Source organism: Maylandia zebra, linkage group LG12 (assembly GCF_041146795.1).
Source record: "Maylandia zebra isolate NMK-2024a linkage group LG12, Mzebra_GT3a, whole genome shotgun sequence".
Taxonomy (NCBI): Eukaryota; Metazoa; Chordata; class Actinopteri; order Cichliformes; family Cichlidae; genus Maylandia; species Maylandia zebra.
In genome coordinates, this window is record NC_135178.1 from 6761652 (window position 1) to 6905830 (window position 144179).

The 144179-nt window shown below is 41.4% G+C and overlaps 7 protein-coding genes across 8 annotated transcripts; 4 read left to right on the forward strand and 3 right to left on the reverse strand.

Annotated features, from left to right (window-relative positions):
* Positions 1–212: 212 nt before the first annotated feature.
* Positions 213–8762, forward strand: neff1 (neuronal intermediate filament family member 1). Its single transcript, XM_004567283.4, has 4 exons — positions 213–1111; positions 2886–3203; positions 3398–3522; positions 6884–8762. The coding sequence occupies exons 1-4, from the start codon at positions 368–370 to the stop codon at positions 7242–7244; spliced, it is 1548 nt and encodes a 515-aa protein (XP_004567340.1). The 5' UTR covers positions 213–367; the 3' UTR covers positions 7245–8762.
* A 10568-nt stretch (positions 8763–19330) lies between these two features.
* cds2 (CDP-diacylglycerol synthase (phosphatidate cytidylyltransferase) 2) lies at positions 19331–38353 on the forward strand. The gene is made up of 13 exons (XM_004567285.3): positions 19331–19519; positions 25104–25246; positions 26273–26369; positions 27080–27177; positions 27654–27793; positions 29183–29241; positions 30318–30400; positions 30514–30601; positions 30773–30841; positions 31660–31812; positions 32085–32204; positions 32455–32558; positions 35894–38353. The coding sequence occupies exons 1-13, from the start codon at positions 19448–19450 to the stop codon at positions 36030–36032; spliced, it is 1365 nt and encodes a 454-aa protein (XP_004567342.1). The 5' UTR covers positions 19331–19447; the 3' UTR covers positions 36033–38353.
* A 1336-nt stretch (positions 38354–39689) lies between these two features.
* arhgap25 (Rho GTPase activating protein 25) lies at positions 39690–58809 on the forward strand. 2 transcript variants are annotated; one of them, XM_004567286.6, is made up of 11 exons: positions 39690–40330; positions 44389–44591; positions 46654–46741; positions 46907–47020; positions 49333–49537; positions 53049–53181; positions 53309–53382; positions 53576–53697; positions 54075–54229; positions 57251–57795; positions 58216–58809. In XM_004567286.6, the coding sequence occupies exons 1-11, from the start codon at positions 40267–40269 to the stop codon at positions 58412–58414; spliced, it is 1902 nt and encodes a 633-aa protein (XP_004567343.2). In that variant the 5' UTR covers positions 39690–40266; the 3' UTR covers positions 58415–58809. The 2 variants fall into 2 exon arrangements, with proteins under 2 accessions (XP_004567343.2, XP_076746738.1); XM_076890623.1 differs by lacking the exon at positions 39690–40330 and adding an exon at positions 44135–44275.
* Positions 58810–61144: 2335 nt separating this feature from the next.
* bmp10 (bone morphogenetic protein 10) lies at positions 61145–65213 on the forward strand. The gene is made up of 2 exons (XM_004567288.2): positions 61145–62007; positions 62533–65213. Exons 1-2 carry the CDS (start codon positions 61599–61601, stop codon positions 63564–63566), a joined length of 1443 nt encoding a protein of 480 aa, XP_004567345.1. The 5' UTR covers positions 61145–61598; the 3' UTR covers positions 63567–65213.
* A 5426-nt stretch (positions 65214–70639) lies between these two features.
* On the reverse strand, positions 70640–75511 carry ch25hl3 (cholesterol 25-hydroxylase like 3). Its single transcript, XM_014408418.4, has 2 exons — positions 74778–75511; positions 70640–71617 (listed from the first exon to the last, which is right to left on the reverse strand). The coding sequence occupies exons 1-2, from the start codon at positions 75215–75217 to the stop codon at positions 71242–71244; spliced, it is 816 nt and encodes a 271-aa protein (XP_014263904.3). The 5' UTR covers positions 75218–75511; the 3' UTR covers positions 70640–71241.
* An 8586-nt stretch (positions 75512–84097) lies between these two features.
* erlin2 (ER lipid raft associated 2) lies at positions 84098–101672 on the reverse strand. The gene is made up of 12 exons (XM_004567290.5): positions 101556–101672; positions 96935–97042; positions 96490–96571; positions 93766–93812; positions 93488–93549; positions 93259–93384; positions 93077–93150; positions 89972–90030; positions 87432–87523; positions 87232–87321; positions 86045–86124; positions 84098–85957 (listed from the first exon to the last, which is right to left on the reverse strand). The coding sequence occupies exons 1-12, from the start codon at positions 101639–101641 to the stop codon at positions 85778–85780; spliced, it is 1086 nt and encodes a 361-aa protein (XP_004567347.5). The 5' UTR covers positions 101642–101672; the 3' UTR covers positions 84098–85777.
* A 25849-nt stretch (positions 101673–127521) lies between these two features.
* Positions 127522–131026, reverse strand: znf703 (zinc finger protein 703). Its single transcript, XM_004567291.2, has 2 exons — positions 130362–131026; positions 127522–129845 (listed from the first exon to the last, which is right to left on the reverse strand). The coding sequence occupies exons 1-2, from the start codon at positions 130617–130619 to the stop codon at positions 128343–128345; spliced, it is 1761 nt and encodes a 586-aa protein (XP_004567348.1). The 5' UTR covers positions 130620–131026; the 3' UTR covers positions 127522–128342.
* Positions 131027–144179: the final 13153 nt, after the last annotated feature.

Consider the following 144179-nt stretch of genomic DNA (forward strand, 5'->3'; position numbering starts at 1 on the left):
TAATGATCTCAGTTCGGGCACGGACAGCAAAGACCGTGCAGAAACCTGCTCGTCGTTGAGTGTGATTTTGTTGAGCTGGAGCTGCAGGGCGGAAAGGAGGAGATGCATGAGTGACTTCGTGTCTCCCCAGAGGGTGGAGGCTTTCTGCAAAAGCTTGCAGGTTTCCCCTTGTCTTCTGTTGTTGCTGCGTCAAATGATGCGCCGGCGCCTTCCCTATAAAAGCACCTGTCCCGGGCAGACATCACTCGCATCTCACTTTCTCTCTCACACACACACACTCATCCTGTCACACTCGTGAACTCCACACACACACACTTCCCTGTGCAAAGCAAAGGCATCGGCCCAATTCAACCGAGGTGAAGGAACCATGAGTTACTCCAGCGAGATTTACAGCAGCTCCTATCGGAAGATCTTTGGAGATGCCCCCCGCTCCGGTCGCGTCAGCCTGGGTAGCAGCAGCCCGTCCCGCCTGCACTCCGCGGGATACCGCAGCAGCCACCGCACCTATGGTTCCCCCTCAGCGATCTCCTCCACCACCACCTACCGCCGGACAGCGGCCCCCGGCCGGGTCTTCTCCTCCATGCCGGACCACGCGGTGGACCTGACCCAGTCCACCGCGGTCACCAACGAGCTCAAGATCATCCGCACCAACGAGAAGGAGCAGCTGCAGGGCCTCAACGACCGCTTCGTGTCCTTCATCGAGAAGGTGCACAACCTGGAGCAGCAAAACAAAATCCTGGAGGCCGAGGTCACACTGCTGCGCCAGCGCAACAGTGAGCCTTCTCGCCTGCACGAGCTCTACGAGCAGGAGATCCGCGAGCTGCGAGCGCGCGTGGAGGAGCTGACTCACGAGAAGAGCCAGATGCACCTGGACTGCGTGCAGATGAACGACACCCTGGAGCGCATGAAGGAGAAGTTCGAGGAAGAAAGCAGGCTGCGAGAGGAGGCGGAGAACACCCTGAAGGGCTACCGGAAGGACGTCGACGACGCCACCCTGGCGCGCCTGGAGTTGGAGAAGAAAGTGGAGTCGCTCCTGGATGAGATCGCCTTCCTGAGGAAAGTCCACGAGGAGGAGCTGCAGGAGCTCCAGGCTTCACTGCAGGCCACACAGGTACACGTCCCACGGGGGTCTGACGGCCTGCCCGTAGACACGCAAGGATTACACCCGCCGACGGTCAACTGGTCAGAAATGCGATTAACCACTAGTTTTAAAGCCACAGAATATCACCAGAAACACAGTGTTACCCACGAACACAGGTGGTCTCCAGGCTTGAGTGTTTTTACACTTCATAATCACCTTAGTGGCCACAAACAAACTACAACAGAGGAAGTTGTTGATTTGTTGCACTCAACACAACAACAAACCCTTTTTTCTTTCTTATTTTTGTGAGTAGTTCGGGAAAGCAGTGACCTACAGATGTGTTAGGATGTAAAAGTCTGTCGGCAGCCGTCTTTTCTACGTCGCTTCGACGTGCTGAACGGCGCGCACATGAAAATTAATGGCACTGCAGTTCCGTTTCAGCACCACGCGCTGTCCTCCCTCCCGCTCTGAAAGCAGGAGAGTCGCGAGCGTCCCTGCGGTGTCCCGCGCGCTCCTGTGCTCACGCCCCCTCGTGCCAACTTAAAGCTGTTTTTGAAGTGTCTGTTTTTCGGTCGTTTCGTGTAGAGAATTGCCCAGAAAACTGACTGACATTATGAAAGTGCGACAGCGGAGAGATAAGCTACCTGCTTTGCACCAAGGTCAACTATAAAGTTCATGTAAACTACTGTAAGGCCCGCCGTTAGCTTGCTACCATTTCCTAAAAGAGAGGGGGGGGAGAGGGGGCAGAGGGGGGAGAAAATGCGGAGAAATAGCGCAGGGGTGTGGTCGTCCCAGGCAGGACAAACTCTAGCGCTTGTTTCGTGTAGGTTACATATTAACGTGATAAACTGCCTTCATGGGGCAGTATGGCGGTTCAAACCATTTCCCACTTTGTTCTAACCACGTGTGACGCGCATAGCTCGAGTTTATGCGCAAGAGTGAGTTATTTTCATGTTTATTGGGATGTTATTTATGTCCCGCTGTCGACAGAGCAAGATAAAAAGAAGAAAATTTGCGTGAAACTTGTCTTTATGTGAAGCGACGTCCTTTGCGAGCTTGTGCTTATTAAGTTAGTCACGAACTGGTGGTTGCTAGGTAGATTTCTCCAGGGGTTCTCATTTCCCCCCCCTATGGGGAATTTGAGTACCATAAAAGCCATTGACAGCACAGCTTTCTGCAGCAGAGATGTCTGAGTCAGCAGTCCATTCATCAGCGCCGCAGTCCACCACCTCAGCTCATCAGCACACCGCTCACCTTAAACATTTATGTTGCGGCGCTAGAGAAGAGGGTAGTTTAGCTGCAGCACAAGCGCATTAACATGCATTAACAGTATTCAGTATTTAAAAGAAATTCACAATGACACGCTGATATTTTCATCAGGTTAATAGCTACAGATAAGCCAGAGTTAGAATGGCTTTGTTTGTCATCCATGGTGACAGTGATTTCAGCAGTTTGTTGTTACAGTCACCACTTTTCAAAGAACAGACATCCAATCAGAGAAACACTAAGATTTACCCACTGAGAATTAAAAGCATAGACTTTTCCAGCAAACAAACAAGCTGTGTTTGTGGAAAATGATGGTTCCACATTATATAATAATATGGTTGATCGGGATCAAAATGAACTTATAATTCTTAATCAGTGAGCTAAAATAGTTTTTGAAATGTACACAGCTTATAATTGTGCATCTCTTAAATATAAGGATGAGTGATTTAAAAAAAAATGCTACATTTTATTTACAGTTGTAAACTCAACATATACAGTAAACACAAACAATTTTTACTTTCTACTTTTTTCAATCAAGGTGTCAGTGGAGATGGATGTCAGCAAACCTGACCTGGCTGCAGCCCTGAAGGACATCAGGGCCCAGTATGAGAGCCTGTCAGCTAGGAACCAATCCCAGGCAGAGGAATGGTACCGCTCCAAGTTTGCCAGTGTGACTGAGGCGGCTGCCCGCAACCAAGATGCCATCAAGCACTCCAAGGAGGAGCTGAGCGAATACCGCAGACAGGTGCAGGCCCGGACCCTGGAGATTGAGGCCCTCAGGGGCCACAATGAAGCTCTGGAGAGGCAGATTGCAGAGATGGAAGATCGCCATAACAATGAAATTGGTGAGATGCAGGTATGTAAATAATTGTATTTTTTATACCTTTATTAAGCTAATTGTTAGAAACCTTAAAAAAGACTTTACCGTATTATTTACAGACAAAAACAACCAAAAAGTAGCTAACAAAATTGAGGAGTTAATAATAAAAGCCATAGGTCACATAAGGCTAATGCTGGCTAATATGTGCATGTGTCTGTTTGTGCATACAGGATACCATTCAGCAGCTGGAAGGTGCCCTGCGTAGTACGAAAGGAGAAATGTCTCGTCATCTACGTGAATACCAGGACCTACTGAATGTTAAGATGGCACTGGATATTGAGATTGCTGCGTACAGGTCTGTAATATTACAAACAGAACAGCAGTCATCATTTTGGCAGGTGGAACTAAGCTGAAAACATACATACAATAATAATAGCACAGTATGTTATAAACCTAGGTGTGACAAAGGACCCGATGCACACAACGTTGCCGAAGGTTCAATGTTTATTTACAGTGGGGGGTTTTCATATCGCCACACCTTTGGTTGTGCAGCTTTTCAGCTGATGTCTCAAGCACAGCATAGATAGCACACACAGCACACCAGTAGGTCCCGGTGTCCTACTCAAAAGAGAGGGCATGATTATATGATGGGGGTCAGCCGTGTGGGTCAGGCTCCCCTGACACCACACCACAAACTCGCTGCTCCATCCCTCCAACCATCTGTGCCCCTGGCCTTTGGACTACCTTGAACTTATAAGGCTGGAGAGCCAGTTACAACCGTGGGGGGTGATCTGGACATTGGCATCCTTCATGCGATGGAGCCACAGCAGCAGGGTGTGATCTGGAGAGAAGGTGAATGGATGGCCCTAGAAGTAATAAGGAAGAGAATCGACCGCCCACCGGATGGCCAGGAACTCCTTCTCCATGTACCACTGCCCACTGTGCTGGCCTCCCGTTCTGACAGTTTCCTGCTGATGTACACGACGGGGTGATCAACCTCCCCCACCCTTACCTGCTGGGATAACATGGCACCCAGCCCTCTGTTTGAAGCATCAGTGTGTAGAATAAAAGGGAGGGAAAAGTTAGACGTGTAGAGCAGGGGCTCAGGGACTCCAAGACTGCAGCCACCTGCTGCACATGCTCTGCCCAGGTGTCACTGTGGATGATGATGTCATCCAAATAGGTGGCAGGATATGCAGCGTGCAGACGCAGTACACCGAGGCACTGGAAGGTGGCGGGGCGTCCGAACACGCTGAAGGGCAAATTGGTACAAAGCATACGGAAGGGGAAGGGGAGTTTTTTTCTCCTTTGACTCTGCAGACAAAGGAATCTGCCAGTAGCCTTCCCTGACACCAGACCCTGAACCTGCTGCTCCACCCATCCCCTGCAGCTGAGTGACAAACCACACCCTGCCACACTAGGAAAAACAGTGTTTGCAGATCACAGCAGAAACAAAATTACTGTTCCAAGTGAACTTGTGATCTTCGCCTATGAAACCATTGCTTCAAAGGCTGAGACCCGGTCTGCAACCACTCGCACTCAGTTACTGTCTTCAAGTGACTTTGGTGTGTCAAGATAAAGTCTGCTATGAGTTTGCATCTGTATCTTAGTCATTGCTAACCAGTTGCACTCAATCTGTCTGGGTTTATAAATTAGACAACACTTATTTGCAAACCTTTGCCAATCTGTCTGAGGGTGATTGCACTTAGGCTGTATCAGACTGTAATTGTTTGCAGACAAGTCACCTACCACCAAGTGACCTGTACAATCACTTCACGGTCGTAGGTGGACACCCAGAGACTGATTGGATGAGTTTGTTCTACACGCAACCTCTGAGGAGCAAACACAACTACTTCCAATCAGTCACGAAATGTAGAAAAATGTACAAGGCAATAAGTGATGTTTCCTAGTCACAAAGAGGTTGTCATCCTACTTTTACTCTGGCATGAAAGGCAATTATTGTAGGATTGGATGTGGCAGTTTCAAAATGGGACACAGCAGCCACTCTGGAGCTTTAGCTACGTGTCTCTCTTAGCTGATTTTTCTTTCAGTTTTACAGCACATGACCATTGTAGCAACTGGTGTTATTTTCCACCATTTCCAGATACCTATAGGATGGAAATCATAAAAAAGTTATACAATACTTGTCGGCAAAAAAAGCTTCAATGCAGCTAGCTGGTGGTCACTTATCAAGAGCTTCATTCAACAATATATTTACTCTTTCGTTCATTGACTGGTTCTCAAAGTGACTGATAAGAGGTCAGCATCATAGTCTGTTTAAAAGAAAAATCTAAGCATGATCTCAGTGTGGTGCTTTGTCTTTCTCCCCTCCTGTTGGATTGATTGCACCATCTCGAAGTACAAAGGTATTGCATAAGGCAGCTGGTTCGCAAACAAACTTCAGCAAATATCTCTGCAACACAATACATAAATCTGTTTGAAATCATATCATAGATGTTAATTGTTCGCCATTTGTGTGCTTATTACTCCTTTATTATAAGAGTTTTGGAGTGAAACCACACTGTATCTTGTTTATTGAAGTGATTAATATAATGACAAGTGTTTATTATTGACATTTAGATTTTGCTCTTAAGGACACACTGCGTGCAAAATTCCACTTTATTTATATAAACCTTTTAAAAATGAGTAGGTGTAGGTCCCTCTTCTGTGGAACAAGTTCCCAGTTTGGAGTCAGGAGACAGATGCCTCGTCTACTTTTAAGATCAGACACAAGACTTTGTGTGACACAAAGGACCCGACAAGTATACGCTGTTGCAGAGTTGGCGATGTTTTATTACAGTGCTTTATCTTTTCAGACTGCTTTGTGCAGCTTTGCAGCGGTCTTGTTCCCCTCACAGCTCTCCCCTCTGTTTCCTGCGGCCTCGTTAGGGAGAGTCTGATTACTTGAACAGCCCTAGCTGCCCTGACAGCCTCTCTGGCACTGCCCGCTGAACCACCCCTCCTCCTCAGCAGAGCCACAGACCACACAGAGACACACTTTCCTTTTTGATAAAGCATATAATTAAGGCTGGATCAGGTGACCCTGAATCTTCTGTTACTTGTGATGCTGAGGTCTTCCGATGGTGCACTGAGTGTTTCCCCTTCACTGACTTTTCACTAACTATGTGTTTATACACCACTTTGTATTTACTCATTAGTTATTATTAACCCTAGCTCTCTTACACAGTGTGTCTTTTGTCCCCTCACCCCCAGTTGGTGGTGGCAAATCGCTGCCCCCCTGAGTCTGGTTCTACTGAAGGTTTCTTCTTGTAAAAAGGGACGTTTTCCTTCCCACTATCTCCATAGAGGTGGTTGGGTTTTTCTTCTGTATTATTATAGGGTCTTTACCTTAAAATATACAAGCTACTGTTGTGATTTGGAGCTATATAAATAGTTGAATTGAAATTGTAGCTTAAACACATCCCAACATGATCCTGGGACATTTGCTTCATGTCACACGAGAGGAGTGCTCCCTCACCTACTTTCCTAAAATGTGATTTTAATGCTTTCACTAAGAGAAGTCAGACACTTCCAACTGAAATAAGATGATGTAAAACTGCAAAAGCACCAAAACAGACAGCAGAGGTGCTTCATCTGATATCACGGTGACATTAGATCCCTTCAGAGTGTCTATCACTGCACTGAGCATCTAAAAGTAGCACGTCCAGTGTAGGCGGTGACGTCACCTTTTGTCCTCTGTTTCTCCATCTGCACAGGAAGCTGCTGGAAGGCGAGGAGTGTCGCCTCAGCTCTGTCGGCGGCGCAATGGTCCAGTCTGGCTATCCCGGCTTTTCCTACATGTCCGCCCGCACCTACACTCTCGGCGCTTACAGGAAGCCCGGAGCTAAGCCTGAAGAGGAGGAGCAAGAGGAAGCGGAAGAAGAGGAGAAGGAAGAGGACGAGGAGGGAGAAGAGGAGGGTGAGGAGGGAGAAGATGGTGAGGAGGGAGAGGAGGACGGTGAGGAGGGAGAAGAGGGCGAAGAGGGTGAGGAGGAGGAGGAAGAGGAGGAGGAGAAGCCAAAAGAGAAAGAGGAGAAGAAGAAGGAGAGCCCCACCGGGAAGAACAGCAAGAGCTAAACTGCTTTTGTCATCACTGTCATCAATAACGCATTCCACGTTCCACGATCAGTCACCTATGGATCTGTTCATGTTCACATCATCTCACACAGACACACACAGACACACACACATCTGCACAATCCAGATGCCTCACACCTGTGTTTTTCAGTCTCTGTTTGCTCTGTAAGTGATTAGTTCAGTCTTTATTAGATGGAAAAGGAGATTTAGACTAGCTAGTACTACAGTAGCAAAAGAGTTCAAATCACTTCCATAAATCTGCTGTAGCTGTCACTACTCTACGTCACAGGAGTACAGAGAAAAGCGCAGGAAGCTAGCACGATGCCACCGAGTTTCACAAGTCTGAAAAGGGGAATGATCCGTCTTTTGACCAAGCAACAGCAAACGTGCCATTGGTAATTAATATTCACAGTAAGAGCAATCAAAACCTGTCAGCACACAGACTTTTAAAGAGAAACGCACAGATCCTGGAGCATGTGAAACAGCCAGTCCAACTTTACGGTGCTATTTGATTTTTACATTTAAAAGTTGGCGATTCCTGTAAGTTAAAGATTTTGTCATTGAATGAAGCGTCACCAGCTCATTCCTGAATGTCGCCCTGTTAGGCAGGAAATTTTCTGTCCTGACTGGAAGTCCCAACTCCTCATTTCACACGGCAGGTGAATGCTTCCTCTCCTTTCCATTAGCCGCTGCTTAGTTCTTCATTTCACCCCCTTTAATTTTCTCCCTCCTTCTTAACTGCAGCATAGCACAGTAATACTGGCAAACCTGGAACCTGGAAAAACATAAATGTACATGGGTGGAAAGGTAGATTGCTTCAGAGTCGCTGGGTGTGAAAATGTAGAGTTTCAATTGCTGCTGTATATATTTTGGGAATATAAGTCCTCCCTTTGATTGAATCATTTGTCATACACTTTATCTGATCATCTCACACACCAGCTTGTTTTCTTTCCCCTCACATAAACATGGTGGTGCTTTGGTTTCATGTAGCTGAAACAGGAAACAAGGTGAAGGTGAGTGTAGGTGTTAGGAGCAGGCAGGTGGTGCTGACGCTGACAGTCCTCAGCCAAGACTGCAAGTGTCTGTTAGAGTAGATTCTCCTGGGTTTATGGTTTATGTATACAGAGTCACATAAAAGGGCTATTTTCCCCATAACTTCTTCTATCACCTTCTGTCACTGTCCTTCATCATTTCTCTCCCTTGCTTTTATTATTTCTTTATTGACAAATGAATCAACCAACGGATATGAATGCATGGCCTGATTCTCGGAGCTTGAGTATCTGCTGGATGAGTAGATTTTTGCTTGTTGTGTGTTCAATTAAAAAAGAATTGCCTTAATCATAAATGAAAGTTAAAAGAAACATGTTTTCACCTGCAGCTCACTTGTTTCTGGGGAAGTAGAGGAGTGCTGACACTTTCCAAACCGTTCTGCTTTACAACTGTGACTGTACGTGCTGCTCTCTCATGCAGTGATGTTCCTCTCAAAGCCAAATAAAGACATTTATTAACCAAAAAGCATTTAACCACGTCTGTGTCTTCTTTATTCACTAAAAGCTAAGCACACAAACATTCATGCCTGTAGTTCTGAAGTTAACATTTTGTTTTATTTAATTTGGGTAACTTGCTAACATTTTTCTGTTGAAGATAAGGAAGTTATAACATGTTATACATATTACAGAAAATTTGTTACAGTCTTGTTTACGTTTTAAAAATTACATAAAAGCAACATATGAGTTTAACCCTTTAAAGCCATGAAATTTCAGGTGGGTGGGTTCATTTCTCTCTCCCTTCCTAAGTCTGGTTCTGACCGAGGTTTCTTCCTGTTTAAAGGGAGCTTTCCCTTCCTGCTGTTGCAAAGTGTTTGCTCATGAGGGACTGTTTGATTGTTGGGGTTTTCCAGAATACTGGATGGTCTTCATAAATAAAGTGCATTAAGACAACTGTTGTAATTTGATTATATAAAAATTCACCTGAATCAAATTGAAGAAAAAATCAGCAAGATAACTTGATAGCCACCTCAAAGGTTTTCTTGCTGCATACTAGCTAAACTACTATGGTGACAGTTAACAAATCAGGTACTCACTGCACTCTTGGTGTCACAGCTTTGCTCTGTTGCTCCTTAAAGGATAAAGACAACTTGAGTAATATACTGATAAATGGAACAAAAATAAAGCAATTAAGAGCTCCAAAGTGTTTTAGCATCAAAACTTTTTCCAACACATCCACATGTACCAAAATATTATTGGACAAGTGCTAGATACACATAAGACATACTTATAGGTGCAGATAAAACTGCTCAAAGAAGTCCTGCCATTAATTAATTCTTCGATCTTAAATATGATCAACCTATCTCTAATAATCGGCTATGTACCACAGGCCTTCAAGCTGGCTGTAGTTAAACCTTTACTCAAAAAGCCATCTCTAGACCCAGCAGTCTTAGCTAATTATAGGCCAATCTCCAACCTTCCTTTCATATCAAAAATCCTTGAAAGAGTAGTTGTCAAACAGCTAACAGATCATCTGCAGAGGAATGGTTTATTTGAAGAGTTTCAGTCAGGTTTCAGAGCTCAGCACAGCACAGAAACAGCTTTAGTGAAGGTTACAAATGATCTTCTTATGGCCTCTGACAGTGGACTCATCTCTGTGCTTGTCCTGCTAGACCTCAGTGCAGCGTTCGATACTGTTGATCATAATATCCTATTAGAGCGATTAGAACATGCTGTAGGTATTACAAGTACTGCGCTGCAGTGGTTTGTATCATATCTATCTAATAGACTCCAATTCGTGCATGTAAATGGAGAGTCCTCTTCACACACTGAGGTTAATTATGGAGTTCCACAGGGTTCAGTGCTAGGACCAATTCTGTTTACATTATACATGCTTCCCTTAGGCAGTATCATTAGAAGACATAGCATACATTTTCACTGCTATGCAGATGACACCCAGCTCTATCTGTCCATGAAGCCAGATAACACACACCAATTAGTTAAACTGCAGGAATGTCTTAAAGACATAAAGACCTGGATGGCCGCTAACTTTCTGCTTCTTAATTCAGATAAAACTGAGGTTATTGTACTCGGCCCTGAAAATCTTAGAAATATGGTATCTAATCAGATTCTTACTCTGGATGGCATTACCTTGGCCTCCAGTAACGCGGTGAGGAACCTTGGAGTCATTTTTGACCAGGACATGTCCTTCAACGCACATATTAAACAAATATGTAAGACTGCTTTCTTCCATTTGCGCAACATCTCTAAAATTAGAAATATCCTGTCTCAGAGTGACGCTGAAAAACTAGTTCATGCATTTATTACTTCCAGGCTGGACTACTGTAATTCATTATTATCAGGATGTCCAAAAAACTCACTGAAAAGCCTTCAGCTAATCCAAAATGCTGCAGCAAGAGTCCTGACAGGGACTAGAAAGAGAGAGCATATTTCTCCTGTTTTGGCTTCCCTTCATTGGCTTCCTGTTAAATCCAGAATTGAATTCAAAATCCTGCTCCTCACATACAAGGTCTTAAATAATCAGGCCCCATCTTATCTTAATGACCTTGTAGTACCATATCACCCTATTAGAGCGCTCCGCTCTCGCTCTGCAGGCCTACTTGTTGTTCCTAGAGTATTTAAAAGTAGAATGGGAGGGAGAGCCTTCAGTTTTCAGGCCCCTCTTCTGTGGAACCAGCTTCCAGTTTGGATTCGGGAGACAGACACTATCTCTACTTTTAAGATTAGGCTTAAAACTTTCCTTTTTTCTAAAGCATATAGTTAGGGCTGGACCAGGTGACCCTGAATCCTCCCTTTGTTATGCTGCAATAGATGTAGGCTGCCGGGGGATTCCCATGATGCATTGAGTTTTTCCTTTCCAGTCACCTTTCTCACTCACTATGTATTAATAGACCTCTCTGCATTGAATCATATCTGTTATTAACCTCTGTCTCTCTTCCACAGCATGTCTTTATCCTGTCTTCCTTCTCTCACCCCAACCGGTCGCAGCAGATGGCCGCCCCTCCCTGAGCCTGGTTCTGCCGGAGGTTTCTTCCTGTTAAAAGGGAGTTTTTCCTTCCCACTGTCGCCAAAGTGCTTGCTCATAGGGGGTCATATGATTGTTGGGTTTTTCTCTGTATCTATGAAGCGCCTTGAGGCGACTTTTGTTGTGATTTGGCGCTATATAAATAAAATTGAATTGAATTGAATTGAATAACTTAATCAACGAAACAGTTAATCAACATTAATCAGAATTTTTTTTAAAAATGGTTTCTTTAACTCAAAAAGGAAAAACTAAATAAACAAAATAGCTCTTGTTAAAATAGTTAAACAAAAGCAAATTAATTAAACTACTTAAATCTTATTCATTCAGTGGCAACCATGGATTCAAACTTATTTGAAGAAGTTTGTATTTAAAATGTATATAAGGAGTAAAATTAATGTCTGGAGTCTATATATATGTACAGTGCTTACTGCTAAAGCTGACAGTGACAAATTATGCTGCTGAAAAGGTTATTTGAAGTAATGAAATATGATAATTCCACTCACTGGAAAAGATGCTACCGATATGATGATCAACGACCCCCCTGCCACTGGGTAAGAGTCTCCTTTAAACGAACTTGCTCATACCTAAAACAGCCTATTAGGGGGAAAAAATGTTGTGATTTGGCGCTATATAAATAAAATTGAATTGAACTGAATTGTATTGAATTACTGTTAGTCTCCCTATCAGAATCACAAGCAACAGAGATCAGTTTTAGGATTAAAGTTACTTGCTTCCTTTCCTCTTGTGACAACAGAGGAGCCAAGTATTGTTGCTTGTTTGCTAACAAAGATCTTGTTTATGGAAATGAGCCTTAAAATTTAGCCCCAAACCAGGGGTGATTCTAGGCTTAAAATGTAGGTGGACTCAGCTCCCAATCATAATATCATACATGCAGTGTCTATCAATTAATATCAATGGAATATGCTGTTTGCAAATGTAATCAACCCTTTTTACATTTTCAAATCTCAATTTGATTAGATGAACATTTCAATATTGCCTTCAAAAGCAACCTAATTAGTTAGATGACCTGTTGTCATGGGTGAATAATTTCAGAGATTTCAATCTAATCCACCCGTTGTAAGGTGGAGCCTTTAGTTATCAAACCCAAGGCAAAGGCTCTGTTATTGAAGAGGTTAAAGAAAAATTTATGGTAAAGCAGATAAAATGAGAAACATGCACAGCATTATTTCAGTCTCTTAATCACACAGAGGCAGTCCACCAAATAATCAAGTGGTATTGTTCAGTGCAGAAACTAAAAAATCATGCTGCCACTCCACAGACCTGTACATGGAGGAAACTAGCAGAGTGTTTTTTATATTAAAGTTTCTGGAATCATACAAACCCGGCCTTTATTATGCAGACTCAGCATGGAGCATCACGAGAATAAATTTGTAGTCTGTCACATCAGTGTAGTGGCATCCATCCTGTTCAGCCACATTTAGAGTGATATGAATCCTGTAAAATGCTGCCATTCATATCAATATGCTGTGTGGAGAATGTCCACTGGTATTTTTAAGTAAGTGTACTACTGAAAAGCACGTAAAGCATCCATGAAATTCAGGAAAAACTACTTGTCTATTACAATGTTAGTTTTCCTATATTTCAGTTAAAATGTGTCTTTCTGCCAGCTAGTGTCAGAAAATAATACTAAAATACAATATTATTAATACTATTACTATAGTAATTTTTAGGAGTGTTCTGGTGAAATCTGGGGATCAAGCAACCACAAAAAGGGTCTGAACTCACCTATGCCCCAAACATTATGTGGCATGTTTTAACTTTGCAGAAAGGTTTGAAGCCGTGCTGAAAGAGATGTGAGCTATTAATGTCCCAAGGTTTATAAATTAAAGTATCACTCATGGAAACAGGTGGCACATAAAATGAAAGCAAATTAATTTCTGCAACAACCTCAAAAGCAATGCAGAAAGCCACAGAGTCCCACTGGAGTATATTCCTATTCCACTTTATGCTGAACAGTCACATCAGCTACATTTCCATCACAAATATGTGCAAATGTATAAAAATAGTGTATATGATGGATGCTAAAACGATGTGCTTAATGCCCCCCACCCCTCCGCGACTGACATTTGCTCCTTCTATGCCTGACACTGAAGCTGACACGTCATCGACACATCCCAGCTGACAAGGTGATGCTTTTATTGTTTACACATTAGCTGACACGTATGTACACATTATTTCTGTAACTCCATGAAAAGCCTTCCATTAAACCAAAATGCTGCAGCAAGAGTACCAACAGGGACTAGAAAGAGAGAGCATATTTCTCCCATACTGGCTTCCCTTCATTGGCTCCCTGTTAAATACAAAATTGAATTCAGAATCTGGCTTCCACTTACAAGATCTTAAATAATCTTATCTTAATGACCTTGTAGTACCATATCACTCTATTAGAGCGCTTCGCTCTCGCACTGCAGGCCTACTTCTTGTTCCCAGAGTATTTAAAAGTAGAATGGGAGGCAGAGCCTTCAGTTTTCAGGCCCCTCTTCTGTGGAACCAGCTTCCAGTTTGGATAAAGGAGACAGACACTATCTCTACTTTCAGATAAGGCTTAAAATTTCCTTTTTGCTAAAGCATATAGTTAGGGCTGGACCAGGTGACCCTGAATCCTCCCTTAGTTATGCTTCAATAGGTGTAGGCTGCTGGGGGATTCCCATGATGCATTGAGTTTTTGTTCTTCAGTCACCTTTCTCACTCACTATGTATTAACAGACCTCTCTGCATTGAATCATATCTGTTATTAACCTCTGTCTCTCTTCCACAGCATGTCTTTATCCTGTCTTCCTTCTCTCACCCCAACCGGTTGCAGCAGATGGCCCCGTCCCTCCCTGAGCCTGGTTCTGCCGGAGGTTTCTTCCTGTTCAAAGGGAGTTTTTCCTTCCCACTGTCGCCAAAGTGCTTGCTCATAGGGGTCATATGATTGTTGGGTTTTTCTCTGTATGTATTATTGTGGGGTCTACCTTACAATATAAAGCACCTTGAGGCGACTGTTGTGATTTGGCGCTGTATAAATAAAATAAAATCGAATTGAATTATTGTAAGGTAACACCTGAACTGCCACATTAAATACATTTTTTTTTGTGGTTTCAGTCCGTCATCCTCAAATAAGAGACCCATCAGAGAGGATCTAGTTAAAAGAGGATCAGCTGTTAGAAGGAAAAACACTTGTTGTTGAATTTACTTTTCTTCAGTTTACTGTCTACGTCCAATGATACGACTGCCTGGCTCCTGATTACCCTGATATTTATCTCTTGGCTCATCTCAATTTCTGCCTGCCCCAGAGGTAAAAGATGGATGGCACCTGCTAACACCGGCCCACCGGCACAGCTGTCAACAGCAAGAACTTCATCACAGCCCAGGACTGTTTTCCCCCCAGCTCCTGGGCTGTAGTCTTCTGTGTGAGTACGAGTGTGTCTGAGAAAAAAAGAGACAATCAATAAAAGTGTCAGAAAGCAGGGGAAAGAGCAAAGACGAATGATTTTTCTCCCAAGTTGAGGATTAGATGAAAAAGGAGCATGTATTAGTTTCAGGAAAGCAATGTGATACATCTTGTATGGGGCAATCAATAGTTTTACATCACCATCTTACTGCATCAATACAGTCAGTGCGCTGAGGTTAACTTAGCCTCTGCTGGAGGATTTCTTATCACACATCTACCCGCAAGTGCATCTGGATCTGCAGAAAGAGTTGACCTCCTCAGCCGATCATATTTACTACAACAACTTCAGCATATTTTCATGACATATTCAAATATTTGTACCTTCATACTGTAAAAAGTTTCATGTCCAGGTGTGAAAAATGGACTATATTAGAAAAGTATTATGACACAGGAAAGCCTGTTCTCAAGGTTCTTCTGCAGGTAAAAAGACCTTTCAATTTTTGTTTTCCTGTTATACTGCATCACAGACATCACACTGGTGCAGTTTTGCCATGGAAACTATGACACATCCCATAATACGGATGCTCACATAAAAAAGTAAAAAGAAAAAGAACATTTTATTATTGAATGACCCAACAAGATTACATGTGACTCGATCTATGGTGCTTTATTATCAGTATATAACATTTGACACTTGAGATTTTAGAAAAATATGATTAGTTACTTTTTTACATGTACTCGCAGCTGCCTGGTTAAATAGGAACTGTTAGCATAAAGCTCGTAAAGTGAATAAGAATATTCAGAAAGCAAACATGCAGATTACATGTTTCCCAAACTGGAGAACTTTGTCTTTAACAGATACATCATTCAAATGAATAAATAACGTGATGTACAGGGGCACATGGGCAAAATGCAGATTTTAGCTCATATAAATAGAAGTTCTTGTAATCTTGCTATATAAATACAATGCAAAAATTTCAATTTAATGGAATCTGGTCAAATAAAATTGACCTGATTTGTATACTTTCAGATTAAACCAAGCACATTTTCCTTAATGACTAATTATTTAAATGAATAAGTCTTTGATTTGATATATTTCAATTGGATTTTACTCAAAATTATCGCTTCACATTTAATTAGGGTGAAAAATTGCTTTTTTGAGTGTAGGCAGAGGTGCACATCTGCATCAGGTGAGGAATGACCTTTAAAAAGCTATTGTGCAAAGCCCGTGCTGCAGTTCAAGCTTTCCTCTCTGCATTCTGAACTCATCTCAGCAGTGACAAGAGGAGCATCGTGACTCAGCACAGACCTCTGTGGTGAGGAGTAATGCAGAGAGCGTGTCAGAGGGCTGACTTATTGAAAATTCAAGAGTTTTTGATCAATGTCCCCGGCAGCTCTGCAGGCCTGTGGTCCACAGGTCCGCCTGTCCAGCCGTCCTTTATTTGGCTGCGATGCTGCTCTGTGCGTGCTGAGCTCTGTTGTCAGCAGATTCTGTTGTTTGTGGAGGTGCATACATAATTGACCCGCTCGCCTGCTCCTCCTCCGCTGCCCTCCCGAGCCCCCACCCTCTGAGATAAAGCTGTAAATGCTCAGCAGTATACAGCCCACCTTCCCTGCTCTGTTTGCTGGGACTCGGCAAGAACGTGATTACATTTCCTCTTTTAAGTGAGTTAAATAGTGAGATACCACACTCCTCAGTGTCCTTGTCACCGTGTGTGCTGACATCCTGAGTGGACACTCAGTTGGTGCGTGGGTTTCACAGACACACAAGTTTTTTTAAATGTGCATCCCAGTTTTCAATTTCACAAGATATGGAGGTAAAACATGAAACTGCTTTCTGCAAGCTCAAGATGGACACTTTTTATTCCTTGTTTCCCTCTCTCCTATCCCCCCCCCCCCCCCACCACCACCACCATGTCTTGCCCCCCCCTCTCTCTTTCTCTCTCTCTCACACCATTGCTATATATAGACTTCTGCATTGCAGATGTCCCAGAGCCCTGCAGTTCTGGAGGAGCTGCTGAAGAGTCCCAGCCAAAATTTGGGCTGCCTGACACAGAGAGGCCAGGCGAGCGGAAACAGCAGACTGGCTGTGCACCACAGGAAGGGCGACAGTCGTAGCATGACAGGAACAAACACAGTAACACGGCACATGTGCAGCGAATGTCCACGGCAACACTCTGCACCAAGGATAATGCCCTTCACTCGCCCACCCACCCTTCAAATCACCGCAGTCCTAATCTTTGGGTGGGCGGGTGTGTGAGTGTGTGGTGTGGTGATTTTCTGAACCATTTTCCTTCTTTTAGTGATTTGAGAGAATTTCTAGGTCACAGCTTAATTTAAAAAGAAAAAGGATACACAGTGAATCATTAAACTTTTTTTTTAAACAGCATGCTCTCCTTTCCACAAGTCATGGTAAATGACTGCAATAAATTTAGATCAGTTTAGATACACACATCAATGGTGCATCTGGTAAAACAATATATCCGTATAACCATACAAACAACAACAGATAGAGCACCTGAAGAACCAAATGCCACAAAATCAATGCAGAATTTAATGACTGAGCATCGATCATCAACACACATCATTAGTATTGATTAACAAACAGAATGTCAGTAAAATGAAATGTGTTGTATTTCTGTTATATTCTGGGATACTTCAAAATATTAGACATAAAAGATACTTCATCTAGTCATGGCTAAATGTTATTATCAACTTTCTTCCACAATTGTGTGCAATTCTATTCTATTCTATTCTATTCAAATGGAAAAACAAAACAAAACAAAATTTGGGCTGCACCGCTTGTTCCACGTCTGCTGCAACAGCAGCGAGCCATTAAGTATTTATAAGAGCTGGATGTCGTCAGCTCCACAGAGCTGAAACGCAGGCACACATGCTTCCAGCGAGCGTTTGCTGCCACTTGGTGTTAAAGGTGCAAATTACAGATAATTGTAAAGAGGTGGAAACTGCCTTACATGTTCTGTCTAATAGTCCTCTAGACATGAGTCTGTCTCTGTTTTTGTTTGTCTAAAATGGACACACAGTGTATGTTCAAATTCTGTTTTTCTTTCAGATTTTTTGTTGTTGAAAAAAAGTTTGGAAAATGCTAATATTTGCGTAAGATTGTAAAGCATGGTCATTTCTTTTATTGTTAAACATTTTTTCCTTTTATTTTTAAGTACCACCCTTTTCTGCAAAAAAACAAAAAACAAACAAGAGCTGCATTTTTCACTCTACAAGCCTTAGATAGCATGTTAAATGTTAACACTCATAGCAGTATCAATGGAATAAGAATGACCAAGTATGTCTTGTTTGGAAGTGTTGGCAGGAGAAAGTGTCTACTCTCTAAAAACAGCATGACAGCATTGCTTAGGTTTGGAAAGATGCCCTTAAACCCTATTTGAAATTATTACTACCAAAGATGGTTGTACAAGCTACTGAGCAATGGTAATGTACTTAGTTTTTTACACATTGCCACACTGGGTTTTGGCTTAGTGTTTGTCAAATAAATAATGACAAGATGTAATATGTCATACACTGTTATTCATCTCAGTTTGGATTTAGATCATTTTAATTAATTACTTTTCTTTTCACTACAACTGTACTGTTGCAACGTTTGCATTAGTAATATCACTGAGTCAATCTTACATTTACATCTGCAAGACTACTATTAAGAAATTTAAACTAAGAATATACATCCTGGTATAAAAGGCTCAAATATTGCTCCTCTTGAGCTTTTCGTCATCATCATTATTAATTATTGTTAATTACATCTGTGGCACTCTAAATGCCATTCACAGTATTTTTCTTGAACATAACCCACACCTTAAAATGACATCAGGGAGTTCTGCTGGAAAGGTCAAGCTAGCCCATATTCAAGTAAACATTAGCTATAATTTCACAATAAAAGCACACACACGCACACAGTTTTCACTTGGCATAGCTGCATAGGGGCAATGTTTTCAAATATCCCACGAATGATCCTTTTAAAAAGAACCAAAATAAACAGGAAAAAATTAAGATGCCAAGTTGATGTATTCTACAAATCAAATTGTGAAAAGTGCCTCAGTCAAAAAATAAAAAATGACTGACCAAACCAGTCCAGAGGACCCAACAGACCGACGTTACTGTTGTTAACTACAACTGGATTGAAAAAAACAAAAAAACAAAAACAAATCTATGATGTGACTTTTTTTTTACAAACTGGGGTGAAAAGGGAAATTGGAATTTAGAAGAAACAAATAGCCACATTTAGTATCAGCTTATCATGGATTCATATTGCAGTCGTACAATATGCAATACCGGTATATACACTACATATTTGGGCAACATGAAACAACATGAAACTTCCGGATAAATCAAGTTAATAAAGCCTGGAGGTTTACCAGTTCATGTTGAGAGACGTTTCAAGTATTTCCTATAATCTTATTGTTAATATTTTTTAAAGACTGTCAGTAAAGACGAAAGAAACATAAAGAATAATAAATGGTCAGTTTCTTGAAGCAATCCCGAAAGAGTTACATGTTGCATGAATTGTAATATTACCATTAATATTTATTCTAAAATAAGATTCTTTAATGTCATGTTAGCATTATGTTGGGTAGTCAATATGGAGTTTTATTTTGAAAACAGGAAGTGAATGATCGTGAATTGGGTGGAAAGTGTTGTTTGCAGAAATTTAGCTTAGCAGAGGAGGTGTCAGTCTCCAAAAAACAAAGAGGTTGTTTGTGGGAGCCGCAGGACCTTCGCTGTTGTCGTCAGGTCACGACCCGCTAAGATGGCAGAGCTGAGGCACCGTGGACCCAAAGACAGCGACCCTACGTTTCAGCAGCAGCCGTCAGAGGACAAGGTAACGTTAGCTTGGACTCAGTCCTGCCATTTAGCGGTCCTGACGCTAACTAGCCACCGAGCGATTTGAAATTCCCATTACACTGTGACTGGTGTGACTAAGAAAGGTCATGTTAGAATGAATAATAAGGCATGTTTAAGTTTTACAAGGCTGTCGTCAATTTACTCTTATAACCACATCTTACAACGTAAAAGCTGTTAAAAGCATCTGAAAGACGCTATACAAACCATCCGCCAAACTACTCAAATTTTAAACTTGATTGGCTGGTGGTACACACCGTCTTCCTGTGTGTTCGTCCGCTGCGAAAACAACAGCAAACCAAATGCAAAAGTTAAAATTTCATCGATTCTGGAGCTGCCCTTTTCACCTACGTTATGCCGATGTGTATAGCAGCTGGTCTTGTCCAACAAAAACCCTTTAAATACATTTGAAGACGCTTTTTCTTGAATGCTAAGCAGTCTACCAGAAAATCCAAAAATAATAAACTTAGATTTGTAAGGCGTGCTGCAAGCTAGCCACATACGCCGTTGCACACAGAGGTAAATAAGCGATGAAGGTCTCCATGTTGGCCCTTTATGAGCTAGCACCGATGCTAAATGTTCAGCAGCAGCGTTAAGCTAAACGTTTTATTTTGTTTGTGTATTTATTTATTTATATTTGTAAATTTTGGTTTGATATGACCGATAGCGATGATGTTCGCGAGCCCTGGTAGGCTAAAGTGTTTAGTAGCTGTAGTTACATTAACAACCACTGCTTCGCGTCGTAGACTGATGGGTAGCACGATATTATAATTAATCTCTCTTAACAAACTGTTATTAAGCTGTTTCAGTCAGTGTGAGGGGAAATAAAAGCAACATTTATGAGTTCAACATGGACGATGCGTGGCATTGAATGAAGAAAGGGGCGTGGTGATAGACGTGTGGATATCTAGGACGAGATAATTACAGAAAATTGGAGAGTAGCTGAAAGCAGTTGGAGAAAGTAGTGGAAGCATTAGTGACATCCTCACAGCGAGCCACACAGGCTAATGTAATTTTCCAGGGAAGCGCACTGTGACTGGTTTAACGTGTTCTTTATTATTTACTTTTTTGCCATGACTTGTTTAAGAGCAGCCTACCTCATGACCTTGAGCTTGCAGTTGTGCAATCAGGTGAATAATTTGTATTATTTTCGATAATAATAATAATGCTACAATTCTGATACAAAAGTATCCATTTTATGTCCACTTCTGCTGAAATAAAAGAAATTGACACTGACAATACAGAATACCCAACCAGATTATTTGCAGTTAACTATTTATCAGTAGTTTGCCTGAGCAGAACCAGGGTTTATTTGAAAAAGTCTAGCTTGGTGGAGGCGCACATGTGGACAAACATTTGTAACTCTGTGTAATATCACGCAATTTACTAAAGAAAAAGTTGCTCTAAAGACAGTTATATTAGCTGATGAAATTACTTTTGTTGAGGTAGTTTTATGGTGGATTGCATAATTTGAAATATAGTGAAATTCAGTTCACAAGTGCATGAATGCTTCAGTCTTTGATTAGGTTACATAACCTCATGGTATAGCTGCAGTGTCTTGATGACGTCAGTAGAGTTAAACTGTTTGATCACAGTTGTCTACTTTGGCTACTTTCCAGCATGGTGAAGCTAGATCACAAGCCTGCACTTTTGTATCTGCCTCCCTGTGAAGGAATCGCTTTCCTCTTTGCACGAAAACCATAAGATCCAAATAAAAATGGCCTTTTATGGCTGACAGAAGCAGCCTTTTCTAATCAGTTAGAGATTAAAGAAAAAACAAACCCAGATGTGCAAGACAGCATAAAAGGGAAGAAGTGTTTATGTGAAAGGAGCGTCTATTTTTAACTCAAGCATCCTGAATGACGGATATTGTCTCCATAGAAACCAGGAAAAGGAGAATGGGCCTGTGTGAATGTGGATTCTTGTGTGTGCTTCTGCATTCGTCTCCTGGGTTTTGACTTCTGGGTGGCAGTGCACACTAGTGACTGTTTCATATAATTTGAAGGGAACTTAATTACATTTTCTAAGTCTTATAAAACATACAATGTTTTTTAATATATATTTGGCTGACTTGTAACAAACATGATGCAGCCAATCAGGGAATCACTATTTTGTTCACAACATTAACAGAAACATGCGATCCTCAACCTCTGGATTAAATCTCTCTTAAAAAGCTTGCAAACTTAACAGAGCAGCGTTTTGTTATTAGAAACTTTTCTACTTGAAGTTCTTGCTCACAGGAACTGTTTATCTTGAACCAAGTTTTTAGTGTTAATATGTTGGTTTGAATAACAGAAAAAGTAGGGTTACTTACCAAACTCAGATACAGAGACCTTGGCCTGGGGCGTGGGCAGATGGAGAATATCAAATTAGAGGAGCACTGGTGTGATATTAGTGTAAAAAGCTCAAATAAGTCGTTCTTGCTCTCTAACTTGTGTGTCTTCAGTGTTACTTATAAGTATTTATTGCATCTAATAACCTGTTACAACCAACTCCATTAATATTATTTGACTTCATTTGTCTCCTGGATGCTCCACTGCTACTGTAACTTGTATGAGGAGCAGTAAAATGAGGTGCACTTAGACTGAGATGAGGAAAGGAGAAACTGTTATGACTTTAAATATCACACAGTGCTGAAGTTAGACTAGAGAAGATAAATTCGCTGAATACATTTTTAATACTTTTTATTTTGGTCCTGTTTTCATTTATCATTTAACTGATCATTCAGATTTAGTCAATTTATATTCTAAGATATATTTATTTGCTGCATTTTCTTTTATAAAGTTACCAAATCCGTGTTTTGAGCCTGATATTGTTCATGTCTCGTCCTCACTGTTTTGGCAGACTTTACGCTAAGGTATCTATATCTTGTCTGTGTGGCTAAGTAAATGTAGAACAAAGTGAAACTGAATTAAATAGAACATCTCACCAACATGTAACCAAACGTCTCATCATGCTAGTTCATATTGGACTGATATCAATATTTGAGTGATGCATGCCTAACAAGAAGTATTATTATGTATTAAAGCCGGAGCCCGACTAATATAATATTTGGTGATGTAAACGTCCAGTATACGGGCAGATTTTTTTTTAAAGACACATTGTTATTTGTTTGTTTTTAATCTAATAAATATCCAGCTGTAGTATGGATTATTTGCCAAATTGTGAATGTGAGACCAAGTGGGCGTCACAAAACCACGTCAGCCATCTGCTGGGTGAATCTGATGTGTCAACTCCAAGCCTTATTTGGTCACCAGCAGCAGAGAGGGCAGCAGGGGATGAATGAGAAGTGAAAGAACAAACTGCCTTAAAAAACCCTCTCTATTATTGGCACAGGAGCTCTAACCATCCATATTTTTTAGCATTGCCGCTATGGGGGGATAAAGATCAGTCAGTGTTGTAGGCAGGCCTTCATTAGCAAACAGATGGTTTTGAGAAATCAACAATATGGATGGAGATGATTTGGAGCAGTGTTTAGCCTCCCACACACGACTGTACACTGACAGTCCATTAATCATAATATGTTCATCTCAGATGAAGCCGATGCTTTTTTTTTTTTTCCTGCTTTTTTTCCACACAGACGCACCCTGAGCAAAATTTGTTGTTCGCTCTAAACCACTTCTCAGAAAACATTGCTCTGTTGCTTTGTATTTCTCCTCTTGCACAATAACTCACTAACGGACATTTAGTATCCATCCATCCATCTCTCTCGGGAAAGAAAGGGGATTACGCTTCTGCGGTGTGTGTGTGTGCGCTACAGCGAGAAACGTTAACATCTGCAGCACAAAGTTTGTTGCAGAAGTTTGAGTGAGAAAAAGAAGAGTATGTTTATAGTGGTAGCTACTGCAGACGAAAGAGAGTCTAATGGACCCAGACCAGAAAGCTAGTTACCAGCCACGAGCCAAACTATTGTTTATATTATTCTATTTTATTCTATTGTATATAGTATTTTATTTTATTGCATTCCAGTGTTTTCTAATTTCTGCTACATAACTTTGCACTTTTGCTGTAACGAAACACATTTCCCACCTGTGGGACTAATAAAGCTTATCTTATCTTATCTTATCTTATCTTAACTCGGAACACTAAGCATTAGCCAGAGGTATCTGTACATCGGAGCCGGGGGATCTGGTGCTAAATCTGCCATTCTGATACTTACGTGAACATACAAAAAGTATGCTTTCGATATGGAGGGAAATATGTCTCAAAGTGTTGCAAATGTGTTACAAGCAATGATTTGTACATATTTGTTTCACATTGGGACTGAAACGCAGCTTACATTTGCGGATCTGTGTGAAGCTGACAGCTTTAAATTAGTCTCAAAACTCCATGTGGGCATGCGATGTCATCTGCGCGTATCAGGCGATTCGTCCACATGTATTTAAGGATTTGCGAACGAGCGAGAGACACGATACATGTAGTTTTGGACACTTGATGCAATTTTACTTTATGCTCAGGGCTGGATGGTTGATTTCTGCCTGCGGCTTGATGAGAAAACAAGATGACAGCACACTGAAGTGGACTGAAGTCATAATTGCATACAAATAGTTTTCATGATTATTTGAAAGTGGGACTCAAATAGACCTGCAAAATGATGTTTTATTTGAAAGTAAGCCTGCACACGTCGGAGCTGTTTTTTCCTCTCTTCTCGTTTGTTAAACGGATCTTAAAAAGTAAAAAAGGTCTTATTATAAAGACTTCTTAATATTCTTGCATTAAGTATGTAATAGTAAGCATTATCCTCTCCATATTCCATCCGTCCATTTGTTACACACCCACTATCACCACAGACACACACACACACACATATGCGGCTCTTTTTCTCCTAAAGCAGTAGCCTAGCATCACTGTTTTTGTTTTTAAATTGTTTATTTTTGATAGTTTTATAATACATTGGTGCTGTGTGAAGATGGAAAATATTACAGATGCCAGCAGCCAACAAACATCTCACCTATTCAGTTTTTTTTTTAAGTTTTTTTTATTTATTTATTTATTTTTTTACTGAAACTGTTGGAGAAGAACCACTTCACTGTTATTTTGAAATTGTGTGGTGTTTTCACAACCACCACCTCACCTCAACCTGAGTAACTGGCAGAACTGAAAACATCTGTGCAGGTTGACATGCTGTTAGTTCTAACCACCCTGGTTTTCATGCAGTAATGGTAATAAAGTGTTTGTGGGGTGGGGAGTTTTTAGAGTTGCATATGTTACCATTTTGGGTAAAGGTGGTGTTGGTTTTTTTTTTTTTTTGTCACATGTGTCACAAATGTGTCATATGAGTGTTGGGCAAAAAGTACCAAGAGATTACTTACCCAGGTATTTTATCGCGTGATCACAGCACCAGCTCATTGCTCCTGTAAATATGTAAAAAAACAGACATGCATCATATTCCTGGATAGCTCAGAGAGAAAAGGTAAACTCTCCTAAGTTCATCCGTGATCTATGATTAAACAGCACATATCTAAATGTTCTGTTATGGTTATATTAGAATAGTTGTTTTCCTTCCCTTTCAGAGCCAAATCTTCCATTTCTTCAAGTTCTTCTCTGTTTTTGTCTGTTTGCAGGGTTCGGACAATGAACTGAAGGCAGAAAAAGAGGGGGTGTCAGACAGTGAGTCCAAAGTGGACTCTGGTGTCCCAGAGGTGCCGGTCCCTCCTGACGACACCCCTGAGGTTTTAAATAAGGCGCTGTCTGGACTCTCTTCAAGGTATGCTGAGTATCAAAGGAAATATAAACTGCAAGCTGTTTGCAGTGTGTTTTAAAGCTATGAACGTAAAGATGCGTCCTCTTCCTAGGGCCGGAACACGCTCAGTCTTGTTTATTGATATCGAACACCCCCATTGTCTGTGTACTGTGAGTTGCTATGCGCTCATTTTAAACCCACCTACCTAAACAAGAACCCCGGGTTTTTTCTGGACTGCATGTAAGGCTACGTCCACACGTACACGGGTATTTTTGAAAATGGAGATTTTCCGTTTTTTAAAATTTTAAAATTTTAAAAATTTTAAAAATTTTTAATTTATTTTTTTTAAATCCCGTCCAGGCTGCTAGGAACATGCCAAAGCAACAGTTAGCGATATATTTCTATCCGTGTAGAAATGTTGGCCAATCAAAAGTCTAGAAGCCTGGGTGGGAAAGAGTAAACAAAGATGGCGCATAGAACTCAGTTCTGCTTCTATGTGTGGAGGGACAGTAACTGTGTTGTATATGTAAGCATTTAAACATTGCAGAGAGTAAAGTTAACAGTATTGTCTAAGTCCGCTATTGTAGAAATCCATTTCACCGAAACGATAACGTGTGACGTGAAAAAGGCGCACACCTTTGACGCTGCGTTTTCTCTGTTTTCCTCGTCCAAACGTAAATGCAACAATGGAGTTTTTGAAAATCTCCACCCTGGCAGGAGTTTTTAAAAATCTCTGTTTTCAGTGACCGAAAACGCCATTTACGTGTGGACGAAAGGTGCAAACGCATAGAAAAATCTGCGTTTTCAAAAATACCCGGGTACGTGTGGATGCCAAGCCGCGTTGCCACCGTGGAGGTGTCATGATTCATACAAAGGAATTCCTCGTCACATATTTGAATGATTTTGGCCTTTTTGATAACATAATATAAGTAAAAGTTTTGGCCCAGGCTCTTTCAGTTGTGCTTACGTTTAAAATACAACTCGCTTGTTGCTTTTTAAATTTTTTTGTATTGTCATTTTGCCAGTGTCATGTTTATGTCTTTTCTTCAGATGGAAGAACTGGTGGGTGCGAGGCATCCTAACACTAGCCATGATCTCCTTCTTCTTCTTCATCATCTACTTGGGCCCCATGGTGCTTATGATGATTGTGAGTACAAACTACTGATTTGTCCTGCTTGACTTGACTTGTCATTCCACTTTTAGAGCCATCGTTTGTGATTTGAGACAAATTAAGCTTTTTGATACAAAATTATTTCAGTTAAGATGAATCGTGTTACGAATCAGACTTTTTCTCACTGAGTATAAATAGAAGACGTGTTAATGTTCAGAGCTACTCTAAGCAGCGCAGTCAGTTTATTTTTTAAAGAAAATTAAAATCATAGTATTGTGGATTAAAGAGGATCCAGTTTCTCTAATCATTTGCAGGATAGTTGGCTCCGTCATCAGGGAATACCCTGAAAATAGGCCTGTCAGCCATTTTGTGTCAGTAGGACACCATACTGTGTCACACACACTGAGTTGTGCTCAGGGGTTTTCCTGCACAGAGTATTTGGTGCCCTGCAAAGAGGTTTAACAGAGCCAGTGGAGAATCAGCAGTGTTGTAATAATGATCTTTATTAACTAGTTTTGTTTATTGTGGTCTTATTTACACAAGTGTGATCCACAGTGTTGCTCATCAATACATTCAGACTATTGGACTGTGGAATATTCATCCATTTCTGTCAGATAAAGTAACCGGTATCTTCTACTGTACTTTGACTGATCTTGCCATGTTTTCTTCCACCCCAAAAGCCCGTTCTGGTTTGTCCTATCAATATTTTGCCTTTGTGCTGCTGACACAGTGTTTTATCTACGCAGGTCCTCTGTGTCCAGATAAAATGCTTCCAGGAAATCATTACCATTGGTTACAGTGTGTACCACTCCTACGACCTGCCATGGTTCAGGACATTGAGCTGGTGAGGACACAGACACACACAGTGTTCACTTGGCAAGACAAAGAATGGGATATTAAAAGCAAATGTCCATGTTGGCTTCTTTCTTATTGTATTGTCTCATGTTTTTACTTTGTTACAGATGTCCTGAGGTTTGTTATCAACCCATTTTAAATTAGCAGTATCTTAAAGATTATATATTATAGCAGAATTACAATGAATCATCAGTGCTGTTTGATTTGTAGCAGTAGTGGTTTATAGTGTAGTGTAATCCTGATATTCACTATGCCAGGAAACTCAAACTCCTTGGAACACTGTTCTCCATGTACAGGTGTAAACTTTTAGCTGTCTGCAGTTTTCATGAAGAGAAGTTAGTCAGCCTTGTTGATTTATTTGTATTTGTGTTTTTCCCCCCGCTGGCATATTGAATTCAGAGTCTGATTAGCTGCTGTGACAACACCATCAGCTGCGTACATTTACTCTAACCCTTTGAATTACAGGTACTTCCTGCTGTGTGTAAACTACTTCTTCTATGGTGAGACCGTGACAGATTATTTCTTCACACTGGTTCAGAGGGAGGAACCCCTTCGCATCCTCAGCAAATACCACCGCTTCATCTCCTTCGCGCTCTACCTCACAGGTAGAAAGACACAAAGTCCTGCTGTAGATTCTGTGTTAACGTCATCATGCCAGCTGCCCACAACAAACATTCTTCCAAGTTATTCAGTAATGACTTATAATAAATGTTTATTACACTAAAACAAACTGCTGAACATGAGATAAGTGCACAATCAATAAACAGACATTAGATGCAGTTTACATTGTCATAGCAACCAGAAGTGTCAAATTTCTTTTAAGAGATGTCAGTGATTGGTCAGTCTGACTCAACAAAATACATTTACAATCAGTAATATTTCCATGAGTCATTCAACTGTTCAAAGTTTTATTGTTGTATGCACAGTAAAGAAAAATGTTTCCCTGTACAATGAAATTGTTCCTTTGCTATCACCAACAGATGCCGAACAGAAAAACCCACATATATAAATAGAAAAAATGCTCATTTTAAAAATAGAATAAAAACAGTTATGAATACTGCATTTGATAAATACATTAGAGATGAAAGAGGAATCTGAGTTGCAATAAGCTGTGTACATATTTAGAATGCTACATCGTGTGTGTGTGTGTGTGTGTGTGTGTGTGTGTGTGTGTGTGTGTGTGTGTGTGTGTGTGTGTGTGTGTGTGTGTGTGTGTGTGTGTTGTAATTCTATTTCAGATATCTCTCAAGGTTGTTTCTTCAAATTTGGTATTTTTGGTTATAACCAGTGAATTTATATATTAATACATATCATATTATTCAGTTATGTTATTTGAGTTTCAAGTGATGTAAACTAGGACTTGACTGATTGGTGGAAGCACACAGGCATGCTTTGATGGAAAAATGAGTCTCAAGGTTTTATATGTTGGTTAGTTCAAAGCTTATTGTTTCAGTTACTATGCTAACTTTAGATGTTCCATTTCCTGTACTTCTTTGTCAGTTAGTAATACATTACTACTATAGCTTCTTGCTGATGCCAAACAGGATGTGGGGAGGAAGGAAGCACCCAGACTGTCTTACCTACTAGATTTAAGGTGCAATTGAATGGCCCGTTATGACTTTGAGCACAAATGCTCTGAAGCTCGTGATTTGAAGTGACATTTAATGCAGAGTTTTGTCATCCTGTACATCTTAATGTCTTGCTTGAAGAAGCTTTACTGTCAGTCTGAAGAGTCCAGGAAACCAACAGCGTCAGTATGTCTGAGTCAACTTCCGTTCAGGCCACATTTTCTCAGATATTCTTTGCTTTACAACATCCTCTCGTTTCCTCAGTCACGTAAAAGAAAAATATTCACTGCATCCTAAAGTAGGCATGCTGTGAAATAAGTCAAGCTAGATTGAATCAGTTTGACCAAAGATGACCTTAAGGAGGTTTCCTCCTCTTTACAGATGCTGTTGGTCTGTGTGTCTTAATAAGTCGTCCTGTTGTTGCAGGTTTCTGTATGTTTGTGCTGAGTTTGGTGAAGAAACATTACCGCCTTCAGTTTTACATGGTAAGTGCTGCCCTGCATACTCCGTGCATCCTGCCTCAAGGCTACTGGCTTATTCATGAGGCTAGCTAAAATATAAACCCTCAAGTAAAAGGGAAATTGGGTCAGAGACGGATCCTGCAGAAAAAACCCCCCACTAGTACATTCCACTTTGATTTGGCCATACCTAATGTGCCTGCTATTTCTGTCAGATTTGTTTTACTGTTGGCAGGTTATGAAATGTTGTTTCCTTTGCATTGAGAGCAACTTTGACCTCCATTTTGTGGAGGCCAAATCCAACATGTAGAATCATCTCCAGACCTGCTTAATCTAAGCTAATGAAAGAATAGCTGTAGTTACAGTTGAATCAATAAAAATATTGAATTATGTTAAAAAAAAAAAAGACTTCCTCAACAATCAGTGCAACATATATCTTGAATACGTCTTTGTCACAGTTCAATTCAGTTCAGTTTTACCACAACAACAGTCGCCTCAAGGCGCTCTATATTGTAAGGTAGACCCTCCAATAATACATACAGAGGAAAATCCAACAGTCTTTTTTGGTGACAGTGGGAAGGAAAAACTCCCTTTTAACAGGAAGAACCAGAAAGAAGAACCAGGCTCAGGGACGGGCAGCCATAGTTGAAATAATGTTGTCGATGTACCAAAGTAAAAGGATACAGCTGTGTGTTTACAGCTGTGTGTTTACAGTGGGGCAGGTTTATGTTGAAACACTAGTGGTCTTAAGAAAAACACCCGAATGGAAACACAGTAACAGTTTTTTGTTTTTTTTTGGTAACACAAAGGCTTGTAAAAACCATCTAAAACATGACCAGCAGGTACTAATACAATACAATACAACTGTATTTATATAGCACATTTAAAACAAAGTGCTTCACAACAAGGTTAAAACATAACAAATATTTGTACCCTGTTATGCTCTTATAGACTAACAAGTGAGAAACGCTAGTTAAACAATCAATACAGATAAAACTCTTCTGCGTGACACTGATTATAAGCAAAATTTACAGAGCCTGTGTCATTGTCCAAAAATGTATGAATTTAACTACACGTCATTGATCTTGTGCCCGTCTGCACAGTTTGGTTGGACCCATGTGACTCTCCTGATTGTTGTGACCCAGTCTCACCTCATCATTCACAACCTGTTTGAGGGAATGATCTGGTACGTTAAAGGCTCCTTATCCAATTCTCTAAATCTAATTAAAATTCAGTTATTTTGCACCTTAATGCAAATATCCATACACCTGCCATGTAAACTGTTCTTTGTGTGATCAGGTTCATTGTGCCCATTTCTTGTGTGATCTGTAATGACATCATGGCCTACATGTTTGGTTTCTTCTTTGGGCGAACCCCTCTTATCAAGGTTGGTTATTTTGAACGTTTGAAGCTGCTTAAACATGGAATGCAAATACATAAATGTTTAATGTTTTTAATATAATGTTTATTGTGAATTATTGATGCATGTAGCAAATCACCTAAAGGCTGTTGTGCTCTGTATGGTGGTGTATGATTTCTTTGATACTGGCTGTTGCAGCTGTCGCCTAAGAAGACTTGGGAGGGCTTCATCGGTGGATTCTTCTCCACCATAGTTTTTGGAATCATGGTAGGATGTGAATTTTATTTATTTATTTTTTTCCTTTTAGCTCTTAGCGGTGTAGCATTCTGTAGGAGCTGCTTGAATATGCAAAGTGGTATTTATCTCACAATGAATTATGGTTAAATGGAGTAAAATCAGCTGTGTAGGGCAGAAAAACTCACTCTCCTCATGTCATATACCAGCCGCACCTTCCTGATTTAGATGCCTGTTTAAGCTGCATCTTCTCAGCTCTCACTCTAACATCATTGCGACTGCTTCCTTGTGTGGGTGTCTGCGGTTCTAACCCTGCTGCCACCCCATCGTTTACCTGTAGGCCTCGAGGGGATCATTGTTCATCACTTCAGTTTCTGTATGTGTCATATTTCCGGGGCGTAATGAGCTCTGAAGCAAATCATTTCAAACACAATGTGTTTGTCTCAACTTAGTTAAACATGCACTCATCACAAATGTTTGTGGCTGAGACTCACGCTGAGGTTGATTGCTCTGAGCTCTGGATATCTTTAGCTTTAGCCTCTTTGGCTTTGGTAGCTTTTTTAAAATGCCCATGTTCAGCTGGGTGAGGGTGTATTAAGTGTAGTTTTATACTGGGTTTGCTGTAGCTGTTGTTGTCTCCAGTCACAGCGTCTAGTTTCCATACTAATGACACATTAATGCGTTACTGGTGCCGGCACTGTGCACATGCATGCACAAACTCCTTTGTAGTTGGTCATGTGGGAAGGCTGACTGGCTGGGCCGAGAACACAGGAAAGCAGTCAGTTCTGATCTCTGTCCAGTTAGTTGGTGACAAGTGACACGATTGAAGCATAACTTTGCTCTCTTCACAGCTCTCCTACGTCATGGCTGGCTATCGCTACTTTGTGTGTCCGGTGGAGTTCAACAACGACTCCAACAGCTTCCAGGTGGATTGTGAGCCATCAGAGCTGTTTCAGCTCCAGGACTACTTCCTCCCCAGTATGCTGGAGTCTGTCACCGGATGGGTAAGATTCAGTGACTATTTGTTGCGGTTCATCCTGTGCCAGTATTTAGGCTTCTTACAGTCCTCTCACCAACACATTAAAAGTATGCAGAACTTGTAGAATTTTATTGAACAGCGCTAAAGGAAACCTTACAGCCTGTTACAGCTTGAAACACAGTATACAAAGTTTTATACCCACCTAGAGCAAACACAAGGCAATATCTTATTAAAACTGTCAGGCCCAAGTTGTGAGTTTCAACAAGATTGGATGTAACGTGTCCTATGTTTCCACAGACCACAGTGCGCCTGTATCCATTCCAGATCCACAGCATTGCCCTCTCCTCCTTTGCCTCCATCGTGGGACCCTTTGGTGGCTTCTTTGCTAGCGGCTTCAAGAGAGCTTTCAAAATCAAGGTATGGATGTGGACCAACAGAAACTATTCACCACACATAAGTTGGATGTGGCCTATGATTATCAAGCAGTGTTTGTGTTTCTTAAGCCATTGTGACACTTTGTTCTGGGCCATTTTTGGAAAAGAGAAAGAACCTACCACGGAGTAGGCTCTGAAAGAGATACAGAGCATATAAGCAAGGCTTTTAAAAACGCACACACGCACAGAATGTCATGTCTTTTGTAGCTTTAAGCTTGTATGTCATCTTTCAGGATTTTGCAAACACCATCCCAGGTCACGGAGGCATTATGGACAGATTTGACTGCCAGTACCTCATGGCCACATTTGTTAATGTCTACATTGCTAGCTTCATTAGGTAAGCATATATTTATGAAGTTTAAAATATAATATAATGTATTTCATCTTGCTTGTTGTCAGTCTTTGTCCTTTACATGCTCTTTATGTTGCTTAAGCAGCGTTAAAGCTTGTAATAAAACCTAGTAGTTCAGTGTAAGCTAATGTTCACCGTCTGCACAGACTGAAGGGATGGTTTCTGTGAAGTGAGGTTGAATAAGGCACATCCAGGAGAAATTGCAAATCTTGATTTGTCAGTTTCAACTTTTGTGGATATGGTGAACGTTGCAGACATGGACCACAGCCTTACATTTAATAGCCTATTGGGCTAATAAGTAGACCAGGAACAGAAGATCAGGAGAAATGATGAATTTATCTGTGATATGAGGAGAATCAGTGGTCTTAGTGACTGCTAACATTAGTTAAGGTGGGCTTATTTAGCAGTACTGTGCAGTTAGCTCTCTATGTTTAACAGCAAACAATAACTTGCTACTCTTAGCTTTTAAAAATACAAGACAAACGCATTCACACGAAGCGCTTCTCACTCCTACTAATCTCCAATAAGGTGCTCAGTATTTACAGTAGAGCTGGGCGATATGAGATTTTTTCATATCACGATATGTTCTTTTAATTTCAGGCGATAACGATATCTATCACGATATAAGCCAAATAACTATATTTGTAAGCTTTAAATGTGCCGTTGCTCACAAGTAAAATGTGAAATAATCAGCAGCTTGTTTTTATTTAAATATTTATTTCCCATAATAAGTTCAACAGGGTAGATGTACTTAAGGAACATGAGACTTTTTCAGATAAATAAAGGCAAATATTGCAAACTACACAAAAGGCAGCCGCTAAAGCGTTTAAGTTTCAAAATAGAACAAACGAAACAGACTAAATTGTCAATTCCACTTAGAAACAAAATATTAATTCTAAAAATAAATCTTAGTTTGTTTTACAGAAGAACAGACAAAACTGACTAACTTTTGTCAATATCAAATAAACTGAGAACTAAAAGGAAATTCTCAATCTCTCCTTGTTGTATAGCTGAGCTTTTCAAACAGTTTTAACAGTTACTTTAGTCTGACAAAAGCCGAATGACGAATTAGCGCTTCCAGTCAGAGACTGAGGCTACGTCCACACGTACACGGGTGTTTTTGAAAACTGAGATTTTCCGTTTTCGTTTTAAAAAATAATCCCGTCCACACATAAAGGCAGAAATGAAGGAAAACGCTGCTATGAACATGCCAAAGCAGCAGGTGGAGCTAGATTCCTAACCGTGCAGAAATGTTGGCCAATCAGAAGTCTAGAAGCCTCGGTGGGAAAAAGTAAACAAAGCTGGGGCATAGAAGCAGAACCGAGTCGTATGTGTGGACGGACAGTAACTGTGTGTATATGTAAGCATTTAAACACTGCAGAGAGTAGAATTAACAGTAACAGTATTGTAGAAATTCATTTCACCGAAACAATAACGTGGCGCACAGTGTGACGCATGCACCAGTTTATTGTATTTCCAGACTTGCTTTCGGCACAATTTACAGTGCACACTACGCTGTTTTTTGTCAGACTTGAAATAGCCGAAATACCTTCACACTACGGAACTTCTATGGCTCTTCCGTTCGACAATCTCTCCGGCGTTGGAACCATCATCTGTTTTCTCTTCGGTAACCTTCGGTCACGCTCGGTTGATTTTTCTAGTCGGCACACTCATTTCCTCCATTACCCGCTGGCTGCTTCCCAAACAAACACACGTGCGGCTTGGCACTTGTGCTGTACGTAACAAGTCACGCGACGTGACGCTGCGGCTGTGATTGGTTCGGCTCTGCGCTACTTAGTTTGGATTGGCTGACCTTTTTTTATTTTTTATTTTTTTAAGAGGACAAGAGCGGCGAGGTCTATCGCGATAGCTTAATTTCTCTATCAAGTAAAAGTTATATCGCGATACATATCGTTATCGTTCTATCGCCCAGCTCTAATTTACAGTGTATAATCAGTATTTAGTAAAACTATTTGCATGACAGATACGGAAGTTTTCAAAGCCTCAGGCTCAACTTTTAAATGCCACTGATTCTCAGTTCTCAGTGCATACTTTTTCATGTGATTCTGTTTATTTTGAAAAGTCTCAACAGGATCTTGAGCTTTATTGTGAAAGGTTAATGTGGAAAATAAACAAGCGGACACGCGATGGTTTTACTGTCGTTGTTGCTATTGACAACACATAAAAACAGGCGCTTGTCCATCCTTAGTGTGGTTATATTAAATATAAGAGAAAGAGAGAACTTTAATAAATTAATATAGCCACTACAGTGACCATCAAAACGATGAGAAAATATTGCTGTAAACAGTTTATTTTGCGACACCACGAAACAAACGATAGCGTGAAATGAAACATAGACGTTTTTATATCGTCATATCGTTATCTCGAACAGCCCTACCCTCTTGCTGTATTTACTTTTGTTTCTCCTGCCCCAGACACCTGACCTATGAGCAGACTGAACATTTTCAGCTGATTCGTAGGACACGTTTTGGTTCGCTAAACACAGTTAAATTTTTCTGTGTGAAAACAAACTAGACAATAAAAGAAAAAAATAAACGACAAGTTTACAAAAAGAAAGAAAGAACTACAGGTGTGAAAACACTCTAAGGTGGTCGTGTCCATCATGGCGTCCAGTTCAGAGACTTGAACCAATCAGCAGACTCCATCCCTGCACTCTCTGCACATACACCCACACAAATCCTGAGGCAAACCAAAAATCACACAGTGAGCATGGATCATAACACATTGCATCACCTGACATGAATCAATAGGTCTGTGCAGTTTTCATACTGTACTGTTTATATCCTGTTACTGTATGTACAGAATAGAATAAGTCTCCTGTTACATATAAACATGGTAAAGAAAAATTGGGTGATCACTACTTTAAATGTACACTTTTTCATTTGTCTGTTAACCTTAATATCTTTGCAGAACAATTAAAAAAAGTCATACTTGATAAAAGATAAGTGTCATATGCTAGTTGGTCTATAATTGTATGTTTAGTGGTTTCTTTGCAAGTTTCTGAAAGACTCATCGTGTCTCGAATCAACATGTTACTAATCAACCAACTCACTGTATTTCCACTGGTTGAGCAGATGACCCATAAGCCAAAGTACACTGCAGAGGCCAGGCTTTGAGTCAACCCACTCCCTCCCTACACCAAACCTGCTTTTCTGTCCGCACTCTGTACTGCATTTAAAATAAGTCTTATAAGTTGTGTCCCCACCTTTTTTTTTCTTAGAAATTATTTTTAAAGGCAGTGGTTTCTGGATAAAACTTTAAGTACATTTGTGCCTAAGCATTTCTCCACCTTCTTTCAGGGGCCCTAACCCCACCAAGGTGATCCAGCAGCTCTTGGCCCTCCGTCCAGATCAGCAGCTCTACATCTTCAATTCCCTGAAGGCTCACCTGACCGAGAAAGACCTGCTGCCAGCGCTGGAGGAGGCCGCCGCAGCTTAGAGCCGCCAACAACCACAGCTTGCTCGCCCTAAGAGGAGGGGAGAGACGGGAAAGGAGGGCAGCGGCACCCAGGGAGCCCCGCGCACCCCTGGAGCTCTGGGAAGACTCAGTGCTTTTGCGTGAGCGAGAACACATCCAAGAAAAACAAACCGAAAACCACAAAATCGACAGCCTTGGGTCATTCCATTTCATGTGGGTGTGGGAGTCATGCTTGTCTGTGTTCCTACAGTCTGTGAATCATGTTTCTGACACCAGTGTTTTCAGGTTGAGTTTGTGAATTACTGTACTTTTACACATTTCCATTACCATCAACCTCTATCTAGTTACACTGTTAAACAAAATGTTGGTTTGCTGTACATTTCTACCTGTACACACAATATCCTCTATATATACCTTATTATTAATGTGTGTCGATATTTTATTGTTCTTTTTTTATTATTTCAATGCACTGCTCTCAGCGCTGTTACTCACTGTATTCTTACTCTACTGCACCCTCCCTCTAATTTAAGGGTAATTTTCTTTATTGTGAGTTTTTCTATTTATAAATAGATGTTTTTATATTTGGTATGGTTCTATTATATCTTAATGTTGTCTTTTTTTCTTTCTTTCTTTTTTTTTTTTTAAAGTCAGGCTAAATTCACCATCGCCATCTGCCATGTACATTTTTTGTCTTTGTTTTTTTCTGCCATTCATCAAAGCCTCTCATGCTTGGCCAAATCTTTAAGACGTTATTGTGCCGAAATCAAAGGTGAATGACTAAATTAGACTTGAAGGGGACCTCTAATGCTTTGTTCCAGCTCTTGGATGGTAGCTTTATGTGATTCACAATTCCTTATATATCCTACCCCAGGCCTTGCTGCAGCTCCTCAGTTCATCTTCGGAAACGAGTTGTTTCAGCTTCCTTCCTTTTTAAACTTTGTTCTGATTGGCTGCTGCGCATAAACAGACTTTATATCACACTGAGCCAAGAATGGGGGGGAAGCTTTCTAAAGCCAGACAACTCCCAGAGATTGCACATGCACTGACCTCATGTTTGAAAGGTTAGCCATGGTTATTAATGTATGTATGTGAGTGAGGGAGGGAGGACAGGTCCACTTTAGGTCCATCAAGTCTTTGAGTTCAACTATTGGTGGTTTTGTGTTTACGGAGCATAAAAGCTACATTATCATCTTGTTGCTGTTCAGCAGAAATGATGTCACAAATAGAGCTGGCTACGTTTGTTTTACATGTTTGTTTGTTTGTTTGTTTTTATTTTTGTGGTCTGTTGCTTGTTGACTGTAAGGTACAGCGGGATCGTTGCATTATGGCTACTCCCTCTGACAGCTGGAATGTGTAACAGTGCCACAGTTAGGGTTTCTACACTGCCACCAGCTGCTTGTGCGTGCTGTGATGTCACTGTTTTTCACCGCTTGAGCGCAGCACAAACGGCATATCGATACTGACTGATCAACTTGATTTATTTGTGGCCCGTTGCCGTCTCATTGGGTGAAACTTTGGCCAATACAATCCGTTATTGTGTACGTATTGCAGTTCATTCCCTTTTCCAGTGGCGGCTTTTTTAAAAAAAAATTTTTATTTTTGCCACTTTCAAGTAAGTGTGTGTGTGTGTGTGTGTGTGTGTGTGTGTGTGTGTGTGTGTGTGTGTGTGTGTGTGTGTGTGTGTGTGTGTGTGTGTGTGTGTGTATTGGATTTAACGATAAAATATAAAAGCTGGGACTTCATTAAAGCTGGCTTCTTTTCTGATTTCACACACAATCTGGGGATGTTTAAGGACCACCACATTGTTTTTATTAAACCTGCCACACACGGACTCATGCTCTTGATCATTTCATAATCTGCAGACAGATTTTGGTGGAATAAAGTGGGCCTTTGAGTCAGCGATACGCTGCTAAGATGCATTTGTGGGAATTGTCTGGCTGTTTCATCCTCGTCTTTTCCACTTTTTCTTCCACTGTGCTGGGTTATTAAAGTTCACAGACAGATGGAAAATTAATCCACTCAGATTACCGGTGATTGTTCAGGTGAGAAGCCTTGTAGACAAAAGACTTGGATGGTGTTTGCACACATTCATTGTTTTGTTTCATGTCTACTCATAGGACAAAACAGCAATATGAACATTCATGCAGTAGTCAGTGTAGCAGGGATATGATCATGGAGAGTAAGAAACGCATACTATTTATATTATTTATATATAAATATATATTTATGTTGTCTGTGTGACAGCATGTCTCTATGCTAGCCATACAAATCAGCTGATACAGTAAACGACTGCTTTATTTCACCTTAAATTTCCTCTGAACTGATACCCCCCCCCCCCCCCCCCCCCCCCCCCCCCTCCCCCAAGAAAAAGTTATATTTTTAAGCAATGCACTTTATTGCTACCCAGATCTAGATTGCGGCAATCAATTTATAAAAGGGTCCCCCTTTTTTCCCATAGGAGCCGTTGTGTAAACCCAGGCATGGCTTTGTGTTGTGTCATTCCATTCACGATTTCTGTGCTGCATCCAGCTACTCCGTCTTTCTGAAGATGTTTTATTTAAGCAAACCGTTTTGAAAGTTACTATATTATACATTTATTAAGAGGCTGTTTAGGAAGACTATTTTGAGTGTTCTTTAGTATTTTTCTTAGAGTAATATTGAAAGTATTATTATTATTATTATTATTGCCATATAGGAAAAAGTGCAGAGATGACAGAAAGGTGTTTTCTTGCTGTGGCTTTATTAGTACATTTGGGTGTTTTTATTTAACCTTTTCCCTGATAGCCATTGTATGTTCACTTCTGCGTGGAGTGTGACTTGAATCAGTGTGGAAACTCATTCTAGTAGGTTCCAGGTAGCTAGTGTCTCAGCAGAAATAGATATCTTGTGATTTTTGTTGGGTTTTTTTGTTTGTTTTTTTGAGCCTCACTGTCTCGTTGTCCTTCGACAGTTTTTAAGCCTGCAGCTCTGTACTGCCATTTCACTGCCTGGTGTTGCAGACGGCCACTAGAGAGAGCTGGAGCTCCTGTGCTGGGTGGATGGGTTTGACCCTTTCTGACTGCTGCTTGATACATTCCAGTAACCCCTGAAGTTGAGATTTGCTCACAAGCAGGTCATTTTTAAGAGATAATCATGCCACTTTCAGAGAGAAACCTGATTTTTGTTGTTGTTTTTTTTCCTTCTTCCCCTGTTTTCGGGCACCTACAGTTGCGCCTCTGTGCTACTTTTATCAAGACAGTGCCACTTTGCTTTTTTGCATCCTGCTCAGTCAGGAGTCTCTTTGAAATTAAAAAAAAAAAGGAATGTATGGGAGAGATGTGTCTGTCCCACATGCTGTGTAGACTCCCCTCCTGCCTTGTGTTATATTTTGTGGTTTGAAGTTATTATACAGCTATATGATTTCACTATATAATTATTCAAATGTGCAATGGTTTGTGTTGCGTTGTACATTGTCTAGAGAAAAGCTGTACTCTTTTTGATGCGGAAATGTGCTTTGTCTTGTTTCAGAGAAAATTAAAAGGTATTTAAAAAAAAAAAAAAAAAAAAAGTGGTTACTGCGTGACTGGTTTCTTCCTTCTTGGGCTTCTTCCCCATTTAGTTGCATTTAGTTGACTTCCTTACACCCAGCTGTGTAATAGTTACTCCATCATTAAACAAGTGAGCATCACTGCAGTCGGGAGTATTTTGTGGGCCACTGTGAGATGCCTAACCTTTCACCTTAGATGTAAAAATCAGCATTTACAACACCTCTGTAAATACTGACTTTTGCTTCAGTGAGGGCTGAGCTGTGAAGCAACATGCTCACTAAGGGAGTGACACCAAGAGGTACAAACCATTTCCTTTAAGAAGACGCCGGTGGCTTTTTTTTTTCTCCCCTCTTCTTCTTGTGACACCATCCAGCATTAGCCACTTGAAGAGTTCCCCACTACATGAAGCCCTGGAACTTTTTGCACCTTTTTAGTGAAACAACCTGGAAGCCATTTCTGCTGTAAGCTACCAGAACACGGAAGTAAAGGCAACCCGAGGGGACTCGTTGTGAACAGCTGAGGAAAAAAAAAGAGAAGATTAACACACAGGAAGAAGGAAGTTTGATCTGCGAGATCTCCTCTTTCTCTCTCTGTGTGTGTGTGTGTGTGTGTGTGTGTGTGTGTTTGAGTGTGTGTATGCGTGTGTTTGTCTGTCTGTCTGTGTGTGTGCGCTCCGGCGAGGTGCATGTGCGAACTAAAACACTGACCCGTGGCATGAATGAAGGACAATGTCTCTGAAACTACCTCGCAACTGGGACTTCAGCACCCTCAAGGCAGAGACAGCTCGCATAGGTAAGCCAGTGGCCGTGCTGCGTTCACTGACAGCCAGAGCAGATGCAAGGATTTTACATTTCAAATTCTAGAAACGAAACAGTTTTGTTCTTATCTAATGACGTGTAAACTTTAAACTGACCAACTGACATTCCAAGAAATCAGGGATCACATTCACATTTACACCGCAAGATCTGTACCTTGTACAACAAAGATTTGTACCTCGTAGAAGAAAAAGTGGCCCTTTGATTTCTTTGCCTATAATTACATGTGGTATAACCAAAGAAGTCAAAGGTGGTTCATACTAGAAAACAAGCCGATAGCAAAGGCATAACAAGGGGGTTGTGTGGGTTTTTAAGCACAATGGCGAAGTTGACCACAGTTGCTTAACACCCCACTTTTTTTTGTTTTACACACCCCTCGTCGTAGACCATAGAATTCACGGTTTCAATTTACACAAAAAGCTTTAAGACTTTGCATCACCTCTCTTGAGGGCCTCAGAGTAGCCCCCAGCGGCTGACCAAACAACGCTAATGCAAGGATATATTTTTAAAGTGTACAGCGTGCTAGACCCACTGATACTGTGCTCAGCGGTGTTTGCACAGGGTGGAATCAGTGCAGTACTTAATGGTGTTTCCTCTCAGGTTTTCAAGGCACGACAGGTTAGCACAGACACTAGCAGTGACTAGATGAGTTTCTACAGTACAGTCGTAACCATAATTTTTTTAAACTCTAATCTTTTTTTTTTTTTTTTTCTGCCATTGGTGTCAGCGTTGTTCAGTACTGTGGAAGGAAGTAGCTGCCTGAGCGGCATCTATTTTATCTGCCTCACATGGATATTAATATCCCAGACTTGCGCCAGTATGGAAGTAGAACTTCCTCAACTCTGGTGACCCTTCATGATTCTCCTCATGCTACCCTGAGATATCTTGTGTTAGGTAGTGGATGCTTCTTTTTCTTTTTGCTCTGGGACTAAAGTGATGCAGCCTTTCAACAGGAAACTGATGCAAGAGCTAAGTTCCTGTGGCTGTGTAACTTTGCCTACATACTGTATATGTAAGTGCAGGCTTGTATGATGTGCAAATGTCTGCACAGTCATACTGCATCTGTCCTTTCATAAAGTATTGTAAAGGTCGAACACACACCTTCAGAGTCAATGTTAATGATGAGGAATAAGGCATTTGACCCAAGTACTTACCAATCCTTTAACAAATGTCATATGTTGACATTTTTGAAGATGTTCTTATTTTACAGGATTAAATGAGAACATTGAACGCCTCTCTATTAAATATGAAGCTTCAGACTGAAGGTGTTTAACTTGTGTTACAAAGGAAGAACCTGCAGAGCCTCTGAAAGTCCTAAAGTACAGACATTTAAATTGGGCACCAGCAAGCTAAAACTGCATTGCATAACTTCTCTGTGTATGGTCTAAGGAGCTTGGAAAGAAAAGTGTCTGGACTTCTTTAAGTTGAGAGGTGAAACGTCTTCAAGCAACTTAAAGAAGTCCAGACACTTTTCTTTCCAAGCTCCTTAGACTACGATGACCTGGGTGACTGAGAACCTTCACAGACATATCCTCAGAGACATATAGTACTTTACCAAAAGTCTTTAGCCACCCCTTATTTCTTTGAATTTTGCAAGTAAAAGTGCAGTTCTGCTGAAAAATGTGCAAACATTACATAGATGTATACAGTTTGGCATGACTTTCACAATAGGCATCAACATAGCTTGAACTGTCTTAGGCAGCTTTCTAATTTTTTTTAAGCTGTCTTCAGGAATTCTCTAGTCTTCTTTAAGGACATTTAATGTTGGCTGCTTTTTGTTCTGCTCCCTACATAATTCCAAGGTCAAGATAATTCCACACTGATTCAATAATGTGGCCATCCGGGCACGGGGAGACCAATCCATGACTGATAGCGTCATGTTTGTAGCTAAAAGGACTTAGGGAATCACTTTGTTGGTGAAATATACTGTTTTGTGCCTGTCAGGGTGAGTTATCTTTGGCATTTGGCATATATTCAATAAAAAATGGGAACAAATCCTGTGTTTCTGTGGCAGGCCTGCAGAGAAGTGCCCAAAGCAACATTTAAAATTGGTTCTGTTATATCTACACACAACTGTGGTTCATCCCTGGAATTAAGTTCCTTTTTTATGCTGGAATTACTTATAGGTCAGTGTTAAGTGGATTAAAAAATAGGTTCACGGACTGGACTCTAACGTCAGAGAGTTATTGCTCAAGACCAAATTACAAGGAAATTCAGCTCCTTGAAAATAGAATATAAAGAAATGAGATGAAGAAATGGGATGACTTAAGACTTCTGTACAGCACTGTAAATGATTTTTTAAAAATAATTCACTAATAATAAATAAATTGTACCAGGGAATGAAATATCTCGTAACTTGTGATCAAACCCTGACTTTAGAGGAACTTTGCAGAAAATAGCCAGTCAAGTTCTCTTAAACATAAATACTTTCACTAGCTCCATAATCCTCATTATATAACACAACAGTGATCTTTTTAAAGGTGGTTCTGTAATTGTACAACATTATAATTAGCAAGTTTGAAGGGTTTCATGTCTCTCTGTTGAGTGTGAAGTTTAATTGAGAGCCAGTTAGCTTATTAGCATTAGCAAGCTTTGTTTGCTAATGCTTTGCCAGGATAAAGATTAGGGAAAAAGGTTAACCTGGCTCTACAGAGAGTTAAACTATAAATGTCACTGCTACACTGTAATATATCGGCATTTACAACAATTTCCAGTTTAACAAAAAAACAAGCAAACAAAGCCAGTTAAAAAAACATGATCTGGGACAGGCTAGCTTTTGTCCCATCTTCTGGTTTCATGCTTGGTGGTGTCTTACTTCTATTTAGCACAAAACTATAAGAATGAGATCAGTTTCCTCAGCTAGCTTATGGCAACAACATATAAAGTATTCTTTGAAAAGAATCAGGCTTTTAAAGTAAAATATTTATTATAAGTATTTGTTTGGTCCTACTTTTATCCGGTCTGATCACAAGCCGTCATAAAACGAGGCTAGGCAACTACATTTATTGATGGTAGTCACATTTATACACTTGAGCAGAAATATGTAAATTGGTAAAATTACAATTATCAGTTCGATATGAAACTCTTCACAGTCTGTGTAAAACTGAGCATCATACTTCCCCGAGTCCATCTTGACTTGAAAGTGTTGGATTTATCGCAAAATCTTCTAAATAGTGGTTATTGGACACATCTCTGAGGTGCTGTGGAAATCTGGCTAGTCACGATATGAAGTGACATTAAAGGAACTTTATGTTTGTCAGCTGAGGGTGGGGTGTGACATCAGTCGATGTGTGTGGGCTCACATTTCCTCAACTTTAACTTTCCACTAATCAGGGTGGTGCTATTAAAATGAGACCAAAGGACTCTAAAGCTTGTAGGTGGAGACCTTCAAAGTGTACCAGGCCTCCGGCAATGATGTGGCTACTTCCTGTTTACCCCACTGTGGCCCTTCTCCTTCTCTTTTTACTCTGTCATCTTGCCTAACAAGACACAGAGAATTAAAGAAACACTGAGAAAATGGGCTCAGTCTCAGTCCAGCTATCTCTGGTCCTACCTCGCTGTCTGGGACTCAAACCGTCTGTGGTTTAGTCTGTGCTCACTAGGCCGCCTACACGTCACCTTTGTTCTTTCATCACTCCTCGTGCTCTCTAGTGTCACAGGTGATGTGACATTATCTGTCCATAACTTAACCACTAACCTTTCCATCATATTGTTTGGTGGTCAGTCTACTGCTATTTATGTTAGTACAATCACAGCTGCATTCATGCACCTTCCACAGGAAACTGGTCAGCTTAGACCAGCAGTTTCCTGTCAGCTTGAAACTCAATAGCTGAGGAACAAAAATAGTATACAGCGAGCTGCTGTCTCAGCCCTGATAGGCTGATGCATATTCATATCAAAAAAGAGGAAGTGCTCTGCTGAAGTTGAGTACCGCTGGTGTTTTGGTAATATTTCATCGCTCTGGCTGTGACACAGCACGCTGGGCGCTGTTGTTCTTGACGTTTTTACAAGCTGCCTCCTTGTGGTGTTTGGCAGCGCGGTCCAAGAGTGTGATACCTGGAGAGGGAGGCCCAGGCCAGGGCTCGCCGCGCTCCTACAGGTCCATGGAGAGGCCGCTGAAGGCCGGCTGGCTGAAGAAGCAACAGAGGTCTTTAGTGAAGAACTGGCAGCAGCGCTACTTTGTTCTGAGAGGAAGCACTTTGACTTACCACAAAGATGATAAGGAGACTACTGTCCAGGTAAGGCTGACCTTACCAGATTAATCCAGATTTTCAAAATTATTCATTTCTATATCCACTTTGGCCTTTGTTAGAATAAAATCACTTCCAAAACAAGTCATTCACATGTTATATATATTTATGTATTTAAAAGAAGTTCTTATGATGACAAGACATCAAAGTTATTTCCATGTCCCAGTTTCTTATTGAAGCTACGCTTCTTTTATGCAGTGGTTAAGCGTGGAGATAAGCACAGATAAAACCGAATCATCATTCCTGTCACATAAACTATTTTTGCAATAAATGCATTTATTCATAATTAAATGCACACGTTAGTAGAAGAATTCATCCGTTAATAAGAAATGTGTCTTTTATCAAGTCTAATTAAGACCACAAACTTACTGCTAGCTGTGTGGCTAACCTTACACATTTCCTGTAGAGAAAACAACTGATGCAGGAAGCCTCACATGAAAGACCTTCTGCCATTGAAAGAATTTTAATATTGCACATTTATGTTTGATTTAAAGCCACGTTTTGCATGTATACATCTGTAACGTTCATCTCTGAAAAAGCTAAGTTTTGTTGGTATGCTGTAGCTCTGTCTGGGCCAAAAAGCAAACCTTCAGAAAGATGATGCCATAAATAATTACATGTTTTATATTGTAATAGCCGGCTTAACCTGTACTGTAATCGCAAACGCTCAAAGAAATAAAAAAGATGCGAGAAAAAGTATCTTAAAAATTCCTTTAAAATGTCTTCCTTCCTTTGAGTTGCATAAAGAGGTTATTTATATTTATATATATATATCAGTGCCTAAACGTAAAATGTTGCTCCGTTTATTTCTAATGTTTCAGGGTTAGCGTGCACATCACGCTATTACCAATGGAATCATTGGCTAAAAGCCAGCAGCCAACCAACGTCTGCTTGTCTGCCACAGTCAGCACTTTCCACTGATGTCCACTGATGTTGTAGTGTCCTGTGTGGGTGTGTCAGGGAAGTTCCAGATTTGGATGTTAGCTGAAATACCAGGCATCAGTTCCACTCGCAGCTCAGATGCTCAGGTTCTGTTTTATCTGCCTTCAAGTCAGAATCGCAAAGCTGACACTAAGTATGCCGTGTCTGATGGATGGATCGATAGCTGCTATGTTAGCAGAAAGAAGTGTGCACAGTCACGCTCTGCTCAGTGATAAAATAAAGACCTGCACTCCAAACCTCAACCCATTATTCTGATGCTTATCTACGTCTATCACTGCTTGTCATGCAATTGAAAAGACTCATTTGCATTCTCATTTCAATAGTTACATTATGGTATTTTGCAAAGGTGCATGATTAAATTACTCATCACCGTCTATAGCAATTGAAAACTACTATACTGCTTAAAATCCTACTGGAATTGAACTTCTTAATAAGGTAGTTGAGTCGACTTAATGAGCACTTTGTAACTTAACCGTAACTACATGTTGGTATTCATTATAAAATGAAGGCAAGCAAATTGTTATTATTGTCTGAGCTCTGAAAACGTAGTTTTGTTTGCAGCGAAACTGGTGTAGCAAAAAGTGGTCAAAGTTATCAACCATATCAAGGTGTGAAACAAGAAGAAACAAAGCAGCGTTTTATTTCCTTAGATATAAAATGTAATTAGGACTGCATGTTGCCAGCTGTAGCTGCTCCTAACCTCTTCTGTTGTAAGTGATTTGTCTCCTGCAAAAGCACAAAATTGAGGATTTACTCCAAAAGCCTTCCAAAAGCCTTCTGTTTTAATAATGTTTTAGTTTTAATACTTAGGGGGGTTGAGGGTAATGGTAGATAGAGGAAGTGAAAACAGAGGCTAGGGCTGTTAGTTCTCTGTCATAAACAGTGAACATTAATGCATCTTAAACTACATCAGCTTGTAAGCATTTAAATAGTAATAATAAGCAACAAAAGCACCTGTTTAGGCCTTCCCACTGCACACACAGCATGAATACCAACTGCTTGTTAAAGGGTAAATGTAAGTATGTGTGTGAATTGTGCTGGTTGGTTCTTGGCAATGAAGGACTTTACAATTCTGAGTGTGTTTGTGCTTATGTGATCTGGCCTGCAGGGAGTCATCCAGCTGCGCTTCAGTAAAGTTAACGAACTCCCCCCGAATTCAGATGACCCTGGAAAGTACCTCTTTGAGATCATACCACGTAAGTAACACACTCAACACTCACAATTGAGACCTTACATGATATTTTTACTCCAAGACCTAAAGAGGATTTTTTTTTTTTTAGGGGAATCCCTTCATTGTCATTGGACAGCAGAAACCTTTTTATATTTCCTGTTATATTTCTTGTTTCCTGTTTGTTTGACAGGCTCAACTGGAGACAGAGAGCGATGTCCCCATGTGTTGATGGCAAACTCCCAGAGTGACATGGAGGAGTGGGTGCGCACCTTGCGCAGAGTCATCGGAGCGCCAACAAGTGGAGGTTCAGTAAAATCTGTCAAAGATTATTAAACTGAAACAATCCTGTTTGACTGATGAAATTAAAAACTTGGACGTTGTCGGCAAATTCAGCTGAGATAAGTGGACTAACGGTGCTCTCATATTTGACCTTTGACAACGTGATGCTACAGTCAGCTGCTGTTTAGCTTAGCTAATCAAAAGGAATGGAAACAGAGGAAAACAGCTAGCCTGGCACCGTCCAAAAGTAAAACACTTAATCGAACAAAAAAACGAAAAAAACATCCATGTCAGCAAGGCTTTGCTAAGCTTCGTGTAAAAGAGGAAGTCATCAATCTAGCTAGTAGTCAAAACATATTACCTACCCATAAAAACACAATATTTCAAAATATTTGAATCAGAATCAGAATACTTTATTGGAAATTATTTTCCATTACAGTGCTGCATTATAAACAAACATTAACAAAGACAGACAGTACACTAACTAAGAATAGCACAATATAAACAAGCATATATATACATAAAAGTCACTTATTAATTAATAGCTGAAAAAACATTTGCTATAACAACGTGATATTTATTTTAAGGTCTTGTATTAGTAGTGTTTGAAGGTAGATTAGCCGAGGCTAGAGCCTAGCATCAGACAGAATCAAACTAGCTGTTTTCTCATGTCAGTCAGTAAATCCTTGCGGTTTTGACAGAAACCTTGAAAATGGGAAACATTTTAAAGCATTATGTTTGTTGCCAATGGTTCTCTGCATTCTTGTGTTCATGAAATATGAAGCTCACAAACTGAAAAAAGCTTTGTCAGACTAAAATAACACAGCAATGGTCAATCTTTAGTTCCCCAAGCTATGGATGCCAAATCTAAAAGGGTAAACTCACCGAGGATAACAGAGAAGTCAGTATTGCTGGGGCAGTTTTGCTTGCGTTTGACTTACTATTACACTTCATCTGCAGTAACAAATAGTAATAATGAAAGTCATTTTCAGAGCAAGTGCACTGCGTTTTCTGACAAGTATCCATGTGGGGCTAAAAGAAAGAGAACAGCCAGCATGACAGTTGCTAAATCGAGGACATCCACTCAGAGTTACACAATTTCTCGGTTTCATTTGACAAACTAGGCCATTTTTAATTTGATTCACTTGCACAATTTCAGGTTCAAAGGGCCATGAATAGCCACTCTGAAGGAGGCTGATGCATGCTAATAGACAATTGTTTACCTTGATTTCACAGTTCCTATATTTTATGGTGAAAGATAATTGTAAAAATTAAGCAATTATAAGATAAGATCATCTTTATGATTAAAAGATATATATAGTATATGCAATGTAGTGTCAAATGGGGTCAGATGAGTGTATAGAGACCTGCTGTAGTAAAGTTCAAAGTGGGGACAGATCATATGTTCTTCAGAGAAGACACATTTGACGCTTGTAGAAGGTTTAGTTGCAGCTGTAGAAGCTGTATCACTTTCTAGAAGGGTGTGGGTAAAAGAAAAGGAATGACCAGGCTGAGAGGAATCATTGACTACTGCAGGCTTTCTGCTGGAGTCTGCCAGTGTAGATGTTCGTGATGGGGGCTTAGTGTGCTTCTGCTTCTCTCACCACCCGCTGCAGGTTTTTTCTGTCCTCCACTATACAACAGTAGGTCAGGAGGCAGTTTTAGTTATCTTAGTTCTATAATTTCACCACAACAAAGTGTGATATTATTTCAATGACAGTTCAAATACCAAATATCCATAAATATCCTACTGTAGAGTAGTCATGTTATTAATAAAGGTCTACACATTTATATCTGTGAGTGATATTCACAGGCTAATTTTACTTAACAGCTTCATTAGTAGGCAAAAATATTGTTGCAGCTCAATCCAGATTTTTAGAGCCAAAAGATTATAGTGGTGTAATTTAAAATGCAGTAATATTGGGTTTTTCTGCTGGTCTTTAACCTTCCCAGTATAAAGTCTGTGTGATGTGTCAAGTCATATCATGTTAGTGTGAAAACTGAGCAGCTCATATTTGAGTGCATTCACGCTTGTGAGCTGGAAACTCCTGTACTCGAAACTATGGAGTATTTCTAGTAATGTGTTTGAAACAGATTATTTCCTGCTGTGTGCAAATTTAAAGAAAACTGATGTCAAAAATAAATGTTTTTTTAAGAAATGTAAAGAAATGAGAATTGCTCTCTCGATATAAATGTTTTTATTCAACCAAATCGAGTGATTAAGCATTAAGCATTGCCCTACGATCACCTGTTCACTAACATGAAAAGGGACAATAGCTGTTTTATAAATCATTTATCTAACTATGCCAAATATCTTTGCTCTCCGTATGTCTGCAGTGTTTGGAAAGAGTCTCATGGACACTGTGACATATGAGCAGCGCTTCGGACCTCAAATGGTCCCAATCCTGGTGCAGAAGTGCGTGGAGTTCATCAAAGAACATGGGCTGGACGAAGAGGGGATCTTCCGCCTCCCTGGTCAGGATAATGCTGTCAAACAGTTCAGAGATGCCTTTGATGCAGGAGAGAGGCCCTCCTTCCCCAGGTAATGACCTCACTATTCTCTCTATAGTCATTTAAGACATGGGAGATATGAGATTATCATTGCATCTGACCCTGGAAAACTGAGCACATCTTCGAGCTTCCATAGGAATTATGGGGTAGGATGAGTGGCAGCCAGGTGCTGCTAATCAAATGAACTTGATTAGGCAAGGCAAGGCAAGGCAAATTTATTTGTATAGCACAATTCAACAACAAGGTGATTCAAAGTGCTTTACAGAGACATTAGAAACAAAAACAAATAAAAAGCATGATTTAAAATTGAATAAAACAAGCAAACAAACAAACTAACTAAACACACATATTTCACACCTGTTCGCGCGATCTGAACCCTTATCGTAAGGGGAGCTACCAGTCCTTCTGTGGACGAGCTACTTTCTATTTTAAATTCCCTGAATTTAAAATACTCTCTAGACCCAGTCTAGACCCAGTTGGGGAGCTACCCAGAGCTCTAAACCCACTTAACAAACAAACAAACAAACAAACAAACAAACAAAACAGTATATAAAATCAAAACAGATAAAATCAGAACAGTAGATAAAATCAGTAGTTAATGTAAGTTTTGACATTTAAGCTTAACAAACAAACAAAACAGTATATAAAATCAAAACAGATAAAATCAGAAATAGATAAGATCAGTAGTTAGTGTAAGTTTTGAAATTTAAGCTTAAAAGTGTGGATTTGGTGCTTTATTCAAATGCAGCTGAGAACAGGTGATTTAAATCAACCTGGATTTAAATAAACTGAGTGTTTCAGCTGATCTGAGGCTTTCTGGGAGTTTGTTCCAGATATAAGGAGCATAAAAGCTGAATGCAGCTTCTCCGTGTCTGGTTCTGACTCTGGGAACTGATAAAAGACCGGATCCAGATGACCTGAGGGATCTGGAAGGTTCATACTGGGTCAGGAGGTCACTGATGTATTTTGGTCCTAAACCATTCAGAGCTTTATAGGCCAGCATCAGAACTTTAAAGTCTATCCTCTGACGGACAGGCAGCCAGTGTAAAGACCTCAGAGCTGGACTGATGTGGTCCACTTTTTTGGTCTTAGTGAGGACTCGAGCAGCAGAGTTCTGAATGAGCTGTAGTTGTCTGACTGATTTTTTAGGTAGACCTGTAAAGATGCTGTTACAGTAATCAAGCCTACTAAAGATGAATGCATGGACTAGTTTTTCCAGGTCCTGTTGAGACATCAGATCTTTTATCCTTGAAATATTCTTGAGGTGATAGTAAGCTGATTTTGTTATTGTCTTAATGTGTTTTTCTAAGTTTAGGTCTGCATCCATCACTACACCCAAATTTCTCGCCTGGTTTGTGGTTTTTAGATGTATAGATTGAAGTTCTCTGGTGACCTGTAATCGTTTTTCTTTGGCGCCAAAGACTATTACTTCAGTTTTGTTTTTGTTTAGTTGGAGAAAATTGTGGCACAACCAGTCATTAATTTCCTCAATGCATTTACCAAGAGCCTGTACAGGGCCTCGGTCTCCTGGTGACATTGTGATATATATTTGTGTGTCATCTGCATAGCTGTGGTAGTTTATTTTGTTGTTCTTTATAATCTGTGCCAGTGGGAGCATGTAAATGTTAAACAGAGGGGGTCCCAAGATGGAACCTTGGGGAACTCCACATGTGATACTTGTCTGCTCGGATGTGAAGTTACCTATTGATACAAAGTATTTTCTGTTTTCTAAGTATGTTTTGAACCAGTTTAGTACAGTTCCTGAGAGACCTGCCCAGTTCTCCAGTCGTTTGAGTAATATGTTGTGGTCAACTGTATCAAATGCTGCACTGAGATCCAGTAAAACTAGGACTGACATTTTTCCACTGTCTGTGTTCAGACATATGTCATTAAACACTTTTGTCAGAGCGGTTTCAGTGCTGTGGTTCTGTCTAAAACCTGACTGGAAGGCATCGTAGCAGTTATTCTGTTTTAAGAAGTAATTGAGCTGTTGAGAAACTGCTTTTTCAATGATCTTACTTAAAAATGGGAGATTTGATTAACTGATTATCAGCAAGTGTGTGCACATCTATAAATGCAGAAACTTTCGAGCATTCAGGTGTGTTAACACAATACCACAATCTTCCCAGGACTAAAGCGAATAATGGCCCGATTGTATTGGCCGGATGTGCGCCAATGGTGCGGGTCCTGCCCTGAGTGTCAGCTGGTGAACCTACATCTCGGTCTCTACAGGCCTCAGTTAGCATATTATATGTTGAGAACACAACATAACGAGTATGGCTGCTTGAAAGTGTTCTCAGGAGAAAGCCTCTTCTCTCTAAAAAGTCCTCGGTAGCACAGCCCAGCTTTGCAAAGTTGCATCTGAAACAACCACTTCTGCAACAATGTGGAGATGTTTGGCCATGTTTGGTGGAGGGGTGATGACTTGGGCTTGTTTTATTGCCACTTGTCCTGGGCACCTTGCAGTCATTGAGTCAACCATAGTCTCCTCTGTATACCAAAGTATTCTAGAGCAGCAGGTAAAACAGAAAAGAATGAAGCAAAGTGGCAAAGACCAGATCTCAACACTACTGAAATGCTTGGCAGGACCTTAACAGAGCTGTGCATAAACGAATACCCACAAACCTTAATGAAGTTAAACAATGTAGTAAAGAAGAGTGGCCAAAATGTCTTCACAATGATGTGAAAGATTGATAAATTACTTCATGTTTTGCTACTATATAAGCTAATGAATCATTGGGTGCATTTAGCTCATCACAGCAGTCCCGTGAAAAGGACAGCAGCATGAATTTCATATAGAATTCACAGGAAATAGTGAGTGTAAAGTTGTTATGGCACGAATTAATTATCACATCTTAAAGAAACTTTAAGACGCAGTAAATGTGCTTCAAACAAATTTAGCTGTCTCGATAAGAGCCACTTCCATAAAAGGAGACGAATATCCTAACCTCAATCAATCAACAGCATCAGCTCTTTTTTTTTTCTTCTTCTTCTGAGAAAGCAAGGAGAGATGAGAGAGATGTAGTGAGAAGTTGATAGATTTGTGTCTGCTCAGAGCTGAGGGTGATACCACATCCTGTTCTGGCAGGCACAGGGGAGGACGCCTTTATTACTCAACATCACAAGCTCCTCCGACAGAAAACTGTAGATGAAAACATCCATTTAACTTAACTTGCTTGTTTGTCTGTAATCTAATGTGAGTAGAGTCAGGGAACATGAGTTTTGAGCCAACCGACAGATACTTTGCAACAAAAATCAAAGGCAAGGCCTCGAGTTTCCCTCTTGAACTGCACTCTTGTCACAGTTACAACAGCAAACTCCGTACAAGAGACCCAGACCCTGTTTATGCTACACACCACCATGTCAAGATTATTTGTCCGTCCAAGAAAATATTTACACATATCTTAGTGTGATTGAAAGCATAATTGTGCAAAGCCTTTCATGATGTGCAGATAAACTCAAGAGCTTCCACACCAGTCAGCCAATCTGCATGCCTATGGTTTATTCTCGCTGGGTAATGAGTATCGTTTAAATTGCCACAGCGACACAGATGTCCACACGGTGGCGTCACTACTCAAGCTGTACCTGCGGGAGCTGCCTGAACCTGTGGTCCCCTGGAGTCAGTACCAAGACTTCCTGGACTGTACCAACCTCCTGGACTCCACCAGCTCTGAGGTGCACTTAATTTAAACACACTGCAAGATGAATACAGAGCTGAGCGTACATGTGGACAAGAAGTGGATATCCTCTGATGTTTTGAGCGTATGTATCCTTTAAACTGGTTGCTTGCATGTGTTTTCAGGGCTGGGAGAGGTTGAACAAAGAAATTGCTCTGCTCCCCAGAGTAAACTACAATCTTCTCAGCTACGTTTGTCGGTGAGTAGATGCTGAAGGACGTCATTACATCCAAACTTGAAAATAACTTAATATGTTTAAAAGAAAGACACCCGTACATCTACCAGATCCTACAGAGACCCTCTGGTCCATCACCCCAGTGTTGTTTTGAGATCAGCCTCTCGGTCTGAGACATACTATCCTGTGTCTGGTTACGTGTCCTGTTGTTTTTCAGATTCTTGTTTGAGGTACAGCTACACTCTAAGGTGAATAAGATGAACGTGGAGAACTTGGCAACTGTGATGGGCATCAACCTGCTGAAACCTCAGATAGAAGATCCTATCACTGTGATGAAGGGTGAGGACACACAGCTCACTGATGTACCTGTTTTGGTTCATCTTAAAAGACCCCAGTTTCAGCTGTGTTTCTGTTAGATATATTAGGAAACAACAAGAGACAACAACAGTGTGTTTGCTCAGATAAACCAGTCTTGGTGTACCATTTAGATACTTTTGTAATATTTAGCACATCTACTTCCAAGTAGATTCTACCTCTGCTTGTTTTCGGCTCCTTTTTTCAGCCAGTGATCTCATGTCTCTGTAACGATCTGTCTGAATTGCATAAACCCATCCAAGTAAATATTGAAGACTGAAGAAAGTGTATCAAAAATGAGAATAAAAGCCAAAAGATAAGAGCTTTTGATCATAATCTTTTCACATTTCTGTTCTTCACAGCGACTCCTCAGATCCAGAAGCTGATGACGGTGATGATCAGACGACATGAGACTCTGTTTCCTCTTTCCAAAGATGTGCTTCCCCCCTCTCCTTCAAACAAGGCAGAGAGCCAGAAGAATGCTCCCCGAAGCTTTGTGGGCTGGGAGTCTGCAGAGGTACGAGCCTTTAGCCGCACATTAGGCTTTTGCAACGAGCTTGTTAGTGTGTCAAAATGACTCGTTATTTTACTGAAATTTGAATTTATAAAATATTTAAACTAGCTTTTTCATAAGAATTTATATATGTGACAAACAACAGAGCTAGTTTATTAACAAAAGTGGCTACAGAACAATGGCAATTACCAGGTGGCTGGTTGATGTTGGGAAATACTTGACACGTGACATCGATATGATAAACCAGAGGTGGGACCAAGTCATTGTTTTGCAAGTCTCAAGTAAGTCTCAAGTCTTTATCCTCAAGTCTCAAGTCAAGTCTCAAGTAATGTCAGGCAAGTCAGAGTCGAGTCTCAAGTCACTGGTGTAAAAGTCCGAGTCAAGTCACAAGTCTGAAACTTTGAATTTCAAGTCCTTTCGAGTCTTTAAAAAAAAAACGAAAAAAAGCATGTTGCAGTTATGCTAAATGTAAATATTAGACCATGTAATTTTTTAATCTGTGTTTTTCTCAACACATGACAAAATAGTGAACTTAGAAAATATACACAAATTGTGAAATTGCACCTCTTTAAAATGCAGCTCAATTAAACCTAGCTCCAAGAATAATTTTCACCGACAGTTCTGAGATAAGCTGCATGTTATTCTTGGATGCGGTTGTAGGACCGGCTTTAAAATCGCATGACAAAAATATCATACATAAATAAATGATATATTTTTTTAAAATATCATTTAAAAAAAAAACTGCATCACCAACGTAGCCTTGAAAACATTTGCTAGTTAGATGAAGTCAGCTATCTCATCTTAGCATATTTATATGCATATTTATAATCATACGGTTCTTGGAGTGAGTGCATACACTCATGAAGTTTAGTAACTTCAGGTCACTGCAACAAGCCCAGGTACAGTTTACTGACGGATGGGTGCAGGACCTTGAAATGCACCGTGTAGAACGAAAGACCATCGTACGTATCATAAGTTTACCAGTCTCACAAATCGTCGTCATAAATACACATTCCTTAACCGTTTATTAATAGGACCTTTGAGCTCAACGGTAATTAATTAGTAGTGGAAATAATTTCTGGTAGCATCACAGAAATGTAGCAGTGACAATAATACTGTATGCTGTAATCGCACTGGGCAATTAGTGATACAAAAAACCTGTTTTATCCTGTGAATAAAAGTATGTGTTTTTGTCAGTGTACCATAATAACAGAAGCGAAACGCAATATTGTGTCAGGACAATTCACTATTTATGCACAATAAATAAAGGAGCATAGCGCGACCATTTCTGTTCAGCGCCAGACTTGCTTGTAACCTATATCACTAATTATGTTAAGAAAAATGACGCATTAACTACAACAGCAGACTGACCTTTGTGTAAATGCTTGGAGCAGACTAACCTGTGAGCTGGAGTGTTCTGGGACGTTATATTTGGTCTTTGAATGGCTGCAATCCAGGCCACCCGTCGCGTCTTTGTCACTTCGGAAACATGGCTCGAACAATTTCTCTTCAACGACGTAATCCGATAACAACCGATCTCTTTACCCGTCGGCTTCCCGTGGCTGTCATGCGACCGGCTATTGCAGTTAATAATACAACGGCTTCTTGACATTTTTGTGTTTCTTTTTATCGCTGTGTGACTAATTTTAATTGAAAGCCTGCGTGCGCTAGTACCTCTTGCCACGAGTTCCCAGAATCCTTTGCGGTTCTACCCGTGAATGACGTCACATTTTCAATCTCTATATAATATGCATGTTAAATTTTATATTTGGGGTAAAATATCAAGTCTTTTCAAGTAAACCGGTTCAAGTCCAATTCAAGTCCCAAGTCATTGGTGTAAAAGTCCAAGTCAAGTCACAAGTCTTAGAACATTTTTTCAAGTCAAGTCTAAAGTCATAAAATTAATGACTCGAGTGAGTCCAAGTCATGTGACTCGAGTCCACACCTCTGTGATAAACATACGAGTGGATCCAGGAGATTGTTCATGTAGTACAGTGATTATTTGGCACAGCTACTCCACACTGTGAAGAAACCCTGGGACCAGGAGGAGAGACTGGGAGGATCAGGAAGAATAGCTGGCTTCAAAATCTGCCAAATCAAACACACAGATCTGTCCTCTGTGGTGGCCTCTTGTGAATAAGGGAGCAGCTGAAAGAAGCTTTATGTCAAATAAGTACACAAGGATCGTGGTGATGCGGTAATGGTTGAGCTGTTGAGGTGACAGGACATACATGTTTGTACCTTAAACAAAGCTGGGCTAGCTCGCCATTCTCTTTTTAGTTTTCCAGTCTTCTCATGTAAAGAACAAAGAAACAAAGAAACAGTGGAATTCCACTGTCCACATCTTATGTGTTCATATGTGTTTAATGTGTATGTATTTGGTTTGATGGGACTTATTCTCTTCATTCTCTGCTCTATATGTTATTGTTGGACACTGCTAGGGTAGCTTTGCATGATTAACTGATCAGAATAATCCTCGTCTCTCTCATGCATGACTTTGGTGAGGCCTTACATTGTCTGGACTTTCTTCTTCTGTCTTTGCTCCTTTTCCTCTTAATTTAAGTCAGCTTTCTCTTGATTGGCTGCCCCTCGTGAACAACAGGTTTAAACAGGAAACGAGTTAAAGCCTGAGCTGTGTGCTTGAGAGGATCATGTTAGGGATGCTGTCACTGTCACTGAGATCATATAGAACAAAGAGCAGAAAACTTAGGATTAGTTGTGCTTTAAGGCAGAACTAATGGGGCTCCTAATGAATAAATAAATAAATAATGCAGATGGAGACGTCCAGATCGACTCTGGTGTTAATTCCTGTGTCTTTGTATGACATGTAAGACTGTGACTGTTATTATGCTAATGGTTACTAATGGTCTTCTTATTGGTAAATTGACCGAGAGGTAGAGTACTTTTGCTACATGGATACATTTGAGGATGATAATAGCTTAATAAGAAATTTAGGCCTATGTTGTCAGCAAATAGCAAATCTCTGTATGTGTAATCAGTCTGTGTTCTCTGTGTTTGTGTTAGATGGGTGACGCATGTCTGTCTGAGTCTCCGGAGGAGGAGGACAATGACAGTCCGGGTCCACTCAGGGGAGACCACAGCCCCAAAACCTCGCTGCAGGAACCTCTGTCTCCTTCTGTAGATGACTGGCTCGGAAGCCCCCGCAAACGCACCCAAACCCTCCCCACCTTCAACTGCCCGCTCACCGGGATGGCAGCCAAGACCGAAGCCCTCAACAGGTGGAGTCGGATCCAGGAAAGCACAGACGAGAAGAGCGGCACGCTGTCAGAGGACATTTTTAAAATCCTAGACCTGCGAACGTCAGGATCATTTTTCGGGGGGTCTACAATGAGTAACAAAGAGGAGGAGGACAGATTGACCACTCGGAGGGGGAGTGAGAATTTAGTTTCTTCCACTTCTGTGCCGCAAACCCCTGAAAGTGACTTCCAGTATCCCCGGATGCTCTCTAATAAGAAGAGTGTAGACACCACACCAGTGAGCAGTCCTCCTCCACAGGTCAACAGCATGCCAGAGCTGAAGAAAGACCCCGGGCAGCCACTTCTAGACAGGTGAGATTAGCAAAAGAGTCACATGGACACCCTGACCCACCATTTCAGCCATTAAACACTAATTTTCCTAAAATAAAATGTTTTAGAAATACTGAAATGAAATGCTCAATTTCTACCCCGAAACTGTAGAGTGTAGATGTGCTGTTGCAGAACACTTAGAGCCTGGATTCAATGTGAGAGAATCTTATATGAGCAAAGCAGACCCTGGAGTATAATAAACATAAATTGAACTAGATTCCTGGAAACTTAAAATGAGTTTATTTATACTGGAAACAAGTCCATGTGTTCACACAAAACTGACGTGAGTTATTTGGAGGGAAAACTGCCGGTGCAGAAACTCTTCCTGGCACAGCTTAGCTTTTCCTTTGCCTTTCTTACTGCACATGTGAACCTGTTAATGTCTGTCATTGCCTCTTGCAGTTTGCAGCAGGAGAACAAGGAACTGAAGGCCACCGTGGCAGAGCTCCAGTCGGCCCTGGAGGCTGAACGCCGCCGTGTGGCCGCTCTGGAGATCTGCCTAAAAAATGCAGAACGCAGCAGAGACGAGGCCCAGAGACGCAACGGCGAGCTGCAAAGAGACATTCAGCAGTTCCTCATGAGAGAGAAAGCTCCTACTTAAACGTAATTCTGAGATTCACTTACATGTGGGTTTATGATCCTGTTAACAAGGGAAGCCTCATCCATTAACACGGGAACTGGGAGTCACCGTTTGGTCCTATAGATAAATTATTGACTATTATATTTGTGTTTATTTTAAGGACATGTTTGATCCTCCCGTTTGCAACAGTCACGTCACTGTATGAATTGCCTTCATTTGGTGTAACTGTCATACAGAACACATTTACATGAATTACTTGCATGGAAATCTAGGGTCAGGCATCAACTCTGCTCAAACCCTTTGATCCGAGGATAACGGGACTTTAACTAATATGAATGTTAGAGAGTACAAAGAGTGTGTGTCATTCAAACATGTTTCATTTCAGTGGTAAATTAATAAAGTTGCACAAATTGAAATGTGTCTGTCGATGCGCAAAATGATCTTACAGCTCATTCAAGCTTTTTTGTACCAATATGTGTTGTGTTACCCCCACAGTTCAAACAAATTAATAACAGAAAACAGAAAAAAAATCTTTCTTGAGGAAAGTTAAGGAACATCGGGACAGATACATGGCTGAAAAAGTTATGTGAACTTCAAAAAGGTGTCAATCCCGAGACTCTGTAACTCCCATTAAAACCTCTAAGGTCTGTTTAGCTAACTCCGCCCTTCATCAGCACAGTACAGGAGGTTAGGTTTCATCTAACTCTCCGTTAAAAGGGGTTAAAAATGGGGGCGTGGCTGCTTTAACTGGCACACCGGATGGTACAAACAGATGCAGCCAATAGGTAGGCGATCATAACATCACTCGGGCCAAGAGAGGACTGGACGATGTTATGAAACAAAAGATGGCTACATCCATCTTTAATATACAAGCTATGAGAGAAGCAAACTGTTCAAGCCTATCCTAGCAGTCATCAGTCTATTGCAGGGCCAGACAATCGAAACAGACAACCATTTCTGCTCATATTCACACCCACGGTCAATTTAGCGTATCCCCACGCTTGTGTTTTGACTGTGGGAGGAACCTAGATAACCACAGTCAAACTAGGCCCAGCAATGAATTTGTCTTCTGTGCTGTGGTCCATTCTGGGTCTATGAACAAATATCAGAAATTATTCTTTGGTCCCAGTTTGGATTTGTGTTTGCCTGAGAGCAGCAGATTCTGGTGGAAACAGCCCCAGCCTTCCAGTTATTAATAACGTACTGGAATATCCACTAAAACCCCACAATATCATGACAGAAGCGCGGGGAAAGGTTAGGTGAATATCCAGACCTTTCCCTCAGGAGTTGGCGAAGACAATGGGTCTTCGGCAACTCTGGGTCCTCCTGGATGTGTTTGAAAATGGTGACTTAGTCAATGTTTTGTCAACGATGTCTCCATGTAGTCAAAAATGATTATGTACTACTTTAAAAACAGTAAACAGCAGAGGTTTTGTGGTGAAAATTGTGTTGATTTTCAATAGTCGTAAAAGGATAACACTGGGGAGTGAACACACAGATAGAAATCATTAAAATTCAGAAACAGGATATCAGGACTTAATATCTGCTTCCTATAAGGTTTGGTCCAAAAATAGCAACTGTGCGCTCCCTAAATCCTCAGTTGTTACACTCTTGGGCCGATAATGGAGACCATATGGAGGGGCCTGACTCTGTGTGCAAATAGACATTTTTTACTATCAAGCTTTCTTTAGTCCACCAGGAAGATGTGACGGCCTGTTGCAGCAGCAGTTTAACAAAGAGGCAGATAACAAGAACGTCTGTCAACCATCAGCCTGGCAGATGAGTGGCAGAGGCAGGAAAGGCTCATTCCTTCCCATCTGTGACGCACCAAAATCAGGAGTGTATCTGCGGGTCACACAAAGAAGCTCAGGAATGAAGGACAGTTGTGTAGTGAGACGAGGGTTCAGGTGACGAACCGAGCAGTTGTTCGGATCTGATTGGAAGCCAGCGTGAATCGTTGCTAACTAGTGTCATCAGAGTCTCTCACGGCTTAGCTGTTTGTTTGCTTCACACGTACTGTAGCGTGTAGCACGTGCCAATACATTGGACGAGGCCTCGGACGCCTGCTTCATTAGTCACCCAGTTTCCACTGCCATCACCTTTGACTTGTTCCTGTTATTCTAATTGAGAGGAATGCCTTGCAAGCTGGTGCCCCAGATGAAATGTCGTGAGCGTGCCTCACCTATTCTTGATTTCAGTTAACCCCTTTTCAGACATACTGCTGCTCTTCTCAGAGGAGGAAGTAACTTTCAGCAAGCGTTACACAAGTGTGGAAGTGGCTGAACGAACGGGAATGAGGATTTTTGTACTGCTCTGTCATTCTCACGAGCTACTTGAAATGTTGTCAAGACCCAAAGTGAACTCAGTATCTTTTACGCTCTATCATTAAGGCCTCACACCTCATTGCATTTCAATTTCATTTGTGCCACCGTTGCCTAATAGATGCATCCTGTGCACTGAACGATATCAACAGACCTGTGGTGTATTTTGTCCAAAAAAAAAGAGAAATGGTCAATGGAGCCTAGGCAGCAGCTCGCAAGAATCCACCATTTACAAAGCAAATAAACAAGTGCAGAATATCAACTCTGGAGCACCCACCCAAACAAAATAGCTCTTCCACAAGGAAGAGGCTACAGGACAGTGTTTACAAAATCCTCATTAAGGAAGTTGTGAGATAACACGGTCATGTGCATCTCACAAAGTTGAAGGGAAAGCAGGCACGCACACACACATACACACACACACCAACTAAAAGACCATACGCACAGAAGCAATGCAGAGCCCACCATAGCATAGATAAGGGACAGAAAGAAAGAGCTGGCAACAGAGAGCAGAGCACAGAGGGAGACTGACAGAGCAGAGGACACAACAGAGATGAGTCGGACGGACAAAGACGAGCCTCGGCCACCCTGCCACCGGAACTACAGCGGCGTCGCAAAGGACATCAAAAGGTGTGCGTGAGAATAAATGCTGTGAGGTCTGGAAGACAGCATCAGGAATACACACGCAGAGAGGCTCACACTGGCCTGTGCAAGGGCCACCAACACTTTTCAGCTGAAAGAACTTTTTAGCCTGCAGATAAACTGATCTTTACCTAAATTAACCTCTGAATTAGAGATCTTTTTTTTCTTTTCTTTTTTTTCATGAACTCATCCAAAGACAACCCTAGAGGGCATAAATTAAATTGCTGCAGATTATTTCTCCCATGGCGAGCACTTGGGTCTCTCAACTGGGAACCATTTGCACCTCCAAGACCTTGTTCTTGACATACTCCATCCTGCTGCTTCAGGGGCCCCTCTGTGGAGAGACTAGCCCCATCTCCAGTGCCCGTCAGAGACAGCGTCCCGCTCCGGGTCTCGGAGACGGGCATGGAGGGGTTGTGGATTTATCGTTGCTGGAGCAGGACGGCAACAAGGATGTGCAAAACCTGCTGGAGAGCCTAAAAGAACAGTTTCTGCGTACTTTCAACCTCTCTGGCATGGGTCCTCCTTCCTTAGCTCCTGGAAGTACACGACAGGAGCCACCTGAATACATGATGGAGCTCTACAACCGCTTTGCTAATGACCACAGTGCCATGCCCACGGCAAATATCATCCGCAGCTTCAAAAACGAAGGTACGTCACTGCTCAGTATCTTGTCGATAATGTAGATTGAAGAAAAGAGATACTTTTTTCCCTCTGAATTATCCTAACCTTAAATTATGGTAAAGCTTTGCCTAAATGTTCTGACACACATCCAAACATTTTCATTTTTCCAAAACAAAACAGCCACAACAAGAAATCCTTTAATTTTCCTCTAAAGCACGGGGTTAGGAATAAGGGCTACTTGTCCTTAATGACGACCTTACAGGGTTAAATGCAAAGTTAATACGTGTAATGATTTTTCTTATCACTTCTTATTCTTATCACTGTGATCTGTAAGACTTGTGAAACTGGTCTCCTTTCAGATATGTACAAAGTTTAGTATTTGATTTAGTTCATGACACTGAAACTCTTCCTTAGTTTAAAAAGCCTTTTATTTCAAAATGTTATTTCTACTTTGACATGACGGTTTGGATTAAATTCAAACAGGAGTTCAAAGTTTCTCTGTCTTGAATAAGCAAGTTTATGTCTGAACCACTTTTTTTTCTCCTCGCCCAGATTCCTCTCCCAGTGCTGTTGGTGTGGGAGGAGTGAGGCGCCACCCTCTCCTCTTCAATGTGTCAGTCCCACATCATGAACGCATCACAGCTTCTGAGCTTCGCCTCTACACCCTAGTCCAGACCGATCGCCACCTCTATGCTGGTGTCGACCGCCGGGTAACTATCTACGAGCTGGTATCGCATGACGATAACGTGACGGATGCGAACGCTGCCAGAGGAGACGCATTCAGCGGAGGAGAGGAGCGGATAGAGTTGGTGGAACTGGCTTCGCGCCAGGTCTACGGCACCGATAACGGCTGGGAGGCGTTTGACCTCACTGCTGCTGTGCAGCGCTGGCATGGATCTGACGATGGAACCACACACAGGTTGGAGGTGCATATTGCCAGCATCGCCGATGATGGTAATGTTCAAGACGTGACAGAAGCCAACAAAGACAGCAGTCTGCCTCAAGGGGACATGAAGATTGACACGAGCCCAGAGAAAAAACACAAACCCCTGCTAATTGTTTTCTCCGATGATCAGAGCAGCGATCACCGCGATGACAGGCGGGAACTGAATGAGATGATCGACCACGAAACCTCTAACATGGTCGTGCAGAATGACTTTGGGACTTGGGGGAGTGAAGAAAGTGAGCCAGATGAGGAAGACCTAATCCAAATGCGCTCCAATCTCATCTATGACTCGGCTTCTCGCATTCGCCGCAACGCCAAGGGAAACCACTGCAAGAAGCAGTCTCTGTACGTAGAGTTCAAGGACATTGGATGGGACAGTTGGATCCTTGCCCCCACTGGTTATGATGCCTTTGAGTGCAGTGGAATTTGTTCCTACCCACTGACAAAGCACGTCACACCCACCAAGCACGCCATCGTCCAGACACTGGTCAACATCAACAGCCCTCAGAAGGCAGCACGAGCGTGCTGTGTGCCCACCAAGCTGGACCCCATCTCCCTGCTGTACCTGGACGACACGGGGGTGGTCACCTACAAGTACAAGTATGAAGGCATGGTGGTGGCCGAGTGTGGCTGCAGATAATCCGGACTATCTTAGAAAGTCTACTGAAAGTCTTACGATAAGAGGAAGGACAAAATAACTAAAGAGAGGGAGATGAACTGAGAATGCAGATTCCTACAGTCTCTATAAGGGTTCCTCAGCAGGACTGAATGTGTTCAGTCACTATGCATGAAACTATAAGAACTCTCAAATGTGCAGCAAATATAATATCTTGTACCACGAGACACATTATTTCATCTTATACAGCAAAGGTGAATATGGACGTTGTTGTCAATAACGATGCACGTCCTCATACACGTAAGACTAGAAAGTCTCAAGATTTCCCAAAGAACCAAGCCCATCCTGCAGCCTGGTGGGAACTAGTGGGCCCGCTGCCCCCCTCCCTCTCCCCTTTCCCCTGACATCTGCCTTCCTCTCCACTTATCTCTAGCCTCCCCACTTGATGCAAACACTAATCAGCACTTCATGTGCCTCGGCGCAGTGAAATGACCTCCCCGAGGCAACCTGACAAGGCATGAACTCTCCAGGCCCACCGCCTGCCTCCTGTGGCCTCCTGATACGTGGGTACTGTGCTGAGGTCCCAGTGTCAGGGTTATCAATCCTAACCCCATTTCCCACTTCACATGCCTCTTTTCCACTCCCCCGAGCCTCAGTGATAACAAGGTGTTGTTGGTTGAGAACCATGTATGCCACCACTCAGCTTCGGAGAACTTAAAGCCGCTGTGAGAAGCTTTTGAGGTGATGCTTCGGGGGGAGTGAGGCATGGGTGGGCCACATTCCTAGGCAACAAACATTCTTAACTAGCTTGTCTTGCTGACCTAGCACTGTGTGGACCCCCCCTCCACCCACCCACCCACAGACACACAAACTGGACATATCTCCAACTCCTTTGTTTTTCCCACTTTGATGGTAAATGTCTTTGTTGGAACATTACTGTGGAGTGGGGAAGCAGCTACACATCATCCATAGATGGATTCCCAAAGAAGATCATTATTTTCTTTTGTTAAAGGCCTTTTGATACCTCTGCTGCTTGTGTCAAATAAAAGACTATTTATTGTTCTAATTTATTGATTTTTATAACAGAGTAGAAAGCTATATATGTATAACTGTAAGTCAGCATAGAGACGTTTTTTGCAACCATGACAATGCATTTGCAGCACAAGTGAATTTTGTTGGGAAGAGAAATGCTAACAGTTTCTGAAAGAATAAAGAATAATTATTAAAAACAAATCCTGAATGAATCGTGTGCCTGAATCACTGATCCCTGCAGTTTCACCAAACTTGCACATCACCCAGGCCAGCAGTATCAGCTTGCAGGTCACAGTTCGTGCACCACAAGCAAACAAAGAACCATGGGAAAATAAGTTGTGGCCCCGCTAATGATTAAAACGGACGAGCTACTGCTCGCACTGACAGGTCGCAGGCCGCAGATAGCAATGATGGAAAACCTGTTCATAAAAAGCAAAAACAAACAAAAAAAAGCAAAGAAATCTCTTTCTGCTGCTGCAGAGGTTTCTGTGAATGTCTGTGGGATTGCAATCGCAAGACTGGCTGTGATGTTGTTTTCACGCACCAATGCACACTGAAGATTTAAATAAAAGATGCAGTTCAGACCTGAAATGCTGAACTCTTTCTGTTCTTTCTGATTTGTTAATCATGTGGATCACAATAAAGTTCTATGAAAGGCACTTGTGCTCAGTTTGGGTAAATGATAGTGCTGTGCGATATTACTCATTTTTGGTATCTGATTCCAAGTAAACACAGGGCCAGTCTTGCTGGTACTGATACTTTTTACTTATAAAGGAAGCTTGTGTAGGGGAGATCAGTGTGTCATGGGTTACAACTTTGCAAATTCTGAGCACATTTTAATGGCCGCTCCAAACACATTTCAGCTTTTCATGTATTTTGAAACTGTTTTTTTGGAGACCTTTAATGCAAATGTGTCTGTCTGTAAAGCTCTTTGGATACATTTCTGTTTTTTGAAGGTATTATAAGTTATTTTAAAAAAGTAGACGTGACAGTCAACACAAAACGGTTCAAAGAGCATGTTTGAGGCATATTTTTTCGTGGACTACACAGAGGATTGAAACAAAGTATCGATCCTGTCGCAGTAGTATCAATCCACCACAACTAATGATATAGAGACTATCGATATTTGCATCAATCCGCCCACCTCTAGTAAATAAAACTGCTAAAGCTGCAGGAAATTAGGTCAAAGATGAAATATGGAGACTTAAATGTGTGAAGTGAACTATAGAAAGCTAGGAAAAGATTGGAGGCAAGCGACTATAAAATAAACGTAGTCACAAATGAATATTAAGAAAACGCACACACAACCTGTTTGTATCCTCTGTTAAAGGCCAAGCTAACTGTAGCCTAGCTGCCTGCACACTTGGTACAAAACCCAATGATTCTGATCACAAATACAGCAAATAAATGTGAGAAGTGTAATGTTTAAAATGCATCTTTTGAAATCATAGCATAGCTAAATTATTACAGTCCTATCGTTTTGCAATCCTTCCGCTGCCTTTCAGAATGTCGTATTTACAAAATAGCTGCGCTTGTTTTAAGTTGCTTTTGCCAAAAAGAAGAGGAAAAAAACTGTTTTGGCCACAGCCAGCTGATGACAAGTGCACCAAAATGTTTGAGAAGCAAACAACTCAGGCGCTGGATGGCCCCTCACGCAAGACGAGAGCAGAGGTCGGCTAAAAATGGCAACAAGAGAGCAGGAACCTCAATTACTGAGACAACAGGCGGCCTCAGCTATGCGAAGCTTGCTAATTGAATATTTACAGAACTATGGAAGAAATATGAATCTGGCCTTTGTCACTGAATGGCAAGCTTTCAGGGAATATGATGAAATGGGAAGTCTTTGGTTTGTGCTCCTTTGATAAGGACTACTGCAGAGCTCTTGTTGTTTCTCACTCTTGATTTGAAAGGATTTTATGAACTGTTACTTCATGTGGAGCATTCAGCCTACGTGCCAAGTTTAAGAGCCCACCTAACAAGTAAACATTCAGAGCAGTTCCCCGTGTACAGACGCTTCAAAGTGCTTCAGTAATTCTCCTCGGGCTTGACATCACGACGCCGACTGCTGGACCCCGACGTGCGTCCCGCTGTGAACGTGTGTTTTGGTGTGTGTCACCCACAGCTGAGTGACTCGCCCTAAACTCTGACGTCGGGTCTGTAATAAGGCCTGATTGTTTCCGTTTTGGATCACATGCTTATCGTTAAATCTCCTGGCTCCACCACCCAGCGCTCATCTCTTGCTGCTCTGTCCTCAAATCTTCTCAGGAAAAGCGCAGTTTTCCCAGGCACTGCATGATCATCATGAGCAACAGAAACAAAAAATCTCCTCCAAATGTTTAAGCACCTTTGAAACATTTGGGTCTGCTGTTGCGAAACTTCAGAGAGCCCATTGTAATGACAAAGTAATGAAAAACAGATGACTGCAGTAGTCCCAGCCAAGGATGACTTAGCAAATTCAGCTCGTTGAAAGTATTCACATGTCATTCTTCATTAAAGTAATGGCCCTCACTTTTCAAAGTTTACAAAGAAATATATTAAAAGCTTCTTTGTTTTTGTTTTTTGGCATTTTTGCCTTTATTGGACAGTGAAGTGAAAGGAAAGTTGCGCAAAAAAGGGCTGTAGTTTGGACTGGAGCACGAGCCGATGCTCTTACCTGCTCACCCACTGAGCTAAGGTGGTGTAAAGTACCTGTTTGAAAGGTTTAATGTGACTGATACATGAGGTTGTTATCTTTCTGGGAATCTCTCACTTTAGACGGTGGGCCACATACAGCCCACTTTAATCCTAAATTGGTCAGATTAGTAAAACTCCCCTTTCTGTCACTGTAAAGACATTTAACTATACATTAAATCCCTATGATATCATAATACTGTACAAAAAAGGAACGCTGCAGTAATAGAGGCAGAACCCCAACAATCAGACAGCTCCTTGAAAACAAGCACTTGGCGACAGTGGAAAGGAAAAACTCCCTTTTAACAGGAAGAAACCACTGGCAGAACCAGGCTCACGGAGGGGCGGCCCCGAAAACAACTGAACTTGAGTAAATGTGTGAAAAAAAACCAACCAAACAAACAAAGGAAAGGTTCTGTCAAGTAGAAAAGCCATGAGAGCCTTCTTTATCAGGAGAAGAGGCTGTGAAAATACAGTCAGAAATTCCAAAATGTGTGCCCTTGTTCACATTTTCAAAGCTGCCGGTGGGCTAGATTGGAGTCTTTTTTGAAGGATTTGTGTCCTGAGGGCTTATGTTTGACCCCCTGCTCTATAAATTGTATTTGGCCCCTTAAACATGTCTTTTAAGCACATGTGCATGCAAGCTGTATGTGCCTCTTTTCTCTTGCCATCTTTGCCTGCCTTTGGACACGAGTCTTCCCGAGAACTTCCTTTATTTTCCCTTTGCCTCACTCCCATTGTTTTGATCTGTATTTTAGCTTCTTTGGAAGAGATTTCATCTTTACTATCAACACTGCTCTTGCTTGTGAATGACATGCTTGATTCATTATATAAGCCGTGCTCCTTCCAAAATCATAAACAGGCTCACCTACTTATACTTCTCATTACTGTTTGCAGCCCTTTCTTTTGCCATCCTGAAGATTGCAACACTGACTCTGCCTCCCTCTTGCTTGCCTGTAAACATGGTGTGTTACAGGCACTGTATTCTCTTAAGGCAAACTTGCGATAATGGGCCATAAATAATGGCTAGACTTAACACTGCTGTGAAATGCAAGAGTCTTGACAAACTCTCTATTTGTTATATGTAAAGGATCCTCAGGTAGCTGGTGACATGATGCCAGCTGAAAATTGCAACTGCAGAAACCATGGAAAAAACAGACCTTTCTTCTACAGTGGGGCAAAAAAGTATTTAGTCAGCCACCGATTGTGCAAGTTCCCCCACCTAAAATGATGACAGAGGTCAGTAATTTGCACCAGAGGTACACTTCAACTGTGAGAGACAGAATGTGAAAAAAAAAATCCATGAATCCACATGGTAGGATTTGTAAAGAATTTATTCGTAAATCAGGGTGGAAAATAAGTATTTGGTCAATAACAAAAATACAACTCAATACTTTGTAACATAACCTTTGTTGGCAATAACAGAGGTCAAACGTTTACTATAGGTCTTTACCAGGTTTGCACACACAGTAGCTGGTATTTTGGCCCATTCCTCCATGCAGATCTTCTCGAGAGCAGTGATGTTTTGGGGCTGTCGCCGAGCAACACGGACTTTCAACTCCCGCCACAGATTTTCTATGGGGTTGAGGTCTGGAGACTGGCTAGGCCACTCCAGGACTTTCAAATGCTTCTTACGGAGCCACTCCTTTGTTGCCCGGGCGGTGTGTTTTGGATCATTGTCATGTTGGAAGACCCAGCCTCGTTTCATCTTCAAAGTTCTCACTGATGGAAGGAGGTTTTGGCTCAAAATCTCACGATACATGGCCCCATTCATTCTGTCCTTAACACGGATCAGTCGTCCTGTCCCCTTGGCAGAAAAATAGCCCCATAGCATGATGTTTCCACCCCCATGCTTCACAGTAGGTATGGTGTTCTTGGGATGCAACTCAGTATTCTTCTTCCTCCAAACACGACGAGTTGAGTTTATACCAAAAAGTTCTACTTTGGTTTCATCTGACCACATGACATTCTCCCAATCCTCTGCTGTATCATCCATGTGCTCTCTGGCAAACTTCAGACGGGCCTGGACATGCACTGGCTTCAGCAGCGGAACACGTCTGGCACTGCGGGATTTGATTCCCTGCCGTTGTAGTGTGTTACTGATGGTGACCTTTGTTACTTTGGTCCCAGCTCTCTGCAGGTCATTCACCAGGCCCCCCCATGTGGTTCTGGGATCTTTGCTCACCGTTCTCATGATCATTTTGACCCCACGGGATGAGATCTTGCGTGGAGCCCCAGATCGAGGGAGATTATCAGTGGTCTTGTATGTCTTCCATTTTCTGATGATTGCTCCCACAGTTGATTTTTTCACACCAAGCTGCTTGCCTATTGTAGATTCACTCTTCCCAGTCTGGTGCAGGTCTACAATACTTTTCCTGGTGTCCTTCGAAAGCTCTTTGGTCTTGGCCATGGCGGAGTTTGGAGTCTGACTGTTTGAGGCTGTGGACAGGTGTCTTTTATACAGATGATGAGTTCAAACAGGTGCCATTCATACAGGTAACGAGTGGGGGACAGAAAAGCTTCTTACAGAAGACGTTACAGGTCTGTGAGAGCCAAAGATTTTCCTTGTTTGAGGTGACCAAATACTTATTTTCCACCCTAATTTACGGATAAATTCTTTACAAATCCTACCATGTGAATTCATGGATTTTTTTTTCACATTCTGTCTCTCACAGTTGAAGTGTACCTCTGGTGCAAATTACTGACCTCTGTCATCATTTTAAGTGGGGGAACTTGCACAATCGGTGGCTGACTAAATACTTTTTTGCCCCACTGTAGGCACCAAGGAACCGTGTTAGCAGAGCATATAACTGATTACTGAAAGGCTCAAAATGTGCTATACAAATGACTAACCGCAGCAGCACGGTGGAAACATGAGCCTGAGGCAAAAAAACCCGGTCTGTGTCCTGCTTTCATTCACTACAGCAGTCGGGCAGATTTCCAACACAACTTTACAATCACTCATAAACAGGTCCTGAATGTAACAGGAAAAATAAAATATATAGGTGTCTAACTAAGCCTACTTAAAATATATGCCTTTTCCTCACAAAATAGCTGATCTGTCTAAAGATTTTCAGTCTAAATGCATTTAGAGTTCAAAAAACAAAGCTTGCACTTGAATTTGCTCTGCCTGGACTGGTTTACTTGTTTCAGTTTAGTTTTTAATTAAGTTTTCTGTTTTGGATGTGGGGGATCTGAAATGTGTCCAGATCTCCTCGCCGTGATTGTTATCCGCTGTACAATAACAATATACTGGCCACATTAAAAAGCCCGAGCTTAAAGTATTAAACTGATGAACTGTAAAATGAGATTCACTGTACTGGGTTGTATAAACAGGTCTTTGTTTCGGATTCACTCCTCCAAAGTAACAAAGTCACTCTGAGTTTATGAGAATATGTGGGGGTGGGGGTGGGGTGCATTTTCAGTTGCATGAAACATGTCTCGCTTCAGCATAACTACAATGGCTCATTGTTTTTTTCCCCAAGGTAAAGGTGATCTGATTTCCTGTCCATAGCTCAGTTTATAAGTTCTGAAACAAGCCAGCAGGGGGCAGGCTCCTCTTGTTGCATAAAGACTTGTAGTTGCATGGCACAGTGTCTGTAAACAGTCTTTGGCTCCATTGCTCTGTAACCAGAGCAAATGCTTTCTTGATGACTTTACTGACCCAGCTCATTTTGTATGTGATTGAGTCATAAAGAAGGATGAATCAGGGTACACCGGCTGGAGTAGTCAGCATCCGGTGGTGCTTAGTTTCACAATCAGCTCCAGTCTCTGACAGTCCCTGAAAGCTCTGGCGACAAAGGTGAAAATGCTGGGGGTCTTCACTTACAGCCTACGATACAGTGGTTACATACATAAGGTATCAGTTGTGATTGTATTGTATTATTGATTGCGACATGTGTAGTAATAAATGAGCGAATAGTGAGATTACACGTTAACATCAGCCAAAAGATAACATCCTTCATTGAATCTGAGAAAAAAAAATGCAACAGGCTTGTCACTGTGGACGTGAATTCAGCACCGATGCGCGATACGTCCCAAAGAGGTGGTCCCAGTGCGTGAAGAGAGGGGCGTAATTTATGATTTGCAAACTGTGGTGTGCGTGGTGGTGGGGGGCTCCTCCCAGACAGGGCAGCAGTCTGTGCAGAGCCCAGGGCAGGTCGTAGCCGCAGTGGTCCTCCACGGCAAGCCAGGTGTTGATGAGGTGGAAGAGGGCCTCGCTGAGAGGGTGACATCCCACCATCCAGGCGCTGCTCAGAGACAGCAACAGTAGAGACAAGAGCTCGGCCGAGCTGCAGTCCTGAGCTGCCAGAGCGAAGGGAGTGTGGTGCTGGTGGTGCATCTGGTGGATGTTGCGGTACAGCCAGGAAACTCTAAGGATGAAAACCCACACACCGATTATGGTTACAGTGGTGCTGTAATGGAAAATTACTGGAAAGCAGTGGCGGAGCGGGGGGGTGGGGGGGTGGCATGCTGGGCTTAAGCCCGGGTTGTTTTGTCAGAAGCCCGGGGTCTTTTGGAGTGTAATTTTTTCATAGTTAGATGCCTGGCTGACAACTGTATAAAGCAAAAAAATACGCACAATATTCAAAGCACATAGTGCACACATAGTGCACACTGTGCACTATGTGAATTTACGACTGTGCGTAAATCCCCCCTAATATTAGTATGATCCGAGCTCAGGCACTAAGCGGGGCAGCTGCTGCCTGCGAGTGCGCTGTTGGAGAAACAGAGCCAGGCAGACAGAGGAGAACTGAAGTTTGACCAGGTACCAAAGCAAATCATTCATCCTGTACAAATAATGTAAATATGACGGTGTATCACGAAAGATTGATGTTAAACTGATCACTTGACCCATATTACGTTACTTGCTCTTCAAGTGAATCAACAAATGGCGAAATGAAAAGCCGAACAACAACAATGCTGTTTCTTTAGAGAGTCTTAGCTTACAAGTGTGTTTATTTCATATTTTCAGTTGTTTCCCTCCACGGCTAAATAAATCGGTTTCAGTAATGTACTGATATACAAGAATGGACATAAGGAGCTTCTTTCAAAGAAAAAACTCTGGTAGTATTTTATATATTATGCTTTGTATGTTGTTCAGTATATTTCTATGCAAAACAAGAGGAACTTCAATACACAGCAGGATATCCACAGTTGAAACCAGATATTTACATACACTTTATGGAAAATACAAGAACATTTTTTTTACTGTACAACATCAATTTAGAGTAAACTTGTTTTGTTTTGGATAAATAAATATTGAAATATCTTTTGGATTAGTTAAATGTCAGAATAAAGAGAGACAGAGCTGTCTATTTTTTTTATCACTTTCATCAAATTTAAGAGTACATATACACTAAGTTTATTGTTAATTAATAAGAAACTCCAGACGATTCCATTCTGAGCTGAAGAAGCTTCTGATAGGTTAGTAGAGTCCATGTGAGTAAATTGGTGGCACAGCTGTGGATGCATATAAGGCAAAACACAGAGCCTGTTTCTTTGACATGGGAAAATCAAGAGATGTCAACCAAAACACCAGAAAAAGAACTGTGGAGCTCCATAAGTGTGGCTCAAGTTTGAATACAATTTGGTGCCATTTACAATTAAGAAATACAGATAGTTTCTCTCTTTACTCTTAAAGTTAACAAATATGTTTTTTATATTTATCAATCTAAAAAAAATTAACATTTAGTCTGATTTGAGGTTACAATTAAAAAAGTGTTTGTGTTTTGATCTGAAGAGTTTGTAAATATCTGGTTTCAACTGTATATTTGATGATTGTCAGCACAAAGACGGAGAGAGAGGAACAGAGAGGGAGAGAGAGGAGAATGAGGACAGAACAGAGATGAACAAGAGCAGGTGAGACACACATGTTAGTCAAATGGTTGTTTACAAAAAGTATCACCGTATCATAGGTCCTCATGTATCTCGTACCTAGTGTTTCTTTTTAGGTTTGCTATTTTTCAAATTCTACATTTATTAAGTTATGCAGGCTTGTTTGCACAACAAGGCTAAATAAACTTTTCTCAATCTAAATATTGTACTTTGGTAGAATTAAAAAATAAGTGTAGTGCGGGTCTATGAAGATTTTTAGTGCTACTATCATCTAGTTCTGATTCTGGTTCTGTCTTAGTTAAGTGCTCAGTAGTCCTGATTTTGAACTGTTGTAGTCCTGTTTTAATTCCGGATCAGTTCTGGGTCTGGTTGAATTGGGGTTTAGTCCTCGTGTCTTGATGCAGCCCTGATTTTGTTCTGCCTTGCTGCTTAATTAAAAAACTAGTTTAAGGTGTCCTGCACATGTGATATATATTTTTCCCTATATGAAGTCATTTCTTTTTGAACAAAACTCAAAACAGAGCCTATTAATCTTTCAGTCATTTCTACCCCCCCCCCCCCCCCCCCCCCCCCCAAAAAAAAAAAAAAAAATCCCACATGCATACTACCCTTTAGGGCTAAGCCCCTGGTGTTTCAAATGTCTGGCTCCGCCTCTGCTGGAAAGTTCTCAGAAGTCAGAATTATATAATATCTACAGACAAAAACAGAAAACGAGTGCTACTGGTACTTTAACTGGCACTGTTAGAGCCAGTGTTACAGCTATTAGCCGCACAAGTGATTTATCAAGGGCAAAGATCAGGAACCCAACACTGATTTTATATTGGAATGATGTGAATAAAGATACTGTTACTGGGAAGCTGGAGTTCATGCTTGACACTTCTGGCGAAGTGGTTTACATTCTTTCTAACGCAAGAAAATCCTTTGTAGGACAAAAAAACCGAAATCAGTCCTTAAAATGTACATGCGTAACAAGTATCAGCAGCGGACTCTCTTGTTTTCTCTCTGGTCTGCTGTTTAAAAGGTCAGAAAATAGAGCAAGTGCAATCATATAAATATCTCAGGACCGTAATAAACGTAAAACTGAATTGTGATTAAAATTGCAAATCGGTCTGCAAAAAGGGTCACCAGCACCTTTACTGCCTCAGGAAACTTGCTCGTTTCCACATTGAACAATTTGAACTTTGTTTTATCGTTCTTTTATTGAGTCCGTTTTATCTTTTGTTTGGTGCCATGGTTCGGTCAGACCTCTGTTACAGAGGAAAACTCACTGAATCAGATAGTGAGATGGTCCAGTCGTCTGATAGGTGAGTCACAGCCATGTTTAGCCTCCCTGTACTCTAAACAGGTAAGGATGGCTTTATCAATTATTAAAAATGGTTCCCGTCCTCTATAGGGTGAATTTTCAGCTTCTTCCCTCGGGACGGAGCTGTTATGTTTTATTTGATTCTTGTCTAATAAAAAAAAACATGTGTCTGTCAGGTTACAATAGGTGTGTGTGTTTTGTGAAGGGATGCCAAATGTTATCATTTCTGTGTAAAGCACATTTCAAAAATAATTAAAGCGTTAAGCAGCAGCAGACTGGTGCAGACAAACCCTCAGGACCTCACAAGCAGCCCGCTGGACCGAATGTCTTCTTTTAAACCCGGGTTCATGTTGGGGGAGGAAGGAAGCCCAACAAATGCGCGTGCTGCTCACCTGTGCATGACGTAGTGCCACATGAAGAAGAGCATGTCAAAAAGCAGCAGGCATGCCACCACCTCCACGCAGAGCTGCCAGCAGCTGGGGGCCACATCAGGTAACTTGAGGTTTATTAGGGTGTTGAAGAGCGCAGTGACGGGCAGGACCACGGTCACGTATTTATACAAAACCCTGCAGAAACACTCTAACCATCGGCTCAGAGACGGCGGCGGACCCGAGCCCGCGGTCATCCTCCATGACCGAACCCGCTGACAGACGCTCCCCAGCGCATCCAGCGCGAGGAAAGGTACGCAGAGCAGCACGTGCGCCAGGAACGCAAAAGACGCGGGCAGGTACGGTGAGCGGAGCACGTCCTCCTGTCCGCTCTTCACATACTCCCACAGCCCCAGGAGGACAGGCGCCTGTGCCTCTCCATACTCAGTGCAGGGTACGACCATCACGACCTTCTAACCATAGTCTCGTCCTCTACATCCTCTCATGCGTGCGGCCGTTTTGACCAGATGCTCTAAAAGGATCTGTATCCTCCTTTAAATGTTTTTCTTCCCGGAGAAGTAACTTAGAGCTGCTCCACAGGGAGAGACACGATGCTGTGGGTGGAGCTTCGTTTCTTGTGAAAAGGTGAAGTAAATCCTCAGATTTCAGTGCTGGGATTAAAGGGGAATTCTGAGACAGGACTGTCACTTTTTCTTTTTTTTCCCAGCCATCCACTCCTCCGATGACGCCCGCTGCGGTGGCTGCTGGTGGCTTCACTGTGCGCACATGGCTCTCAGGGTCTATAAATGTGCACCGACAGGAATAAAAACGATTTATTTTCTTGTTTTTCCTTTTTTCATACCTTCTCAAGAGCGTGTTCTCGTTACGCATATTTAGACTTGAGGTGCTTTATGTAACGGTGGAATGTGATTTTGATTTAACATATGTGTTATTCTGGGCTTGTTCAAAATCACTACCCTTTCAGCTTGTTCGTGGCCAAAAGTGGCCACCAACAGATTAGGTCTGTAATTTTTATTATTTTTATGTTTTGTTTTGTTTTTTGCCATTTTTTCTGCATAAAGCTTTTAAGTAACTTCATTTCTTTTTAAAATTCAATTCAATTCAATTCAATTTTATTTATATAGCGCCAAATCACAACAAAAGTCGCCTCAAGGCGCTTCATAGATACAGAGAAAAACCCAACAATCATATGACCCCCTATGAGCAAGCACTTTGGCGACAGTGGGAAGGAAAAACTCCCTTTTAACAGGAAGAAACCTCCGGCAGAACCAGGCTCAGGGAGGGGCGGGGCCATCTGCTGCGACCGGTTGGGGTGAGAGAAGGAAGACAGGATAAAAGACATGCTGTGGAAGAGAGACAGAGGTTAATAACAGATATGATTCAATGCAGAGAGGTCTGTTAACACATAGTGAGTGAGAAAGGTGACTGGAAAGGAAAAACTCAATGCATCATGGGAATCCCCGGCAGCCTACGTCTATTGCAGCATAACTAAGGGAGGATTCAGGGTCACCTGGTCCAGCCCTAACTATATGCTTTAGCAAAAAGGAAAGTTTTAAGCCTAATCTTGAAAGTAGAGATAGTGTCTGTCTCCTGAATCCAAACTGGAAGCTGGTTCCACAGAAGAGGGGCCTGAAAACTGAAGGCTCTGCCTCCCATTCTACTTTTAATTACTCTAGGAACAACAAGTAGGCCTGCAGAGCGAGAGCGAAGTGCTCTAATAGGGTGATATGGTACTACAAGGTCATTAAGATAAGATGGGGCCTGATTATTTAAGACCTTCTATGTGAGGAGCAGGATTTTGAATTCAATTCTGGATTTAACAGGAAGCCAACGAAGGGAAGCCAAAACAGGAGAAATATGCTCTCTCTTTCTAGTCCCTGTCAGGACTCTTGCTGCAGCATTTTGGATTAGTTGAAGGCTTTTCAGTGAGTTTTTTGGACATCCTGATAATAATGAATTACAGTCGTCCAGCCTGGAAGTAATAAATGCATGAACTAGTTTTTCAGCGTCACTCTGAGCCAGGATATTTCTAATTTTAGAGATGTTGCGCAAATGGAGGAAAGCAGTCTTACATATTTGTTTAATATGTGCGTTGAAGGACATGTCCTGGTCAAAAATGACTCCAAAGTTCCTCACAGCGTTACTGGAGGCCAAGGTAATGCCATCCAGAGTAAGAATCTGCTTAGATACCATATTTCTAGGCTTTTCAGGGCCGAGTACAATAACCTCAGTTTTATCTGAATTAAGAAGCAGAAAGTTAGCGGCCATCCAGGTCTTTATGTCTTTAAGACATTCCTGCAGTTTAACTAATTGGTGTGTGTTATCTGGCTTCATGGACAGATAGAGCTGGGTGTCATCTGCATAGCAGTGAGAATGTATGCTATGTCTTCTAATGATACTGCCTAGGGGAAGCATGTATAATGTAAACAGAATTGGTCCTAGCACTGAACCCTGTGGAACTCCATCATTAACCTCAGTGTGTGAAGAGGACTCTCCATTTACATGAACAAACTGGAGTCTATTAGATAGATATGATACAAACCACTGCAGTGCAGTACCTGTAATACCTACAGCATGTTCTAATCGCTCTATTAGAATATTATGGTCAACAGTATCGAATGCTGCACTAAGGTCTAGCAGGACAAGCACAGAGATGAGTCCACTGTCAGAGGCCATAAGAAGATCATTTGTAACCTTCACTAAAGCTGTTTCTGTGCTGTGATGAGCTCTGAAATCTGACTGAAACTCTTCAAATAAACCATTCCTCTGCAGATGATCTGTTAGCTGTTTGACAACTACTCTTTCAAGGATTTTTGATATGAAAGGAAGGTTGGAGATTGGCCTATAATTAGCTAAGACTGCTGGGTCTAGAGATGCTTTTTGAGTAAAGGTTTAACTACAGCCAGCTTGAAGGCCTGTGGTACATAGCCGATCATTAGAGATAGGTTGATCATATTTAAGATCGAAGAATTAATTAATGGCAGGACTTCTTTGAGCAGTTTTGTAGGAATGGGGTCTAAAAGACACGTTGATGGTTTGGAGGAAGTAATTATTGAAGTTAACACAGAAAGATCAATTGGAGAAAAAGAGTCTAACTTAACATCAAATTTTATTTGTGAAGAAGTTCATGAAGTCATTACTAGTTAACGTTAAAGGGATGGTTGGCTCAAAAGAGCTCTGACTTTTTGTCAGCCTGGCTACAGTGCTGAAGAGAAACCTGGGGTTGTTCTTATTTTCTTCAATCAGTGATGAATAGTAAGATGTTCTGGCTTTGCGGAGGGCTTTCCTATAAAGCAGCAAACTATTTCTCCAGGCTAAATGATGATCTTCTAAATTTGTGACACGCCATTTCCTCTCCAGATTACGAGTCATCTGCTTTAGGGTACGTGTTTGAGAATTATACCACGGAGTCAGGTACTTCTGATTTGAGGCCTTAGTTTTCACAGGAGCTACAGTATCCAGAGTCGTACGTAGTGAGGAGGTGAAATTATTAACAAGATGATCGACCTCTGTTGGGGTAGCGTTCAGATAGCTGCTCTGCTCTGTGTTGGTACAGGGCATTGAAGATGATAACAGTGGGTGGATTATATTCTTAAACTTAGTTACAGCGCTTTCAGAAAGACATCTACTTTGATAAAGTCTACTCTCCACCGCTGTGTAATCAATTATTGTAAATGTAAATGTTATCAGGAAATGATCAGACAGGAGAGGGTTTTCAGGAAACACTGTTAAATGTTCAGTTTCTATGCCATATGTTAAAACAAGATCTAGAGTGTGATTAAAGTGGTGGGTGGGTTCTTTTACATTTTGAGAGAAGCCGATTGAGTCTAATAACAGATTAAATGCCATGTTGAGGCTGTCATTTTTAGCATCTACATGGATGTTAAAATCACCCACAATAATTATTTTATCTGAGCTCAGAACTAAATTAGATATAAAGTCTGAGAAATCAGACAGAAACTCTGTGTAAGGCCCAGGTGGACGATAGATGATAACAAGTAAGACTGGTTTCTGAGTTTTACAGCTGGGGTGGACGAGGCTAAGCATCAGGCTTTCAAATGAATTAAAAGTCTGTCTTGGTCTTTCATTAATTAATAGGCTGGTGTGAAAAATTGCTGCCACACCGCCCCCTCGGCCTGTGCTTCGAGATTTCTGGTAGTTAGAATGACTCGGGGGTGTTGATTCATTTAAACTAACATAATCATCCTGCTGCAACCAGGTTTCTGTAAGGCAGAGTAAATCGATTTGTTGATCAATTATTAAGTCATGTACTAACAGAGACTTGGAGGAGAGAGACCTAATATTTAATAATCCACATTTCACTGTTTTACTCTTTGGTTCAGATGTGGATACTGTATTGTTCTTTCTTTGTGATTGTTTATGTTTAAGTTGTTTGTTGCTGGTTTTTAGTTTGTTTTTTGTCTTTTTGGAAGCTGACACAGTCTCTATGGAGATGGGTTTTTTTGGGGGGGGGGGGGGGGGGGGTAGCAGGAGGAGAGAAGCTGCAGAGAGGCGTGTAAGACTGCACGCCTCTCTGCCTGACATTATAATTATAATAATTATTTATAATTATTTAACTCATTCACTGCCATTGACGTCTATAGCCGTCAATTGCAGTGCATGAGTCAATGGGTTTAACTCATTCACTGCCAATGGCTGGCAGTGAATGAGTTAATAAATATAAAATAATTATTACTTTTTAAATTTTAACCCTTTAAACACCAGTTTGTTTGTCCATTGCACCAGCTGGAAGATAACCTCAAATCTCGCAATTTTATATAATTGCATTGCTACTGAAATTTCTTGTATTATTAATAGTAGAGTCTGGGGCATGTAATTGATTCTCATCAACATTGATTATAATGGATTGTTATTTTTGTGCAGAGAGAGCAAAAACATAAAAACTCCCTCTCAGCTTGTTCGTGGCCAAAAATGGCCACCCCTTGTTTACGTTTACAAAATGCTATAAAATTCATATATTAAGAAAAATTTCCACCTTTTTTTACTTGATTTTTTAGATTGTGCTGTTCATGAAAATCAAAATTTCATTCAAATTCAGAATTTTAACCCTTTAAATACCAGTTAGATCACATAATCCTAGGAACTCATAAATGGAAAAAATCATAAAACCCCATTTTTTCCCCCAAATAAAACATGCCATCTGATTTATTATCTACCCATGGTGGAGGTTAGATGTATAGCAATAATTAACAGTATCAGTGACTTTTATACATCTTTGTTTTTTTGTGCAGTGACAGAAAAACATAAAAACTCCCTCTCAGATTGTTCGTGGCCAAAAATGGCCACCCCTTGTTTATTAAATTTCCACTTTTTTTGACTTGATTTTTTAGATTAGCATCAGTGCTGTTCATCAAGACCAAAATTTCAATTAAATCCATAATTGTAACCCTTTAAATACCAGTTAGATCACATAATTTTAATGATTTACATAGGGATAAAAGCATAAAATCCCCATCTTTTTTTCTAAATAATACATGCAAACTGATTTATTTTCTAACCATGATGGAGGTTAGATGCATAGCAATAATTAAAAGTATCAATGAGTTTTATGCATCTTTGGGTTTTTTTTGCAGTAACAGAAAAACAAAAAAATCCCTCTCAGCTTGTTCGTGGCCAAAAATGGCCACCCCCTGTTTATTGTTTCCTGTTTCCCCTGTGCCAGTTTTCATTTGAGGAGTGACCAAGAGTTTGTCCTCGGAGCTCCTCCGTCAGTTGGAGTCTGAACCCCTTTCCCTTTTTTACTTCCTGAGAACTTCCAGTGTTGTCATCCAACATGCTATATATTGCTTTATTCTGGTTTAGGCTCACATCTCCACTTCATCTATAATCCTCCAATCCTCACACCTCTGCCTCCCGTGCAGGTTTGTAAGGGTGCACAGCAGCTAAAAGATCTCCTTTGTTATAAAAAAAGTCAAAAGTATATCTCAGGCTGCTAGTGCAGGGAACTGCATACAGGGTGACATCTGGTTTGATACCAGTGGGTACTGGATTGTAGAGCAGTCTCTCTTCAGTGGGACCCACATGGTTTTCCTTTCATGAGGGATCCACTCAGTCACCGGCTCCTCGGTCTCAGAAAATGCTCCTATGTTCTTTTCCATCAGCTGCTCGGCCTCCACCTCCATGCCCCCAAACCCCAATCCTCCCCCAAAGAAGAGGATTCACACACTGGCTAGTACTCATCTTCAGTGGTGATGCAGTCAGCCTCTTTGGAGATTGTCCCCTCATCTTCTGGAGAGGAAGTTTCTTCATCTTGGGCAGATGTCTCTTCTTCAAGGGCAGAGCACTGCTTTCCGTCCTTGCTCTCTGACCAGATCATATAGACAGTGCTTGAAGCAGTGATGACCTTCTTGCCATATGGCCAGAATAAATGATCTGGAAGCTGTTAGGCTTACTTACAGCAGTAGCTCTGTCTGCACCTGCAGAAACTCCAGGACACGTTTACAAACAGTGTTTGTCGTTGTTTGCGCTGCAGCTGCAGCTTTGAACTCTACAAAGTGTCCTGTAATTAGGTTTCTTTTTTGGTTTTTGGTTTTTTAGAGTTATTTTGGGTATGGCATCTTTTTATGAAAAATACAAGAGTAAAAGTGCTTTTAACATGTGCTTCAAAGCTAAGTTTGACTGGGAACCTCAAAGCTCAATAGCCTGCATCCACAGAAATTCACTGCAGCCTATGTAATGTTTGATGCGTCATTATTTATTCCAGTCTACGTCAAAATTGTTTCATTATTTTGGTCCATTGGAGTGTGGTAAGCCATCAAATACCGCTACTAGAAACTCGGAATATTACATGAAATTGCTTGCTTGGCCAAAAATGGGTAAATGGTGTAATTTGGTAAAAAAAAACCAAACATTAAAAACTACAATTTTCATGTGTTGAGTTTAGAATAAAAGCAATTTTACCTAAACCGCATGTTATAGTACTGTCAATAACAAGGAATCAAAAAAGGTGGTTATAATGGGTTTCAATTGGCCAAAAATGGCCACGATAGAGTCAAGAGGAACAATTTGGTGTATAGTGAATATTATTGACATTATTAAAGGAGGGAAACCCTCACAAAAAACGGATAGAGCTGTGGAGCAGCCAAGGGAATAGACTGAATTAAAAATTACTTCACTAAAATATAATTTATTATACAAAAACAGTTAAAAATGTAAAAGGAATTAAAACAACCCTGGCCAGGGAAAACACACAATAAAAATCAATAAAACACAAACATTAAAAGTCCAGTGGCGTCCGCCACGGCGTAAAAGTCACTAAAAGTTAAAAATCCAGCCAATCAGAGCAGAAGGGGAAACCCGGCGGCGTCCTCGCCGTCCTATCAGTGTCTCTGCTTCGGCGTGCCCGGATGGGCAGAGCTCTTAATTCTGCCCGCCGCTTTCCTGTAGCACGCCAATCGGCACCAGCCCGTCTCGCCGTGGGAGGTAGGGCGCTGTCCCGCTGCCACTGATTCCCCACCGTAGCGTGATCTGGCCTCGTTGTTATTCCAGCAGCAGAACAGCTCCCTCCGCTTCTCTGCTCGCTGGCGTCGTATGCTCTCCCACGTATAAAGTAGTGATGGAGCTTTACTTAAACATTTCTTCAGCAAATCTACAACACAGAGGCTTCTTCACATTCACACTTTGTGACATAACAGCGGTCCTCTCCAAAGCAAGTGTTCCTCAAACAGTCCTTTGGAATTCAATTCAAAATACAAATCTGTGTATATAAAAGCCATTGTGACTTGTTTCTAAGCTTTGATTCTTTTGGGGAAAGAAAATAAAAAGAGAAGGAAAATAAAAGGGAAAAAGAGCCTGCATTTTAAAGCCTCATTAGTGTGGTTCCCATGTAATTCACCCCCGCCTCATCGAGCAACTAAATGTCACTCCTTTCTCCTTCCCTGGAACTTACACAAAACTTGATTTTTATTCTAGAAGACTCTTTAACCCTCCGCTGCATAGCGTTGCCCTGAGGCAACAAACCACATGTTCATGCCTTACACTGGCCCTTCAAAAAACAAAACAAAACAACCTTTTTTTTTTCTTCAAATAATGCTACCGGGCACATCTCTTTCCAATAAAATGATGAGTTGAAGGTGGTGTGACTTTCTGCAAGCTGCACTACGAGCGACATCTCCATTAGGAGGCAAGATAAAGATCACAATTTTACATGTTTATAGTGAAATAAATGTATATAAAAATACTTGTATGTGCATGAATATGTTAAGAAGCATATTTGAATGTTTGTTCTACTTTTTAAAATTTATTTATACAGCAAAACTGTTAATTTTCATTCGTTGCCTCAAGGCAACACTGTGCAGTTAGCCTATTTTTTTTCAGGCAATATAATGCATCTGCATATGTGTGTAGAGATGTGTTTGGGTGTATTTATATAATCATAGTCAATGTTTTTTACTTTACAATCTACTCATAATTACAGGACATGAATGTAAAAACCTTTTATGGAAGGAAACTGCACTTTCTGTCCTCAGAAAGTGAGGGCAGTGAGCTTTCAGGGAGTGACAGTGAAGTAGTGGATCAGGTTTGAGGGACACTTAGGAGCTCAGGGGTCAGTTGGTAAAGTAACTGTGTCTGTGGTCGTGTATTACTTATTGTTGTTGGGGCACAAATTTGTTTACACACTCACATTGTGCGGTCTCGCAAATTGTAACACAGCAAAATCTCCAGTGTTAAATTAACACTAGAGAGTGTCTATATGGGTCCACTCCTCTGAGTGTTAAATACAACACTGTTGAGTGTTAAATGAACACTTTTGACAGTGTTATATGTTTAAAAGTAACCTAGTCACTTTTGAAGATTAACAATGACTGACACTGAGCAGTGCTGAAAATAACTCAAAATGTTAGAAATATTCCAGTTGTGATGGGAAGGGCCAGGATAAGTCTCCAGGAAATGAATGTAAGTTAATGTAATGTCCCCAAAAGGGATGGAAACACAACATGTGTGTGTGTGTGTTTGCGCACGATCATGGGGTTAGGGTCAAATGTTTGATGTATTTTGTCAAATTGTGTCAAATGTTATGATTGATATATTATTAGGGGCCCTAAAGCTCCCCCAAAATAAGGAGAAATGTTTTTTTTCCCAAAAAATTAAAAAGTCATGGAGTAGTAGGTTAAAAACAGTGAAAAACAAACAAACAAACAAACACAAAAACAACAACAAACAAATCACATTTTAAGAGATTAGAGGAAACTTTATATTGAAAACTCAAACTTCTTAAAAGAAACCGTCGCCCAAATTTCAGCCCTGGGGCCAAATCTAAAACCAGTTTTAATATATAAATACATAAATCTTATACACTAAACTGCAAAGAAGAAAACACAGTACTTTATTATCAGAAGACAATGCCTTGATTGTACATTCACAGCTGAAGTCAGTACAAAAACATTTGCGTGGGTGGGTGCCAGTCCCTTTGAAAAACATCACTGACAGCAAAGTGGTCCACTTTCTTTAAAAGTGTGTCCACTAACACATGATGTGAAGATATAGCTACAAGAAATTAAAAAATGACAGACGAATCAGATTACGGAAAATCTTAAAATAATAATAACTTTTTGTAAAAATGCCATTTGGCTCCTGGCCTAAAGAAATATTTGCTCACAGTGACGCTGCTTATACCAAGCACGCCAATTCCCCTAAACCAGTCGGTCCTTCACACCAATTGGTTCTTTGGAAATTTAAGCACATGGTTATCAGCGCTCAGTCGTGCATTCTGCAAACCGTCCTGGCTGTAAAACCTCAGAGATGACTCAACGTGGACTCATGAAGATTTCCCAACAGATTGTTTTCAGAATCACTGGATCGTATGACGTTTATAAGATCACTGAAGTGAGTAACGGAAAAGTACAGACTGAGTTTATGGATGGTTAAAAACTCGTCATCATTACTACATCCTAGAGTGTTCCTCCTCCACAGCTGCGTCACGCCACCAAAGACTAAAAGGCAATTATTAATTCTTGTCTTATGAAGAGTCTTACAGGACGCCCACGAAATTGGTTGCATAAAAATTTTGCTTAATAGTTTTGTGAGAAGCTGATGTCACACATGAATACTTTGGTTATGTCATATTTCTTTCACAGTGGGGGTGGAAAAAGAAGAAGAAAACTCCAGAAACAAATAGTCTCTTAATCAGTTATTCAATGTGAGAAACACGTATACAGAAATTATATAACAACTTCACACAGGTGCACAAATCCAGCGTTCAAAACAAGTTGAAAAAACAAACTGCAGCAATCCAGTGATGTTGTCAAATGTGACAGTGAACAGCTACCTCAGTACATTCATCCTCAGAGACACATTTGGTCCGTCTTTCAGGCAGAGAGCAGAGAAAAAACACTCTTGATTACAGTCTGTGTGGAAATGTGAAACACGTAACTAAGTAACAGCATGGTTTCTGCAGAACATTCACCCAAACACTCAACCTGCTTTGTGATGGTTATTTTGCTTTTTAAATAATGACCGTATCAAAAACTAATTAAAGCATGTTTATCTACCCTGACATGAATGAGACCAATCAGCTGACTTCCCCATAGAGACGGGCAGTGTTTAAAGGTACCCTTTAAAAAGAACAACCTTTGACATTGTTGGCTGTGGGCATGCTTGAGGAATACAGCCATTACTTTAGTGGAATGGATGGTACAAACAAAGTATTGATGGATTTGGGATCCTTGATGCTTTGGCTACGTAGGCTTGATGCACAGACCATAAAAAAATCTAAAACTGAGCAGCAGCAGTAGCAAGGACATGTTTTTAAATTCTTATTTTGCTAAATGACAATAACGGATTTTAATCACACTGTGTTTAGAGGACTTCAGTGGCCATCAGGACAGAGCGAATGCTCATGTTGTCTGCTCTGAGGCTGGAGAACAGGGATTCCTAGCAGTAATTCAGATGTGTTGAGAAGTACAGACCCCCAGTAGGCAGATCTCCTTCAGCTGATAGTGCTCTGCCTTTGAACATTCCAGCAGGTGCCACTACTTTCCTGCCTAATCCAGGTCCATGATGTGCTCGGCAACAATGTCCATGGCTGCCGAGGCCTTGATGGAGCTCCCTGCTGAGCCAGAGTCCACAAACATCTGTGGTATGTCGCTCCCAAAGTAGATTTTGCTGTTGGCTGCGATGGCCTTGTATTTCATCAGCTGCAGGTACTCTGGTGTTAGCTTGAGCTGTGAGAGGGAGCGACAGGATTCCAGTGAAGGAAGGTAATTTTGCAGCCCACATTTGTCAACCACAATATGTGTTTGTGTCTTTACCTTATTGGCCTCAGCCGCTCGCTGAGACGTGTAGAACTCTGCATCAGCCTTGGCTTTCTGCCGGGCCAAGAAAGCACCGTCTATGAACCACAAACACAAACTCATATGAATCATTAGCGGCATGGCAGTTTAACAAAAACTCTACCGTAGGCGTCAGAGAGCGGGAAGCTGGAGGATTTTCTGCAAATATGTATTTGACCCAACCGCTAACTCCCAAATGCAGCAGCCAAAACAAATGCCCTTGGAAAAGAGCAAACATGTGGCAGTACTTACTGCTGAGTTTTACACTTTCCATTATCAGATTTATAAAACTGTACCTGTACCGTACTCACAATGCAGTTCACTTGATGGATACATTCATTTTAGAGATCAAAGAAATAGGATCCCTTTAAAATTTAAACAGAATACTTTAAAAATGAGCCCAGTAAATTAAATCAAGTCATTCTTATGAAATCATTCTGTTTTAATAAAAGTGCATTTGTATGAAACACTGACGTCAGACATTCACTGGCCACTTTGTTAGGTACACCTGTTCAACTAGACATTTAAACTAATGAGCAGTCAGCAGAAAATCTGTGTATTTGCATGTAATCGAGTCGACCTGCGGTTCAAAGCGAGGATCAGAATGATGATATAAGTGACTGCATGTGCTCTGAGTATTTGAGAAACTGCTGGGATTTTCCCCACACAAGCATCTCTTGTGTTTACAGAAAATGGTTTGAAAATATCCAGTAAGCCTCAGTTATCTGGGTGAAAATGCCATCAAGAGAATCGCAAGACTGATTTGAGTTGATATGAAGGCAACAGTATATCAAATAACAACTTATACCCAATATCCAGGGTATGCAGAGGAGTATTTCAAAACACAGAGCATGTCCAGCCAAGATATCTGCATCTGGGCTACAGAAACAGAAGACCACACTGGGTGTCACTCCTATCAGCTAAGAACAGAAAGCTGAGGCTAGACGATTAGAAAAATGTTGCCTGGTCTGATGAGGCTCCATTTCTGCCACCGCATTTGAATAGCAGGGTCAGAATTTGGCAATAACACAGTAAAAGCATGTCTCCCTCCTACATTGTATCAATGGTTCTGACTCATGCTGGTGATGAATGAATCGTTTCTCCTCGCTGAATGCAAAGCACCACAATCGCTCCTCTTTCTTCTTCCTTCACTGCTGGATACAAACCTTCAATCTCAGAGATTCTTTTTTCCGTTTCCTTCTCCATGACTTTCTGTCCAAACTTGATTTCTGCAACTTGAGCCACTTTCTCAGCCTCTACAAAAAACAAAACAAAACCCCAAAACATCCAAGCATGTTAGCACGTTGAGTGCAACTAACTCCGAACAAAGCGCTCTCAACACGACAGTCTCGCTTCAGTTTCTCACCTATCACCGCTTTAATCCTCTCCGTCTCTGCCTCCTTCTCCACAACCTTCTGTGTCTGCTGGGAGATCAGCAGCTTGGTCTTCTCGCTCTCCCTGCGAACATGTTAAAGAGCAGTTAATAAAAAAACAAAACAAAACAAAAATGCTTTAACTGAGAGCTACATGTGACTTCTGTGTGCAAGCTTGACTTTGGGAGCTGCTTGCTGCCGGATGTCTGTGGTTTGTTTCAATATTAACTTCCACAGAAATCAACATCATTACCAAAGAAGCTCCAAGGTTTGTGGAAGGGCATGACACAGCACTCAGACACTGGCAAAGGAGCTCAACCCTGCGTCTGCCCCCACAACTTTCCAAACCTTTATCTCAAATCTGTTATTCTGGCATCCAAACCACATCTTGCAGCAAAACCTGCACACTAATTCTCTGTTTTACCTTCAGCCTCAGAGGAGCCACTAGTGTCCACTCAGGAGACTAATGACTAATGCCTTTCCCACAGACTGGACTGCCTTTTGTAACACTATGATCTCAAGTTTCAAATTCACAATGTTTTTATTACTGTCCAGAACAAAAACCAAAACGAAGTCTGTCGTGGAAACAAAACTGAAAGAAACACGTGAATCGAAGATCTAATTACCCTCCACAAACAGCAGTTATAGAGGAAAACAGGATAAAAAGCCTGACTTCCTGTGCTGCTGTCTAAACAAAGTACCAGAAATACAGATGCTACTGCCTCCCACAGGTCAGAAAGGTACTTTAGTGACCGAATCTAACAAAGTGAAAGTAGCGATACTGGAGACTTATTTAAAAAGGAATCAGTTTATTACAAGAGACTAGATTCTTATCAAGCTGTCGAAGTACACAGCTCACTGTTGTGGCTAGTGTGAACATTTCTTCATAATTTTACGCATGCACACATGCACTCATGCATGCATGCATACACTCTTTGCTTAAATAGATGTGAGTTACTGCAGAGCCCTTGGCTAGAGCCGTTTCCCTTCTGGGTCCAGTTTTTCCATGACTGCATCAACGAGTTGAAAAAAACGTTGGTTTTAATCCGTGCAGCTTTTTAACTCTTCCACACACATCACTGCTTAACCAAGAACCTCCACTTTTTAGAAGGTCAGAAAAATAAAACTCACTTTTTTAGGCTCCCACCCAAAAAGTTTTATCAATCGAACTCCTCAGCAGCACAAGCTTGTTTTGGCTGCTCCCTTATTCAGAAGCGCCACGGCAGGTAGAGCCCCATGTTTGAGTTGGAAGACTTGGATGCTTCACAGCTCTACGGTGTATCAACACATTTGCCTTTCATAAGAAACATCACTGAATAGAGAATCAGATCAGAGGTGTTGTGTCAGAAAGAGCATCTGGTGTGTAAAATTAATTTAAAAAAATAAAATAAATTAATGAGACGAATCAAAAATGTTGCGTTTCCGTTGTAGTGACCACATGTGAATAAGAGAGGAGCTCCCAATAAAACTCAGAGCTTCAGCACTGCTTTCCCTCCACTCACAGGTTGATATGAATGCTGTACCTACATCGGGGCAAAAATAGCTGATTTACTGCTTATTCTACCTCCGTTCTCTCACTTATGGCCAACATAGAAACCACAGTTTCTATTTTGTCAGTATGCACAACATGGGCGTCTGAGTGCCGTAAACTTTGTAAGAACCTGAAGGAAAGCAGCAAACAAGTCCACGAGCACACCGATGATTTTTTTTGTGACCACTCAGCCTGTCCATGTGACACCAAACACACACGCGTCCTTCACACAGACTCCAAGTGGACAACAGCTCACCTGTGCCGTCTGTAGGAGCGTACACCACCAGCATGAGGTCAAGAGTTCAGTTGTGTGTTTTTTCTTTTAGTTGTGCTGGTGGCAGTGGGTCACAGTTACACAGTTTTCCATGTAGTAATGAAAGAATATAGAAATCTGTTTGAATGTCGTGCTATGGAATGTTTAACAAATGTAGTGAGTAAGTGATGGTGATCACATATGCAGGTCTACACATGATGTTCTGCTCTGATGGATTTAGGGTCATTATTAATGTGATGATTTAAAGTAGTTTGTTTTAAGGTCAGAGTGAATGTGGGTGCTCACTTCACTGCTTTGGATCTTCTGCTACATGTTCACACACAACAGATCTCTGTGAATTATTCACTTTTCTACAGTTGCGTTGAATGTTTGCCATCGCCTCGCATAAAGAGCTTAAAGGATCTTCATTTAAGCATGCTTTCCCAGTAAGACAAGTCAGAGTTACACATAGTATTGTGTAATAGAGTAAATGCACCCACAGGTAACAAAGACCAGATGACTAAGTACCATCTAAATTCTGTCCGTTATGTAACAACATATGGGCGTCCATGGAAGACTTAAGTGTATTAAATTATTTAATTTCAAGTTATTTTTTTATATTCTTCTCATTCAGTCCTTATAAACATCCCCAAAGGAGAAGTCTAGAAGAATCATATTATTTTTTCCTCCCCATTTCATATTCCTTGTGGAATAATTAGAAGAAAAACAAATCAAAAAACAAAACTCACATAAGCTCGTAGTTCCGGCGAATGCTCTCTGGGATGTTGGGCTTTGTGACACGGACCGCCTGTGGATAAACGGGACAGAAAAAACATTCAGATGGAATGCAACGACCAACAAGACCATAAAAAGAGCTTTTTACCACCAGAGAAGCTCCTGCTGGAGAGGAGCCCAGGCCCAGTGAAGTCCTGTTTAAGAACTCTCAACCGAAACTGTTATTTCAGCAGTTCCTGTTGATTTAGAGTAACCATGTGTGGAGGAGTAAAGCCCAGTGAAGACCTTAACACTCCGGACTGACACATGGCTACACTGATGAGTGCAGTGAGGAGGTGAATTAACAGTGGGGAAGAAGAAAAAAAAAATCATCAGGCTCCCTTGTAACTTTAAAGAAACACTGTTTTGTGATTTGATCCAAACTATGGGAGAGAGCCTTTGTAAATCAATTTTATGGACTGAAGACTGGGTTTAATTAGGCTAAAATTATCATGTGTAAATGATTACAAATGTTCCTCTCTGTCGCCTCATTTGAGCTTTCCCTTTATTAGAACAAGAAAACATTTGGCACTTTCCAAAGGAATGATTCAGAGTCAGACCCCCTGCCATCCAGATATTCAGTCAGCATTCAAGATCAGAAAAGGTCGACAGAGGATGAATAATAACGCCCCTCAGGGAACTTCACCTAAACTGAAAGTGAAAGCATCCAAGCTAAAAAGACAACACAAAGCCTCTAGTGTCTTTTTTATATAATATGTGTACTCTAAAAACATTAAAATCAGGTTTGGGGTTGGACCAATCCGAACGTCTCGGAATAACTAAATTCAATCCTTTATAATAAATATCTACAGGTCAGAATTTGATTCACAAATGTGAACCATGTATTGCATTTTGTTTGACTCAGACAGCTCAGTTGTATAATAAACTAGTGTTTCATTTCCCAGACGAACTGTAATTTCTGTTGCATCAGTAACCTAGGAATAACTCTCGTTGGTGCTCTTGGCAACCGTTAGAGGACACAGACACCACTCTAACATGTGTCCAGCAACAAAAACAAGGAGAAAGCTAAAGCAGCACAAAGGCTGGAAGTGAGATTGAACATCTGGCACTGACTGTTTTTCGGAGGAGTTCTAGCTGCACCAGCATGATTACATTTTGCTTCTTCTACAGAGTAAGCAAACAAAATGAAGATCTTAGGAAGGTTAAGCAACAGCAATTTTAAAACGGCTGACAGATCTACAGTCAGGCCTTCTTTATAATGTAAATAAACTCTTTTAACCAAGTTATCTTATCAACACAGTCTTACTCAGTCACAAAGGTATGCTAATTAACAAGGCATGCAGAGACTAAAGCCACAGCTTCCACTTTAATGAAGACATAATAACATACAGTCCTGGTCAAATGTTTAAGACCACTTGAATGGCAACAACAACAAAAAAAATATTTTGCATGTTTGGATCTTAACAAGGTTCCAAGCAGAGCTTCAACATACAAGGTGAAATGGGAGTGGGACCAAACATTTTTTGGAGCATGCAATTTATTAAAAACAAAGCTTAAACTGAAACAGGCTGTTTTACAGCTGATCAAAAGTTCAGGACCACATGCTTTAAAAGGTCAAATCTGTGCAAAAATGTGGATTCATTGTCATTTTCTGTCAGATAGTCACACTGTCATGACTGTCTCATGGCTGTCCGTCAAGACACTGGATCCTCAGCCCAAATTAAGGCTGTTACCGGTGCCGACTGCAGCCCCATAACCATCAGACGGCATCTGAGACTGAAGGGCGTCAAAGACAAAAAATGTCTTCAAAGGCCTCGCCTCCTTGAACGCCACAAAACTAACTGTTTGGACTTTGGAGGAGAGCACCAAACATGGGTCAGTAAAGTTGGAAGAACATTTTCTTCTCTGCTTTTTCCTTCAGTGGAACAATGAAGCTTGAGGAGGTGCAGGGGTATCAAACATGTCCAGATGTCACAGAGAGCATCCCTCATGACTGAGGGCCCTCGTCTTTGTGTTAACGCCTGTGTTTTTCACCAGGACAACGCTACAGTACACAATGACTGCAGGACAAGGGACTTCTTCCAGGATAATAACATCACTCTTTTGGACCATTCTGCTTGTTCCCTTGATCTAAATCCAATTGAGAGCCTTTAGAGATGGATGGCAAGTGAAGTTTACAAAAATGGACAACAGTTCCAGACAGTAGATGCCCTTCATGCTGCCGCCTTTGTCTTCATCTACCACTTGGTGAAATGGTCCCACTCACCTCATGGAAACACTTGCATTAAGCATACCGCAACTGATTTTTGAAGTGAAAACAAAAACGGTGGAGCTGCTCATTACTGAGTTCATGTTTGGAACTTTTGAGGGGCTTGCAGGGTTTTTTGGAGGTGTGATCCTAAACTTTTGATCAGCTGTAAAACAGCCTGTTTCAGTTTAAGTGTTTTTTTTTTCTCAATATATTGCATGCTCAAAAAATGTTTTGTCACACTCCCATTTCTTCTTGTTGCATGTTGAAGCTCTACTTGGAAACGTGTTAAGATCCAACCATGCAAAATATGACTTTTTAACATTTTTCAAGTGGCCTTAAACTGGATCGGGACTGTATGATGAGACATTATGATAAGAAATCACAATGTGGATCACAATGTTAGCATAATATAAGTTGACTGATCCAGAGCAGGTAATGTTTCCATGTACATGATGTACATGGAACAGAGTCTGAGAGAGGACAGAGGAATATGCAAACCTGTAGAGCTGTGTTTTACTATACTGTAGTATGAGTATATGTTGGAGCAGTAAGAACTGCACATTACTACAAATGACCATGCACTTAATTAGTAATGTAGAAAAACTTTTTAGACCTGATTTCTAAGTCTGGTCTAGACTTTAAGGCTCAGTAGGGTTTATTGGTATTCAAAGGGTGTACCCGATCATGCATTCCCCATTATCTCTCATTGAGTCTTGGGTTTTGTCGAGTCAGCTAATGCAAAGAAAGCCCTGCTGTGTGGTACACCCTGTGCTGTCAGCAAACTGGAACTGACAAAGCTTTGACCTCATATTTACAATCACACTGAACTTCATTCTGGCCTGGGGTCTGTCTGATCCTCTGCCTTTACCTGAATGATAAGTCCAGGCGCCATGTTTGTTAGATCCTCTTGTAGCGTCAACTTCAGATTTTCATCAATTTGGTCTGTGGCGGAAAAGTGTGCAAAAAAGGCAGGTAAAGATGAAAAGCTCTGAAACACTTCTGGCTCTCCAACTGTTAACAATGGCCCCCTGAAGCCCCCGCGCCCCTCACCAAACAGGCCGATGTAGACCTCCTGCAGAGAGTGAACGCTGCAGAACTGGTTGAGTTCGTGGTGAACTTTGTTGAATATCAAGGCTTTGTCATAGTCTGCAGTGAAGTTCCTCACTATGTCATACACTGTAGAGATAGAAGTTTTAAAAATTACATTTTTATATATGGAGTTACAGCTGTCCCGATGATATTAGGATAAACACACTGTGTGGCGAAACGCTGAAATTACCCGCCGATGGAATGAGGTAGTTCACCACTTCTATGCGATCAAAGTAAATCATCACTCCTCCACTGAAAACAGAGACAAAAAAGCAGCATATCATTCAAAAGCTTTTACCCAAACACCAGTGTGAACTGACAGGGGCTATTTTTTTGGTTGTTCAGACACACGTTGGTGAACCTCTGATCCCTGCAGCGTTGGAGGTTGTGTGTGGGAGTCTCTATTGTGTCATGATAAATGCTGAGTTTAATAAGGCTCGAAACCACATCCAAAAACAGCAAACTAACCTTGTTCCACATGGTACGTTCTTCACTTCATCTGTCTGCAGCGTCGTCTACGAGATAAAGATCACATATTCGACATGTTGTTTTTCAACACTTCAAACTCCTTTTATTGGTTCCAACATGCTAATAAAAACACTCAACCAGTAGGACTCAGAGGAAACACAGCAACAGGACATCACATTGTAATTATATACCAGTGCAGCACCACAGAGAGCCTGACCAACATCTCAGTCTGGAATCATTTTGTTTCTCCTCGTAAGCCTAATTAATGTGGTCTTAATTCTAAATACGTGGAGATCATTCCCTGCTAATATCAGGACTCAAGAGCACTCCGTATACACATGATGAGATGTGGTCCTGCAGTCTTTGTCTTAACATTACAGAAGATTCAAGATTCAAAGTGTTTATTGTCATGTGTCACAAGAGAAAGGGCATTTCTCTGTGCAATGAAATTCTTTCTTTGCTGTCCACCCACAGATGCCAATTAATATATACAATTTGCCTCAACACGGGAAACCTCACCCGGCCCGGACACGGAAAGGATTGACAGATTGATAGCTCTTTCTCTACAATAGAAATAGAAAATATAAATACAAATAGTACAAATAAATAAATGAAGACAGAAATGGAGACAAAATATGGAGGATGGAGGATGACTTGGATGGAAGGATGGGATTATTTAACAAGAGTAATGGACATTTTTTGGTTGTACCACCAAATAACCCCAACTAACAGTCTTTTTGGAAATCATCGTGATGCCACAGTGAATTTGACCTCTAACCTTTTGGACGTAAAAGGGCATCACTTCATCAGTCATAGTCAAAATGTCCTTTGTGAGGTCACTGAGCCCTCAGTGACCTGTGACCACCAAATTGTAATCAGCTCCACCTTCAGTTCAACTCGATGCTTGTGCCAAACATTCCATTAATCCCTAAGATATCATGTTCACAAGGAGGAATGATGAATTACGCCTCCATTCACAGCTGTCATACGCACTCCCCAAAAATGGAAAGAATACACTGCTCAGTGTTTCTCAGAAATATTTATTCTATATCTTTCAGGACGTAGACCGCTATCTCTGCATCATATTTCTGTCTATGCACAGTCATGCAGAAAATAAAGCGCACCCTCTTTCAGTCCCAAAGCTTCATACATAAGGACACAATAAAACATTGATCTGGTCCTGTTCATGCATGTGACATCATTGGGGTCATTGTCCTGCTGCATGACACAATTTTGGCCGAGCTTAAGCTGTCAGACAGATTTGACCCTATGATACTAGGATAGCAAGGTGCCCAGGTCCTCAGCCCCCCACCACCGTGCTAATATGAGGTGTTTTTCTGATATGCTGTGTTTGGTTTTCACCACCTGTGGCACTCTGCATTACATCTCCACTTAAGTCTCATCTGTCCAAAGGACATTTTTCCAAAAGTCTTGCGGTTTGTCCAGTTTCTTGGAACAATATGATTATTACTGAGCTACAAACAGAACGATAACATGCATGCAAAGGCTACCAAAACCATAACCCCCTTGCTAGAAGCAATAATGTTTCACAAATACAGTGGTTTACCTCAAAGCAATTGGGCTGTATGGAAAACAAATAATATCCATGCCCCTAGCTACTAAAGCCAAAACAAAGACAGAACTCAACCTGATAAGTTACTTCAGCTTTAACAAGAAACTCTTGATTACCATCAGCTGCATTCAAACCACTAATTGCATAAAACTGCATTTTCATTTTTCCCCAACGACTGCAGGTAGTAGCTTGTAGCTAAATCTGATACAAAGCATCTTTGCTTTGTTTATGATTAGCGTATTTTGCAGCCAGTCCCTGAAAAGAAAGAAGAGATCAAGAATCAAGAATGAACAGTGTATGAAAACATTCTGTAGAGACGAGTGTCTGGATCTGAAAAGAGAAGCTTCTCTCCTACAGGGCTACAAGAAGGGTGGACACTGACAGCAGAGACCGAGCTCCAGTTACCTGAAGCGTCTGGTTGTAGCTGCTGCTAAAGGTGGCCCAACTTGCTGTTAAGGTCATGGAAGTGATTAATGTTTAACAAAATTTGGCTTCACCGTGCTAATCTTTACTCAGACTGCTTTTGTTTTAAACGCAATACAGTTTGAAGATATAACAACTTAGTGTGAAGCTAAACAAAGAGCTTTTCATGTGTCTAATATATTTTCCCATCTTACGTTGCAAGTACACTGTAATCTTCTGGGAGCGGGCCATATAATGGCTTAACCATGCCCACTTATATTTTACAGTAGAGGAGACACTCCTCTGCACACACCTTTTGAAAGTTATGTTTAAACAGTGATTGAGAAAGAAAGAAATCATTTACACTTGGCTTATATGGTCACATAAGACTTTGGTGGTATTTTTTCATAAGTTTGCATGGGGAGAACAATCCTCCTCACATGGATATTCATTCAAAGAAAAGAACAATTGAACAACAGAACATCCAGCATTCACATCATCACTCCATAATACAGCCCACCCCATGGAAAGCACAGCATATTTATGACGCAAGGTAAGGAAATATTGTTTGTTTTACTGCAAAATCACCGTGAAATTGTTTACTTTTGTGTTACCAATAACAGTATGACATTAATAATATTTATACTCTTTTTATTTATTTTGTATCCCACAGACAAAATGTGACATAAAGCGAGTAATGTTCAGATTATTAACCTGAGAGTTCCAATAAAAGGACCGGCATGACTCACCTGCACAGACTTGTATGTGGTGATGAAAGGAAGCATAAGATGGAAACCAGGACCGCTCGTGGTGGTCAGGAGAGCCCCTCCCCTGTGTGACACACAGTTAGAATCAGTAAAATCATTAAAACAGAAAACTTCCAACCTCAAATTAGAAACATCAACCTAGAAATTTTCCAGGCTTCAGAGGACTCATTTGTGTAAAGAGCTCCAATTAAACAGGAAAAATATGCAATGAACCAATTATTTACTGCATGTCCATGCAAGTGATGACATCAAAATATCCTGAAGCTAAGATGGCTTATAATAGCTAACAGCTGGTAATTACAGTGCTCACCGTGGGACAGACAAGATGCTAAAAGCAAAGTGATCTGAAGCAGGTGCTTGATTCTGGAAAGTTGTGCAACAGAGGAGTGTAACGCTAATCTCCCACATAACAAGTAAAACAGCTCACCTGTAGTAAACTCCAGTGTGCCCCTCATCAATCTTGTGCACAGAGGCCAACAGCGCTGCTCCACCAAGAGCAGCAATTATTGAGAATACGGCACCCCACTGTGCCATCCTGGCAAGAAGACAGGAGAGACAGCATGTGAAAATAATGAGCAGATGGAGCTTCTCTTCTGGTGTTTTCACACCGACGGTCCTAATTACAATCAAATGCTCACACAATCATCCAGCTACATGTCGCAGAACAACTGTCTATCCTGCCAGCGGGCCACAAAGTGCAGCAGTAACACACTGGAGCTTCCTTCTACCTCACTGGTTTATCTCCTCTCAGCTCAGGCTTAGCCAGACATCAGCTGTGACCTTGTCACACTTAAAGAGGATTGAGCACCGTTGGCCTAGAGACAGCTCAACGCATTGCCACTTAAGAAAACACGTGCAAATGGTCAGAACGCGAGCCAACAAACTCAAACGCGCCATGGAAGTAGCAACAAAAAATTTTTCCAAGCAAAAAGTTGAATTTGACATTTAAGCTGACAAGCAGCTGACTTCAATAACTTCAAAAGTCCTAACACATCGGAAAAAAACCAAACAACAGCATCCTGGTCTGTTCATAGATTTTTAGTCGATTTGTAGTTTTAATGTGCAACATCTGTCGCCAAATGAATGAAGACATGTTCTTGGCTGGCTGGTGTTTAGTCCATTTTTGTTTGTTTGGTTTTTTTAAACTGGAGTATACTGAGCTCGTTTGTCACTGAGTGACAGTGATTCAGAAATTGTTCTCCAGGCTTCCCGAAGGAGATTCAAACTCCTTCTTTCGATGTTTCTGCCTTTTGTTCAGTTTCCTGTTATGTTGATCCCACACTGCTTCAATAAAATTTGGATTCATCACTCCTTAAGGCCTGTTATCACATATTTTCAGTCCAGTCCTTGCGTAATTTGGCAAATCTCTGTCTTTTCTCCCCGTTTCCCTTCCTTCAGAATGGCTTTGACAGCTACCCTCTCACTGAGATCATTTCTGATGCGACCTCAGCAAAGAACTGGTGGGATCAACAAAAGGGCCCCAAGTCCTGTTTCAGGTCTTTGGAGTTTTTCCTATTTCTGAGGAACATAACTTTCATATTCTGCTCATCTGCATTAGATAGTTTTTCAGGCCTGCTACTTAATCTACTTAATATTTTGTCCTCTGTTTCAGCCAATAGTTCTTTGTGCCTGTAAAACTGTTATCTTTGTCATTTCTCATAGATGTAACTAAACAAATGAGAACTTATGATGACTTGTTGTGACACGCTGCCAGTAACAAAGTGACAAAAGGCAAGAGTTCAATATAGTCTCTGCTCAGTTGTCTGTTAGGTGCAGAAACAACACTGGTTCATCCCTTGAGTTTTCTGCTCAATTGATTCAAGAGTTAAACGGATTAACCAAAAAAGAACAAAAAAAAGAGAGAGAGAGAGTTTTCTGTTCAGCTCCACCCCCGAGTCTTCAGATCCAGTTTGGAAACATGGTGATAGCTAGTAATGTCAGCTTCACAACAAGACGACACCAACTAGCGAGTGACATAATTAGTTCATTAGCTCTACAGTCTCTGGTTTTAAACTGTGTTACAAATTAATCTCCCCTCCAGTGGTTGTGGTTTTCCAAGTATGACAAGTTGTTTCTGTCTCTACACGCTCAAGCTGTTTCTACAGGATCTTATTTGTGCTGGAACCATTACAGCATGAGAAACAACACCACTCATTTTACTGATGTCAAAAAAATCAATGTCTACAGGTTACAGCATGTGGAGGAAAGAAGGCTGGATTCAAACTTACTGATGTGCTGCACACCACTTCTTTCTCAACAGGGCAGTGTTCAGGTGTGTTAATACTAATTAGATATTTAGATATATTAATATAGGATAGATTTCTATATCCACTTGTGGTCAGATGTTTCCATAAAATCATTATGAGCATGAATGTCATTGTAATTTTGTGTTTTTAATTATTTTATTTGAACTGTTCTTTTTCTGGGGTGGAAGATTGCACAGTACACATCTTAAGAGAAAAAAAAAGAAAAAAAAAAGTGTGGTGCACACGTTATTTTTATTTTGGACTTTCTCTAATCCACGAGGCTCACATGTATATACAGGCACAAATTTACACATACAGGCCTGCTTGTATTTGATTTAATGTCTTAAGTAGCACCAACAAGCTTTGATATTTGACCACTTTTCTTGGCAGAATTGGTAGAGTTCACTAAATTGTTAGGCTTCCCGGCACAGACTCGGCTTTTAAACACAGTTTAAAGTTTCCATACTTGAGGTCGAGGCTTTGAGAAAACTATTCCAGAGCATTAGTGCTAGCCTGTTTTATCCGTTCTAAAACAAGTTTTAATGTGTGTTTGGGATCACTGCTCTGTTTCAACACACAGTTGTTGTTACGGTTCGGCGTTGGCAGTGTATTGTTTTAGGCGTTTTGTTTTGGCGTGACTGTTATGTGTTTCCTGTTTTACTTTGAAAGTCTGTGTTATCTTAGTGTTCAGTTTACGTTTCCTTGTCTCGTCAGGTCTAATTTGCCCCAGCTGTGTTTCCCTCCTGTGGTCCATTCCCTAATTGCTCCTTCTATGTATTTAAGCCCTGTGTTTCTGTATGTCATGGTCGCGATCTTCCCCCCCCCCGTTGTAAATAGTTTGGCGCCTTGTGTTTGGTGATGTAAATAAATGTCGTATCTTGCTTTAAATGTCGTTTTGGGATTATTTTTGTGGAAGCCCGTATTAGTTTTTTCTCGGGTGTTTTTGCCTTATTTTTATTTTCCTGCGTTGCACCCCGGTTGCCTAGGCCGGGGTGTAACAGTTGTGTACAACTATTAAACATCTAGCTGCTAATTTGAGTTGGAAAATTTGGAGTTAGCCCCCTTTCTTCATTACTCCATCCACTTTGTGCAGTGTTCCAGTAACAGGGCAGCAAAACAGCCCAAGAACATGATGTCACCACCATTCTTGGCAGCTGGTTCAGAAGTTTTTAAATCCTTGCCTTGACCACTTCAAACATATATTTTGTCACTGTGCTCAAATAACTAAATCTTGTCCTTATCTGACCCTAAAACTTTTCTCCAGAAGGCATTTGGCTTGCCCATGTGGACAGCTGCAGATTTCAGTGAAGCTTACAGGCGTTGATTTGGGAGCATCACTTCTGTCTTGGTCGACATCCTCTCAGTACATGATGATGTAAAACTGGCTTCACTGGTATTCCTGCAGTTTCTGGATCATGGCAGGCTTGAGTCTTAGTAGTTCCTGAACACCCCATTATGAATTTACTCTCATCTGTGGGGTAACAATTTGCCAAGGTCTGGAAGAAGACTCCAAGTGGTGAAACGTGTGAATAACTCCACCTACGTACAGACCATCCCAAATTGTGAAATTCTCCTCCTTAGATCTGCACCGTGCTCCTGGAACTGTCTCATTGTGCTGAGTACCGGCGAATACAGTCAGTGCTGTCAAATAAATCTTTTGGCAAAGATAACATACCAGTCATGAGGACTAAATTAAAAGTCCTTGGCCTTGTCGAGTTAAAACAAATTGTAGAACTTTTGGCGCCATTTATGGAAATATCTAAGTGAGCGTATGATGTATTTGAGCCTGCATGTACACTCTTGACCTTGTGTGGATCAACGAAAATCCCAAATAAATTTAAATTTGTGGACCCAACCCTTGTTTTCATACGATCATTAAAGCTGACTGTACAACCATTTCACACTAACAGCTCACTGAAAACTCCAAATTGCATCCAACACATTTATGCCCATGCTGAGTGTGTCTAAACTTGTGACCACAACTGCAAACTTCCTGTTGACTAACTTGACCTGATGGAGCTAGATATGGAGCCATTTCAGCTTTGCTTAGTAAAGATTTGCAGAGATGTAATCTGGTAACCCTGCTAACTCAAATGGCTTTTATAAATACAATACTTAAAAACATATGGAGAGCTATAATCCAATTTTGATTTCTCTACTGATCTACAACCTTTTGGTTTTTAATATACAATAGTGTTGGATATATTTATTAACGCTGCAAACTTTAAAAACAATGAAACTGGGTTTGCTTCCAGTATTAAACGTTTAAAACAAGTTGTGTGCACTGCTTCCTCAAATAAACGAACACACCACCATTGCAGCATTTCAAAGTTCAAGTTAACGTTGGATTAAATTTAAAACACACTTAGGCGAAACATGTACGCCGAATAAAAGGAAAGACCCTAAACATCTGACTGTAGCATGAAAATTATTAAAATGGGACAGCCACGTACGACATACAACTAAACCAAATGAAAAAATCCAAATATTTGAATGGGATTCAGATTCATGGGCTTCGTGGCTTAGCAACAGCGGGATATAAGTTGTTACATTATTGCTGCCCCACAGAAAGGAGCCTCTTTCAGTGGCAGACCTTATCAAGATGTCTCAACCTTCACTTGAGTGTCCGTTTTAAAAGCTTAACACGAGGCCAAACACTAAATCATGTTTAGCTAACACTGCTAAGTAAAACAACCTTAGCCAGTCTCTTTTCTTCTAACATGCTAGTGGCATGTGAAACGGCGATGGTACATAGTTTAAATATGCAGGAAGGCACATTTCGGTAGCTCAACAACATCTTACCTGTAGTTTCTGCTAAGATGACAGCAACACAAATAAGAAACACCTCCGGTACTTTCTTTTTCGTTTTCCTTTTGACTGTGCGGCATCTTTTGCTTTTTTTACTTGCGCCCTCTGGCGGACAGCCAGCAAACCGCATGTCCCTCACTGAGCCAGAGCTATCTACGGGGTCAAGTTGAAGATGCAGTTTTGTTTTGTTAGTGTTGTAGGGCAGATGATTTACTGTGTGCACCACAGTTTTAACCTCCTAAGACCAGAACTCTTCCACGGCATGCATTTTTAATTTCTCTTTGATATTTGGGCATATTGGATATAAAAACAAAGAATTACCAGATTTATTTATTTATTTATTTTTTACCTTATTTTTGTTTTTAAGAAAAATAAGAGCCACATATGAGGATATTCATTTAAAATTTTGATAGAACAGTAGCAGTATAATGTCCTTGTAAAAGGATATCAGGCCCTTGTAGAGCAAAATTGAGTACTTTGGTCTAAATAACCCAAAATGTGGTGTCCACATATGTGGACGCCAGGTCCTAGGAGATTAATATGGTGGGGGTTATTATCACGCTGATTAGGTGACACCTCTGACACTGCCACAACAGGAAAGACAGCCACAGACTATGGTTAAAACCCAAAGGCTCTTTTTCACAGTGGTTTGCTGTGGAGTTATTACATGTTTGCACAGAACAAAGCAAATTTGTTATAACTGTATATATTTATAGGAGAAGCTAGGATCACCTGTGAATACCTAAAATAATGTTTTTTTCAGTACTCTCATATAGGGTGACACATTTCGGTCTTATGAACTACTTAAACATCACAGTTCTATCACTAAACATCCATGTGGTGCTTTTAAATACTAAATACCTAGAGCTAAAGCACAGTTACCCACCAACTTATCAATGTGAAAGTGAATAAAGCATTTTAAATGAAATACTAGTATTCTCATAATAGGTGCAAGTGAAGAAGAAATGGGTTCTTTCACCAAGGAGCTTCTATCCCCAAGCCATCCGGGCCCTAAACACACCCACACCCACCCTCTCACATCATCTCTAATTGACTGAGACAGGACTCTCTTCCAGACACTCTAAACCAGGCACAATGTACATTTCAAATTCCTTTAATTTTAAATATGTTTATATTGTATATCCTGTAAAATAGTCAGATGTCTATTCTTATTAATGTACAGAATTCACCTGCTTGCTGCTACTATTGCACATTCACCCAATATATATACTATATATATATAATGTTCTTCCCCTACCCCCCAATTTTTGCACATGTCGAGGAGCGTGTCAGGTTACATTTCACTGTGTGTTATACTTGTATAACTATGCATGTGACAAATAAAGAACCTTGAACCATGAACCAATAAATTCTCTTTACTTAATGGCCCATATATAGTCTGGGTCAGATTATAGCTTATATGAAATATGCAGACTTTGTATAGAGTATTTGGTTGAGCAGTTTAAAAAAAACAAGCCCAAAATAAAATAAAAAACTTTTCAAACATGTAACATACAAGGAAAGATCAATTATAAAGCAGAATGAGGACAGCAATAAGTGCAACTTCAGCTTTTTGTCTTATTATATTTGTCAAAGACGACATGTGTGCGTGTGTCATTCATTCTGTCTGTAAACAATAAATCTCAGGGAGAGACTGAACAGGTTGATCTGGAGGGTCAGCTGTCTTCTAGGATGCCTCTGGACCCAGTGGAGGTGGTGAGTGACAGGAGAATGGTGGCTAAGCTGTCTTCCCTGTTGGACAACATCTCCCACCCCATGCAGGAGACTCTGACAGCACTGAGCAGCTCCTTCAGTGGCAGGTTGTGGCACCCACGGTGTGGGACGGAGAGATTCCACAGGTCTTTCCTTCCTACTGCTGTCAGACTCAACAACAAGGACTTCACAGCTGACCAAACACACACATCTACACATGTGCAATAACACTAAGTGCAATCCTCTTTTTCTGACATCATAACATAATATAACATATTCTATTGTACATAGTATCTTATTTTTATTATCTTATCCTATTCCAGTGTTTTTCTTAATTTTTGCTACTGTAACTTTGCACTGTCCACTTTCTGCTGTGAAACAACACATTTCCCAAGTGTGGGACTAATAAAGGTTATCTTATATCATCTTATAAAACCTTGTACAGGTGTAGAGGTGGGTCCTGTTAACAATCCATTCAAATTTGCCTTACATCCAATGAGGTCTTCAATGTCAACTTAATGATTTATTGGTCAAAAATAAACACAAAAACATAATTTAGAAACTGTGAAGGTTACAAGTGTGCTCTGTATTATCCACATATAGAAAGTACAGTATAAAAGTTTTAAATATCATGTCACATTTGACCTTTGACCTCTCATTCAAGATCAGTAGATTGATCTGAGGCTCAAAGTGATAATCATGCTATATAGGACCATTTAAAAATATGCATACAGGCATATTGCTAGAGTTTGGTGTGTTGAAGGCAAATGCAGACACAGGAAGGCAGGTGAAAATGAACAAAGGGCCTTTTGATGTGAAAACTAGCCACAGGAAAATACAAATTCAATGGGAAAATAAGAACGAAACCAATGTTGAGCAAGAAAACATGATGGAACCAAACAACTCACTCTGCCAAAGGACGGGGGAGACTGAGACAGGAGGGCGATTATGGGGAAGTGGAGACACATGGGAAACACAGCAGGATCAAATCATCAATAACGAGATGGGAAAGTTAGGCCCAACAGAACACACAGTAGACAAGAGAGGATCATAAAACAGGAAACATTATTAATACTAAGATTGCGACTAGGATATGCAGACTTGACACAGGGACAGATGCACACAGAGACAAAACACAGACCAGACAGACAAGGAGGCCTGACCGAGGGAAACAAAGAGATCACAAAATTAAATATTCCAGACCCAGGAAGGGCCAGAAGATAAACTGAGACTACAAAGGATATGCTAAGAACGCTAACGTACATATTCATTTGTAAAGAGAGACAAACAAGAGTGTAGGATTCTCACAAAAACTTAAGACATGACAAAAACCCCAAATCCACAAAGAAATAAGCACAAAGCCTTATTCCCAATACAGGGAATGATACATGGGGATTCTAAATATCACACTACTTTGAACCTCTGACCTCTTCTTGAAGGTCAAATATGTATTATTATGACCTTAGATTATGATTAAAATTCTGGTGGCTTTGTTTCTATTGGGAACACTGATAAAATGATGCTGGTTTATGGAGATTCTGAATATCACATTATAGTTTGTATTAAAATATTATGTCGCATTTGACCTCTGACCCTTTTTGATGTTACACAGCTGCGTTTCTTTCAAGTTGACAACAAAATGGGTGGTTTTTTTTGTTTGTTTTTTACTGCACTATAGATTTCTATGAATAGATGCAAAACATAATAATTCCATTCAAAGTGAATACTGGCTTTGGTGCTTCTTGTTTCACGTGCGCTGCATTTCACAGCTGATGTTTAAAAGCACCAAACATTAACATATACAGCTTTTAAAAGTACGCAACTCATCTTCACTTACTCCACAGCAAGTTTTATGCTTTGTAAAGCCATCCAGAGGGCAACACTTGACCTACTGTAAGACCAGTTCAGGCCTTCATGCTCCATGTTTGATGCTTCCACTGTAAACCTAATAATGCTGGCTGGGTCTGTTGACAAAATCATAACATATTGAATGCCGCTGATGGCTCTATTTTTACTCTCCGTGCAGTTGTTGCCATTGCCTGTTGCAGCCTGAGTTGAGTTGACGAGCTGGAACTCGCACTAACGAGCCCACATAGTACCGTATATGATCCAACTTTGTGAATTAGAAATGCAGGCAAAAGCTCACAAGTGCAAAGCTTCACTTTCTTTAAGTAAACAGCAGGTGGCGGCAGAGACCATCGGAAGAGCACTGCTTCATTTCCCCTGAGGACACCACGCAGAAGGCTTCATTTTCCTGCTACTTCAGCCTGCCCAGATTTGAACATTTCACAGGCAGTCCCTGCTGGCTCGCAGCAGATTTGCCATTAAGGTGAAACAGATAAGGCTGACCATGGGAAAAACCCAACCAAATGAAAGTCTTACGTCTAATAACAAAAATGAAATAGGGGGCAATTAGAAAAGAAACATCAGTTAATCTTTAATCACCAACAACCCACTAGCGGTTGTACACAGCTAGAGGTCTTGACACTTTAATGGTTGTGGTGCTTTATTTTTAGACGTTGGCCTACTGAGAAATTTGCACAGGACTAGAGCTAACCCCAAGGTGCCGCAGTGGCAGCTCTGTGTTGTGCATTTTAAACAGAGAGGGGCGGGGTGGTGGAGGGTAAAGGGAACAACAGAGCAAGGGAAAAGAAGTTTGTCAGAGTTCATTAAGTATCAAGGGAACATCGCTGGAACTGGCAGTGTAAGCCGCGCCGGGGCCCTAGTGCCATTAATCACGACTGACAAGAAACCAGGGGCCGAGGGAGGAGGTGGAGGGGAGTGAGGGGAGGAGAGCTCTGCCAGAGACTCTGGTAGTGATTATAGAACGAGGTCCAGGCAGCCCGGCCCAGGGAAGGTAAAAGACACCGCAGCTGAGGCTGCAAACTTCAGCTACCTTCATGCAGATCACACTCGCTCGCACACAGGTCGACGGAGAAGAGAGACGTCAGACTCGAGGCTGCTCGGCGGGGTCATTTCAGAGGGAGTGGGGTATTTCGGAGTGAGAGGAGAAGTGCAACGCAGTGTGTAGTGGCTGGATCTCTCCCCTCTCTCCCTCATTTATATGAGCTGAGCCTCTGGCTTAATAGCATGCAGGATGAAGAGAGTGGAAGCGCGGCAGTAACAGAGTGCCGCCCATATATCTCTGTCGGACTCCCTTATTTTCTCCCTGCACCCCCAGAAGTCTTGTGGTAGCTCGCCACGCTGCTGCCACCCCAGAAGAAGAAATAAATGGGACCGAGAAAGAAGGAGAGAAAAAGAAAGAGGCGAGCTTGTGACTCGTGAAGATGGAGGCCTCTGTTAAGTGCTGTGCTTGAAAGCCCGTCCGGCCTCATTAGCTGTCAGTTGTAACAATACTGAGCTGGCAGCGAAGACTGCTCCCAGTCTCGGTGCCATAAATCACAGGCTGACAGGGCCCTGACAGGGCTGGGAACCACCACACATGCAAGACTTGCTTATTTTCTGTTTTTTCTGCTGTTCCCTTTTCTTTCTCCTCCCTCTTTCTTTCTTTTTTTCCAATGCTCATTCTTTCCCCCCCTTTTTTATCCTTCTTTCCCTCGCCCTTCCTGCTCTTTCTTTGTTGTTACTTTTCTTTCTCTTTATCTCCCGTTCACCCCCTTCTTTCTGTCACACACGCTTGCAACACATTGCAGCACGTCAGCAGACAGCCCGGGACAGCCTGCATGCTCACGCACTTGCTTTTTGCAGCACTTTTTCTTTGCCTTTCCATACATAAGCGTGTTTGACAGGTAGGGATTTGGAAAAATCTGTGTCTTTTTGATGGATGAGATGTGGGTGCTGGGCCTGTGTGAAACACCAGCACAGTTTAAGCTGGACTGGTAGAGGTTTTACTAAACATGCTGGCTAATTATTGTTTCCATATCAGCTAAAATTACAAACTGACCCTTGTTTTTCTATCCACAGCAACATTTAGAGAAATCGACTGACTTGCTCTCTTGCCAAGTGTAAGTCGAGAAGATCAATAGCACTCTCATCCCGCCAAATATAGAACAAGAGTCAGCAAGCGATTAGTTTAGCTTAGCATAGACAGAAAATTTGATCCTGAAAGATAAACTCAACCAGTCTAAAGTAAAGCCAAAACTTGTTCTCTTTAGACTTTGCAGACGGCAAAATATTAGATAATCTGTTCATGAATAAACTTTAGGGTAGCTAACTTTTTAAAGCTTCAAATAGAATCAGAGGAGCGGTTTTCCCTATTTGCAGTCTTTATGCTAAGCTAGCTAACCACCAGCTAGCTGTAGCTTCACATTTACACCTGAAATAATTTTATTTGACTTTTCATCCCACTTTTAAACAGACTTAAAAGTAACCTATACAGATTTACACGTCCAGCAGTTACAAAGCAACATTCAGAACGAATAGTTTACACTATAACAGCACAGTCTAGCAGCAGTTTACCATGCTGTGAGTAATGACGTAAAATCAGCATAAGGTGGAAGTCAGTCCAGAGGTGTGGCTCAAGCAAACAGTAGGCTTAACAAGGCAGACTACTGTTTGTTTCTCATTTCAAGAGGTTTATTTAACTATGACTTAAGTGGATATGTACCATTATGACCTTGACGAAAGGCATTTGATAAAAACTAAAAACTAAAGGGTACTTAAGATGTATAGAGCTGCAGTTTATTGCTCCAACAATGTCTCTCAAATTACATCTGTTAATTTACCTTTATTTCTTTTCTTTTTCTTTGAATTGATTATAGTTGCTTTAATAGACAGATATGTGAGTGGTAATGATTTTCTCAAGGTAGGAAAGGGTAAATAATGGCAAGGAACTTACACCCATTTGCTGAAGCATTAAAACCACCTGCCTAGGTCACTGCAGCCAAAACAGCTCTGACCACAGGACCTCCAGGGTTGTCCTTGTCCGGCACCAGGATGTTGGCAATGGATCCTTTGGGTCCTGTGGATCACGTTTGTTCCAGTCCATTTCACGGATGCCTGATCGGATTGGGATCTGGGGGGGTTCAGAGACCGGGTCAATGCCTCGGTGTTCCACCAACCATTCCTAAGCAGTTTCTGCAATGTGATGGAGCACATTATCCTCCTGTCAGTGGTTTTAATGTGGTAGCTGATCGATGTGTTCTCTGCAACACTAAACCTAGTTGCTCTCTGTGTTAAAGAATTACAGAGAAACTGAAAAAGTGCATCTTACAAACACTGTAAGTTGAGTGGAACATCATCCAAGCCAATCCATCAATTTTTTGTCCACTTTAAGGTTGCGGGTTGGGGAGACATATCCCAGCTCTCACCGGATAAAAAAAAAACAGGCTGCACCCTGGCCTGAATGTCATTGTCCACGCTATCACAGTGCCAATAATACTTGCAAAGAATATCACCAAATATTTTCTTATTACGAAAGCAGTTAACACTGTGTTTTCAGTCTATCAAACAACAGCTGAAAAGAACAGCTTACTGATTTTGTAACGGGGCTACTAATGTGCAAAGACTCCAAATCCAGCTTAAAACGAGCGCTTTCACATGACAAGGATGTTATGGTTTTCCTATTACCGTGAGGTCAAGCGGGAGCTGCAACAGCCGCCTGCTGCCGTCACTTATGGTGACGTGTGGTGATAGTGCTGATTTGTGTGACATGCTTGGAAAGTAAGGAAGTTGAAGAAAGCAGGGCTGTAGGTCATTAATCACTGATCTTTGACACATGAACACATCACTTATATTCCAAACACAAACACATTTATGAGGCTTAGTGTTGCTGAGTGTGCAGCTGCTATAAACTCAGCAACATTTATACACACATTAAGTGTGTGAAGCAAGTGAGTATAAATGCAGAAGAGCAGAGAGTGAGCTCACCGCAGAGCTAAATACTTTGTTGGACTCCTTCTTCAAACTCCTACACTCTTCTTTCTTTATTCCAGAGCTGCATATTTGCACCAAAAACTAAGAGCACTTATCTGGCTCTAACACATTGCAGGTCAGCTCAGGTTGCATTTTGGCACCATCTTAGTTATGTCTGCTCACTGCAATCTTACGGTTGTTCCAAGTTTTAAAAAAACATTGGGTGAAATTCACAAACTATGAACCCCAATGAGTCGTCCCTGTGATGTGTCAGTCTTCAGAATGTCTTAAATACCTAAAAATATATGCTTAAGTTGACATGACAAATGTGTTAGTATCTTCAGTATCTTCAGCATCAATGTGAATTATGGACACTCAAGAGACCATATAAAAAGACATATCCTCTGTGATATTTCTTATTGGCTGGTAATGTCTCACTGGGGAGTCTTGAGTTGTGCATTTTCACTGACGCCATCTCTATTTTTCTAAAACCAGAGATAATGCACTGATATGATATCTTCCTCTGTGACTTTTACATAAGATAAATATTAACATCATATTGTATTTAATAACATCAACATAGGTTTCCTGGTCCGTCGCCCCCTACTGGTTGACTTAGGCAGCACTGCTTTTAGCTGACAATGGTTCATTTCTACCTTAAGGCTAAATATGATCACATTAAATAACTTCATTAGTTACTATTAATATGTGCCCACCCCCCACCACCACCTCCACCTCCAGTGTAACAGATGGCCGCCCCTCCCTGAGCCTGTTAAAAGGTTTTTTCCTGTTAAAAGGGAGTTTTTCCTTTCCACTACCACCAAGTCTTGGCCATAGGGAGTTGTCTGATTGTGGGAGTTTTATCTGTATTACTCTGGGGCCTTTAGTTGACAATATAAAGCACCTTGAGGCAACTGTTGTTGCGATTCGGTTCGATATAAATATAATTGAATCTGGAGGAATCTGGAGAACTGGTGCCAGAGGAACAACCTCCTTCTAAACGTCAGTAAGACAAAGGAGCTGATAGTGGACTTCAGCACTAAGCAGGAGAGGAACTACCAGACCCCTGTCATCAACGAGTGCCCAGTGGAGAGAGTGGACAGCTTCAAATACCTCGGAGTTCACATCACGCAGGACCTGTCATGGTCCTGTCACATCAACACCGTGGTGAAAAAGGCCCGTCAGCGTCTCTACCACCTCAGACGCTTGAGAGACTTCCAACTGCCCTCCAAGGTGCTCAGGAACTTTTACTCCTGCACCATAGAGAGCATCCTGACGGGAAACATCTTAACCTGGTTCGGGAACAGCACCATGCAGGACAGACGAGCTCTACAGAGGGTTGTGCAGTCAGCTGAGCGCACCATCCGCTCCGAGCTCCCTGACCTGCACTCAATCTACAGCAGGCGGTGCTGGACCAAGGCCAGGAAGATCGTGAAGGACCTCAGCCATCCCAACAACGGACTGTTCTCTCTGCTGAGGTCAGGAAAGCGATTCCGCTCCCTGAAGACCAACACAGAGAGACTGAGGAGGAGCTTCTTCCCGCAGGCGATACGGTCTCTCAATCACACCACCACACAGTACTGACCCACACATATAGTTCTTACACACACTGGACATTCTGGACATTGTTTCACTTCATTACTTAAATCACGCTGCTGTTATTGTGTATATGCTGCTGTTATTGTGTATATATTTATTTATATTTCTTCATACATTCTTATATAGTTCTATATTGTGTATTTTGTTGTACAGTTATTTTATTTTCAACTTTAATTTATATATTTTATCTTATTCTTCCCAGTTAAATTTACCCTTCATTCTAATTTGTGTTGTACAGTTATTTCATTTTTAACCTTAATTTATATTTTATTCCTTCCTAGTTAAATTTACCCTTTTTAATTTTTCATATTTATTTCCTATCTTATTCATAGCCTTTTCCTTTTTTGTTTTCTTTAGGTCACGAGCAGTTGTCCAAGCATTTCACTACATATCGTACTGTGTATGACTGTGTACGTGACAAATAAAATTTGAATTTGAATTTGAATTTGAATTTAATTTAATTTAATTTAATTGTCCCAACCTTCTAAATGTACTTTCGAGCCTCCTGTTGATATAAGTCCAGGCTCTTTTCAGTCTCAGTTTTCTGTTATAACCTATGAAAAAAATATTGGATTCTGCAACAGCTAAATATTCTCTCTCTTTTTTTCTCTTGAAAACAGCTGCCTGCTGTGCCCGATGATGGTGGTGAGACAGAACAGTGAAGTTGACAGTCAGGAAACAATGAATTTGAAGTTGGGAAGCAGCTAATTTTCTGTGGGTTTGTTACAAGAAGTCACCTTTTTGTCACATAAATAAATGCCACTCATTGGAGTTATTATGATATTTATTATAGCAAATTCCACCCATCCGTTGCATCCTCTTTGCTCTCTTTGGAAGCTAACACAAATGTCTTGACACCAATAAGTTGTGATTTACCTTTAAAGATTTGAAGATCCATCCTCCTTTCCTTTTCCCTCCTCTCAGCACCATCTGTACCTATTATCGTGTGAAAGTTTGGGATATCCGGCTCTTTGTGGTGCTTCAGAGACTCAGAGGATGTCCTGGCACAATATTACACAATTGGCCCCCTCTCTGCAGGGCTACATTAATCTTCCCCTGGTTTTAAATTTTTCCTTTTAACATCCTCCTCATGGGTGTCTCTCTGCTTTTGCTTCATGGTGAAATTTATTAGAGGTCCTGTGTGCTATTGTGTGCATGCGTGCCTGTGTGTGTGCGTGAATGTGTGGGTGGACAGGGTAATTGGTCCTGTGAATGTGCTCGACTCTGCTCAGGGCAAACGATGCTGCAGTGTACGTACAGTGTGGTGCGTAGCTGAGCTGTGGGGGTGTGGGAAAGCGATCACAGTGGACTTCAGAGGGAACTGAGGAAGAATGAGGAAATTGCGGACAGATAGGCCTAATGGTTGTGCTGAGGCAAGAGGTTGTAGGCCAACAGCTGCTAGCCATCCATCTGGACCAGCCTGCACCGCTAAGCAGTGACGTATTCACCTTCAGGGGACAAGTGTGCTGGGACTTTCCATCAGAGCTGGGTCAGTAAGTATTTGTAATAAATTCATGGAGTTTGTCTTGAAATCCCTTGAAGGCCTCATTTATTCCGATGCAATGAGAGGAAACATCATTTATGACTTTGTTGCAGCAGCAACAAGATACTAAAAGCAAAAAAACGTAAACCTTTTTTATGTATGTTTAACGGAACAGAGTTCTTTTTTTCTGGAGCACTGGAGAGCAACACCAACTTGTGGCAGGAAATACAAGAATGAATTCACATTCATTTTTTAAAAGATACTTCTTGTTTTTTACTTGTCAGAGAAACAATGTGGGACATGCTGATACCTATTTCCTTGAAAAACATTTCCACAGTTAAGTTTTGGTTTCTTTGTATTGGATGTGCCTTTCTTTCCCAGGTACTCTCAGAAATTAACATGAATCATTCCTAGAAAAGTTTTTGTTAGAAAAGACACATTTCTTTTCTTGTTTTCAGTAGCCAGAGAGAGAATGTGGGAGATCCTGATATGTGATCCTGATATTTTTCTGTGAAAAACATTATCAGTGAAGTTTCGGTTTCTATGTGCATGCCTTTCTTTGCCGGATAAGTATTCTCAGAAATTAATTTAATTCATACCTAGAAAAGTTTTTTGTTAGAAAAATAAGAACAATAATATGTCCTTAAACCATGAGATTTAATCTAAAAGCAAGAATTCAAACCAACATGTGAAACATTTCATTAATGAATATTAGATGTAATCCATGTGGGGTCTATAACCATTTGCATAAATAAGGTTTGGTTTTTAAATGATTCTTGGAATGGACGACGTGACATAAACTAATTGGAAAACTTGTAAACCATCCAGTACAAGAGTGTGGGCAGGAAAAAAAAATATGGTAACACAGTATCTTTTGTCAGATACATATTTCCCCTGACAACTCATGGGAATACTATGCACTGCTACCAGCAACAGCAGACACGTCATTTTGTTAGTCAGGTGAAAAATGTCAGCTAACGGGTTTAGGCAAGTGAAGGAAAGTTTGTTAAGCTCGGACTGAATGTTTTTGGTTGTCATTAAGAGACAGGAAATTCCACAGAAATTAAAACTTCACTCAGCCTGTCTGCTCACTTGAGCTAGAATCGACGCCCTTATATCCAGTGCTATTCCTGCAGCAACCACTCTTTCTTTCAGCTTAGGAAAAGTTTCACACATTATTCTACTTTGCTGAAAGTTGAGTGAGAAGACAGATGCAGGCTTGTTTTCTTTATACTGTTTAAAGGTTATAGTCTGAAGTTGGTTAGCTAGCTCAGATGCTGGTACCTAAAACAAGGGGAAATGGGTAGTCTAGCTTTGTCTGCTATCAGCAGCTCTAAATTTAACAGGTTACATGGTGTTTGTGTAGCTCATACAGAACAAACTGTCACTTTCTGTCCCCTGCAGATAGAGCGAGTCTACCTAATTCCCAGTTTCCTGGGTCAGTGCTAAGCTAATTGCTAAGCTAAGCTTCTAGACTGCCTGCTACAAGGACATGAGATATAATTAGCATGCCATATTCTATACCAAGTTATGTTGCTAACAGATCATCTGCAGAGGAATGGCTTATTTGAAGAGTTTCAGTCAGGTTTCAGAGCTCATCACAGCACAGAAACAGCTTTAGTGAAGGTTACAAATGATCTTCTTATGGCCTCTGACAGTGGACTCATCTCTGTGCTTGTCCTGCTAGAGCTCAGTGCAGCGTTCGATACTGTTGACCATAATATCCTATTAGAGCGATTAGAACATGCTGTAGGTATTACAGGTATTGCACTGCAGTGGTTTGTATCATATCTATCTAATAGACTCCAATTTGTGCATGTAAATGGAGAGTCCTCTTCACACACTTGAGGTTAATGATGGAGTTCCACAGGGTTCAGTGCTAGGACCAATTCTGTTTAGACTATACATGCTTCCCCTAGGCAGCATCATTAGAATACATAGCATAAATTTTTACTGCTATGCAGATGACACACAGCTCTATCTATCCATGAAGCCAGATAACACACACCAATTAGTTAAAGTGCAGGAATGTCTTAAAGACATAAAGACCTGGATGGCCGCTAACTTTCTGCTTCTTAATTCAGATAAAACTGAGGTTATTGTACTAGGCCCTGAAAATCTTAGAAATATGGTATCTAACCAGATTCTTACTCTGGATGGCATTACCTTGGCCTCCAGTAACACTGTGAGGAACCTTGGAGTCATTTTTGACCAGGACATGTCCTTCAACGCACATATTAAACAAATATGTAAGACTGCTTTCTTCCATTTGCGCAACATCTCTAAAATTAGAAATATCCTGGCTCAGAGTGACGCTGAAAAACTAGTTCATGCATTTATTACTTCCAGGCTGGACGACTGTAATTCATTATTATCAGGAAGTCCAAAAAACTCACTGAAAAGCCTTCAGCTAATCCAAAATGCTGCAGCAAGAGTCCTGACAGGGACTAGAAAGAGAGAGCATATTTCTCCTGTTTTGGCTTCCCTTCATTGGCTTCCTGTTAAATCCAGAATTGAATTCAAAATCCTGCTCCTCACATACAAGGTCTTAAATAATCAGGCCCCATCTTATCTTAATGACCTTGTAGTACCATATCACCCTATTAGAGCACTTCGCTCTCGCTCTGCAGACCTACTTGTTGTTCCTAGAGTAATTAAAAGTAGAATGGGAGGCAGAGCCTTCAGTTTTCAGGCCCCTCTTCTGTGGAACCAGCTTCCAGTTTGGATTCGGGAGACAGACACTATCTCTACTTTCAAGATTAGGCTTAAAACTTTCCTTTTTGCTAAAGCATATAGTTAGGGCTGGACCAGGTGACCCTGAATCCTCCCTTAGTTATGCTGCAATAGACGTAGGCTGCCGGGGGATTCCCATGATGCATTGAGTTTTTCCTTTCCAGTCACCTTTCTCACTCACTATGTATTAACAGACCTCTCTGCACTGAATCATATCTGTTATTAACCTCTGTCTCTCTTCCACAGCATGTCTTTTATCCTGTCTTCCTTCTCTCACCCCAACCGGTCGCAGCAGATGGCCGCCCCTCCCTGAGCCTGGTTCTGCTGGAGGTTTCTTCCTGTTAAAAGGGAGTTTTTCCTTCCCACTGTCGCCAAAGTGCTTGCTCATAGGGGGTCATATGATTGTTGGGTTTTTCTCTGTATCTATGAAGCGCCTTGAGGCGACTTTTGTTGTAATTTGGCGCTATATAAATAAAATTGAATTGAATTGAATTGTTGCTAGTATTTTTTTCACATTATATTTGGCATTTTGACCTGTTTTGGCCAAAATGATGGGGAAATCTCAGTTAATTCAATTCAATTTTATTTACATAGCGCCAAATCACAACAACAGTCATGCGCGATTCATTTGCCGTTTGAACGCATAGGTGTGAAATTCTCCTGCCCTGATAGCAGTGGGGGGAGGACTATCCTCCGCCCGTGAGCGCTTTGGAACGGTCGAGGTGCCCACCGCAGCACCCGCTGCTTATTGAGAGTAAGAGCGATATGCGCTTTCACATCAAAAAGTCGTCATAAATAAGTCTCCAATAACACCAGAAAAAGTCGCCAGATTTGTCACTAGTCGCTTTTTAGAAAAAAAGTCGCTAAGAGGGTCTGAAAACTTGCTAAATATAGCGACAAAGTCGCTAAGTTGGCAACACTGGCAAGTTGCACCTCCAAATCAATGTAATTAACAAAGATTCTTAATTTGAATATTGAAAAATAATATAATAAGAAAACATAGGCCTATTTGCGAGAAAAACTGAACAAAAGAACAGTCTTAATACAATATTAAACATTAAATTTGCTAAAACTCTACAAGCTATTTATCACCTGCCCTAAAGGGAAAAATTAGCCATAGAGGCCCAAATTGTTTTTATTTCAGGCTTCAAACTGTTGATTTTCAATGTAAAAATAAATATTCTGACAAGATTTTGTAGCCAGCCATTTAAAGAAGTACAGTTTTTCGTACTTCTGCACTGGCTTAAGGGTGTTGCATGTTCTTTACACCGCTTGGTGCTTTTTGAAATAAGAGGCTGCGTTCTTGATTCGCACATTTTGGTTGCGTGCTATTTTGTCATAGTTCAAGGTCACTTAAGATCTGTTACATACAACAAACAGATAATATCTAGACATGTTCATAAATGCCCTAAAAGTAGCAATCTGCTTACTCATAGTTCCATGAAATCCTGTTTCTATTTTCTCATCAAACTCCTAGCAAACGTTGCTGGCTCTACCTTCACATTCATGCCACAGATATAGTAAATGACAGTAGTGTTGATATTCTTGTGTATTTCTCAGCTAGAAAGCAAATATCTGTATTAAAAACATGTCAGGCCACTGTCCTCTTAATTCTGACTGACTCAGACTCTGTTAGGTAATGTTATCAACAACACAGAGCAAAGAAACATGAGATAAAATCAGTTACAGCAGAGCAATGGGAGAAATATTTCTTATTCTGTTCAAGTCTCATCTGTGGGTAGGGATATTGGCAAGTGACAGATGAAAGTCTAAGTACTTCTGGACAGCTGTTTGATTCGTTCTGGATGTAACATCGATCCTGCTGTTGATGTTCAATCATGAAGCCCTAATGTAGATTAAAAAAACAACAACAACCTCCTCAGCTCGCCTTCTCTGTTTTGTGTTGATTCGTCAGTGCACAGGGCGAAATCTGATGAGGTGAATTTGCTCACTGCTCTCCTGTGTTCTCTGATCCCTTCTCGCTCCTCTGGCCATATGGACCAAAAACACCCTTTTCTCCCTCTACAGCCACCACACATATGCATATGTGCGTGCACACAAATACCCGCACAAACTCACATACGCTGCAACTTAAGCACATACACCCTCTAACCTCACTATGGTCTCACACAGCAGGCCTGCCATAAATCAATGGGCAGGATCGTGTCTGCCAGTTAGACTAAACAAGAGCATTTGTGAGGATCTGCTCTTGCCCATTAATCATCTTGACAGCTTGAAAAACACATTTCCCCTTTAATGACTGTATTTGGATAATCAGCTCTGTTTCCCTTACCGCCCTCTCTCCGGCTCTCCCTCCCCTCCCATACCCCATCCCCGTTTTCTTTCTTATTTTTTTGCCCCAAGCGCAGTCATAGGCATGTGGATAGCTTGCTATTAGAAGAGGGGAAGGTAGGGGAGGGATTGTAGAGGTGAGGGAGGGGTCTCTTACATCAAAAAAGGGTCCTCTGAAAAAAGTAAAAATAATCACGCTGCCCTGTGGAAAACAGTTTGGGTTTTTTTCACCCTCGCTCAACAAACCACAAGGCCTCTGCTTATATAAACTTGTGTATGCGAGCGCACACTCTCACACTGTTACAGTCCTGCTAAATCAAACACAGAGAAGTCATGGATGGCGTACAGCTGCTAACACAAACCATCGTGTGTAAAGATCTGTCACAAGTAAAAAAATAAATACAGTGACACGTGATGAGGAAGTGTGACGCACAGCGTGTGACTGGAGACAATCTGAGCACTGACAGGTTGAAACGAACAGGTCCATCTTTAAACACAACACAGAGGCAAGTGGCTATTAAAAAAACCTGAATTTACTTTAAATTTTCTAAAAATAGAGTTTGAAATTGCATAACTTGCTGTGTTTTGTGTAATTTTGCGTCAGTTATGTCCCAGTGAGACAAAATCAGAATGCATCTTTTACCTCCAAAGCACCAGGCACCCATCGATGTCGTTTTTCTGGGTTATACCTGGTAGGCCACTCATTAGCCAACCAACCAGACAAGTCACTGACTTGCTAGTGACTTGCGATTGAGAAGTCGTTAGAAAATGTCACAAAACTAAAAGGTTGGTACAAAAACTGGACTCAAGTACAGGAACCCAGAACACAGACAGCAGAAATTATTGCAGTGTTTATTGGTTAAACACAAAACTTCAAACGTGATAAGTGCAGAGGCAATAAAACACAGAACTTGAGTTGCGAGGCCTAGTTAACGTGGCTAGGTGGACGTGGATTGAGAGGGGGGGAATTGGGCCGGAGGTGTAGACTGGAATGTGGTGGTTAAGCAGTCACACTGAGGAAAGAGGACAACTGAATTAGGGAGGTAGTGGAGAAGCGCAAGATGGTGAGTATAATGCATGGTTTTCTTACTTGCAGGTGGAGAGAGTAAGCATTGAGAGGAGGGGTGACGTGAATCCGGAGTGAGCAGGATGATGTAGGGATGGCTGACCTGAGTTCCCAGAGGTTCCTGATGGTATGCGGTGGCAGGAGGGCAGACAAGGCACTGAGTGATTTCCACTGAAGATGTTGGTAAGGTATCCTGAATCGGAAAGACGAGCTTAAGCTTGAGATTTGAGTCGTGGTGAGTCCAGGAACTGTGGCATAAGAAAACAAGGTAAGTGGAGTATTCACAAAGAGAGCTTGAAGCATGTGTGCCGCTACCAACATGAGTTGATGACGAGCTAGTGGTGAATGAACGTCAACGTGCGGCTAAAATCACTCTGACCCGATTGGCTGCGATCGGGTCACTCTGACCCGATCGCAGAGTGACCCGGGCCATCTGCTGACCCCGATCGGGTCAGCAGATGGCCCGGCCCAGGGGCGGATACCGCGTAGACTCAGGAGCCTGACGGAAAATTCCATCCGCACACCCGGACCGTGACGCCCCAATAATGATCAACATTTCACAAAACAAACTTCATGTTTTATTCAGTTTGACCCGACGCTAGTGACAGAGACCATAAAGTTGTCAGGAAAGTGTTTACTGAGGTGAAAGAGCAAAGGAGCCGAGGGCTGATTTCCCTCACAACTGAATGTATTTTTGCAACTGCATGAGTCACTGCCTGCCGGCCTTTAAAAATATTACGGGGTTAAGCCCCTTCTGCTTTGGTTTCACTTTTCAGACCCAGAAGTTGTATCCACTTTTTAATACTGCCTGTTGTCACAATTTGGTTCAAGGGTGAGTGGAGAAGAGTTGTCTTTTCAGGCTATTGCAGTGACCTGAATTCAACCTCATTTTGACCATTCACCATTTGATGTTTAACCATTGAGCAGTTTTATTAGAGGTCTAAAAACATGCTTCCCTTACCGCCCTCTCTCCGGTTCCACACCACTGAAGTTGCAGCATTTTCACAAACCAATTCTGGTTCATCCGTTTCATTCAACGGTCCACTTTCGCCCTTCTCATTCTCCGTCACCGCCATGCTTTTTCCACCATGTGCGTATAAAAAACAAAGGCACTGTGCATGCGCATTGTACCCATATTCTATTGCGATATTTCATTTTCTTATCATTGCCCAACATTAAACCGGTATTACCATGAACGGTATGATATGGCCCAGCCCTACTCCCACATGCTTAAACAGCACGATGGTGCTGTGGTTAGCGTTGCTACCTCAGAATAAGATGATTTCAACAAATCTGAGGAAGTGTTCAACAGAATGATTTCTGTTTAAAAAATTCTTCACCAACTTTAGTTGTCTATTTGTAGACATTTTTTCAATGACTTCAGGACAAAGGTTTTCAATTTTCACTATTTTAACCAAATCTCAGTGTTCAAATGTCTGGGCACATCCTCTCCAACATCTTTGTTCCAGTTTTTGCTGGGTGGGTATCTGGTTTCTGTCCATCTGCAGGACAGAACAGCTTATTAATGTAAAGAAATCAGGGAACCTGTTTCACACTGGGCCGGGCCTGTCCAGGGTCTCAGAGCTTCAAGTGCAGCAGCTTAGGGAGACATGGGAAGTGAAGCAGAAAGTGAGTGTGACTGCCATATCCACACACACAATTTTGTCATGAATTACTATTCAAGTTTTTCCACTTAGTTTATGTCACCTGTTTGCTGATTAAAGCCTCACTCACACAGTTCCAGATACTGGTCGGCGACCCCCTTGCAGTGTGCGGTTGCTAGGTGAAATGTTTATCTCCTGAACTGTTGACAAGTGATTGCCAAGTGAAATTTGTCTCAAACAGAGGACCAAAAACTGCTTTGTAAGTACTTTGGTCTCGAGCAGATTGCTGATGTTTCTTGTAGGTTGTCTGGAAGAATCCAACTTATCTCCAAAACGTGCCATTTATTCTGAGCAGTTATGGACCTTGAAGAGGTGCAATAGAGATTGTTCATTGTTAAAGTAAAAAGTTGTGCCTTACTGCTGAAGTTAACATGTTTCAAATGGTGCAACTTCCAGTTTCTATTGTGAGCAGTGTTTGCAGACAAGTTGACAACCTCCATGCAAACTGTTGGCAACCTGCTAGCAATCAAAGAAGTGTTTTGGTGTTGTCCCATCACTTTGCAATGAATTTCACTCCAGTGACAGCATGCAAACCAGCAAACACTTGCTAACCAGATGTAAACATAACATAAAAATATTTTACTTTAGCAACTGGTGATTACCACGGGGTCACTGATTGCTAAAGCCCCCTGCATGAATGGGGCTCAATTTCGCAGTGACAGCCAGCAACCTTTACAGGCACTCACAACTTGTTGGAGAACATACATTTTCCCTTAGAGTCAAACAGGCCTAAAGGTCAGTCACTGGCAACGTGGTAAAAATGGTTGCAAAGAGGTAAGCAGTGCTGTTCTTTATTCTACAATTACCTGTAGTTTGTATGGAAGTCGCTGACTTGATGGCAAATACTACTCCTTCTGGGTCACCTTCAAAGTAAAAGTTGAGCCTTTTGAAGTGTGTCAGTTAGGCACAACTTATACTTTGACACCAAGCGGATTGTGTTACTCCATTTCAATTTCCATTACTGCTTTGGGGTTGTTTAGCGAATATTTTCTGGCAAGTCAGGGGAATCTAATTGTGACCAAAGTGATCACAAGGAGGTTTCTGGTGTAGCCTCTTCTTGTAGTGTAGCGGTTCACACGTTTGCCTAACAAACACTCTGAGGAAGGGCATGTTGTAAAAACCTGTGCCAAATCAAACATCTGCTTTATTCTGACCCATAACAAATAAAGGAGACGCTAAAAAAAGTTTAGTTTGTTGAGTTAGATCTTGATTTGTTGGGTAGTATTCTGTTTAGCTGATGTATACGCCAGCTTATTTCGTAATTATGTCTTCTTGGTTTTTGAGTAGATTACAAGCTGTTTTTTGAATAATATGCTATGCTTCTGCCTCGGTGTCTTTTGACTACTTTGTCCCTGACAGAAAATGAAACTTGAATGGCGTCTTCTCTCTTAGCAAAAGGGAAGATAGCATTCTCACAATGATAGATATCAACTCTGGCACAGAGGACATGAGCAGTACCCAAACAAAAGGATTTATTAGCAGTTGTCATTTCCACTTTAAATAACCGTTATTTATGCATCCAATATACCTAATGATTCATAGCTTTAATGCATTGTTACACAGGCTGAGAATAGCTCACATGTATTAAATTATATGTAATATATACAGATGTGTAATGTATACAGCAAACCTGTGTGTGTGTGTGTGTGTGTGTGTGTGTGTGTGTGTGTGTGCAGCTGCGTACTACAGTGTGTTGACAGGTGGAATAATGCATATTTCTGCAGTGGTGTCTGAACAACACACAGCTGAGTGATGCACACAGACACAGTGTTTGGATCTGGCAGCTGAAGTCCAACTCAACTGACAGTCAGCTAACAAACATCTCGTGTGTGTTAAGTGACCGAAGAGAGACCTTGGCACACCCAGCCATTGCAAACACATTTAGACATACACTCACACAGACAATTTGTGATGAATTAATTCCAGTTCACATAACCTCTTATTAAAGATTCTAATCCTGCAAAAAGAAAAAAAGAAAAAAAGAAAGCAGCAGGAAGGACCATGAAATATGAAATGGAGACATAAAACAGAAATTAGACCCACAATGCTGACACCAAGCACATTATGACCACAGGCCGTCCCAAAGTGGAAGGAATACCCAAGTTGTCAGTCCGAGCATGAATCCTGATCGTCAGCAGCTGCTCGCTCTCCGCCAAGGCACGTTCGTTTCTGAACGGCCGTGACATCTTTGCAGCGATCTCCCAGCGTGGCGGCAAATGGAATCCAGCTGGACGCACGGTTCAAGCGCTATTAGCAGAGCACCGTACTGTAATTGAAACGTTCATTTCTCCACTGGTGGTTAGGGAGGGTATGTCTATTAACGGTGCTCGCTCTCACCACGAGAACTTTGTAGACCGCAGCAGCTCCGGGCAGCTTTCCACGTCGAGGCCAAGTGAGGCTCTCCAAGGTCAGGGCTGGATGGAAATCAAACCGAGAGCACTGTTTCTCTGTCTGCAGCTATACAGCTGAGCTGACAGCCTCTCTCAGTCACTAATCAATAAATAACTCAACCCCAAAATGAATTGTACAAACGATCAAGTTTGTACAATTTGTTCAGGTTCATCACATTTTTAGTTATGTATTACATTTCATTTGTGTTGACTGTTAATACTTTGCATCCAATAACTCACAAGTTTTATATAAACTTTAGCTGTGTAAATGTGAAAATTACTTTAAAAAATTGAAGAATTTTTGGGTACAGACGAGCATTTAGACATATAAACATATGAGAAAGGTGATCTAAGTGACTCTGAATGTGGCTACTCTGAGTATTTAAAAACTGCTGATTTATTGGGATTTTCCCATGGATCCATCTACAGGCTTCACATGTCCAGAAAGCGAAAATATTCACTGAGTGGCTCTTATCTGCTCAAAAATGCCGTGCTGCTGTCAGAGAATGGCCAGACTCCTTTGAGCTGATAGGAAGGCAGCAGTAACTCAAGTAAACACTGGTTACGACCAACATATGCTGTAGCGTATCTCTGAAGGCACGACATATCGATCGCTTGAAGCTGATGGGCCAAGGAAGCAGAAGACCACACCAGGTATGAACAGTTCGGGTTGTTGTCAGTGGTGTAATATTATGGGGGATGCTTTCTTTGCACACTTTCAGCCCCTTCAGCCCAACCGAGCATCATTTAAACTCCACAGTCCTCGTGAGTATTGCTGTTGGCCGTGTCTTTATGACCACCGTGTATCCAATTACAGCTCAAATCATCTCAAAATAATTTCTTGAACATGACAATGAGTTCACTGTATTGTCCATTTGAGATGTGGGGGAAGACGAGTTTCACATCATGGATGTGAAGCCGACAAATCGGATGCTGTCATGTCGGTGCGAAGCAAAATCTCTGAGCTGCATTTCTAGCATCATCTTGAATCTATGCAATGAAGAATTAAGGTCCTTCTAGAATCATGTCCCACGTTGAGCTGACATCTTTAAATCCTTCCAGGCAGTTATTTGGAATTACTATCGCATTTAAATTTAATCTTGGTGGTGACCAGGACATCACTACCACATGAATAGAATCCAACTCGAAGCTGACAAAACATGTTTAAAAAGTTGCCTGACTTTGTCCTAAATAGGGTTTTTAAAAACCTTGTATCCTTGGATATTACACTTCTAATGTTACTTCTTTTGTTGCTTAATTCTTCAACAGGTTTCACGGATTTCTCTTCCGGATAAAGCCTCTTCTGAAAAATTGGAGTCTTAGTCTTTTAGTCCTACAATTGGAGTTCTAAGACTATAATTGGGAAAATCTGCCATTTATTTGAATGGGAATTAAATTTTTTATGAGACAGGACTGTATCGTAGCCCAGTGTCTTTGTGCTATTGTCCACAAAAACACATGACATTTCCAAGAGAGATGACCAAGACCCACCCAACTAAAGCTATGTATTGTCCACATGCATTTTATTTGTCAAAAGGTTTATTTCCTCTGATTAAGTGCACATGATTGCACTTGGAGGTGTTGGAGGAACTTGTTCCAACCACCTTTCGCCCTGCAAACCAACCTGGAAGTCTTTAATATGGCTTTTATTTTTTCCACGTAGAGCATTTCAGCATGGCTGGCTGCAGACGTGAATGAGAGCGGAATCGACACAGGCATGTAGAGGAGTCAGTCACAGGGCTTATGTGGAGAAATAAAACAGAGATTGTGTGACAGGCCCTGATGAGGGATGTGTTCACGCCATCTGGGTTGCTTTAACACTGCGGTCACTGTTGGATGCCGAAGGCTCTGTATTGTGTCCTGATGTTAAACACAGAGGTGGTAGTCATGGAGTTGAGGTTAATGTTTTGTTCTGAAGACACAGTGAGAACGAGAGAGAGAGACTGAAAAACCCTTCTCTCTCTCTCTCTCTCTGTCCTGGCTGTCAGCAGAGACGTGAGCCGGGGTAGAGCTGGCGTCTAATTGAAGAGCAGCTCCACACCCTGTCGTCATTAATCACCGAGCCTGTCAGCCACTGCTCAGGACCTCACAGTGGCACTCTGCACTGACGCACAGAGAGGAAAATATTAGTGCCCTCCAGCACCACCTCCACTGATACTACCTACTACTACTACTCTGATTACTTTCATTGCTGCACATTACTGTGCTGTCCTTATGACTAGAAGCACTTTCAGTCCTACACTGAATGAAAACATTAGCATTTGTTTTCCATTTTTTTGATATCGTATGAGTTTAAAGAACAACGTGTAACAAGGCTCACTCCTGTCTCTGATCATATGTTAGGATAAAAAAGAGTGCGACATCAGTGTTGTCAGCAAGAAATCATTTTCTGAGAAATCATTATAAAATCAAAGCATTGATTTTTCAAGTGAAATACAGAGATTTTAGAGGGTACAGAATAACCTTATAATTGTTTTATTTTATAAGATACTGAATTATTTGGGGAAGTGTTGTAGTTCTTCCTTTGGGGTAACAGTTAAGATATACCCAGACCACATATACTGTATATAAAAGATGGACATGGGCCCCCGATGACTCTTTTTTTCAGAACACATTTTGAAACTTGCCATTGTAATTACATTTTCTTTTTATCAATTAATTTACAACCATAGGTGACTGCCTTTCATTCATTTGGATGAAAGGGTGGAGTGCTAAGATTGCAGCTAATACTGGCTAGCTTGGTTAGCAAATGGCATCCATAAACTGTACATACTTGCTAATTAGTCCTAAGTAGCAAACTAATAAAACACTATAATTTCACTTTTTGAAAAGTGCGTACCACGCAAGTGCTGATATGACATATGGATAGACCCAATGAAAATACTCCTACAGGTACAAATGTGACAAACATGGGCTCCAGTTCACTAACTGGAATATTTTTTGTCTTAACCAGGCTGCAGATCTGCTGTAAAGACAGACATTTCTACATGGGAGTCTATAGAGGACGGAGTCACCCTCTTTAGAAAAACAAGAAAAGTATTATTTTTAATCAAGCGCAACAAAGATTAAGCAGAGCAGAAATTCAGCAGAATAAATTTATATTTGTCATATTTACTTTAAAAACGGGTTAAATTACTTGGAAAATTGCTATATTTTTACTGTGGAGTACCACAGTAAAGACACACTCAACCCACCAGAGTCAGATAGTGTTTCAGAAGAAATAAATTAACTCAGTTCTTTTTTTACAAATGTAACTCTTAAAAACATTCTCAAAGTCGCTTCATTTCATTATTTTTAGTGTGATGAAATTTAAATCTAAATATTTTTTTTTCTTTTTTCTTTTTGTTGTTTTTACAGTCATTTACATATGTGCATGTGCTGACAAGCATAAGAAAGAGTTATTACTCATTCATACATGATCATTTTGAGCTTACGTGTACGTGTCTGCACATATCTCAGAGTATAAAGGCGTGCACTGTTTTGTTTCAGAACAGAGATATTTAGTTATGCTGGAAAATATCGTCAACTGTACCCTTATTTAAAAAAATCTCCATTTTTGGTGAAAGGGACATTTGTGTAAGCACTCTGTGAACAAAAGATCAGTGCTGGATACACACCCACACACACACACACACACACACAGAGTCTTGCGGAGGCGACATAAATGGAGTGTGTGGGTGTTGACTCAGCTGTGAGAGTGTGTGTGGGGGGAGAGAAGATAGATGTAGGAGATTGATGAGCGCCGGGATAGGGAGAATAGTGAGGCATTTGATGAACGAGTGTAAACTGGCAACAGTGGAATTAATTCCACCACCCTCCCGACAAGATTGAAAGTTCTCCCCTCTGCGTGACCTCCAAGTGTGAATCATCTTCAGATTCAGGCCGGTGTAACCAGGTCTCAGTGCATAGTTTGTAAAACAGCATCCCAGCAGCTGCATAGATGTGCATCAAAAGCAAGAAAACAGTGACGATCGCTTCATTTTTCACCTGTGTTTCACCTGCACAACTTTAGGGGGCAACATAATCCACTACATCTCTAGCACCACAACTCTGCAAGTTCCAAAAGAAATGCACTGCATCCTTGACCTATTTTGTCTAGACTACTTCATAAATGACATAAGAAAAGCAAGAACATGAAAGTAAGTCTGTCCTCTCTCAGACAAGTGCCTGGCTCTGGTTTCTAAAGGAGAAAAATAGGCGTATTGTCCCAAAGAGCTATCCAGAGTGGTGATCAGGGCGCCGTGACCTTGCTGGTGTGGCAGGGGCTGGATTGGTTTGGGAGGGTCATCCATTTTGTTAATGGTCCTGTCAAGTGACACCTGTGCTTGCCTCTCCCCTGTCTGGAGTGCTAATGAAGCGCGAGAGTGGAGGAGTCTGGGAGTCGGGGTCAATAGCCACCTTGGAGACCGCAGCCACGGCGCTCTGCGCCACCTACGCCCTGTCAGCCAAATAGAGTGGAGCCACAGATACATTATCAGGGCTGAAGCACTAATGGCAGTGGTGTGGCTTTAAGATAGACCGAGTCCTTCCCTTTAAATTAGCATCCAGCAGCTCTGAGTGGAGAATGCTGACTTCAGTAAACCACGGGGCAGCAGCCAAACAGCACAGAAAATGGCTCTTCGCATCAGGACAGTGGCCTCCATGTTTGCGGTTCCTGCAAGAGAGCCGGCTCTCCTCAGGGGAGGTGTCAGCACATTGATGAATATTTCTCTATTAACCGCCTCCCATTGTCAGCTCTGGCCTTTGTGTTTCAGGCCAATCCGTCAGAGCGTGAGGAGCTCCCAGGTCGACGTCTCCCTCAGGTCATTATTGAAGTCCCAGTGACCCGGCACAGCCGTCCTCTTTGCTGAGGTGGCTGCTTCCAGGCCTCACAAACAAGAATCAGCAATTAAGCGCAGCACCCGCAACAACAAAAGCAATGCGGGCATCGAAGAGTAGGTGGGATGAAAGTCTTCAGAGACTCGCTAACAGGGCTAATGTGACCCAGCGTGGCCTCTTTAGGACGGCCCTGTCAACTGATATGAGCCATGAAATATTACACACAGCCACATATAGCGCGGCTGTGAGAGCCAGTATGATAGATGGGCTTAGATAAGTGCAGTGCTGCAGTCTGGCGAGATTTACTGTGTCCTCTGATGCTTGAGACAAAAAGATACTTCATGGTGCTATATATAGAATAGAAAAGAGGAAAAAAAACAAGTTGAAATGCAATCATGTATCATTTATTTAACAAAATAAGACTTTCTCCTATTGGTGGGATAGCACAGCCATCATTGATTTTTTTTTCTTTGTATATTGTTTGTTGTTTTTTTTTAATCTCTGCACCATTTGTTTGGGAGACTGTAGCTTGCTGACCCCATGTAAGCTTGAAAAAATATTACATCTTTGCATATGTACAAATAAAAATAATGGCATTGTTCAAGATAATTCTCAAAGACATGCAATTCTCCAGAGTCTGAATAACGCAGTGAAGGATGAGGAAAAAACAAAACAAAACAGCAGTAAGGAAAGAAAATTTAAAAAGAGGTTCTCAGAATAAAACCTCACAATCCATCTTCATTATGGTGCAACTTTTTTTGTGTGTGTATGATAGGCATAATGGTAGTATACTTAAATCATTCCTTTTCAGTTAGAATTCATTTGGACAGCAAAACTTCCAACCCCCAGGAGTTGAATACCAAGCGCTTGAGTGAAAAATAAATACAGACTTTTTAAGATCTAGGAGAGATATTGAGAAAAACAAAAGAAATCAAGACAAGTTTATCATTTTTAAGCTCTGCTTCCCACCCGTCTTGGATCACCAAAGTCTGTTCTTTCTCTGCTGCTGCAGTTGATCCATCAGTCTTTTGCCTTTGGAGCACCAGTCGCAATCCTGAGGCTAACAGGTGGTGTTCCTGGCAGGCAGGCCAACAGGCATGATGCCCTGTACTGGTGATGACCCCAATCTTGACTATCCATCTTCAGGGCTGCTCTGGAGAATCCCAAGCTGGTGCCTGCAGTCTGTGGGCATCAACGCAGTTTTGGATGTCACTGGTATCCAAGGGCTGAGGCTGAGCCCAGTCTCTGACTGTAGAGGGCATAGGGGGAGTAGTAGGCTGAGGAGGAGGGCAGGGATGGCATGGGAAGTCCTGGGGCTCCTTGCAAGTGGGATTTGCTGTAGGGGTGGTAGCGTGCCAGACCCAAGCCAGGAGAGCCACGGAGGGAGAAGGAACTGGGCAGGGTACCCGGGCTGCTGGGTGGGGGCAAGTGGAGATGGCAGGAAGCTGTCGATGAAACCGATGATGGATAGGCAGACAACAACTTAGTGTCCACCATACCAGGCAGGGCTGTGTGGGTACGCAAGTGGGCCAGCAGCTCCTCTGATGTTGCAAAACGCTTGTCACAGGGACCCCCAACAGACACCCAGTTACAGGCATGAGGCTGCGGTTCATTAGGGAGCATGAAACCATACGTGTAAAGGGGGTGGGAAAGAGAGGGGGTCGTGCTAGAGGACAAGGAGCTAGAGTGTAGAGAGTGAAGGTGATGTGAGGGGTAAACCAGGGGAAAACCAGACTTGAGGCTCGAAGGGTCATGGACGCAGGTGGAGCAGTTACTGCTTCCTAGGTGGGGTGCATTGGGGTAACTCAGACAGTAAGGGTCCCGACATAAACTCTGCATCAGAGATGGGGGTGAGGCTCCAGTGAGTGGGCTGGAGCTGGGGTGCTTCCCTGAAAGTCCTAAACCCAAACTAGATTTGGTAGGGTCCAAGCCAGGGACAAACTGGGACGGGTAGCCGGCATAAGCCCCGACAATGGAGCCATGGTAGCCCATAGAAGCAGGGGGTAGGGGGAAGACAGAGTGTCCTGGTTTAAATGGGGAGACTGGGGCGATGTGCCCTGAGCCCAGACTGGACTGTGAGGAGGCCTGCGGGTCAGCCTTGCTCTCTGGCCGCGGGCTGCTTGCAGAGCTGGCGTTGCTGGAGTTGGCGCTGGCCCGTACGTGGCTGGAGTTGGCTAACTGTGCACCATCCATGCCTGACTTAGCTGCATCTGAGTCTTTTTTACCAGCGTTGTTGCTATTACTGTCCGAGCTGGCTGGCTCTGAGCTCCCAGGTTTGCTGTCCACGTGTGGAGCCTGCGAGTGTGGTGGGGGCTGTATGGAAGGGGAATGACTTTGTCTGTGGGGCTGGCTCTGACTGTGCAGGGGAGGAGAACTAGAGCCGGGTGACCGTGAATGGGGAGGGAAAGATGGACATGAACCACCACCGGAGCTTCCATTTGGCACCCTGAAAGACGCTTTATCTGAAGGCCCCTTCGTCACCAGAACATCCTTACGGCAGTCGCCTGATGACTTGGAGTAAGGCTTGAAGCTGGATTTGTCCTCCAGGGACTGGTGCTGTTCTCCGGACTTGGATGACCGGCTGGAGGGCTCCTTGTCTCCCAGACTACTGGAGGAGAGGGAGGCCAACTTGGAGGAAGAGGGGGGGTCTGGTTTACCAATTTGAGAGCAGGTCTGTGCCAGCAGGGCCAAAGGACTCTTCTTGGCATCCAGCTGAGGAAAAACAAAAACAAAAGCAATAGATAAAAGATTTTTTTTAAAGCAAATCAAACATTACACCATAAAACCCATACAGATAAAAAAAATTTAATTCCGAGATATTATATTCTAATTTTTCAACAGTGAAATGAATAAAAGACGTCAGAGGGTGAAAGTTGAAGCAAAGTTTAGGTAAAAACGAAGAAAAGAAAATGAAAAACATCGTAAACATTCCATAAATACAAACGGAACGATTAACAACGTGGTGTTAAAGTGGCGATTTTTTTAAAAAGTCTATAAGTTGCAGTCATTTTGTATTTATAAACTCTGGTGTTTTGCATTTTGCCCCCAAAAAACTGCCGTGCGTAAAATGGCGCAGACGGGATTTTCGTCGGATAACATTCCAGCCCTCCTACACTCGTGGATTTAAGAAGAAATAATTCAAATTAAGAAGAATAAGAAAAAGACAAAGAGAAAAACGACATCTGGTGCCGCAGACATATCTTAATTTTTTTTTTCTTATCCACTTACTTCAATACTGGCAGGCGCGGATGTGAGAGGCTGGAGGTACTCCGGGTGCAGCAAGTGGCCGCTGTGCGCCGTCAACATCTTTACGATCCGGATAGGAAGCCTTTTAGCCTGGCGCGAAGGATCCGAGGGAGAAAGACAAGGAGTGGGTGTGGGAACGGACGGTCTCTCCGCTCCTGTCCGGTGTGGATCGTCGGCGGCGCTGCGTTCCGGGGACTGGCTGCGTAAAAGCGGTTCAGGTCCACCGGGGAGATCTCTCATCTGGATCGGGGCGCAAAGAGGGACGGAGGCATGTAACGGGTGGCCGCGGGGTTCACTTTCATTTAGAAGCACATTTCATGGTGATGAACTTTAAAAAAAAAAAAGAGAGAGAGTGCAGTAATCCACAGGGCAGTGCGTTGTGCGCGTCCTTCGTGTCGGACCAAAGCTGGCTCTACAGAGGAACAAATCGCCCAAATGTCATCCTTTATGGGGCTCTTTAATATTACCCGTCAGTTATTCCTAAATATTCCTTATCCAGTGTTGGAGAAGATGGAAACAAAAACACCACAAGTAGTCACTGCTCTTCAAAATAACGGGTAAGTTGAAGGAATATCCCCGCAACGGACAGAGTGTGCGACAGTCCTCCCGTGTGAGTGTTTCTCTCCCACTGCAGCAGCCTCACAATACCTCACTTCTTCCACATACTAAAGACGGGAAGGGAGGGATTTCAAAGCAAGGAGCCGCCGTCCAATCATAAGTGCCCGCATTTACAAGCAGGGGCGGAGCGAGGATGGGGTGGAGTGGGGTGAGGGAGGCGAGGGGCGTTTGTCTCCCTGCCTCACCCTCTTACCCAGGGCTGTAATGTAGGTGGAAATCTGTGTCAGTGACCTCCATAAGCCCAGTGCAAACTACACATAAAGTAGCAGTAAAATATTTGCACCACAGATCTGAGAGCAGTTTAAGCAGCAGGAACTTTATCCACAGTGCTTCCACACGCAAACGTCTCCCGACTGCTGGGAACTAACTGCGTGTGTAGTTTTCTGTTGAATGTACCCAACGCCATTCATGGAAATAAGGTACGTGTAATTCAAAATAATAATAACCTACTGTCCATGGGCATTTCTGGCATGTTAATAGCTTTATTGCATTATCACAGCCCCGCTGCCATCTCTGCTGGACATAACTCAATTTTTCCAGCTTAGAGCAAATTCACATGATTCAAGTTTTATGTATTTTGCTGTGACAGCACATGATATCTTTCCATCTTGTTTTGTGCATTCACGTCCCCGCCCTCTCAAAACACTGGCATGTTAAGAGTTGAATGACAGTTGCTATTGTAATTATGAGAAATGGTACTTTGAGAACTCTTCTCCAACTCATACATGCTTATAAAATAAAACTGCAAAAGAGTCCCTCCTTGGCTGCCAAATTAGTAAGCCAGTAATTGAATTTCATTTTCTATAAAGAACAACAAGCTGTGCTTTATGGGGATTTCCATCCCGGTTTAAACGCCACCTCCTACCAATCAGATGGCTTGGCTCTAACTCCCCCATCCATAATCCAACATATTACAACACTGTAACAGTCAGCATGTTTAAAGTTGTTTCATGGGTCACTGATTACTGGCTAAAGAGAAATCAGAACAGCCCTTTCTTCTGAGGTTAAATAGGTAAAACTGTTTGACATTTCACAGCACAAGCCGGCCTTATCAAGAGGCACTGCCATCAGCCTAGCGCCTTGATTCTAATGGCCGCTGCCATTTATCTGCAGCTGAGTGGAAAGTCAGTGTGAGGAGGATGAAGTCACTTCAGCCTCATTCAACAGCATCACTGTTTGACCTGTCATCATTAGGCTTAGTCATCATTCATCACCCACACGCTGCCACTCACGCTCCAATGACCCAAAGAGATCCAAGAATATGTGAACGTGCACGCCGCCAGGCTAAGTGCGGTGGTACAGTCTCCTGTCTGTTTGTTTAAACCTGTCTGTCGCCACCTCGGGTCGAGACACATAAACAGGTGACGCACTCGCTGCGATATGCAAAGGTAACGCTGAGAGCTTACGATTTTTTTCTTTCTTTCTTTCTTTTTTCTTTTTACAACGTAGACAGCCGGTTAAGTCGTGTGTCTTATTGTTTACCACACAGTCATCCACTTGTTAAAAGGGTGAGTGGGTAAGTCGTAGGTGGGGTTGGATAAGGAAGGGGCGTCCAAAAGGAGACCGAGGAGGAGGGCACTGGGAAAAGCCAGACAAAGGCAGCGAGAGAATGAAACAAGGGAGGGCTCAAACAACAGGGAGCAACTCCTTTCATGTGTCCCCTTGATGTAGGCTGGTAACAGCTGTTTTGGCGTGTCGATGACTGATGGCTGTTTCCTGTTGTGGATATTTTAAGGCGACAGCTTTTCTGTTAAAGAGTTTTCTCAGCATGCCCAGGTCCTGCTGGCCCTTGAGGCATTTCCATGCCTTTTCCATGGTTGTATCAAAGCCTTGGGTTTGGCTGGAACAGCAGCCAAACAAACCACCCCCTGCTCCCCAGGATGGGGGCCGATAGGGGCTGAGGAGGAGCGGACCCCACATGCCCCTGTGATCCTGTGATTTATAAAGCCGCTGAGGCCTGTAATGGACGCTATAGCTCTGTGGTGGGGTCTAATTCATTCCTGTGTTGAAAAGCTGCCTTTGCTTGACTCCAGAGTAAATATATAATGCTGACATTAGGCAGCTGAATTCTTCAAACCTGGCTCAAGCAAATCCTCATCTGCTCGTTTGTCTTTGCTCCATGTTTGGAATTGCTGAGGAGTTTTGTGGCGCACGCGGGGATTAGCCTCGTGTAGACGCTGTGTGATCGTTTAATGAGGAGATGACATTGATGTGCACTCATTTGAGTCTTTTTTGTTTCCCCAACACTTCTACATGTTGTCACTGGTGTCAGCCAGAATTTGACAAGATCTGGCTGGGTCCCTCAGCAAACATTTTCTACCCTTACAAAGATCTTGACATTAAATTTCCAATGTCTGAACATTTATTTCATAGTCAAAATTGTGAAGGTTTTAGGGTCCAAGATGTTGCCTTATTATATCCATGAAGCACATTCAAGTATTTTTTGTTCTTTCTCGCAACAAAGAGTTTTTGTATATTAGTCTGTTTTATTTTTTTATTTATTTTATTAGACTGGAACAAAACAAACCTAGGTGGAAAAAAAGATAATCTAGAAAATACGAGCAATAACATGCAAAATTTACATCCTAGCCATATAACTAATATAACTATATGGAAAAGGCAACTTCTGCATCTGCAAAGTGAAGCCAGTTCAGATTTGCTTTAAACCTGCGTTCTTGCTAATGGGCAGCAGGGTAGTCTGACTGCATGGACACAACTGTTGTGTATTTATGAATCGCTAAACATGCCATGTCCAGAGGACTGACCAGGCTCGATCCATGAAATCAGTCGATTTGATTCCTTATCTGTTCTTGTCGATTGTTTTTGGGTTCTCATTGGCTCCGTTTTGAGAGTCACCACCATCGCAAAACAGCAATAAAAAAAGCAATTTGTTGTACTACTCGTTACATTACTTTCACGTTACTCTGTAAAAAGCTGAAACACACTGTCTCATAATCACTATTTTACAATATAAACAACCCCACACACCAACACAAATCCCTAACGAGGACACACGTCTCTAAGATCTTTCTCTTAACAGCGATCGCTGCAGTGATTCTGCTTTAGAAGCATAAACAAATAGAAAGGGAGGCTGCAGCCTGACTGCTCATCTGCTTGTTACCTGTTGAAGTTCAGGGTCTGGCTGCATTCACTCAGCTTTCACCCTGGGTTCTTGGCTAGCTAAGCGTTAGCATGCATAAATGTGCATATTCGCGCTCTAGACTGCATCGCTCTTTTCCTCCTCTAAAATCAGCTGATTGTAGCGCGATTGCACGAACCGATAACCGGGATCGACAGGCAGGCGGACTCACAGTTTCAAGGAATCGGACTACTGGGAGCCAGTTTTCTATGAGAACCAGTTCTCGGTTCCCATTCCTAATTGCTAGTGGTACATGAATGGCTCTACCTTGATAAGAAACAAAACAAACAAACACGCTTTTGCAACTTTCCCACTGGAGCGCTTTAACTCAGAAATGTCGTCACTCCCGAGTTCTGAGATCTGACTTGTGAGTCATGTGGAACGTGGTATTACCACACACATTGCTAACATGCTTAGATTGTAATTAAAGTTCACAGTCACATACACAAAGAGGCTCACCATTTATAGATACATATAAACAAACTGCATGACCATGTTTAAAAAATGGTGTCCCATAATAAACCCCTAATTACTGAGCATGGAGCTGGCAACGTGTGGCTGCTGATAACAACAGTTTAACTGTCAGATACACCACCAATTTAATGGTCAAATGGAAAAATGTGGACACGTGCATTTGCTCTTTTCATAGCATAATATGATTCATATTTCCTGGTTTGTAAGACTAGAACACCGTAGGATGTGGAAACAACGTCCCCTCTGGCTGCCCGCCTCACAACCGTTGCAGTTTTTGGCGTCGGACCGCGACCGTTTTTGGCCTCGGCCATAACGTCGGCGTCTGAAAGATATGTGCCGAGACTGTACAAAGAGGAGAGAGAAATGATAAAAGCGCCAAAGAGGCAGAGGAGGGAAAACGAGTGTAAATAACTCCTATTTAATTATCTGTGACTGACTTATGGGGTGTGTGGAATGGGAATAGAGGCCTGAGGCTGGGGCTCTGCTCAACCCCAAGTGTTTTCTCCAGCAGTAATAAAACCAAGGGGGAAAAAAAAAAGTGGATTAAGACAGTTTCATGGGGTGTAGCAGACATGGCATTTAGACCGAAACACTTAAAAAGAGCCTCGCAGGCAACATTCCAGCCAGGACAGAATGTTGAAACAAGGATTTCCTTGAGCTGAAAGGTCCACAAACAATATCTACACAGTGTACTTAATGTGTTCACACTTCCTCGTTTATCTTTCTGTGGGTGCCTCTCCCTCTGTCTTTGACATACACACACTAATCCTTTCACAGTTGAATGTGCGTGCGCTCGAACGTGCAAATGTAACCCTGTGCGCGCAAACATAAACAGACAGTCCGCACTGTACACGATAACATCTTAACAGTGTGTGTTTTTATAGTGCCCGTACAGTGCCATCTATCTGTCTGCCTACATAGAGAAGCAGTGTGTGTGTCAGAGTCAAAGCTGTGGTTGACAACCTTATCTCTCCGGTTTAGGAGGGAGATTGTCTCTCTTGTCAGCTCATCACGTCTCGCGAGCTAACGCTCTTATCCACTCTGCCTACCTGTCGTCTATCTGTCTGCATTATAATCACGCCGGGATAATAGGCTTCCCCCCGCGTGTGCAGATTGGCGCTTTTATTTCCGAGTCCCGCTCCATGCGGGGTTCCACCTCGTCGTGCTTGCTCCACCTGAAGCACATTCACAGGAAGGCCGCGCGGGGCCGCGCGACGCCCACGACCTCGAGTCGTCACTGCACGCTCGGAAAACAAAAGCAGCTATTGTCCTCCACACGCAGAAGTTATCAAGAGCACGAGGAGGAGGAGGGAAGGAAGGGCCTGCACTGCCAGACAGGGTCTGCCTCAAATCAGATCATCCTGCATTGTTGTGTGAAATTTCAGATGACATCAAAAGATGTTTTTCTTTTCTGCTGGTCTGATGAAGGAGGGTGATGGGGGGGTCATTTTGATGGAAGCACAATCAAGGTATTCACAAGTTGGAGCCGTGACAGGTCTGGTAAAAGGAACAACAACAGGCCGGGCAAAGAAAATCTCCCTAACACATTCCTCACGCTTGTTTAAGTCACTGGTGCTTCCTCTGCTCATGGTCAGAGTCACCGCCTCTGCGTCTTCATCATCCAGTCTTTGTTGAGAGGGAGCATGCTTTCTTGAAGAAAAGCTCCGGCGTTTTATGACAGAATCGAAACCAGAGCAGAGTTTCACAGAAAGAATCTCAAGCTGAGTTTCCAAAAAAAGAAGAAAGAAACGCTGCTCAATCTAGCAGCTCGTTTATTTGGGAAAGTGACTCATTGACATTTGTGATCTGATGAACAGCAAAAGTTACAGCAGTACATGTCAGTCATCGCAACCTCCTCTGGGGCCAAGTCACGTCAGCTGCCAACGGCTTTGATGTGACAAGTGATGGTATCGCTCAATTAAAAGCCTATCAGTGTGAACAGTAAGTAAATCAACACCTTTCGAGCTTGGCACATCAAACAAGTCATTAAAGCAGCCCGCCCATGCCATTAATCTTTCTGCGAGATCTCGCCAAACCAGGGTCACTGCGGGAGCAGGAAAACTTGCAGTGTAAAGAGTGTTAAGTGCAGTCATTATGACAAAGTCAATTCTCAAGACTGATTTTAGGCTCACTAAAAAGAAAACTATCCTGCTTCAACCCAGTCTGACAGCAAAATGCGTCAGAGAAAGGTTGCTCAAACAAGTGTTCAACTCATTTTGTTGCCAGTGTTTCCTAAAACTGCAGTAATGGTGCCTTAAAAGCTGACTGAAAACTAAGATATCATAAAACGTTACCCCAGATCTAGTGGCAATAACATGACCTGAAAACTGATGCTAATAAAACCTAAAAATAAAGAGTAAATAAACACAAATATACAATACAAGTCAAATCCCAGAGGCCTGGGTAAGAGTCCTGAATTCTAATATGGACACCACCACCTCCTAATTTATGACATTTTGTGAAATCTAAAAGTACAAAGGCGAGAAAAACAAACAGCCAAACCAGCAAAGACATGTTGTAATTATAGAGCGTCTATTGAAAGCAATATTTTGCACTGTGGAGCAATATAGCCTTCTGCACATTTTGCTGCAAGACCTGGTTGCCTGCTTTATTGAGTTTAACTACATGTAGTCGGACACAAGTTGGGATTTACTTTTATTAATTCTCCATAAAGCATAAAACTGTAGTTTGAGAACAGGCAGTAATGGAAAACACATTCCAGACATAGACCTGGTGTGGTCAAAAATATTTTTCTCGGTTGGGTCCTTGTAGTGACAAAGCACCGGGCTTGTCCCCAGCAGTATTTCACCGGCTAGGATGAATACATGAAAGTGAAGCACTGCCATATATCAACCTCCACCGCCCCCTCCTCCTTCCCCAAAGTGCTGTATGTGAGCTGTGCAAAGTCACACACAGCCGTTTGTTATGCGACTGTGCATTCTCATTTTCGAGCTCTGCGTTGAGGGCTACGGGCCAAGCTGACACTTATGAAATATTTCCCTTGCTGACCTTAGCTACTGCCTCAGCTGGGGAGATTAATCCTCTGTCGGCAGACACTGGGAACACACTGCAACTGCAGCACACACACACACACTGACGGCATCTCGGTGACTAGGAAACACAGCAGTTGCAACAGCAGAGGCACACAACTCTGTTCTTGGTAGTAATAATTACAGCTTCTGTTGATTTATTTCAGCTACACTTGATAGCGTGCCAGTTGCAAGGGAGGTGTAAAGAGAGTTAGCTGGAATGCAATACAGGTTCTGAACCACAGTTATACAGCAAATATTGCACAAGCCTCTAAATAAGCAAGATGCAGGCAGTGCAAGGATATAGAATCAACAAAGAGTTTTTACTCTAGAAGCACTCCTATGTGATTTCATTTTCAGGGTATTTCTAATATGGTCGCCACAAAGCAAAACTCAGAGTGAAGGCAAGTAAGGGAAAACTGCTGGCTTCTAGTCAAGAGGCCAAAATGGTGAAGAGCACGAATGACAGGGTTTTTTAAGGAGAAAGAAAATTAGGATAAATATAGAAGGGAAGCAAAGAAAGACTGTACATAAAGCTAGCTGTAGCTGCCATATGATTCAGTTCAATTCAGGTTTATTTTATTTATATAGCACCAAACCACAACAACAGTTAATTCAAGGTACTTTATATTGTGAGGTTAAGTTACTAAAAGAATACAAGAAAATTTCAATATTCATACATGCCCCCCAACACACACACATCGTGAGCTAGCACTTGGTGACAGTAGGAAGGAAAAACTGCTGGAGAAACCTCCAGCAGAACCAGGCTCAGAGAGGGGCGGGGCCATCTGCCACGACCAATTGGAGGTGAGGCCAAAGACACTGTGGAAAAGCAATAGAGATTAATAATTTATAATGAGTTCTTTCCAAGTGAGGATTGGAAACTTGGTCTTTCTAAGTTGAGGAGGCGTTCCACAAAATTTTTTGACTTATTCAGGAATGCACCACAACGGAGGGTTCAGAGTGACCTCTGGTAAATGATCCTAAGAGGTCTTTAACATTAGATGGGGTCATCACCGCCATCAACATCACTTAAGCAAAGTGATGTCGTGGTTGCCATCTTGGTGTTTTAAAACCAGATTATGCTAAATTGTGTTAAAACCGTATGTGTGTTGCCAACAGGGTAGTTTTTTCAACATGCTAATATCCACAGATTGGCAAATAGCTAATATAGGTCCACATTGGTCAGACTGTAGTAATGAAAAACCCGGAAACCTAAACCTAAAATACAAGCAATTATTTATGATGTTTAAGTTATGATGACCTTTCTTTGCTTCCATATTTCAACACTCTCACCCTGAGGCAGAGCAGCACTGTGGACTCCATCCACAGAACCTTTTTCTTCCCCCTGAAGGTTGACCAAGTCTCTGTCCAGCCCTGTCTTCTCTTAATGTGTAGCAGCAGATGACTTGGCTGAGTTTGGTCTTTTGTAAAAGGTTATTTGGTTGACAGGAGAGAGAGCAAGTTGCTCTTGCAGTTCCTGCCAGAAGGTTGCACTACCGGTGTATCGTAAATTACTCAAGACAGTGAACAAGAACAGTGGGGGTGGAGAGGGGGCAAATGGCAGAGGAAGGAAAGGGGGTGAAAGAGTAAGTGCAATTTTCTTTTTGGTCCACGGTGATGAATGAGTCTCTGAGCAAGGCAGAAAATACATCATATCACCTTTAATTGGTACACATTTCTGCAGCCGTAACTCAGTGTTTAAAAATAGACAGTGGAGAGTGAAATACGACATCATATATTCCACCCAGTGACACTTTTACAAGCCCTCCTTGCAGTATAAAGGCATTGATTGCTATTTCAAAGCTCCACGTTAGAGTCAGTGAGTGCTGAGTATCTCCAGCTGCCAGTGACTTTAACGCATGAAGACCAAAATGTTTTGTGGTTTTCACATAAGCTTTTTTAATATGGAAAAACTGCCACGAGTCTTTACAAAACATTTCAATCACGTAAGATAAGTGTTTAAGAAGGATTAGGTGTTTTTCTATCCACTACGGGTGGTCATAATGTTGAAAAACAGTGACAAGTTGGGGGGAAAGGAAAAAAGGAAAATTCACAGCTCTCAAAGTGGCTGCTAAAATTATGTATTTAAAATCTATTTAGCAGTCGGATGACATTTTATTGGAGTTGTTAGTTAGCTTGATAGTAAAGATGTTTTTCCTGTCATGACTCCAGTGGGTGGTGGTGGGCTGACAGTGCTGGAAGGCTCATGTTTTATAATAAAAGGTAACATAGGCTGTTACAGAGACGTTACAAGAGCGTGTATAAGAAAGACTGTAAGAGATAGATGTAGCCACTGTGATGTGTCCTAAAGTTAGCATTCTGTCTGCTAGCATGTTGAGATTTTGGAGCCAGTGACCGCATTTGGACAAGAAGGTGCTAATTCATTTAACCCTAGCAAGTTTGAGTAGCTAGCTTCATCAATAAACTCTGAAAATGTGACATACAGACACAGCTGCTCGCTAACTAAAGCTGACTCATAAAACTACAATTGAACAAAACTATCTCATAAACATCTGCATCACACAGAAGGTCATATTAGCAGTAAGATAAATCCATGACATTGTTTCAAAAGGCGCCAACACCACAAATACAAGAAGGAAACCGACTTTAGTTTTTAGACAATAGATGGTATAAAACATGGACGTTACATGTAGGTCAGAGAAATTGAGCCAATGCAGAGGTGCCTTAAACTTGCTTTCTATCTGAAGGACACCAGATGGTAACGGGTGTGGACTTCCAGTCCTGTAGAAGTGTCTCAAAAACAACTTTCTGACTTGGCCATTGTAAACACATTTTATTGTCTCAGTCACTTATTTGAATCATTTTGTATAAAAAATTAAGTCTCATCTCCAGGATTCAAACCAGGACTTCATAAATCAATGGGTGGAGTCAGAGGAGATTGGTACATCTGTCTGTCACAGCAGTCACACCCATATCTTTAGGCCATAATGGTATCAGATGGGTGAGTCATTAGAAATTCCACCCACTGTAATTGTTGTCTTGCAATTCTTGTAATTTTCTGTTGATGGGCTCCTTCTTCGTGAAGGAGCCTAAGGAGCCTATCAACAGAAACCAAAGCTGTTCTTGTACCGAGCATGTTTTTAATTGCTGTAAAGTGCAGCATTTTAAAAGTGGTGATTTCCTTAATTCTCAAGCCAGACTCTGGTGTCCTTTAGAGGAAGTGACGTTTTTGGGATTTCTGCACTGGCATCATCTATTTAGACCATCACAAAAACACTACTGTAGCTTCTGTTTTGGAAAAGTGAGGCCAGCATGAAAACAACGTAAAACTGCAGTCAATCTGAAGACCACTAAATAATTTCCTATAGAGGTCTAGTGCATTCTGACTTAACCTCAGTAGACAGTTTGTTGATGAATTTATGGCCTTGGTCATTTGTTTTTGGTTATATTTAATAAAAACTTAAGTTTGCTTTGTAAAGATTAATCATATTATATTTGAATGGAGTGTTTTCAATGGTGTGCATGTGATTGACAAGCCATTAGCCAATGAGCAAAGGGTTCACAGCCAATCTGATGGCAGAAATGTTCATCTAAAGCCTTTAAAATAGGATGTCATCAACTGATGGATAATGTCATGGTCTCTAAGTCCACATTTTGTGCTGTTTGTCGTTTAGCACTGGAGGTTGCTGCTTGATGAAAGTAATGTCACTAGCATCCATTTGTATAAATTCATGAGTATAAATTGTCAGTCTGCAATCATGCTCAAAAAGACAATGCTAGCATGCTTAAAATGTAGCTGTTAGCATGCCAACAATTTCTAATTAAGTACACTAATTTTGATTTGTTGTTCAAATTCATCCTAAAGAAGACATGAATGGACCAAATGTAAGGACAGTCCATGCAGCATATGTTGAGAAATATGCAAAAGGGCAAATTAGGCAAGCAACGAAGTCAGTCATCCTCTGGAGACCATGCACATCAATATAATTCAGTTTAACAAGATCAGACCTTTCACTCTAGACACATATATTCAAGTTCAATAATATACAGAGCAGCATGGTGTGGATTATTATCTGCTGCGTCAATGCTATTGGAACCAAGAGCAAAAGAAATAAAGAAAGAGAGCCACTTATCTACTTCAGGAGTGCAAGAGAACAGGGTAGAGACATGGTTAGAGGGAGAGACTGCTGACTGGACTTATGGCTTTGGCAAATTTCAAGTTCTTCTCAGTGAGCAGTTCCCAGCTGTAAATTTACTGTGTTTGTTCGAGCTGCTATTAAAACCAAATCTATGGCCAAATCCAAGGTCATTTATTTCAGCAGGCCAGCAGGGAGGAATTTTCCCCCCTGACAAACCGCCTATCCATCAATAAGGGAGAAAATGGCAGGCAGGAGAAAATTAAAGTGCATACATGTATATTTTATCATCGTGTCCTTGCCTGTGATTTATGGTTATGCTTCCATGAAAGTAATGTAGTGTAATTTTACATGATAACATACAAACTGAGCGAAACAGGAGGCAGAGGCAAACACTACGGGAAACTTAAAGGTTTTCATGAAAGTTACGGTCACGTGAATCCGACCTATCTTACATTCCAAGGTGAATTTGTTACCTCGCACCACCATGTATGTATTTTTGTTTACAGTATGTAAACTGTATAGATGTTTGCATATGAGCACAACATTTAATGAAAAGTAATTTGACTTTGAGCAACTCATTTTCATCAGTAATCATCACCTTATAAGGTACTTTATGAGAGTCTGTGCTCATTTTCAGTTGACCTCATCCTGTAACACAGATGTGAAAGTGTGAGCACACACCTGGAGAGCCGGCAGCGGCAATTTCATCACTGCTTATTACACAAAACATAATGAGAAACACAGACCTCTCCTCTCCACAATCTCTCTCTCTCTCTCTTACACACACACACACACACACACACACACACACACACACACACACACACACACACACACGCGCAAAGATTTCTCTGGAAATAATTTAAGGTACTTTTTAAAAACGTTCTTTTATCCACCAGAGATAATGCTTTATAAACACATTATGTTTCTTATTTTGTTGCTGTGAGTTGGTGTGTTGTATCAGTGTATCTGTAGTGAGTGCCAAGAATCTGCCCTTGAACAGGAGCAGCCAAGGTTAAAGCCTTGGAGTCAGCAAACACACTTTCTCAGTGTCCCTGAGCAAAGACACAGAAGCCCTCACAGCTCTGGGAAATGTCGTTATGGCAGATGACCTCTAACCACCTACTTGGCTCAGAGGTGAAACAAAGAGACAGGTCGGTTGGCGAGGTTTTTTAAAATATATTTACATTAATGATACTTTACAATAAAATTATTTTACAGTCATGCAAAAACAAATTAAATAACTTGAACCACCTTTAGCACCAATAACTTTAAACAATTGTTCCCTGTACAACTTTATCAGTCTCCTACAAGTTGTCGAGGCCCACTCGTCTTTACAGTGTTGCTTAAATTCAATAAAGTTTGTGGGAGTTTTTTACTGCACAATCCTCTTAAGGCCCTGCCTCAGATTGAGGTTGACATTTTGACTGGGCCATTGAGACGCCTTGATTCTTTGCTATTGTGCTTGCGACCTCTATCCTCTTGTATGACCCCAGTTATGGTTAAGCTTTAGATGTTGGACTTATCACCTCACGTTTGACTCTAGAATACTTTGGTGTAGGGGTTCATGATCGACACAATGGTGCAAGGTGCCTGTATCCCGTAGTTGCATAACAAGCCCAAATTATCACCCCTCCACCACCGTGCTTGACAGTTATTTTGAGGTGTTTGTGCTGGTATACTGTGCATGGTTTTAACATGGCACTTAACAGGACACTGTTCCAGAAGGCTCACATGCAACTTTGCGATATTGAGCCATGCTCTTGTGCTCTGGCAACCCTTCCAAACAAGCTGTACTTGTTCAGTCTTTTTCTAATTGTACTTTTAGGAATTTTAACAGTGAACATGCTAACTGAGGTATGCAGAATCTAAGATCTAGCTTTTCAGTTTGCTGCAGTTTCTCGGAGCGTTACATAGTGTGACCTTGAAATGAATTTCCTGGGATGTTGACTTCTCTGAATATTGTGTCATAGTGTTAACACACATCTGAGTCCTGTGAAAACTTCCTTCATTACATGAATATATTTTACATGATTAGATCTAATTTTGACTTCCTCAGCATTTGTTTGACATACTGTGAATTTTTTCCCTTTAATAAGGCGCATGGGCAGAGCCAAGGTGCGGTTCTTTCTTCTTGGCCACCTCACACTGAGCCGCCCTTTTAACCCTCTGGGTCCAGGGTATAATTGGCCGTTTTTGACTACTTTTGATTTTACCTCTATATTTCACCTTTAAAATATGTTTGTTGATCTAAATTCAGACAAAAAATTCAAAATTCGAGTAGAAAAAAAGTTATATTTTTCACTGTAAAACCCACAAACATGTTTAACGAATCATTTTCATAACTTGAAATGCAAATAGAAATTGTACATTTCTAAAAATTAGGCACAAGTTTTGCAAACAAAGTTATATGGTACTATTTATCTAAAAATGCAGC

Coding starts and splice junctions, on each gene's coding strand:
- ch25hl3 (XM_014408418.4), bottom strand. CDS start 75,217: ATGGTCGTACCCTGCACTGAGTATGGAGAGGCACAGGCGCCTGTCCTC. Junction 71,618..74,777: donor TGGCACTACGTCATGCACAG/GTGAGCAGCACG, acceptor TTTCATCCTTAG/AGTTTCCTGGCTGTACCGCA.
- znf703 (XM_004567291.2), bottom strand. CDS start 130,619: ATGAGAGATCTCCCCGGTGGACCTGAACCGCTTTTACGCAGCCAGTCC. Junction 129,846..130,361: donor CCGCGCCTGCCAGTATTGAA/GTAAGTGGATAA, acceptor GTTTTTCCTCAG/CTGGATGCCAAGAAGAGTCC.
- neff1 (XM_004567283.4), top strand. CDS start 368: ATGAGTTACTCCAGCGAGATTTACAGCAGCTCCTATCGGAAGATCTTT. Junction 1,112..2,885: donor CTTCACTGCAGGCCACACAG/GTACACGTCCCA, acceptor TTTTCAATCAAG/GTGTCAGTGGAGATGGATGT. Junction 3,204..3,397: donor ATGAAATTGGTGAGATGCAG/GTATGTAAATAA, acceptor TTGTGCATACAG/GATACCATTCAGCAGCTGGA.
- cds2 (XM_004567285.3), top strand. CDS start 19,448: ATGGCAGAGCTGAGGCACCGTGGACCCAAAGACAGCGACCCTACGTTT. Junction 27,794..29,182: donor CTTCGCGCTCTACCTCACAG/GTAGAAAGACAC, acceptor CTGTTGTTGCAG/GTTTCTGTATGTTTGTGCTG. Junction 32,559..35,893: donor TACATTGCTAGCTTCATTAG/GTAAGCATATAT, acceptor ACCTTCTTTCAG/GGGCCCTAACCCCACCAAGG.
- erlin2 (XM_004567290.5), bottom strand. CDS start 101,641: ATGCCGCACAGTCAAAAGGAAAACGAAAAAGAAAGTACCGGAGGTGTT. Junction 93,813..96,489: donor CCACATACAAGTCTGTGCAG/GTGAGTCATGCC, acceptor TTTATCTCGTAG/ACGACGCTGCAGACAGATGA. Junction 86,125..87,231: donor AAGAATCTCTGAGATTGAAG/GTTTGTATCCAG, acceptor TGTGGTTCATAG/ACGGTGCTTTCTTGGCCCGG.
- arhgap25 (XM_004567286.6), top strand. CDS start 40,267: ATGTCTCTGAAACTACCTCGCAACTGGGACTTCAGCACCCTCAAGGCA. Junction 53,383..53,575: donor CTTCTCAGCTACGTTTGTCG/GTGAGTAGATGC, acceptor GTTGTTTTTCAG/ATTCTTGTTTGAGGTACAGC. Junction 57,796..58,215: donor GGGCAGCCACTTCTAGACAG/GTGAGATTAGCA, acceptor TGCCTCTTGCAG/TTTGCAGCAGGAGAACAAGG.
- bmp10 (XM_004567288.2), top strand. CDS start 61,599: ATGGCGAGCACTTGGGTCTCTCAACTGGGAACCATTTGCACCTCCAAG. Junction 62,008..62,532: donor CCGCAGCTTCAAAAACGAAG/GTACGTCACTGC, acceptor CTCCTCGCCCAG/ATTCCTCTCCCAGTGCTGTT.